This window comes from Podarcis cretensis (genome assembly GCF_951804945.1).
Source record: "Podarcis cretensis genome assembly, chromosome: 11".
Lineage (NCBI taxonomy): Eukaryota > Metazoa > Chordata > Lepidosauria > Squamata > Lacertidae > Podarcis > Podarcis cretensis.
In genome coordinates, this window is record NC_137180.1 from 35,547,418 (window position 1) to 35,691,596 (window position 144,179).

General features: G+C 42.4%; 3 protein-coding genes across 3 annotated transcripts; all 3 read left to right on the forward strand.

Moving 5' to 3' along the window:
- Positions 1–3,653: 3,653 nt before the first annotated feature.
- FCHO2 (FCH and mu domain containing endocytic adaptor 2) lies at positions 3,654–68,521 on the forward strand. Its single transcript, XM_079995442.1, has 26 exons — positions 3,654–3,939; positions 19,631–19,722; positions 24,035–24,109; positions 25,116–25,257; positions 25,346–25,498; positions 27,117–27,221; positions 29,011–29,109; positions 31,163–31,259; positions 40,914–40,958; positions 41,887–41,956; positions 42,838–42,862; positions 46,662–46,716; positions 47,352–47,530; positions 49,634–49,645; positions 50,520–50,544; positions 52,972–53,014; positions 54,592–54,686; positions 57,348–57,451; positions 57,553–57,682; positions 59,238–59,349; positions 60,340–60,495; positions 62,597–62,729; positions 63,234–63,433; positions 64,037–64,101; positions 65,339–65,503; positions 67,099–68,521. The coding sequence occupies exons 1-26, from the start codon at positions 3,907–3,909 to the stop codon at positions 67,119–67,121; spliced, it is 2,433 nt and encodes an 810-aa protein (XP_079851568.1). The 5' UTR covers positions 3,654–3,906; the 3' UTR covers positions 67,122–68,521.
- Positions 68,522–74,524: 6,003 nt separating this feature from the next.
- TMEM171 (transmembrane protein 171) lies at positions 74,525–85,004 on the forward strand. The gene is given in 6 exon segments (XM_079995218.1): positions 74,525–74,653; positions 81,038–81,752; positions 82,626–82,765; positions 84,243–84,275; positions 84,279–84,335; positions 84,337–85,004. Coding segments are annotated over 5 exon segments (981 nt in total). The 5' UTR covers positions 74,525–74,653; positions 81,038–81,127; the 3' UTR covers positions 84,463–85,004.
- Positions 85,005–88,366: 3,362 nt separating this feature from the next.
- On the forward strand, positions 88,367–91,263 carry TMEM174 (transmembrane protein 174). Its single transcript, XM_079995184.1, is given in 2 exon segments — positions 88,367–90,508; positions 90,510–91,263. Coding segments are annotated over 2 exon segments (537 nt in total). The 5' UTR covers positions 88,367–90,485; the 3' UTR covers positions 91,024–91,263.
- The last annotated feature ends 52,916 nt before the right edge of the window (positions 91,264–144,179 follow it).

Sequence of the window (144,179 nt, forward strand, 5' to 3'; positions counted from 1 at the left end):
CAGCCATGGAGGCGGTGCCTGGGGTTTCACAGGTGAGTCTGAAATCAGGGCAGCCAAACCCTTTCCCATCATGACACCCAAAGCCTCAAGGAACAATTGTGGTGTGCATACTTAGTGGGTTTTAATAATGTGGGCATTGATTATGAGCAGTGGTGGTGAATTTGCCATTGGAAAAGCATATTTTAAAGGACTCCAGAATTTGAAGACTGAGAAGAACTTGCACAAACTAAAAATGAGGACAGTGCCTGCTTAAACTAAATGAGGAAAAGGGAAGAGCTCTCTCTTAAGGGGGGAAAAATAGAATAAATCTCTAGAGAAAAATTCACAGAGTTTCTGAAAGGGCAAGCACTTTCTCACTAACATTATTTGAGTGTTACAATCCCTGGGCTCCTTAGGGAGGAAGGGTGGGGTATCAATTGAACTGAATGAAATACATAGTGAAATAGAAATGCCACAAAATTCCAAATTCTACAGAAAATTTCAGATTACATTCCCTGTTGCCATGAAAGAAGAAAAATGAGAGATGCACATAAGTTTTATCTTGTGAACTGTCCTGAGATTTATGGGCAGTATGCAAATTAATAAATAATAAAATAATAAATAATAAAATACTTCAAAAGTGTCAAGAGAAAAATGGAAAGAACAGTTCTGTGACCAGAGAGCTCTAGAAACCGCACCCAAAAGTGCTCTGCAAAGACACATATATGAAGAATTGTGTGGAACTGTATAAAAGACACAGAGGAAAAAATAGGGAAATGCAGGACCAGTCTTCCTGTACGTTTAATAGCTGTACATAAGAACTTCAAGGTTTAAAAAAGCATTACTGTTAAAGATGGGTAGAAGATCATTAAGCTGCAAGCCCTTGATCATCAAGCTGCAAGAAGCCTATCGCAGCAGCAAAAAATTGAAAATAAGGCACTTCCAGCTTTCATTATAGAAATTCACCTGCTTAGCATAAGTGGCTATTTTTCTCCTGTTCAGTTCATGTTCAGTCTGGGTAACATCTTCCAGACATCAAGAGCTTCCCAGACACATTTGGTGTCCTTATCCACAGAGCACCAACATAAAATCCAAGTATCACAACTCAGTTCTGTTAGAAAAAGATATACTGTGCTGAGACAATGCACATGCTGACTTCACTAGGTTGGTCCTAGATCAAGCCTACTCACTATCAGAGGGTTTGCCATGTTTTGTCTGTTCCTACAAAAACAGTGGTGTAGTGGAGCAGGAGCAGGTGCCAACAAGGCACTGGCACTTATTTCATGGCAGGGACAATGATGTCATCTCCAGGATTGCTATTTGCCAATCCAAACATATACAAAGAATAAAACTTAACAGCAAAAGATATTAAAACACGTCAACACCTATGCATCTGGATAGGCTTGCCTAAACTATTAGGCTTGCCTAATAGTTCAACATTTCATTCTAAGAGTGGCCAGCCTGATGCCTAGGGGAAGCCCGTAAGTAGCAAAAGAATGCAACAGTACTCTGCACACTTGTGATGATTCCCAGCAACTCAGAGGCATACTATCGCCATCAGCAGAGGTTAAACACTGCCACAATGGTTGGTAACAGTTGATAGCCCTGTCCCCAAATTTGGCTAAACCTCAAAGCCATCCAAGTTGCTGGCTGTCACTAAATCTTATGGGAGCAAATTTTATAGTTGAGTATAGTGGTACCTCAGGTTAAGTACTTAATTCGTCCCAGAGGTCCGTACTTAACCCGAAACTGTTCTTAACCTGAAGCACCACCTTAGCTAATGGGGCCTCCTGCTGCCGCCGCGCCGCCAGAGCACAATTTCTGTTCTCATGCTGAAGCAAAGTTCTTAACCTGAGGTAATATTTCTGGGTTAGCGGAGTCTGTAACCTGAAGCGTATGTAACCCGAGGTACCACTGTATGTACTGTGCAAATAAGTTGTTTCTTTTTTCTGTCCTGACCTGAATTTTCAAACATTCCACTTCATTGGATGGACCTTGATTCTAATTGTATGAGAGCAGTAGAAAAACTTTCCCTCTCTATTCCCCCCCCCACACACACACCATACATAATCTTATACACCTCTGTCATGTTTTCTCTTACTCTCAGCATTGTTGGTTGGATCATCCAGATCTATTTTATTTATTTATTCTATTAATATACTGCCCTTATTCCCCAAGGAGCTTGTTGGCACTCAAATAGTGTAATAGGATTTACCCTTTCGGAAGCCATGCTGATTCTCCTTCAGCAAGACTTGTTCTTCTATATGCATGGCAACTTTGTCTTTAACAATGCTTTCTACTAGTTTGTATGGAACAGACTTTAAGCTAACCAGACAGTAAGTGGTTGATTAGATTAACATACTTGGCTAAGGGTTCAACTGCCATCAAAAGCAACTATTTATTATGACCCACTAAAATGACAAAAAATAGCAAGGAACCATCTCAGTCCTCCAGTCCTCTTCAGTGCATGCAAAGTGGGAGCAGGGCTGAGAAAAAACCTGGCTTGGCACTGCCATCATTAGTCAAAAAATGCTTACTGTGATAGTGTTATTTGTTGTTATATGGATTTGGCTGGTGCACATTCCATTTAAAGCACACCCACCCACAACGCAGATCCTGGGAGCCCTTGTTTAAGGGTGCTGGGAATAGTAGCTCTGAAAGGGGTAAACTGCAGTTCCCACAACTCTTTGCAGCTGGCAGTGGATGTGCTTTAAATGTATGGTATGTCCCCAGCCAGGTATGTGGGTGGCGCTGTGGGTTAAACCACAGAGCCTAGGACTTGCTGATCAGAAGGGCAGTGGTTCGAATCCCTGTGACGGGGTGAGCTCCCGTCGCTCGGTCCCTGCTCCTGCCAAACTAGCAGTTCGAAAGCACCTCAAAGTGCAAGTAGATAAATAGGTACCACTCCGGCAGGAAGGTAAACGCTGTTTCCTTGCGCTGCTCTGGTTCGTCAGAAGCGGCTTAGTCATGCTGGCCACATGACCTGGAAGCTGCACGCCGGCTCCCTCGGCCAATAAAGCAAGATGAGCTCCGCAACCCCCGAGTCGGCCACGACTGGACCAAATGGTCAGGGGTCCCTTTTTACTATGTCCCCAGCCTTTGTGGGAATGGCAAGTGGGCAGGGAACATGTCATGCTCTGCTTGTGTCCTTCCCATGGGCCACTGGCCAATGTAAGAACATAATGCTGGAGCAACAACAGGTGGGCTTGGGGTCTTCTCTACCATCACACCACTGCCGAAGCCAACCAAAAAAGCCTCAGAGTGGACCAGAACTGCTTGAACTCTGACCAGTGGCTCAGCCTCCTCTGTTGTTTTATCTCCCCCGCCGCGGGTTCCCTCCACACCTGTTGGAAAAAGTCGCATTCTTAAAACCTGCTTTGTTGATGCCTTTCCATCCGGAAGGCTCCCCAGGGCGCCTTACATTAAGATATCCCCGGGTGCGGTGGGAGGGGGGGGATACCCCGCTTCTACACCCCCTTCCCTCAGACGCACAGCATTCCTCGACTCGCCCGCCCACCCTCCGAGCCTCGGCGCCGGCCGCTGCCCCATAAGCTGGGCCTCCCTCCCTCGCTCGCTCGCTCCTCCGCCCCGCCCCGCCCCTCTCGAATCCTGCACATCCGCCTCTCCGCGCCTGCTCACTCCCTTCGCCAGGGAAGTCGGCCGTTCCTGCGCCGCCCGTGTTGTGCCGAGCCGCGGTGCGCGCGCCTTGGCCGGCAACCTGGCGCATGCGCCCCTTTGAGCTGGCTGGCTGAGCTCGCCTCTGTGGAGAGAGGGCGAAGCAGAGGGGACAGAGTTAGAGCAGGACGACGACGAGGAGGAGGGAGTTGTTGTGCCGTGAAGGGAAGGGCGGCGCGCGGCGGTTCCCTCTTTCTCCCCACCCCCAATTCCCGGTGGCTGTGTCGGACGGGGCCGGGCCGAGTCAGCGAGATGGTCATGGCGTACTTTGTGGAGAGTTTCTGGGTGAGGAGCTGTGGGGGTTTTTTTTGGCTTCCCTTCCCTCCCCCCCCACCGCTCTCCTTTCCTCAGGGGCCGGACCGTGTCACGCACAATGGAAAAGAAGCGCGGGGAGGGAGAAGAGGCGACCCGGACGGCGACCCGGAGCCCGGCGGCGGCGGCGGCGCCTCTGCCTCTTCTCCTTCCCGGCTCTTGCGCCACCTTCGGGGCAGGGTTCGGGCCTGCCGTGGCGACGGGTTGGGATACGGGGGGCGCTGCGAAGTGCGGCGGCCTCGGCTTTTACCTCACGGGCCGCTCCGGGGCCAGTGCCAGCGGGGGGGGGGCGAGCGAGCGAGGCCGGCATGAGGGGACGACTGGCTTGTGTGGCGGGGGCTTATCCCAGGCCAGTGCCCTTGTGTGGCTCCTGTGCTGAGGGTGCCAGCCTTCCCCGGCTCTCTCTTTCCCTGGGTGGGAAGGAAGTCCAGGGCACCTGTTGCTTTGCCCCGAGAGGAGGGTGACTGGGGGGGGGGGGGTGGCGGCTTAAAATGTGCCCTCCTGTCCCCGAGGGGCGTCTCTCGAGGCGGCGGCGGGACGGGGCCAGGCTTCTGGGTGAGGTTGTTTACTTTTCCTCTTCTTCACTCTCGCTGACAAAACCCTAGAAACAGGCTTCTTCGCTCAGTGGAAGTTTACTCGGGATCCTCCTTCCCTTGACTCTTCTACTAAAAGCCGCTGGTGAATCTTCAGTGTCTTGTGGAATCCGAAACTACTCCATTGTAGTACTGCTTTTTTTAAAGGTCTTGTTTATGTTTGTTTTTTTTTAAAAAAAGCAAGACGAGGTCTTTCTTTATGACTTAACAAGGCGATCTTACCAATCCATTATATATAAAACTTCTTAGCAAAGGAACCAAAGAGATGAAGTAATGATAGGAACCTCAAGTCACTGTCTGGACATTGATTTTTTATAGGCTTATTACATGACTTTTGAGTTAAGCGGTTAGAGGTTTTTAACAGTATGTAGTAGAATCAACAATCACCTAACTACAGAGCAAACCTGCTTTGGGTTTTTAAAAAAATATCCTCTATACGTGCTTTCTTTCAGAGACACTGTGTTAGTGTACCTGTGCTTTCCAGGAATGAAACTGTATACAAGAACATACAGCTTGTGTTCTTTTTCTCTGCCTCTTCTGCACTTCATGATTCAGAAGAACAGCAAGCTAGTAGTTTCATGTAATGATTTAAATAGCATGGATAGGTTACTAATAAAATAATTAGATGTTGCCTTGGAATATCTGCTATCTTAAAAGTGTCACTAAATTTTTGTCCATTTAAAGTTTCTAAGAATGCTCATTCAGCTTTGATTTTCTTAAATTGCATTTGCTTTTCTCTGAAAGCTCAGAGTCCCAGTGAATTGCTGCTTAGGAATTTTGTGAATTAGTACCCAATTGTAGTTGCTGTCTGCCATTTACCTTTTGGGACTTACTTCTGAGTAGACGTGTATGGATTTGCAGCAGAAGTGACAGAATCATTACATGCTTACTCAAGAGAAAGTTCACCTGAACTCATTGTGGTGTACACCGTAGTAAGTGTGCACAGGATTTCAACCTTAGATATCTTGGGGCATTTTGAGACAAGTAATGTGACCAACTGTTTCAGAATCAACTGAAATGTTGATTATGGCTTTATAAATGTTTATATATGGCTGAATGTATTTCAAATGACATCTTTTGAAGGAAGTATCTGTTACAGATATTGGTAGTATATTTGGGGTGGCAGTTCTGCAGATATCTGTACGTTCATTATGTCCATGATCTAGTCCTTTTATGATATAAAAGTCAGAATATATAACCTATTGTTTCCTCATACTTATTGCCTGTATTTTCTGTCCCTGTATTTTACAGTTGGGTGGTGGTGGTGACTGGGGTTTTTTTAAGAGTGTGAAATATGTGGCAATTGTTGATCATTGCTGGAGAAGAATATACTGCCATTACTGAAAACCTACATACGTTCTTGGTGTCAGGAACAGTTACCTTCTTGGTGTCAGGAACAGATAATGCTAATAACTTAATTATTAAAAAGGTAAAGGTAAAGGTACCCCTGCCCGTACGGGCCAGTCTTGACAGACTCTGGGGTTGTGCGCCCATCTCACTCAAGAGGCCGGGGGCCAGCGCTGTCCGGAGACACTTTCGGGTCACGTGGCCAGCGTGACAAAGCTGCATCTGGCGAGCCAGCGCAGCACACGGAAACGCCGTTTACCTTCCCGACAGTAAGCGGTCCCTATTTATCTACTTGCACCCAGGGGTGCTTTCGAACTGCTAGGTTGGCAGGCGCTGGGACCGAGCAACGGGAGCGCACCCCGCCGCAGGGATTCGAACCGCCGACCTTTCGATCGGCAAGCCCTAGGCGCTGAGGCTTTTACCCACAGCGCCACCTGCGTCCCCAACTTAATTATTAGGTTTAACAAATAAAGGTTTAACTGAATCCAGGTTTAACTGGTGTCAATTTCAAGGGAAAAACACTGGCAAATGAATGTTTCTAATTTTGATGAGACTAAAGGCCTATTTAAAAGTAGATCATGAATACTACTTTGTAACGGAACGTGTGAACTGACTCCATAGAAAAGCATTCTGTATGAGGTATTGTGGCCATGATGTTGAGTGAAAATATTTGTTTCTTATAGATGAAATCTACCTTCACTATATTTTCCCTAGAAACATTTCTAAAAACAGAAACTCTGCTCTAAACTCTAGGGTACACCAAGTGGTTGAGTGCTTATTAGTTTCAAAACAAAATGGAGCCACCCCACAATAAGCTAGTTTTTTTCTGCTTCCCTGAGGAGTGCCCTAGATATACAGAATTTTATAAATTTATTAATGAAAAGAAAAGTAAAACTGCTAACAAGAACCTGGGAATTTACAGAACATTGGTAAGAGTTTAGCTTACAAAAGATGGGTGGGGGAGGATCTAAATAAATAAATTGGTAGACTGTGAATCTATCAGTCAAGTCTATGTCTGAGAACAGTTTAAGATATGGAATTTCCATTTTACTTAATCAATTATAATATTTAGAGCTCACCTTTCCTCCAAAGAGCTCAAGCTGCAATACATGGTTCTCTCCCAGTCCATTTATCCTCACAACAACACTGTAAAGTCAGTTAGGCTTAGAGAGAGTGGCTGGCCTAAGGTGAGCTTCATGGTTGAGTGTGGTTTTAAGCTCTGCTTTTCCAAGTCCTAGTCCAACACAGCCTTTCTCAACCTTGGGTCCGCAGTTGTTTTTGGACTACAACTCCCAGCATCCCTGACTACTGACCCTGCTAGCTAGAAATGATGGGAGTTGTAGTCCAACAACATGAGGGGACCTAAGGTTGAGAAAAACTCATCTAATCACTAGAATACAATATTTCCTGTCAGTTGTAAAAGAAAGCAAAAAGCAAATGAAGGGCAGAGGAGAGGGAATTGACCTATTCAGCACCCCACCTCCTCAGCTGAGTGCCCTCCTCCACTTCATAGCTAAGAGATTATTGAGTTTGACACTGGCAACTCTCTAGTGCTATGTAACACAGCTGTAGAAGGCCAGCAGGAACAGAAACTCCTGAAATTCACTTTGCCCCAAGGCCTGAAAAGCATTTAAAGGCTCCTATTCTGGGTTCTCGGAATATACTGCAACATTGTGCTGCAAGTCCCTCTTGTTTTTGAAACTCATTAGTGATGGAACAATGATAGAACATTCCTGCATTGCAGGGAGTTGGACTAGATGACTTTTGGGCCCCCTTCCAGCTCTACAATTCTATTCTATAAAATGGTTTCAAAGTTATAATTAACTGTTATCCCAGCGACTTTGCCTGAAATGTGTATAGGGACACGCATACAATGTATATGATTTTTCACTCACTCTGACACTTGATTTGTCAGTGAGGGTAGAAGGTAACAGGGCTAATATAAATAATCCCAAAATTTGCAGAACTGACTGCAACTATTCTGTTAATTACTTTTCATAATAAAATATGTCAGGTCTGATACTTTGGACAATTATATGTCTTTGAGATATATATGCATTACTCTGAAACTTCCTCCCTGGAGAAACTACACTGGCTTTCTCCTTGTCCTTCTGCTGGCAGGTAAAGACATTCTTGTTCCAACAAGTTTTTGGGAATTGACTGCTTTTGATGAAAGGGCTGGTGCTGTGCTGTTTTTATTGTAATTATTTGTATGTTTTAAACAGATTTTATATGTGTATATAGTTTTACTTCTATTGATGTTTAATTGTTTTTTAATTATAGCTTTTAGTTTTGTTTTTAGTGATTCTTGTTTTTACGTAGGTAACCCGCTATCAGCCCAACCAATACATCATTCCTAATACAATGAAGGAAATATGCCAGACTGTGGTGTGGATTCAATGGGCAGCAAATCCCAATGCACGTAGATTGTGTGACTTGGTTGATTTTTGCTGTTTGCTTACAGTGTATAGATGCCGTGTGTATATAAACTAGTTAAGGCAAAATCCAAATACCAAATTCTATAATACAGTTTATAAATTGGAAAGGGACCTTTAAAAAAACTGCAAAGAAAGCCCTGAGCACATCAGCACTGGCATAAAAAGAAAATAGGTTGATATGTTCATTGCTAAGTCTAGCCCACTGCTCAAAAGCATCCCTGAGAGAGAAAACCATCCAGCCATTGAGCAAAGAAGAGCCTGCCAAGACAGGCTAGTCTAATGTTGAACATCTCTTGCTGTTAGGAGGTTTCTCTGCATGTTTAATCAAAATCTGCTTCCTTGCAATTTCCACTCACTGTGTCTAGTCCTGCCTTCTGGAATAACAGTGAACAAGTCTGCTCCATCTTCCACATTGCAACCCTTTAGATAATTGAAGGCAGTTATAATGTTACTTTTTGATCTTCTCTTCTCGGTGCTGAGTACACCCCTCTCTTTCCACCATTGCTGATAGCTCTTGGTTTCCAGATTCTACACTATTTAGGTTGCATTCTTCTGGACATACTGGATAAGGGTTAAAGCTCTCTAGTCTTACTCTGCCAGCTCCAGCAGACTAGTAAATATTTTTGTAGGCTAGTAACTTTTGTGGGCTTATTTGCAGTGCAGATATAATGAACATATACAATGAACATGCAATTATTGTTCCATTGGAAGAGGTCTTTTAATTCGTAATTCTTCTAGTTTTATAGGCTGAAAGTAGTAAGGCACTGTTAAGCACTGAGACTTCTAAAAGTGGGTTCATGTTTGTATAGAGAGGTACTTTGCTTTTTAGTTTAAGTTCCCTGCCCCATTACAGGATAACTTATTTATAACTGATCATTTGTGGTACTGTAAACTTGCATCTGGTTTGGTGCTTTAAGACCGTTTGACAGTTGCTGCTGTTTCCCTGTAACAGCCTATTAGTACACTGCATTTTTAAGTACAGGAGAAGGGGAATAGCCATCTTCATATAGGATCAGGAGATCAGATAGTGGAACACTCAAAAAGCTTGTTGTGACCAAATGACTAGACATTTTTCAGATAAAATTGCTTGTATCCGCACTGGCTTCTGAGAGGAATGGGGCTTGGACATTGTTTAGTCAGGTTGTTATGGATCCTTTTAAGCTTGTATTGCATGAGTATGTGGACAAGTTGCTTGGAAGGCTGAGACATATGTGTTCTATAGGGTCTTTCCCATCCTGACAGTTCAGATCGGCTAGAACTGGGTTGGTCATGTGGACAACTCTGAAAGATGAGTTCCCACAGTTCTTAAGGAGGCAGTGGTATAATAATAATAATTTATTATTTCTACCCTGCCCATCTGGCTGGGTTTCCCCAGCCACTCTGGTAAAGAAGCTGTATTTGAACCCAACAAATAGCGTACTTACTTCCTAGTTTCCAGTTTCCAATTTTGGAGATTTTGGTGCTGGAGTGGGTGATTTCATCCAGGTGATTTTAGAGGACACTTACTGCAGATTTTATGAAAATAGAATGGAGGATGTGGCTTAGTATGACTGTCTATCATGTGAAACCTCATGGTTGTTCAGTGTTTGCAATATTTGATAACTTAAGTTGGTGTTTTCAAGGCCTATTCAGATTCTGGGAAGTTTATCTATATATGCATTTACTGAAGAGAAATTATTGACTAGTTTAGCCCTTGGATGCTAGTAGTCAGTATAATATGGCTCATGCCATGGAGTATGAAACCAGCCTTCAACTTCCAGACGTTTTGGACTAGAATGCTTACAGTGCTTGTTGGGGCTGATTGGCGTTGTAGTCCCAAACACCTGAAGGGCATTGGGTTAGAGAAGGCTAATCTAAGCAGTGAAATATTGCCTGTGAATTTGTGACTTACTTCTGAATAGAAATGTTTAGGATTGCACTGTTAAATGTTCTATTCCAACACATTCAAAGCTTTATATGTAAATTATTTTTAAGTACTTGCAAAAATGTAAATACTGTGGCACAAACTTCTTTTACATTATGCAGTCTGAGATGAAATAAGAATTTTAGCTTCATTTTTTTACTTGACCTGCACAGGCAATCAAGTAACATTCATGTGTATTTGCAGTTTTATTTTATCCCCAATGACAAATCAGGAAAATATATAGAAGTACATTCTTTAACATTTCCTGAGAAACATTAATTACAACTCTGAAACTGCCAAGCTTGCAGCTTGTAATCGTATTGGTATCCACTAATTATTACTACTTTTATGAAACAAAATTTTAATGGGACATTTTCTACAGAAAAATTAAGCATTGGAAAACTTCCTGCAGTTTTCCCACTTTGCAAAACTTTCCATGGTACATTACTGTTGTCAAACCTGTGACAATCACTCCACAATCCTAATACCCTCTTGCTACAGAATGCTCAATATAAACTGGTAGTCACTTGTATGAGCCAATTCTCCCTCTTCCTCTGCCTTCCATTTTCCTTTTCTCTTTTGCAACTGAAACTCTCAGCCATTAAACCAATAGATTCCCACAGCTAACAAAGTTCCCCAGGTGAGTTTCTACTAACAGAAAATGCAGAAATTGAGGAATTTAGCATAATTGTTCCTTCCAAGGAACAGTGTCAGAAAAGACAGTAGTTCCTGTAGTAGCTAGAGAAGATAGGTACAGTGCTATAGATACAGAAGACATGTTCTGGTGGTACAGAGAGCAGGGAATTGGTGCCTATCTTACAGGGCTCCTTGTTTGAGCCGCACACTGTCTGAGGACCTAGCATGAACTTGAAGGTTCCATCTTCAGGCAATAAAATGAGTTACTCTGGTATTTTCTCATTTCTGTGCCTTCTGCCCTATAAGTTGTGAAGAGGGTTTTCAGAAACCTTTCCACTACCCTAAATTGGTTGTATCTGATTTTGTGTGTTTATATTATTATTGTCAGAAAACAAAACTGAAAGTATGCCATCTTATTAGCTGTATGGATTTCCAGAAGTTTTCTTGTCGAGAAAGGTAGTTGAACATAACAGGCTCCAGCAAATCTACTCTCCAGCTTAATTATGGTGACTAGTCTTCCTTGCTCTGGAAAGTGATTGAGGTGATAATGACTAGGCTCAGGGAGGCTTTTAAGTTTTGCTTCTGTTTGTGATGATTAGATCAAATTCAAAAAGGTATGGAAATTCAGGAAACTGAGCCAATCTCTCTGTAGGAAGAAAGGTTTACTTATTTATGCTAATCCGTTGCAGTAAACAGGAATTACAGCTTAAAAACAAAGTAGAGGGAATGGAGGGTGAAGCTTGATTCTCTCATTAGGTTAGTAACCTTTTTGCAATCACTGGCTGTGTCACAGTCAAGCCCCCTCCCAGGCGAGGAAACAAGCAGGAAAACTCCTGTGGAATGCATTCAAACACTTCTGAGGGTTCATCATCTAGTCTACCTAGTAGCAGTGAAGGCAGCAAAGAAGGCATACTTAGCTGCCTCCATTGCATTCTCTTCTTGCCATCCAGCAGAGCTTTTCTGGACTGTGTGGGGCCTCTTACAGTCTGGCTTGAAGGAGGTGGTAGAACCAATGGTAGCTCGCTGTGACTTGCTTGCAAAACATTTTGAGAATAAAATCGCTTCAATCCACCTGGATCTTAACTCTGCTGTTACAGCAGATGAATCTCAAGGGATGTCCAGAGCACTGTTTTGGATGAGATTCAGTTAGTAAGGCTTGGATCAGTCACAGCGACTATTTGCACTCTGGACCCTTTCTCCTCTTAGCTGATAATAACTAGCAGGGAAGGGACAGCTGACTGCGCCAGGAAGGAGATTAATGTGAGAAGGCGTGGTCCCTGCCTGCTTGAAGGACACAGTGCCAAAACCACTCCTCAGGAAACCCTCCTTGGATTCAGAAAGTAACCATCAGCTGGTTGCTAATCTACCCTTATTGGGTAAGGTACTTGAACAGGTGGTTGTGGACCACATCCAGGTGCTCTTGAAGGAAACAGATTTTCTAGATCTATTTCAATCATTGTTTAGGCCCTGAAACTACTTTGGTCACCCTGTATGATGACCTTTGTCAGGAGAGAGATGGGAAAATCTGTCCTTGTTAATTCTCCTTGACCTCTCAGCGGCTTTTGATACCATCAACCATGGTATCCTCCTGGAGCGGCTGTCTTGAGTTAGGGGTGGGCGGCACCGCTTCATGGAGGATCCAGTCCAGCAGAGATTCAGGTTCATGTGCTGCCTCCCTTCTCCCACACTGCTGGGAGTACAGAAGATTTTTGGTAATTAGAGTTTGCTTTATCATTGTGGTTAGTTTAAAATGGGGAACATTTTTGAAATGGAGCAAACATCCTGTTGCAAAGTAGTAGGCTACATTCCAGTAAGGGACAGGGTCAGACTCAAAAATTCATGTGTCACATACAACCACACACCATTATCACACACAGAGAGAACACACTTTCTTCTCTGCTCTGATTTCCTTGCTCCAGATCTTTTTGCAGCGGAAGGTGCTGTAGTTGCACAGCAACATCAGACAATATCAAAAGCCTTTTCCCTCTGGGTGCTCCCTGTTGAACACTATGTTCTGCATCTAGCCCATGGGCCAGGGATCCTTGCACCCCTGGTTTAAAACAAGCCAACTTCAGATCATTATTTCTGAAATTGCTTTGTTCAGTTTCACCATAATTTAAGGTTAAATACAAATCTAGGTTTGGACCACATGGCAAGCTGTAGGTAATGAAAAGTGGAATATTCAGATGCTTCTTGGCTATGCCAGAGAAGTAGAGAGAGAGTACCTGAGCCCAAGTATTGCTGCAGCTTCTTTCTGCTTGTGCATGTCATGCTAAACAATGGTTTAGCATGACATGTAAACCAGGTTACTCAGTTTTCACATTCAAAGTACTGGTGGTCAACTTGCAATTCAAATTAGTACATACCAAAAATAAAGAAATGGAAATAGGGTAGGGGACAGCGAAGAAAATAATCAAGTAGAACCCGGATACTCTTTTTCTTTGATGTGCTTCCTGTTTTGGCCTAGCACTTTAAATAGTAAAATGTTTTCATAATATTTTCATTTCTGATTAAAATCGAAAGGTGGTATTTGGCTGACTCAAACTTTGTTAAACAAATGTTCAGTGTGTTTGAATCAATGCTGTTTTACTCAAAGGAAGTACCATGGGGTTCAGTGGCGCTTACTCCCAGATAGTTATGCATAACATTGCTGTCTTGGAATGCATTACATAAATCGTTGCATTTGCATATAACAGAAAGCCAATAATTTGAGTTTACTAAGCCATGAGTTGCCTACCATGCAGCCTCTTTGCAGCCATTTCTCCCCTTCCTTTATGCAAACACCTAGCATTTAAATCTTATCCATAAGATTCAATTGTGTGCAAATTCAGAAATTATGGTTAATAGCTTCAAAGCAAGCTAGGATATAAGGCATTCTCTGGGTTCATATCCTGGCTTGTTTTGAGTAGATTGCAAATGAGTTTAGCCTTTTAAGATTCCACATGAACACTTTCATGAAAAACTAGTAGTTCTTCATTTTTGTGAATAAATAGTCTTAGAAAATTCAAATAATTTTATTAGCCAAATTCTGCTCGTTCCCTGTATTTTGTGGTTCTACCAGGAAACAGCAATGTAACTATTTTGTAACTAAACTGATATAAAACATAGGGTAGTATTCAACTGAGTTTTACTTGGAAAAGATCCACACTGAAATTATTATACATAACTAAGTTAGGTCCATTAATTTCATTGGGTCTCTTCTGAGTAAAACCTAGTTGAATACCACATGTAAACCTGGGGCAGTTAAAAATATGAAAGGAGAAGAAAAAACCTGTAGAGCAAATTTCATGTTGAAAGTGGTTGTGGTGGAGGAATTAAGTATACATAAAACTCAAGTTACATCGTTATACAATATGTGTATCATGGCAGGACTGGACTTCACAGCTTGTTACTAGATAGTAATGCATGGCTTCTAAACCTGGCTATAATTTGTATACTTCTGTAATTTTAATATTTGATTAAGCAAGCAAATAATTAAAGTGCACTTAGTGTGGTTTAAATACTAAATATGTTCAATCTTGGGAATGCTTGTAAATATTTTATACCAATGGACAGAGTATAGCAAACAAGCAAGCCCAATTTGATCTCTTAATACAGCATGGCAAATATGATCTAATAGGCATTTCAGAAACCTGGTGGGATGAAACTCTTGACTGGAATGTCGAAATTGAGGGGTCCAACCTGCTCTAAAATAATATATCAAACCGGAAGGGAGGTTGGAGTACCATTATATGTAAATAATGTGTATACTTGTAAAAAGATCCGTGACTTGGAACATGGAAGGCAGATTGAGAGTCTATGGGTAAAAATATATGGACTTCCAAGCCAGACTGAAGACTTGGATGATTACTTACTAGAGCAGTTTACCAATCATTCAAGAAGGAGAGAGAGAATAGTTATGGGAGACTTCAACTTCCCTGATATATGTTGGAACTCAAAATATGCCAATAATATAAGGTAAAGGTAAAGGTAAAGGTACCCCTGCCCGTACGGGCCAGTCTTGACAGACTCTGGGGTTGTGCGCCCATCTCACTTAAGAAGCCAGGGGCCAGCGCTGTCCGGAGACACTTCCGGGTCACGTGGCCAGCGTGACATCGCTGCTCTGGCGAGCCAGAGCCGCACACGGAAACGCTGTTTACCTTCCCGCTGGTAAGCGGTCCCTATTTATCTACTTGCACCCGGAGGTGCTTTCGAACTGCTAGGTTGGCAGGCGCTGGGACCGAGCAGCGGGAGCGCACCCCGCCGCAGGGATTCGAACCGCCGACCTTTCGATCGGCAAGTCCTAGGCGCTGAGGCTTTAACCCACAGCGCCACCTGCGTCCCGCCAATAATATAAGGTCCAACAAATTCCTCACTTGCCTTGCTGACAATTCCATCCTGTTCATTCAATGGCCAGGTGTATGCCTATGAGAAGCCTGAAAGCAGGACTTTAGTGCAACAGCATTCTTCTCTCCTGTGATTCCCAGCAATTGGTATTCAGAGGCATGCTGCCTTTAACAACATAGGTACTTGCCATTGTGGCAAGTAGCTATTGTTAGCCACTAGGGAATATTCTGGGACAAGTTGTGGGTCCTAAGACTAATTTAATCTGGTGGACATGCTATGTCCCCATGATCAAAATGCTCAGAGTGGTCTTGAGATGAAGAATGAAATTCAAATCCAAATGAAGCATTGAAAAGAGTAAATGTTGTAATGGGTAACTTAAACTTCCCCCACTTCTGTCATGTATGTTCCATGACAGAAAGGTGAAATTTCTGGATACCCTAAATGGCTGTGTCCTAGAACAGTTGGTCATGGAACTGACTAGAGGGGCATCAACCCTGAACTTAATCTTAAGTGGTTTCCAGGACCCAGTATGATGTGTAAGTGTTGGCAAGTCAGTTGGGAGCACTGGTCATAGTTCTGTTAAATTAAACATACATGTAGATGGCCAATTTTAAAGAAAGCCCAGAACAGTCACATTAGATTTTAAAAGAGGATACTTCCCCAAAATGAGGACATTTGTAAAAAGGAAGCTGAAAGGCAAAGTCAAGTGGGCAAAATTACTCAAAAATGCTTGGGAGCTCTTTAAAAACGCAATGTTAGACGCTCAGCTGGAGTGTATACTGCAGATCAGGAAAGGAAGCATAAGGGCCAAGAAAATGCTGGCACTCTTAACAAGCAGAATCAAAGAAAAGAAAGTATTACTGGCAAGAAGGCACTAACTTAGGCCAAAAAAATGTGCAAGCATATAGTAAAGAATACTAAAAAAATTAAAAAGAATTGGAGGAACACATTGCTAAAAGCCTTAAGTCCAAGAAGTTATTTAAATCCATTAATAACTATTGGAAACTATTAGGGAAGCAGTTGCACCCTTGGATGTCAAGCAAGTCAAAGATGTGTTTAAGGAGGATAAGTTTGCAGAGAAGCTAAATTCTTTGCATCTGTAGGGCAGATCCCAGTGCCTGAACTTTTGCAGGAAGGAAGGAACAAGAGATGAAGTTCTTGGCCTAATAGACAAAATAAACACTGACAAATTGTCAGGTCTGAATAGCATCCACCCATGTGTTCTGAAAGAAATCAAATGTGAAATTGCTGGGCAGCTATCAAAAACTGGTAACTTTCCCCATGTTTCCACCCCTGAGAACTGAAAAGCAACCTATGAAACACCAATTTTTAAAAAGGCCTAAGAGGGGTTATCTAGAAGGGTGTTCTCTGTAGTAGGCTCCAGACCCTGGCATGATCACCCCTTAAAGGTGCTGCTGTCTCTTACATTGTTGTGTTTGAGACTCCAGTTGAAACATTTTTATTCACTCAAGCATTTGCAGATAGGATGTGTACTCTTCATTAACAACTTATGTACTTCTATTTTAATGGTTTGCTATCAATTTATTGCTGTATATATCTTTTTAGGTTTTCAAGGAAGTAGGATTTATAGATAGGGTGATTTACAGAGAAATAAGTAAGTAATCTGTACTGCCTTCTTGTAGTTTGTACTTCAAGTATAAAAATACTAGGGATGCGGGTCGTGCTGTGGGTTAAACCACAGAGCCTAGGACTTGCTGATCAGAAGGTCGGCAGTGGTTCGAATCTCCGCGACAGGGTGAGCTTTCGTTGCTCGGTCCCTGCTCCTGTCAACCTAGCAGTTCAAAAGCATGTCAAAGTGCAAGTAGATAAATAGGTACCGCTCCGGTGGGAAGGTAAACGGTGTTTCTGTGCGCTGCTCTGGTTCGTCAGAAGCGGCTTAGTCATGCTGGCCACATGACCCAGAATATGTACGTCGGCTCCCTCAACCAATAAAGCGAGATGAGTGCCGAAACCCCAGAGTCAGTCATGACTGGACCTAATGGTCAGGGGTCCCTTTACCTTTTACCTAAAAAAATACTGTGTTATCAGATTTGCTAATGTTAATGTAGAAACTTCAGCAGCTTAAGTTGCTGTATTTACCAATAGAATAATGGAAGGAAGCTATTCCTTGCTTAGTTACATATTGTAGAAACAAGAATGCTGTTGAAAAGTTGCTGCACTGCTAAACAGGAGTTTTAAAGTTCAAATATGCTGCTTGGATAGACAAGGGTGATGCCTTCTATCTTTTCTGCAGAATTTTCATATGGCACTAGGATAGTTAACAAAACAAGGAGTTCCTGTAATGTGTTTCCTGTTATGAACTGGTTTTTTTTGGAAATGCTCTGGTCATTTGATAGTGCTTGCACAGCTACTTTCATTTCCATGTTAGCATTAGAACTTGTTTTACTTAGTTGATGAAGAGAATAGTCAAATTTAGTACAAACATTTATTTGTTTTACTTTATAGCCTTGGACTTAAATAATTGCTATTGGATTCTTGTTCATTAACACTAACAGTTTGTACAGGGTTCTTTATGAACTTAAGGTCATGTACTACACATGCTTCCCAAAGGGCATATGAGGAACATTGGGTTGTACGCCTTCACAGAAGGCAAATAGCTCCATGTTTGCAGCATCCTGCCTTGCATTGCATTTTCTGAATTTGTTGTGTGATAAAGTGTTGAATCAGGAACACAAGTATTATTGGGTGACATCATTTAGCACCTTAACAGAGTAATTTGGCTTAGAATGGAAAGAGCAAACAAAAATATCAAGCTGAATTCTTTTTCTCGGTTTTCATTATGAGATTACTTTGTGGCAATCCTAACTGATTCATTGTAATCTAGATATATTACAAATGCTTTCTTAACAGATTTTCATTTTTAAATGTTAGTTAAAAGCCATAGTCAGAAACAAACTATGGTTTAATATGGATGAGCAGCATGCTTTTGTACACAGCTCAAAGTTCTCTCTGTGCTCTTCCTGCACGCCTGCTTATGCACCACCAGGAAGTAAACTGGAGTCATGATGTCTAAACCTGGGCTTTGGTTTGTTTCTCTCCAAACTACAAGTGATAACCAAAGTTTGTTTTGTTTACTGTTCATGGTTGATTTGGGGGGGGGGGGGAAACAAACCACAAGCCTTAGTTCGGATGTCACAACAAGCCACAAACAGGCTTGTTTCCTGGTGGTGTATCAACAGAAGGAGTGAGGAAGGAGCAGAGCAGCAATTTTTCAGCAGCACACATAGGCATGTTGCACGTTCACATTATATCATTGTTAGCTTTTGACAAAGGTTTGATGTGGTGGTTTAATGCCATCAGTCACTATTGTCAGAAGGAACATTTATCTAATTTGGAGCAGGGAAGAACAACACCATGGCCCTCTTGTTACTCTTGGTGTACCATGTTGAACAAGACAGTAATTCCTTGCTTCACAATATAGCTAAAAAGGAAACAGCCCTTCTTGGAGCATTTTAGAATGGGACAAACCTCTGTTGGAAGTAATAAGTATGCAAAATATTAAAACTGGAGCAATTAATTTTTTGCGCTTCATCTTTTAGTGTAAGAGAAGGCTAGTAGAAGGTGTGGACTACACAAGAGTGATGTAATCCCCATATGAGGGTGCTGTTTGTGTTCCCTACTATTGTTGCTCCACATTTCTAAATAAACCACATTATATTAATAGTCCTACTGTGATTTACTTCCAGATACTTTGTTTCACAGAGTTTGCTTCTAGTGCTTGTGCAACTGGTTGTGGAGTGGCGCTAATGAGTAATAATAATAATAATAATAATAATTTATTATTTATACCCCGCCCATCTGGCTGGACCTCCCCAGCCACTCTGGGCGGCTTCCATAAAAACCAAAAATACAGTAAAATATCACACGTTAAAAACTTCCCTGAACAGGGCTGCCTTAAGATGTCTTCTGAATGTCAGGTAGTTGTTTATCGCTTTGACATCTGCTGGAAGGGCGTTCCACAGGGCGGGGGCCACTACCGAGAAGGCCCTCTGCCTGGTTCCCTGTAGCTTTGCTTCTCACAATGAGGGAACCGCTAGAAGGCCCTCGGCGCTGGACCTCAGCGTCCGGGCAGAATGATGGAGGTGGAGACGCTCCTTCAGGTATACTGGACCGAGGCCGTTTAGGGCTTTAAAGGTCAGCACCAACACTTTGAATTGTGCTCGGAAACATACTGGGAGCCAATGTAGGTCTTTCAAGACCGGTGTTATATGGTCTCGGCGGCCGCTCCCAGTCACCAGTCTAGCTGCCGCATTCTGGATTAGTTGTAGTTTCCGAGTCACCTTCAAAGGTAGCCCCACGTAGAGTGCATTGCAGTAGTCCAAGCGGGAGTGAACTTCTTCTGTTGTTAATTCTATTATTCATAACTTCAGCTAAACCATTTAAATTTTTTTTAATCATAGGGGGAAAGGAACAATGGCTTTGATGTTCTCTATCATAATATGAAACATGGACATGTATCTACAAAAGAACTAGCAGATTTCATAAGAGAAAGGTATGTGTGTTTATTAGCTACTTATTCTGGCATACTTACATAAACCACTGAAGACATCTTTCTGAATACTAGTCAACCACTATATTACAGTTTAATGGTTTTACGTCATAGTTCTATGCATGTATACTTAGACATAAGCCCCACTGAATTTAGTGAGGCTTAATTTCCAGGTCTGTGTGCATTGGACTGTGGCCCTAATAAATCAAGATAGCTTGGGGAGCCTCCAGTCTGTGCGCCATTATTGCCTCCGCCACCCAGAGAGCTCCTGAACCTGAGAATTACTTGCATGCAAAGTCTTAATTCTGCCAGGATTCTTTCTCAGTGTACTGACACTCATTCAGCCTACATTGGTTCAGAACAGTCATGGTCTCTTTTGATTCAGATTTAGCAAAGAAATAGACCTGGCTGGTGGTAGCATACTGAGGACATCAGAACTCAATCTCTTAGTCACTTGTTTCCAAAACATGCGCTACTGGTTGCTAAACTGGTTTATGCTTGCTGTTGGAAATGCAAGGAGGCCCTTCAAAACAAGAAAGAATGGGAGATGGTTTGGTACTCTTTATTTAGTCTGATTGACAGCATTCTGTAAATCTTAAAATGCATTCAAATTTGTTAATGAAATACAGAGCTGTAGTTTTTATAAAGAATTTTGTCACTGGGTTATGACCATTTAGAATGGTGAAACTCCATAGAGTGGATAATAGTCTCCCTGTTGTAAGGATCTTATAGAAATGTTTTTAATATAAAGTAGATGCTTTAATTTGTTTATGTTTTAATACCTATGTTTTGTATCAGATTTAATTTATTAATATTAAAGAAAAAAGAACACTGAAAGTTTTGTCTTTCTAAGAACACTACATAATCAAAATTTTCTCTTCTAGAATTATGCATGTCTATTTTTTGATCCAAGAAATTAGGCATTTTCACTAGGAAATGCAAATTCTGCATTCTAGTCATGAAAATTAGTGCTCATATCAGTGAGTTAATACAAATGTTCCTTCCCTTCAACAGAGGGAGAACCTTGGATCCCACCTAAGTTGATTTTGCAGCAATACATTGTCCTTACATAGCTTATTTTTCACATGCTATTTGGGTTTACAGCAAGTGTAATTATAGACTAGTGCGCAAAGTGGGAAAATGAGCTATTTGGAGAACATCTGTTTGTAGTTTAAAATATGAATTTGATACAATCAATTCAAAAATTAAACAGAATTCGGTATAGAGCAGTATTATAAAAAAAGGGAAACAATGTATTTCTGTGGTCAAAGTTAAATATTGTAGAGAGATATCTATAGAAGTATGAACCAGTTTCTAGTAAGCAGACAGAGGAATTTAAAAAGCAGAAGCTTGAAGTGTACTAAGGGGCTTGAGTATTTTAATGGAACATGGGGGGAAATCCTTCTAATAAATAAAGCTGCAAAGTTTCAAATAGGATTAGCTGTGCATCGTTCATACCCTTGATCCTCTGTCCCATAATTTAGTTCATTGTCATCCGTTTCTTTAAAATATTCTAATTTGTAACTCTTAAGAGTACGAAATCTCTTTCCATGGTTACTTAAAGACTTGTACTGTTGCAAGCCCTTTGGTCTTGTGTTAGAATGTTTTTATTTATTTATTATTTAAAATCATTTATAAACTTCTTTAGATTAAAAAAGAAATCTTAGGCAGAGAATATTATCTGGTGTTGTGTGTTTGCCCTTTGGCTGCTAACACAAAACTTGATGTAAACTGTAATTTGAGTCCCAAGCTTTGCTCTCATTAGTACAGTTAAAGATATATTACAGCCATATCACTTTACCCCTCATGTGGAAGAGATGTGATGGCACTGTGGTCTAAAAACCACTGGGCCTCTTGGGCTTGCTGATCACAATGTTGGCAGTTTGAATCTGCGCAATGGGGTAAGCTCCCGTTGCTCTGTCCCGGCTCCTGCCAACCTAGCAGTTCAAAAGCATACCAGCACAAGTAGATAAATAGGTACCGCTGCAGCAGGAAGGTAAATGGCATTTCTGTGTGCTCTGGCTTCCATCACAGAGCCCTGTTGCATCTGAAGCGGTTAGTCATGCTGGTCACATGACCTGCTGTCTGCAGACATACGCCGGTTCCCTCAGCCTGAAAGCGGAGATGAGCTCCCCATAGTCGAATTCAGCTGGACTTAACTGTCCAGCGGTCCTTCACCTTTACCCCCTCATATAAGACACTTTCTGCTGTGTTCTGAAATTGTCCAAAAAAACCCTTTTTATTGCCACTGTAGGACACTTTTTAGACCTTCAAATACATTAAGTAGAATCTAGTGCAGGGGTCAGCAACCTTTTTCAGCCGTGGGCCTGTCCACCATCCCTCAGACCTTGTGGGGGGCCGGACTATATTGTGGGGGGGAATATGAACGAATTCCTATGCCCCACAAATGACCTAGAGATGCATTTTAAATAAAAGCACACATTCTACTCATGTAAAAACATCAGGCAGGCCCCACAAATAACCCAGAGATTCATTTTAAATAAAAGGACACATTCCACTCATGTAAAAACACACTGATTCCCAGACTGTCTGTGGGCCAGATTGAGAAGGCTATTGGGCGGTATCCGGCCCACGGTCCTTAGGTTGCCTACCCCTGTTATAGTGCTTTAAAAGTAATCTTTCAAACAAACTTCTCCAATATTTGGAATAAAGTTGCATTGAAACATCAGTGTAACTGCCTTGACCTAGGGATCTAACGTTAGAGGAATTAATCATGCAACAAATCCAAATTAGTTACCTTCTCAAGGAATGTATCTGCTAGGTATATCTGGGATTAGATTGTATAGAGAGGCAATTTTGTGCAGCAGTCAATATCAGTTTGCAAAGGAGTTTACAAAGGCTTAATAAGAAAGCACATAATATTGTTAGACACCACCCATATCTTCATGAGTAGTGTGAAATTTCAGGGGTTGCAGGCACACTTTACCCAAGGTCTGTGTTTCCTTTTGGACAATGCGGCACACTAGAGGCTATGGTGTCTTGATGATATACGGTTTATTTACACATACAGTGGTATCTCGGTTTAAGAACAGCCCTGTTTACGAACGATTAGGTTTACAAACTCTGCAAAACCGGAAGTAGTGTCCCGGTTTGCAAACTTTACCTGGGTCTAGGAACGGAAGCCGAATGGTGGAAGAGGACCGGTAGCGGGAGGCCTCATTAAGGAAAGCATGCCTCGATTTAAGGATGGTTTCGGTTTAAGAACGGACTTTCAGAACGGATTAAGTTCGTAAACCAAGGTACCACTGTATATACAACCTGAATTTAGATCAGGCCATCCAACTTTTCATACCAAGTGGGCCTCAAGAGAACTGTGACATAGAACCCATGGGCTGCACAACACCTTGTCACACACACATGGGGGGGGGGTTTGACGACCCCCCAGCCCTCATGCTGCCTTCCTAAAGCTGGCTAAGGAAGGCACCAGGCTTTGCGAAGGAGATTTAAGGTTATGGCAGGACTTAATGCCCTCCCACCTCCTTCCCAAAGCTGGGAAAGCCCTAACTAGGCTTTGGAAAGGGGATAGAAGGACTCTAGCACCCTGTCAGAGCCCTCACACTTTCTTCCCAAAGCCCAGCACTTCACTTACTTGGCTTTGGGAAGTGAGCTTGAGGATTGTGAAGGGTAGGGGCATCCAGTGCTGCTGATGGCCACGTGTTGGACCACCCTGGTCAATATAGAGGGGTTCAAACCATTATACTCAAAGAGGGTCTCTTGCTTCTCCCATCAGCATAGCAGCATTTGGGTCCAAAACACAGAAACCAGCCATATTCTTTCTCTTGTCTGTCTGTCTGTCTGTCTGTCTGTCTGTCTGTCTGTCTGTCTCTCTCTCTCTCTCTCTGTAATTTCAGCCTACATGCTGTCCCTGGATCCCCTTCTTCTTCCTTGTTGCCTCTTAACAGACTGAAAAGGATTTCCCTGAGCCTACATTATCCAAACTAAAAACCTAAACCCCTTTTATCTCTGCCCACTAACACACACTGGAGGAGGGGCTCCATTCCTCTTGATAGCAGGCATTGAAAATGTCCTGATGGCTCAGCTTTTGATGAGTCACAACCCGTCTTTGTCCCCCTAATGACCCACACTCAGCTATTCTTCTACCTACTGGTTTATGTGACTCTTAGAAAAAAAGCACACCTTAGCAGATTGAGTTAAAATACATGATTTTAGGCTAGCTTTAGACTAACTTAGGTAGTGGTTTGTTAACAAACAGTGCATTTGTTCATGTGCTCTAAGATTTGTACGTATTTCGCTTTTGGACTGCTGATTGCTGATTGTCTTCTTCCATTGATAGAGCTACAATAGAAGAGGCATATTCAAGATCAATGACAAAGCTAGCCAAATCAGCAAGCAATTATTCACAGCTTGGGTAAGTTATGATGATTAAAAACAAAATAATTTTGTGCAGGTTCTTGGAGGCTGTTGGAGGAGCTTTTCTGCCTTTCTCTGTATAATATAATATTAATACTTAATTATATTACAGAATTATCTGGAATGTGTGTGGATGTATACAACACTTAAAACTGAGTTCTGTATGTGTGTATATGGCTTTGAGAGCCAGTGTGGTGTAGTGGTTGAGAGCGGTAGTCTTGTAATCTGGGGAACTGGGTTCGCGTCTCCGCTCCTCCACATGCAGCTGCTGGGTGACCTTGGGCCAGTCACACTTCCTTGAAGTCTCTCAGCCCCACTCACCTCACAGAGTGTTTGTTGTGGGGGAGAAAGGGAAAGGCGAATGTTAGCCGCTTTGAGACTCCTTAAACGGAGTGAAAGGCGGGATATCAAATCCAAACTCTTCTTCTTCTTCTTTCTCTTGTGTGTGTTTTCTGAATAAAAACAAAAACCTTTGCATTTAAAGAATATGCAAAATGTTTGTGTATTTTGCATGAATTTGCTGAAGCATGATATACTCTATGTATGGTAGAACTTGGGTAGTTACGTGTTGAATATGGGAATGAAAAGAATCTGTCCTACCTTACAAGGCAATAGCAATTATTATAAGATAAAGTATGTAAAGATATAATATAAAGTATGTAACTATTAGCCAGGTAGCTGCCACATTCATTCAGTAGAAGGAAATATGTGGATGCAAACCTACTTCCTTTACTGAATTGAATTTGGGCAGCCCTTAGTAGCTTACAAGTTTAACCCATATGGGACTCTCTCTTTAGTGGAAATTTGACATTTAACTTCCTAGGGGAGTAATACTTTAATAAGTGCTCCATTTGAATGTTAAAAAACCTAAAACATTGATGAGTTCTTCATCTAAACATTTGTAAAAACAATTGAAAGTTATTCACTGTGGTTATTTTTTATTTATTTATTGCTTTCAAGCTATTTCAGCACTAAAACATCAATTTTCTCTCTCTTATTTGTAGGACATTTGCACCAGTCTGGGATGTTTTTAAATCTTCATCAGAAAAATTAGCAAGCTGTCACTTAGAACTTGTTCGGAAGTTGCAAGAACTAATAAAAGAAGTGCAGAAGTATGGAGATGAACAACTAAAAGCTCATAAAAAGGTTGTGTGTAGTCATTTTAATGCATTTTACTAACTTCAGATGAAAATATTAAATTGTTAGTGTTTAACACACATGTCATATTTAACAGACTAAAGAAGAAGTTTCAGGAACTTTGGAAGCAATGCAAAATATTCAGAATATTACTCAGGCCCTTCAAAAAGCAAAAGAAAACTACAATTCAAAGTGTGTGGAACAGGAACGTTTGAAAAAGGAAGGTGCAACACAGAGAGAAATAGACAAGGTAATGTTTTAAAGGTTTAGCTGCCTTTCTTTATAGTTTAATAGTCTAACTGCACAAATAGAAAACACCCATACGGCATTGCTGCTTTTAGTGTTTTTCAGCATAAAAAATAAGGATTATCAAAGGATGTCTTCTGCGTAAAACAAACAATAGTATGTTATATAATAGTATAAAGTAAGGTTCTGTTTGCTTATTGAATTAGCTTGTGTCTGCACAGGTGCAACATTTTGAGATTCACTGAGGCTGTAATCCTAACCACCTGATGTAGATGATGAGGGTGGGCCAGGATGCAGCATGGGCTCCTCTCTGCCAGCAGAGAGTAGTGTCACTGAGTTAACTTTGCTGTGACAAATGCCCGAACACTGCCTGAGTGGGCAAAGTGTCCCACCAGTGGTAGCCAAAAGCAAGCCCTCGGGAAACAGCGTGGGATCCATGCCACTGTAGATCCCTGAGGAGCTTGATCCTTTGGCTCCTTAACTTGCCAGCCCTACAACTGGCCCAGCAAAAATACAAAAAAGCTGCATCTTCCACCCTGACTGGCAGGAGCAGGCAACATTTTGGAGTAGTGGAACCACAACAGCATCCAGTCTTTGACCCGTGTTAGGATTGCCCTGCTCAGTTTCGTTCATGTGTTCAGTTATGTATAACCCCTGCTGAATTTACTGTGAGGAAAACACATTTTCCCCAAAGCACCTTCTATTAGGCTATGTAATATGTCTCAGACTACTAAAAAATAGTTACCATCCATCTAAATAGATCTCTTAACATGGTCAGCATGCAATAGACTCTGATGCCACAAGCAAGCATGATTACTTTCAGCTTGAAAAGTGTAGCGGCATTTGAATACATAATGTATTTGACTCCTCTGAACAATTCAGTTTTCCACCGTTGAAGTGCAAAGGAGAAAATGATTATGGTAAATTCAACTTTGGGTCTAGTTGGCATTTTTCTTTAAAACAAGCATAGTGCTACACTGATACTGTGCAGTGTAACTGAGCCAATAAACTTGATTTTAATGGAAAATCTAATATATGTAGTGAGATTCAGGAAAGATTAACACCATAGTTTGTTTATATATAATTAAAGAAATATTTGAAAGGATTAGTAGAGAAAAGATATTAAAATAGAATCATAGGATCATAGAATTGTAGAATTGGAAACGGATCCCAAGGGTCATCTAGTCCAACCCCCTGCAGTGCAAGAATGTCAACTAGATCATACATGACAGATGGCTATCCAACCTCTGCTTAAAAACATCCAAGGAAGGAGAGTCCACCACCTCTCATGGGAGTCTGTTCCATTGTTGAACAGCTCTTACTGTCAGAACGTTCTTCCTGCCATCTTGTTCTATGTTTTCCCCTTCGAGTTTCAACAAACTCAAAGTTATTTTAAAATGTGTTAGAAATTACTAACAACTGTGTTTTAACATTGCAAGGTGATATAGCAACTTAATTTCATGTGGTATGTTGTTTGCATGAGCCCTCATGTGGTAAGAACTGGAAATTACTGTGAGGGAGCAAAACATGAAATTGTAAGTCAGCTAAATTGATTGTTAAAAGTATGCCTTGTTATTTCTTCCTTCCCTACAATCATTATTATTATTATTATTTTATTTTAGGCAGCAGTAAAATCCAAGAAGGCTACCGATACATATAAACTCTATGTTGAAAAATATGCTGCAGCAAAATCTGATTTTGAACAAAAAATGACAGAAACTGCACAGGTAAACCTTCTTTGCAAGGCAAACACTATAATTTGCACAGTCTCTGCTCTTCTCACTTACAATTTTCCAAGGAGTCTGGAAAAAGAGAATACAGTCAGCAAAATAAATAAAAGTGTTTCTAATCTGCACAGTTGGCTTTAAGTTCTGGGTTCAGAATTTGAACTTTTGTGTCAGGAAATACTTTTGGATAAGTTTTAAGTGCATGGGATAGAGAAACAACATTATACTCCCCCTGGCTAATTTCTTCTTACATAATGATTTGCTTCTTTCACCTGGATCAAATTTATTGTGGAATTTGTTGTGCTATTTGAATATTGCCATTTTAGTTTTGATATTAAACACTTAACTTTTGGTCCTAAAACTGTTGTTAATAAACAGAGAAATAACATAAACATGAAAAATATGTGAAGTATGCCTGCCATTTAAGGCAAGCTGAGAGCTTCCTTGGCAAAGAATGTCGTATTTGCAAAGCAAACAAACTGTACTGTGTTTGAGTTTGTGTATTTTAAGTTAGTTCTTTGTGTTGCACTAGAACAGAAGCTTCACATTGCATACTTGTTGGAAGATTCTTAATGCACATCTCTTTATTTTGATTAGATTTGGCATATCAATTTTTAAAAGTACAATGGCATTTATAGGATTGAACTGAATATCAATATAACTTGGTCCATTGGAGTTGTTGGTGACTGCAACAGAAGGGCAGAGTAAAAAAGTAAAACGAATAAACAAAAAAGATTGATATAATTTCCTTGATCAAATTAAGTTCAAAATTTTGAATATAAAATATATATGCCAGGATTTAAGTTAATAAAGCAGAAGTTTCAGCTGTAGTCAATGAAGGCTAAACCTCACACGGGCCTTTTTTTAGTCTCATTTTTCAGTTTTTTAAGTGTGCTGTCTAAACTCTTAAAACCCACAAAAATGGGTCTGTTTCAAACATGATTGTATAGGGGGGGAAAGACTTTTTTCTACTCATCATATTAAGACTATAACTTTCTGCGCTAGTAATGTTCATTTGGGACGCGGGTAACGCTGTGGGTTAAACCACAGTGCCTAGAACTTGCCGATCAGAAGGTCGGCGGTTTGAATCCCCACGACGGGGTGAGCTCCCATTGCTCGGTCCCTGCTCCTGCCAACCTAGCAGTTCGAAAGCATGTCAAAGTGCAAGTAGATGAATAGGTACTGCTCTGGCAGGAAGGTAAACGGTGTTTCCGTGCGCTGCTCTGGTTCGCCAGAAGCGGCTTAGTTATGCTGGCCACATGCTGTACGCCAGCTCCATCGGTCAATAAAGCGAGATGAGCGCCGCAACCCCAGAGTCGGTCATGCCTGGACCTAATGGTCAGGGGTTCCTTTACCTTTACCTTTAATGTTCATTTACTGAAATGTTACATGTGGCTGAGATGTATAGACTTTAGGTAGGGTTGCCATACGTCTGGAATTTCCTGGACATGTCGGGGACTCAAACGGCGAAATAAGCGTCCAGTGGAATTTTGAAAAACAGAAGAAGCTGTACTATGTATAAGTGAATTTTCAGTTACTGTGGATAGGGCCTTACTTTGTCACATGATTGGTAGAGTCTTTGCAATATTAAGCAGCTGAAGGATGAGTTAGAACCAAGACTAGATAGCAGCTTAACTGATGAATGTCTTCCATAATCCCAAATGTGAAAGCAAGCTAATTATGGGAGCTCAGTGGACAGTTCAGTATATCAGTATTTGAAATCCAGTTTTGACTTAAGCTGTTTTAATTCTTAAATAAGCCCTAAACACAACACTTATTTGTTCTGCAGAAATTTCAAGACATTGAAGAAATGCATCTGTTCCATATGAAAGAGATTATAGGATGTTTTTCAAATACAGTCAAAGAAGTTCACTTACAAATTGGCGAGGTGAGTTTTTTATAGTAGGTCTTATTATTCAGGCTATAAATTAAGATGTATTTCATCTTCACTGAAGTTTGTAGGTATCCAAATTTAGCAGGAGTTGTATTTAATCTGCTGCTATAGGTGTGGAGGAAGATATGGGTGTGTGATAAACTTTCAATCAAATTTTATAGATTGTTCCTCCAGTACCTGTATCGAGATGTAAAAATAATTTTGGTGATTATGTATTTCTAGGATATGAAGAAATAAAAAGCATATTTGGGCCCATAGAGCTTAAGTCTGTGGGAACGTCCCACCATCAGACCCTCACTTTTCATACTTACGGTTGTAAAGAGAGAAAAGAGAGAAAAGACAGCTTTACAAAAGTCTAGTTGTGAGGAGCTTCACTTGAGATGATGGAGGTTAACCTCAATGCAGCAGTGGTCTTTGTCTTGAGACCTTTGGTACTGGGAAGCATTGGAAACTACAATCTGCTATAGTTCCCATGTTTCCCAGTATCTGAGCACTGAGTCAAAACAGTTTCTAAATGGGTCCAAATTTTAGTGTGGTTTGAGTATAACTTATAATTGGCCCAGACAGGGAACTCATATATTCACAACTCTGAACACCCCGATCCAGAAATCTGGTGGTAGCATGAGAAAACAAATGTATGTGACTAAGGTTGTTGATCTTTGTCACTTGGGACAGGGGCACTTCAGTCAATGAATGTAGTGCCCTTCAGATGTTGTTTGAGGACAGCTCCTGTCTTTCTTCAGCATTGGTGATGTTGATAGGCACTGATGGGAGTTACAGTTCAACAACATCTGAAGGGCACCACAATGACAAGCTCCATTCTGGTGTATCTGGCATGGGGCATAATTATTTTGCTGTTACCAAACAAATTTACTTGGAAGTTGGTCCCCTTGACTTTTATTTACTATAAAAAGGATGCCCCCTGAATCTAAATGAAGAAAACTCTTCGCTAGGCACAAAGTGGAAAATATATCTCTATTGGCATTTAGCATAAATGAATCTTGTCTCATAGCTCATTTCCAGGAGTAAAACTTTGACTGCTGAATTTCCATACTGAATGCTTTTATCGTCATCTTGACTGTTTGAATTCTAAAACTTTAATTTTTTTCTTCATGTAATTCAAGAGATCAGTTTGCCCATCTAGGATCTAAAAACAACCTACCATAACAGTTTATATCTATTGTACCTTGTGTTCTAGTATTTTTATAGTTGTGCAGTATTCATTATACTATTAGAATGTTGATATAGCATTTTTGCATATGGTTAAAAAGTAACGCTAAGCAAAACTTATTTTTTATTCCCCAAATCATTAGTTTGAGCTATAAATACAAATATTTGAGATCAAAGGGATGGTGTTTATGATTTTGAAATTGTTTCTTTACACTTTTTTTGTTTTGGCCAAATTCTTATTAGGATTTAACTCAGATGGAGACATGGGTATGGTTTAATTTATATCATTGCATGTTTATATCAATTATAAACAGATATATCATGCTTATACTAAAAATGAAAGTGCCCTTGAGGGAGACAGAATGTATTTCTATCATTCAGATATTCTGAGTAATCCTAATATGTTTGGAAATGAAAGAGAACCTCAGTATGCCATTTGCAGACAGATTTGGACCCAAACAACCTTTTTAAAGAAACTAAGTTGTTCATATAAGACACACATTTCAGGATCTCAGAGGGGCGTAGTAGTCCTAGCTTATTATATTAACAGTACAGTGTCTAAAATCCAAAGAGTGGCCAAGACATAGTCAAAAATATTGTGCTAGCTCTGTGATAATATTTACTTCAAATAACTGACACCCCCCCATCATATTACAAATTGCTTTTGAAACTAAAAGCAGTTTGCCAGTCACCATAGGGAATGTTTGAGGAAAACAACCCTAAGGCTTACAGAACTAGTATCATGGTTTTTTGAGTACCAGCCTGACACTTTTTACTTATAAGAGCAAGATGGGAAGTGTAATAATTGAGCAATCCGTTAGTGTGCAAATTGCTGAAGCCCACAAAGTTATATTTACTAGTGTTCTTTTTCTCAAAGGTACATGAAGAATTTATAAATAACATGGCAAACACAACAGTTGAAAGTTTGATACAAAAATTTGCTGAGTCGAAAGGCACAGGCAAAGAGCGACCTGGTAAGAGATACAAAATAATTGATTTTTTATTTTTTTAAATAAAAGATTGCTTGATATTATCTTCCAGTGTTCAATGCACGCGCACACACACAAACACACACACCTCCATCTATGCTCCTCTTGAATAATTGATACTATGCATATAGAACTGTAATTTACTGGCAGTAATGAATGCAGATATTTAGTTCACTATCATGATTCTTTTTTTCTTTGGATAATGCCAGTTCAAAGAAAAAAAATGCTGGGGGTGGGACAACTGTGAAAAGGTGAATTCCATGCTGGGTATCATTAGGAAAGGAATTGAAAATAAAACAGCCAACATGATAATGCCATAGAAATCTAGGGTGCAAAAATACTTTGATTCCAGTGTATAGTTCTGGTCACCGCACTTCAAAATGGATATTGTGGAACTGGAAAAGGTTAACCAAAATTATCAAGGGGATAGAGCAACTCCCCTATAAAGCAAGGTTATAGTTTTGGGTGCTTTTTGGTTTAGAGATACAGTAAGTGGAGACATCATAAAGGTATATATGGTGTAGGGAAAGTGTTCAGGGATCCCCCCCCCCAATAAACCTAGAACTTGTGGACATCCAGTAACTGAATCTTAGAACAGGACTGACAAAAGAAAGTACTTCTTCAGTTGGTGCATAGTTAAACTCTGGCACCTGCTCCCACAATAAGTAATAATGGTCATCAACTTGGATGGCCTTAAGGATGTCTAAGAGGATTAGAAAAATTCATCCAGGATGAGGTTATCAATTGCTGCAAGTCATGGTGGCTAATATAACACTGAATACCAGTCGCTGAAAATGGAAGAAGGGAAGAATTCTGTTTTGCTCAAGTCCTGCTTGCAGGCTTCCTATGGGCATCTGGTTGGCCATTGGCCTCATTCAGCAGGCTCTTCTTACATCCTTACAGTATAAAAATAGTTTTGAAATCTTTTATTTCCAGTCAAACAAAGGTTAAATTCCTTCCATGTGACATTCAAACAGATTAAATTATTGATTCTCCAATCATATTCTTTCCTGTCTTCAGCTGTATTTTTTATTGCCTAATTGTGTTATGCTTAAAATAGTCCATAAAAATGAATAGCTGTGTTCTGCAAACAGCTGCCAAGTTTACCATAATTGTTCTGAACTTGTTGCACAATATTTTTAAACCTTGTCACATTTGTTTCTAGGCTAGCATTCTGATGTTCTGCAGATCGGTTACATGTTTCCAAGGCATTAATTTCCATGACTAATGTGCATATATTACTTAGCATTATCTTATTTGATGTAGTATTGGAAAATCCCAGTAGAGACAAGACTTCAAGGGCTGCAGTTTTGTACCCATGTACCTTGGGAGTGAGGCTTACTTCTGAATAAACATGTATAGGATTGTAAATCAGCTTCCAGCTGTCCTCATTCTAAAAATAGAAACCTTTTTTATTTTTATTTTTTCCGGGATCATTAAATGCACATAAAATACAAAAGAGGAAATGTTGTAGAAATGGCTGATTTCAACTACCCTGATGTACTGACTACATATATGTTCCAAAGAGGTAAAATACTAGATACCCCAAATTACTGTATCTTAAAGTGGTTGGTCATGGAACTGACCAGAGGGGCAGTGACCTTGGACTTAATCTTTAGTAGTATCCATGACCAGGCATCAGATATGTGTTGTTAAGTCATTTGGGAGCAGTGACCACAGTGCTATTAAATATACATGTAAATGACTGATTGCTAAGAAAATTCAACACGGTCACGTTTGATTTCAAAACAAGAAACTTGTCCAAAATGAAGGGATTTGTAAAAAGGAATTTGAAAGGCAAAGTCAAAAAGGTAAAATCATTTCAGATGCTTGAGAGTTGTTTAAAAGCACCATGTTAGAAGTCCAACTGGAGTGTATGCTGCAGATCAGGAAAGTTAGGAGGGCCAAGAGAATGTTAGCTAACCCTCATTTTAATTGAACATCATTATATTCAAAGCAGAACACAGTACCTGTAAACACCATACATAAGTGCATGCACACAGCAAAGTTGATGTTGAATTACAATAAGATGCAAAAAAAAAGTTCAGCTTTGACAACTTAATTAGAGCTTAAATGAATGCAAAACAAATACATTACAATTGATTTTTACAACCCCTGTAGAAATTCCAACCAGGAATTTACAGACCACATTGGCAGCTGTACCAGACCCAATTAGTTCTCCCTTACTTTAAGGGTAATACTTGAATACACTTTGCCTTCTCAGCTTCCATATTTTGCTTGAACATAGATATGCCCACAGTCTATATTAAAGGACAGAAACGGTATAGCCTCTAGGTTTCTGTTTTTTATAGATGAATTGCTTGTGCAACTTTCTGCAGTGCTGCTTCAGTTTTTAAAAATAAGTATTGCTTTTTTATTTTGGCAGACTGAAGTTACAATAGGGCATTATTTGACTGAGCAGATGAGTAGTGTAAATAGGAAAAAGGAGAGAATCTCAGGTTGATAGAGTTGGAGGAAATCAGTTTTACTATTTCTTTTTTAATTCACTGGCAGTGTGCATGACGCAGTAGTTAAAAGTTGTCATCTAGTAGTATACATAAATGATTTACAAAACTCATGGCCTGCCCCAGCTAATATTCAAGGAGGTAAAACCTGTTATGGTTCCTCACCTGTACACAACTCTTAAAGGTACAAGAACCCTGAACTCGTCTGCATTTGCTCTTATGCATGTATGTAAAACACATTCTAAAGTGCTGGGAAGGTTAGACTGTTCTGGTAGTTCAACTGGTTAACACTTCTTCTGATAAAGTGTGGAAGAGATAAAAAATGGGTATACAAGACTACGGTCATACCTCGGGTTACAGACGCTTCAGGTTGCATGTGTTCAGGTTGCGCACCATGCTAAACCCAGAAGTACCGTCTGTTCCGGCATATAAGATGACTTTTTAACCCAGGAAAACCACCCCAAAAGTTGGGGGCCATCTTATACGCTGGGTATATGCGGAGCCACCTGTTGGGAAGGAGGAGAGGGAGCCGGTGAGTAGAGGTTCCCCTTCTGCCGTCGCTCCTCCTCCCTCCCCACGGAAGGGGACATAGCCTCCTGTGACACAGTGCGTGGCCCCGCCTCTTCCGTACCGGCACAGTGCGTGTTCGTTGGCCGCTGCTCTCTCCTCACCACGGAAAGTCCTTCCAAGTGTGGTGCTCACCCGCATGCCTGCTGCTGCCGTCATGGGAGCCGGATCCAGCCTCCGTTGTGGCCGCACGGGGCTTCGCTCAGCTCACGGATGCCATGAAGAGCCTGCCGCAGCAAGGTGGCGCGCGGCTTCGGCCAGGGCTCCAAAGAGCTGGGCATCCCCACAGGTGAGGGCTGCGGAGGCCAAACTCTATAATTTAACAGCAAAAGTTGGGGGTCATCTTATACGCCCAGTCGCCTAATACGCCAGAACATACGGTACCAGAACAGGTTACTTCTGGGTTTCGGCGTTTGTGCAGAAGCGCTAAATTGCGCTTTGCGCATGCGCAGAAGTGCGATCCGTGCATGCGCAGACGCAGCACTGCAGGTTGCGAACGCTGCGGGTTGCGAACCTGCCTCCCGCACGGATCACGTTTGCAGCCCAAACATCCACTGTACTAAGATACAGCTTGGACTTCAACAGGATGAACCCTTAGATTGTTTGCTTGGAGGAATAGAAAGTAGAAAACATACACAAGATTTGTATATTTTGAGTTTTAATCTTCTGGGTAACAATGGCATAATGTCGTATACTAAAACATCCAGTACATTTGTGGGTTTTAAAACACATGCAGTACAGTTAAGGCCCAAGTTATACAGAACCATTATTTTCATTCTGCATTGTGTGAGTGGACTTCTACTCATTCCACTGGCTTTTAACTTCCTCTTGCCCTCCCTTCATTTTAAAAAACCTGCTCCAGAGGGTCCTCCAATGTTAAAGCAGATTTTGAGGATGTGCAAGGGACTGCAAAGAGTAATGTGAATTCCCATTGTGTGAATGGAATTACGTCACATATGCATATGGACAACTTTGGATACCACCCATAATATTCAAAATTATCCTGAACCTCATTGTTTCATTTTATTGTTCATATATTGTTAGAATAACAAGATCTAATGCATCTTGTTTTCTTTGCTGATCACAGACAAGACAGAGCTCCAGCACTAGTTCTTTATTTCATGGGGAAATTGATCTGGATCCACTCTGGTTAAAGTTAGTTGTGTGATGAAAGTCAGTAATTGGATTTACATTAGTCATGATTGAACTGTTCTGTTGCAATGTGATTGGGTCATGACTAGCTGAGTTGTAATCTAGGTATGATCATAGTGGTGTATGGTCAAATAATCTGATACATGTTCTTCCCCTTTAACATAGCATCTTGGTGAATTTTTGTTAGGACATTAATTAATAAGCATAAAACTAACCTTTCACAGCAGGTTAAAATCCTACAAAGATATGTCTAGGTCTGACCTGTCATACTTTGTAGCTCACAAAAATGTTTTGAGATTTATCTTATTGTGTTTCCTTTTTTGTTTTTGGTTTCTTAATTTTCATTTTAGTACCATGAATTAATGTCATGGATATTGTTTGAGTGTGCTGATTGCATTGTGATCACTGACGCTCTGTAACCCAGGGAATATAACTTGGCATTGTGTTAAATTATTAAAATTCATTGTCACTGGACTTGTCTTGATAGAACCTTTCAGGTGTAAAGAATATGAAATGGAATTTTGTGAATTTGACATGTATTTACCTTCAGTGACACAGGTACTACTGGCCTATTGTTGTTCTAAAGGGGAAACCCCTAAGTAATTGAACTGCTTTGATTCTTTAGTATCTCTGCAGTTAAGGCCAGTTGCCAATCATAGTAAATATTTGTATTGCATTTCTTTTCACATGCTAGATTTTTTGATTAACATCTTTAGTGACTTTGTTTTGTTGTAATGATGTGGAAGAGATAAAAATGCATCTTGTCTTTCCAAGTCTAAATATAGCCACAGAGTTATCTAGAGAGTGGTTTGGTTTTATTTATCAGTCAGAAAAAGCTACTGTTGGAGAATATTATTGACTGACAGTTTATATATCTCTCATTTTTAATTTGAAAATTTGTTGGTGCTAAATATGAAATGGCATCAGATGTTAGCAAGGAAAAGATTGCTTGTGTGTTTGTACATACAAAATTGACCTTTGTGATCCAGCTTAACATCTAAGTACTAAGAGCAACCATTTGTTTTGACAGCAGAATTAATTGAGGCTAAAACAGTCGAAATTCCACTTGTATCAAGCTGTTCATTAGAAATTGCTCTCTGGCTTTAGTGCTGTCAGAAAAATAACCTGTTCTGCTATGATTAAATAGCAGAATGATGGTCGGTCCACTGCATTTGAGAAAGAGGTTGAATAAACTTTCTACTGCGGAAACAATTCAGAAGTGACACGCTGCAAGGGGGGTCAGAATGTGCATTGATATCCAGCTGAGCTGTCAACTGGCACTGAGCCAGACACGCAAAGCTTTGCCATTTTGAAGCAGCATGTGAGGCATATGCAGTTTTTTAAAAAATTGTCCTCCTTTCATGCATGATTTAATGCCAGAGGGGAAAAACCCTTTTGTTTTCATCTAAAACCAAGCATATTGTCTGCAGTTATATTTGCAACTACAAGTAGCTTTTTAAGATTATGTCACTTTTATATAGAGGCTACTTTTTATTATTCAATGTAACATTTTAGCAATATGTAAAAACCAGTTTGTTGAAGTATTAGTTGGATAGCATTCCTTTATGCTCCACAAAATATCTTCCTAAGATACTCTCTTTTTTGTTTTAATTTCCATTGTAAAGCTACTAAAATATTTTGAGAATGCATGTGTACTGTTTATCTCTTATAAAGCAAGAATTTTCAACACACATCCTTTTTTCCTCCTTTCCTATTTAAATAGCCAGCATACAGTATTTTCTACTTCATTCATTTTTTTTCTTTTTTTTTAAGTTCCTTCAGACCCATGAGTGTGTAGCTGCTGTCTTCATCAAGCTTGGCTTATCCATTTCTGCAGAATACACACTAGTTGACCGATCATGACACTTTTCTCTAACTGGTTGACAAAGCATTTAACTGTTTTCAAGGCCATTAGTGCCACTTCACAGATTAATTAGGTGGCAGGTGACACTGTGACATGACTGGGGGTTTTTTGTTTTTTGTTTTACTGTCTCATTAATCTCTCTTGAGAGATGAAGTGCATCACTGGTAACTATTTGTCTAGCATGCAAAAGATCAAAATAGAATTGGATGTAATACTGTATTTACTACTATTACTTCATCAGTGTAGTTTCCAGTTCAGCTGAATTTGTCAAAGTGGTGTCAGCTATGTTTGTTTATCCTTCTTAAATAATTGTGTTAACAGCACAATCATCAGACTCCTGATACTATATGCCTTATATGGTAATGGAAGATATGATTTGCATTTATATGTATATTTCTTATAACATAATACCATATGTTTAAGATCATGTAACTTCTTCTGGCTTCCTGCGGATCAGTATAACTAAATCAGTGGCAGGAAGCCTCTTTTAGGCTGCTGTTGTGGACTGGCTGGATTCAGAGGAGTGGGTGGGGGCACCAGTTGGAGAACCCCCAAGGAAGTAAGGCTTAGAGCAGCCTTTCTCAACCTGTGGGTCCCCAGATGTTGTTGGACCACAACTCCCATCACCCCTAGCTAGCAAGGCCAGAGCTCAGGGATGATGGGAGTTGTAGTCCAACAACATCTGGGGACCCACTGGTTGAGAACCGCTGGCTTAGAGCCAGGGGATTGGTGGTGGGATGACAGTGAGTGGTCAGAGGGAGAAGAGGGAGCAGACTGCGAGGAGGAGGTGTCAGATGCTGAAGAGGAAACAGGGTTTAGTGAGCAGGAAGACGCCCATCTCCAACTGTCCATTCCATCTGTAGCTATGGTAGACCAATGCTTGGAGGCAGTGATGAATTAAATGAGGGTTAATAAACTATTATTTAATCCCAGTAAGATGTAGGTACTATGGATAAGCAGTTATGAAGTCTAGGAATTGAGAAGGTGGAGTATTTAGGATAGGGTAGCACCCACCCACCCCCAGTGTAGCAGGTACATAGCTTGTATGTATTTGAGCCATAGCTATCATTAGAGGCACAGGTGACCTCTGTAGCAAAGGACTGCATACAGTATACAGTGAATGCTTGGGTTGTGAACGTGATCCATGCGGGAAGCACGTTCACAACCCGCAGCGCTGCATCTGCGCACATGCGGGTTGTGATTCGGCATTCCAGTATTTCCGGGTTCAGCGTGGTGCACAACCCGAAATCGCGCAACCCGAAGCGTCTGTAAGCCGAGGTATGACTGTATCCAGCTCTAGTTCATTCAACAGCTACAACCTTTCCTGGACCGAGATAGCTTGCTATCAGTAACCTATGTTGTAGTGACCTTGCAGTTGGATTATTGCTATGAGCTCTACATGAAACTGCCCTTGAAAATGGCCCAGAAATTGCAATTAATGCAGAATGCAGCTGCCAGGTTGTTAACTGCAATATCCAGATGGGATCACGTAACACCTATCCTAAAAGCTCTGCACTGGCTGCCTGAATGCTGCCAGGATCAATTCAGGGTGTTAGTGATGGTTTTAAAAGCCCTATGTGTCTTGGGGCCCAATTATCTGGAGGAGCGCTTCATCTAATACCAGCTAATTCATTTCTTGAGATTGGTGCGCTCTGTGTCTGTGTGTATACTCTTTTCCCAGTCTCTGCCAGGATTCAAGTGAGGCAATACACATAGAAGTGCTGCCTCTGTGGTTGGATTGTAATTCTGGAATGATGTCTCCTTAGTTGTAATATATTTGTACTTTAATTGATCTCCTACATTTTTTAGTGTATATATGTTATTAGTGCTGTTTTGTTTTATTCTGTTCATACGTTTGTACGTCACTGTGGGTTGTTTCCAAGGGTGGCGGTTTGTAAATAAATACATAATTTATTGATTAAGTTTACTTTCTGTGTGGATCTCAACTTAGAAATCATTTTGGTAGGGGTGTAAGTCTGTAGCTACTTGTGCTTTAAAAGCTGTCCCATTAAAGGCTGGATTAGTGGTCCACAAGAACTCTATCTAAAAACTACATGCAATCCTGTCAAACAAACAAACAAACAAACAAACAAACAAACAAACAAACAGGTTCATGTGTGGTATATCTATATAATTCTGCCAAATGCAATATGTGTATAGTAAGACATTTTTGTCTTATAATACTCATTGATAGGTTTTATGATCTTTCTGAATTCAAAATCTAGTGAAGTCCAGGAGCTGCTCATCGGTTAAAGCAGTTAAGACAAAAATCAAGAGAAAGGTGTATACAACTGGGTTTTATTCCAGAGTAAAAATACAGATGCTGCACATTGTATTCAGTAATATTTACATGCGTCTTAACATCTTTATGTTACAAAGAGGCATCATTTCAGTTCTTTCATAATCACTGTTCACACATTTATTTGAAAGAGAAGCAGCTAAAACTAACATGCATGCACAGTCCAGGCATTATGTGTAGCACAAGCATTTTATATCCTGAAGGCATTTCCCCCCTTAAATCTCATTGAGATACCTATTGCATAGAAGTACCGGTAGATTTGGTTGTCTTTTGAATGGCCTAAACTGTTTTATTTTATCCTTAAACTGTGAAGGGGTTACAAAATGTAACTTCCTGAGTTTAGATACAAAACATTCTTATTTACAGTTTGTAAAATTGCTCAACTGCACTTTAATTTTCAGAATAGTCTAAAAAGTTTCTGTTAGTATTACAAAAAACATTTATATAGTCTCTACTTGTGCAGTAACAAGTAGTCTCTTTTTGTAGTTAAAACACTGTCCTAGTTCTTGGTATGAAAAAAAGAATGCCACTTAAAATCAAATTATCAAAAAACAATTTTTGGAATGCATTTGGTCTGATGGCTGGGACCGAGGTGAGTTAAAGTCCAGCAGCTACAGATTCAAGAAGATGAAATCACATTAGGGGTTTGACTGGTCTCAGTAGGCAGCCAAAATTTGTGCTTCTCATTAATGCTATTCTTAGGAGAAAATAGATTCTCATTCATCATGGTGAAAAAGCCTCTGTCATGTGAAAAGTAGTGATCATTGTCACTGTTTTTTCACTGTTGCCAAAGCTTAGTGCAGTCTTAGGGATGAGACTCTGCCCTTCTCCAGCCTTGGGAGAAGGGTGGGGGTTCTTTCCAACCTTAGGCTAAAGGCTCCTCCAGACTGGTGGTGTTTTTGCAGATGTCTTCTGCAACATATAATTGACACAATAACAGTGCATCAGTGCTTTATGATTTTTTAAATTGCATTTTTATTAGGTATTTTCTTCTAATGTATGTATTTTATTATATTACATTCTGACCCCCCACCCCCCAAAAACCTTTAAAATTGCCAAGAAACAGCAATTGAAATGAACTGTGCTAGATGCTGCATATTTTTAAATTGCATTTCAATTGCCTCTTTTATTTCTCATACATTATTATTTTAGTCCATGGACTTGTTTGGAACCCACTGATCAAACAAATTGATTTAGTAAATACTGCTGCCCTAGTCTTGATGCATAATGTTTCTCCATAAATTAAAACAAGAAACAGCATTAGAATAACATTGATTTTCCATCATTTAAAGGACTTATTGAATTTGAAGAGTGTAATACAGCCAGTGCAGTTGAAGGTGAGTTTTTCTTGTATTGTTGTACGTCTTACATCATTTCTAGTGAACATTGGGGAAAGGGTTAAAAAAATATAAGGCTTAAAAGTAAGAAGTGAAGTCGTTTGCTCTAATTAAGATGAAATGAAGTTAATATATTTCTGATATAACAGGAAATGATCAGCAGCCTTATGTTTTGTCTCAATTAAGAGTCAGAACTTGCTCAGTTTAGTCCCATCACAGATGCTAGAGAGAAGTTGGCTAACTTTCAGTATCCTATTAGTGAGGGAGTGGCAAATTTCACTCACATGCATGCATCTGTATCTAATGTCCCATTTCCAAGTATCCCATAGATCTTCTGTTCAATACTTTGGTGTTGCTTATTGGTGCCCAAACCAATTATTAGCACCTTAGTGGAAACTAAGCCAGGGTGTCTTGGATGCTTTCTGTTGATCTAATGGCAGAGCTAAAGATTGGGGTTGATGTTTTGAAGTAGTTCCATTCTTTTTGTGAGAAAAGTCTGAAAAGATGGCTTCACACAATGGAATTTGTCCTCTAGGATGCACTGGGTTTCATTTTTGTCCTCCATACTTTGGAAACCTCTATAAAACAAAGGGGAGAAAACGTATGACATATTGGAATAATATACCAATAACATTTAAGCTGGTTCTGATGAAAAGGGATAGTACTAAGTTCTGGAAGCATTGAACAGATACTTTGAGTGATAAACTACTTGAGGATGACAAGACTAAAACTCAATCCAGGCAGGACAAGATGTGGGTATTGGTAGTTCTCTTATGTGCAACATAAAATGATACATAATATCTTCATGTTATTTACCGCAATAGTGTATCTCATTCTGGATATGCCTGAGTCAAGTATCATTTTCTGTATTCTGTTAACTAATATTTAATCTTAATTTCCATCTAACAACACATTGTCTGCTTTGCAGGGATAAAGCCTAGAAAAAGAAAGCATTTTGGGTTACCAATTAGTAGAAAGGGAAAAGATGCAGAATCTGTGTAAGTATGTTTCAAACTTGTTAGTAAATCGTTTAATGTTTTTTTTTTAAAAAAAAAAATAGAAGCATAAATATTTCTATATTTTAAAATTTTATTATTAATGCTGTAAGAGATAATGCTCCGATAAATTCCTATATAGCCCCCCCCCCAAAAAAACCTTCCCCAATTTTAAAGTGTGGGGGTCACAGTTTGGGAATCTTTATGGATTCTAGGTAGCAACTGTGGCTAGAAGTGCTTTTCCCTAAGTCAGGTTAGGGCACAAGCTGCATCAAACTTTTGGAGGATCATGGCTATTTCTTAGGGTTGGATTACTATCACCCATTACTGTAGCACCCTGAATTATCATCAGCAAGACTTCTGACTGGAGCCAGGATTTTGAGGATGTGACTCCTTTGTTATGGTAGTTTCACAGGCTGTGCATCCCACCATTTTCTGAGGTGTGATCAATGGCAGCTCCTGTCAAGACCTTTGCCCTTGTGTCTACTTCCCCCAGGAAATCCTCCTGGCCACTTCACTAATTTTCCATAGGCAGCTAAATACATTGTTATTCTAGCATCCCAGAATTTATGTGTAGTTATATATGTGTGCTTTTATTAATGTTAGCTGCTGCTGCTGCTGCTGCTGCTGCTGTTATTTTTGTTGCCTTGGGCATTTTTTTTTTACCTGAAAAGTGATATATGGAAATGGAAAATGGAAAGTGATATATGGAAATGGAAAAGTGATATATGAATCCTGAAAAATTAAATAACTGTCTATAGCCTGATTTTAAAGGTGTTCTAAAGCAGCTATGTATCTGGTGAGATGTTAACTAGAAAACCAAAAGAGTTTTTGGTAAATAAAAGCCATAGCTATTATAACAATTCATTATTTTTTTTAAACAGGGAATGTCCAGATGCTGATTCAGTTGTAAGTATTCTTATATTGATTAAAGTTATTCAAGAAATTTGTTGTTGTTAATTGAATTTATATACTGCCCTATACCCAAGGGTCTTGGCGGTTCACAGTCTCTTTAGTTTCAAACAAGTTATGTATAGTGTGTTCCTTTCATCATTTGTATTTCTAGTTCCTCTTGGCCATATTATCAGTGTTTAATTTGAGGTGACAGAAAGGTGGAACTCCCTGTGGCTGAAATGAAAGAATGGATTTCCAGAATAATCTGAATTTTTTCCTGTAGAAACGGCAGCTATCAACCCATGTATTAGGCCTCCAATATTCTAGAAAATTCATGGGTTTGGTTTCTTTTGTTTAAACAATTTTGTGAAATGAGAATGTCTCATAATAAAAAGCACAAAATAAACAGATATAAAATGTATATCTGTCAAATAAACTTTTTCTCTTGTAAACCCACTCTGAAGTTGCTTTTTTCTGAACTGTTGCAAGAAGCCCAAGCAGATCAAGTTTGTGTGTGATTTTATGTTGCTCAAACTGATACGTTTATTCCAGGAATTAGGCCATTCACAGAGTGAAACATAAGTGGGGTTGACTTACAATGTTTACTCTTTGACTTGTTTGTTTTGTTGCTCATTGTTTAATAATTAATGAAACAAATCCAAGTGTAAATGTGTCTGGCATATTCCTTTCAAGCTACACCAAGCATGATCGCTCACTCTCCCCTTCCCCAGAAGAATAACTCGGTTTCATAGTTTTCAAAACATAAATTTTATTTCCTTTCTGTAGCATTTTCAAAGTGTTACACATATACTCAGTCTCTTTAATGCCAGTTTTACTAAGAGGCAACATTCTTCAAACTTCACTTAATAACAAAAGTTATGCAAATATAACAAATATGTGAAAAGCACTAAGTAGAGTATTTCCCACCATCAATTTTCTTTCATCAAATAGATGTCCTCAAATTGAAAATGTTTTCAGTATTGTTTGAACTGGCTGGCATGACTCATTTTAAATATCTTCAAAATGTATCCATGTGTTTTTTAAAATGTAGCATTGAACTTGTAGTTGATAGTGACTTTCTTGTGTAGAAGCAGAGGGAAACAAAGAGCTGGTCTTAGAATATTGATCACTGTTCTAATGCACTTGAATCCAATGCCTTTAGCCAAGGCAATTTAAATGCCTTAGTAGAGGTGGTATAATAGTGATTGTGTTGCTACCAGTATAGCCTATTGTGGTGTTCACCTGGTCCTTTGAAACATAGGTCCCAATATATAATGAAATAGATCAGGGGTGGGGAACCTCCTTGACTCTGGGAACCAGATCCTTATCAGGATCAGTCTTAGAGGCCAAATTTGACAGGTGGGCAGGCTGTATTGCTCCTAGGAGGCTGGGGAATGTGTTATGAATCCCCTGGGCTACCACTGGATAGGCAAGTAAAGGTTTTAGGTCACATTGAAGGGGACGTACCAAGGCAGATATTTGTAAGCTGAAATATAATTTAAAATTATTATTTTGTAGTTACTATTCTTTAGCTAAATAGCAATATTTCATAAGTATGAATATAGCAACAGTAGAGCACTGTAAACCAGCTGCTCCATATCTATGCTTTTGGACCACCACCTTTTCCACATTTTACGCTCGCATAAAAAGCCAGCTTGCCTGCTGCTGCTTTGGTATTGCATCCTTGTTCTTCAGTTTATGTCACAAGCTATCCAGAGTCTTTGTTTAACGGTCTTTGTTGCATTTAGCTATGATAGGTAACGTAATAGCTTTCCAACTTTAACGATATAACTTCAGAAGTTCTTTGGTTGTATGAGAATGTACACATGGCCTCTAGCTATTTGTATTTGTTCGGTTTACTTTCTTGTCAAGTCTCGTTAGGACATTTAACATGGTTAGCTTGAGGTCAAGCATAACAAAAGCTTCGTGATTCTAAACAACTAGTGCTAAGGTATTGAACCGTGTGATGCCACTCTTTCTGTTTTTAAATCATGTTGCTTTATAAAAGCAAAATGTGCAAGTTCTTGAAAGAGAAACTGTCTAAAGAATCTGGATGAATATTTTCTGATGCATTTTTCTGGTTTCTATTATGAAATTGGTATTTGTTGAGAAATTTGTAATCCTAAGAGAGAGAACTTGTTTTGCAATGTATAAAAAGTGTAAAATTGCTAATCTTCAGGGAAAGGACATAAGCATAATTAATGGGTCTATAATAAAGCTGTCACGTGATTGCCTTACCCATTAAACATTCTGTGTAAACTAATGTCAGTTGGCATAGCTCTGTCTGTTCTTGACCAAAAATTACTATTACGATGCAGTAGAAGAAATTGCTTTTCACATTGAGGTTCTACAAGCAGTAGATGCAAGAGTGATTCTTGCTTCTGCTTTTCTGGGATAATGTGAAGTAGGTATAACTTGCATCCACATTTTGTTGCTTCTCTGAATCAGAATCAGAATCCGATTGCTTCTCTGAACCTGCCAATGCACCCAGAGTTTATTACACCTGTAAAATTTCAGGGCATTGTGATGGTGCATTGGCATTTTCATTATGAGAGCCTCACATCCAGGGGGTCGGCAACCTGCAGCCCATGTGCCACAAGTGGTCCATGGGGGTCATTTAAACGGCCCATGAGCTGCCCCCCAACCGAGCCGCCCACTCAGCGAGCCCCCCTGTGCTGCACTAAACCGGCACAGCACGGAGCAGGGACTCACTTCCATGGCACTGGAAATCACGTGTGCAGAAGCTGAAAATCGCATCTGCACAGACGCAGGCACCAGAAATCACGCGATCCAGCCCACAGAGCGATCTCCGCAGGCGTGAACAGGCCCAGGTCCATCTGTACATACTCAAACCTAAATTGAGAGGCTTTGGGGGTTACAGGTTATCTTACTCTGTATTACTCTATATTAGCTTAATTCTATATTAGCTTAATTTCACCCATTCTAAACCCTAAATGAAGTTTTTAAAATGTATTTAAAATTTCCTTCAGAAGGTTGAATAGCATGCATAAAAATAGTAAAGCAGTGTAAAATAGCAAATACTATATTACGTCTAAAAGGGGTCAGGGCTTCCTGAATGTCAAGATGAAAGAAAAGTAATTGAAAATGCCATTTGTGCTGCTATCATGTGCACTTAATTGGGAATGAATCCCATAGAGAAGCCATCTGTTCCTGGTGCACACCTTGATTTAGCATTGCTGTTAAGAGCAACATATGAAAATGCCATAACTGTGACTGGTAAGTTGTAACAAACCAGTGCTGATCTTGCAACAGAGTTGTAGGTTTCTGGCTGCTGGCAGTAGTCTATACCAGGTACAATACTGGAACAATAATCAAAGGCTGCAATGTAGTCTGTCAAGGTTATGAAAGCAGGAATAATAGGTCATAAATTCTTTCTGGAGTATGTAATTCCTATGCTTGATTGGTCAGCTATCTCTTGTTTTAAGTGTTATAAGGGGGAAATAGCTTCACTAATGTGGTATATTGTATCTAATTCGGTGGACAGTGTTTTGGACATAGATTTCAAGAGTATCTTTTTTCTCCAGACTCTCTAGCTAGGTTTATCTCCCAATTTTGATTCCCCAATTGTACAAAATGAACTGTGAATGTTATAAGACTTGTAAAGTACCAAATTAAGAGTGCTGTAACCTGATTCCTCTGAACTCGTGGCTTGAAGTTCTGATGACATAAGCACTGCTGCTTTCATAAACAGGTTTAAAGATAATCAACACTACATTATGCTTGCTTTGACATTTATTGGAAAAAATATTTTGATAGTGATGGTCACCTAATAAGTTACCTGTTTACTTTCCAGAACATTCCGGATGTTGATGATGAAGGTTATAGCATTAAACCAGAAGCTAGTCAGAATATCCTTTTATTGTAATGCTTAATTATTAACCTAGAGCATGAGCCCTGCTGGATCCATGTCAAAGGCCAGTCTAGTCCAGCATTTTGTTCATGTAGTAGCTAACCAGATGCCTAAGAGATGCTTCAGATCACAAGCAAGAGAATGCTTGATAGCATTCTCTTGCTTGTGATCTGAAGCAACTGCTACTCAAGGCACCCTGCTACTTGATACTGCAGCCATTGTGACTAGTGGCCACTGATAACCTTATCTTCCATAAATTTATCTAATCTCCTGTTAAATCCATCCCAGTTTCCTGTGTATCCCACCATTATGGTTCATTGAATAACCCTGCTTTTTCCACAATCTGCATGTTATCTTGTTTTCTAAACTAGAAAGCCACAAATGTTGTAACCTTTCCTCATAGGGAAGTTGCTCCAGCCTCTGCATAATTTTGGTTGCCTTGGCTGTGTACAATCTCTTCACAAAGCTTTATGAATATGTAAAGGACTAATATCAGTGATTTTTGTGGGTCTTAAAAACCCTGTTTAGCAACTTATTAACTTGCAGTTGTTCTGTGTTTGTGTGTATGCATAGAGCAGTGCTATTAGTCATTATGTGATTAACTTCATGACGTTCACCTTAACTGCAAATAACATACCAAAGAGAACCACTTCTATTCTTCAAGTGATTCTGACTCTGAAGATGATGAACCAAGGAAGTTCCATGTGGAAATTAAGCCTGTACAGGCAAATAGTAGTTCTCATTATACAATGCCTTCACTGGATGAATTAAAAGAATCAATAGGGAACATCACACTTTCACCAGCTATATCTGTAAGTAAACTGAGCACAATATTTAGTATATCAGGCACAGTCGGTAAATAGTACTTTAAAACTAACCATTTTAGCACAAATGTAGAATATCTCAATTGCCTATTTTTAATAAGTTATGGATTTCAAATGATAAAAGGATGAATTTTGGAATGTGGTATACCAGGTCTTTGGAGCAAGAGCAGAAACGCTGCCTGTGTATATATGGAGTTAAGGGAGTACATATGAGGTTAACATAGAGCCACTTTTTTATTAGCAAGAGCCTCATTATTCAGAAACAAACACCCCAGCCCAGCTTTTGAAGCTATATTCTGAACATATTATGTTATATTCTAATTGTAATCATATATGCTGAAGTCAGATTTTTAGTTTAGAGAGAGTTCTTTGTGCGTGTTAGAATTACAATATTTTTGGCATGGTCCTACCCCATGCCAGTCAAGGTAGGCGAATACATTTTATTGGATTCCTATATTCCATCTTAACTGTCTTTAGAAAAGTGAGAAACGATCAGGTTCCATCCTACAGTGCAACCTGTCACATAACATTATTCGTAACTACAGTTTGCATTTTACATGGATAAATATGTCCCTGGCTGACTCTACAAATTTATCTTCCCCAGACTATATCTGCCTCGGGTGTATGAATCCAGCAAACTATTTCATCTGTGCTTTGGCTTTTTCTGTACTGGAGTGTCTGCTGCTATTATGAGATGGAGTCTGTTTCTCAAAAGGCTAGGGAGAAGGGTTTAAAACAGTGTTTCTCTAACTTGGGTCCCCAGCTGTTGTTGGCCTACAATTCCCATCATCCCTAGGTAGCGGAACCAATGATCAGGGATGATGGAAGTTGTAGTCCCACAACTGTAGGGAACCAAATTTGAGAAACACTGGTTTAAAATAAAACATTTCTGTTCAGGGAAGTTTTTAATATGTGACATTTTAGTGTATTTTTCATCTTTGTTGGAAGCCGCCCAGAGTGGCTGGGGATACCCAGCCAGATGGGCGGGGTACAAATAATAAATTATTATTATTATTATTATTATTATTATTATTATTCAGTACACATCCATTTTAACTATTTGTGTGTCAAATCTGAGCTTTTTCTAGTTTTTTTGTGTTGTTTTCTTTGTGTAAAGGTCATTCTAGATCAGGGGTTGTCAACCTGTTCCCTACTGCCCACCAGTGGGCATTTCAGGATTCTAGGTGGGCAGTAGGGGGTTCTACGGCACAAGCTGAATCCTCCTTCCATTGAGCACTGGTAGGCAGTAAGGAAATTTTACCATCAAGAAAGATGCATTAGTGGGCAGTAGGTATAAAAAAGTTGACTACCCCTGTTCTAGATCAACGGTTGGGCTCTAATACCCATCAGCATGGCTACTGGTTGGGTGATGGGACTTGTAGTCCAACATCATCAGAGGGCCATAAGTTAGCACACACACCCAGCTCTAGATAAAGATGGATACAAATATACAACTAGTGATTCAGTATTTTGGTATTTGAGATCTCCAATAAACAGTTGGTACCATTCAGACCAGGGACAGGGGTGGCGCTGAGGGTAAAACCTCAGCGCCTAGGACTTGCCGATCGCATGGTCGGCGGTTTGAATCCCTGTGGCGGAGTGAGCTCCCATCGTTCGGTCCCAGCTCCTGCCCACCTAGCAGTTCAAAAGCACCCTTAAGTGCAAGTAGATAAATAGGTACCGCTTTATAGCGGGAAGGTAAACGGCGTTTCCGTGTGCTGCTCTGGTGCCGGTTCGCCGGAGCAGCGTCGTCACGCTGGCCACGTGACCCGGAAGTGTCTGCGGACAGCGCTGGCTCCCGGCCTCTAGAGTGAGATGAGCGCACAACCCTAGAGTCTGTCAAGACTGGCCCGTACGGGCAGGGGTACCTTTACCTTTTTTTACTATTCAGACCACACCATCAGGATTCTTGCCTTTTTCTTTAAAATGTTAAAATTATATTTTACAGTTAGGCTTTTTTATTACATTAACGTTATGGCTTGATGCTTCAGGATTTAAAGCTGTGGGGAGGGGAATACAGTAGTACATTTAACTTGCACCAAATCATATGTAATTATGTTTTCCCTATTTTATTTTGTATGCTGACATCAGAGACATAGTCCTGTAAGTATTAAATTATATTTACCATAGTTTACTTCTAATTAAAACTTAGCCATGTGGGCTGGTGATTGTTTTGAGTGTGTGCCTACATGTGTTTCATGGTGGTGAACTTCAAGCTTGCTTTTTTGCTGCACTTCCAAGACACTTAGAAGCGTTAGAGGCAATTGGCCCCTGACCTTATACTGTGTGAGGTCAGGGGCAAGGGGACAAGTGGCCGCCTCTTGTGGAGCAGTGTGGTCCCCATGACAATCATCTGAATTGGGGCACTATGTCAATTTCATATGAGCAGCTTTTTAAAAAAACAAAAACAAAAAACTGCATTTTGCTTCCCTTGCTGCTCTTGATCAGTAATTTACTTCCATATCAGCCCAACACAGATTTCTCAGGGTGGCTTCACAATTTGACGCCTAAGCAGAAGCCATTTGAAGCTGCTCCCACATGGCTACTAATGTGCACACAGGTTATTTCAAGAAAATTCAGAGTAGCAGCTGCTTGGCTTTAAAAACATCTGCCAACAGTATTCAGTCTTGGTCATAAAGAAAAAAAGGAAGAGGACCAACTTAAGTGGCATAAAGTATTGGCTTGCAATAGAGAGCAGTCATCACATTGCAGCAGTTTTAGGCAATCTGCATAGAATGGGATGGCCATATCATGAAAAGCCACCATCGGTTAATTTTACCACAGATTGCAAACTTAATCTCCAGAAGATCTACCCGATATTTCACTACCTGTCTCTACCATTTACTTTGCCTGTTAGAGGTACTAAGCCTAATAGCTAGTGGTGGCTTTGGAATTTATCTCCAACTGCCAACTCTTTAGTTTAGGAAGAAAATATTTGTTCACTAAGCATTGTTCATTTTTGTTATTTTTCATCTAGGCACAAATGAACCGGAATTCATCCAGTAAGTGTGTATGAACTGCTGACCATCATCTGGTTTTTCTTATGTTTATATTGGACTTCAACTTCCTGTTCATGAAATCATGCCTGTATAAATTGTTTCTTGTAAATGAAAAGTTGTATGTGGTGGGATATCAGGGAGTCCTAAATCAAGGCTTGTTTTTTTCCTGCTGCCATGTTAATGACTTTAATGACAATTCACTCCCCTGCCCTCACCCACAGAATGCAAAAGTCTGCCTACATTTGGTAATTGTCCAAAACAGATATATATGTCCATAATAAAATTGATTAATAAAATGACTGTGTGATATTAGATGGTTTTAATGGAACTCTTAAAGAATCCGACAGTAGAAACTGTACCACACATTAAAGCTTAGTGCTTGCATCCTGGCTTTAGGGTCAGGCTTTAGGTTGCAGTCCAACTCCCCTTGGTGCCAGGCTTGTGGAGAAAATGGATTTGGTGGAGATATTCCTTCAGGCACCCCTGCCAGCCTCCACCCACAGAGTAACTGCTGGCATGGAGCTCTTCATTCCATTTGCTGGATGGGCAGAAGTACTGTGGGATCCCCTGGGGCAGTACCTCACAGCTCCAAAACAAGGGTGTTCCAAGGTGGGGTTAGCCCATGCTGGGATCTACTTGATCCTTAGCCTCACTGATGTCACTTGATGGCATCTGACCCAATATAGGCCCAGTTGCTGCTCCTTTGCCTTCTCTCCCAGGCAGAACAAGTGATGAAGCTGTGGTGATGGCTCTGTTACTCACCATGCCCCGCTGCTGCTCAACCAGGATTTGGATTGTCCTGTAAGCTATTTCTAATAGCACTTCCAACTTTAAAAAAGGAATAATATATTTGTCCTGTTAATCTTTTCTAAAACCTTATAGGATATGGTGACAGTTTGTACATGCTGATAAAAGAACTAGCCTTCGTTGGAGCAATGTGTATAAAATATGTGACAAAGCTCTTCTCCTGTGTGCTGGTGGTGCTCAAAGAAGACTTATCTAGCTTTGCCCTAAAAGGAAAAACATTAGAGAGTTGTGATCTCACAGCTTTTTAATTTTGGAGCAGGGCATTCAGAATCAGGACTGAAGCCTGAGAAACTACAGATTAATCCCCCATGCTATTTTCAGCTGCTATTTCCCATTAGGGAGATCATACAAGTACACTAGTTCCTTAATGGGGTGAGTAGGAGGTAGGGAAGGACATGGGTGGCGCTGTGGTCTAAACTGCAGAGCCTAGGGCTTGCCAATCAGAAGGCAGGCAGTTTGAATCCCTGCGATGGGGTGAGCTCCCGTTGCTTGGTCCCTGCTCCTGCCAACCTAGCAGTTCGAAAGCACGTCAAAGTGCAAGTAGATAAATAGGTACCGCTCCAGCGGAAAGGCATTTCTGTGCGCTGCTCTGGTTCGCCGGAAGCGGCTTAGTCATGCTGGCCACATGACCCAGAAGCTGTACGCCAGCTCCCTCGGCCAATCAAGCGAGATGAGCGCCGCAACCCCAGAGTCGTCTGTGACTGGACCTAATGGTCGGGGTCCCTTTACCTTTACCTTTAGGAGCTAGGGAACCTTTGCAGTTGGCAGTTTGCCACATGACAGAGTGATCTACATGTTCCCATATAGAAGTGACTTCCATATAGGAATTTGTCAGGTATTAGTTACTTGAATACTAAAAGTTACTTTGTCAGCACTGTGTATATATGTGCTTAATTGTAAAAACATGTCTCTTTCTAGATTTGCTTAAGGTTTAATTACCTATTAAATACTTACTGATTTAATACAAGTTATTAACCTTTAACTGCAAAGACAGGTTTGTACCCCAAATTTCCTTCTGAACATGTTCACAAATCAGGGTTTTCCCACAAGCCTGTTACCAATGCACCTCTGAAAATCCGTTTTTGAGAGCTGGAAGTCTCTTGAGAATGGTGCAGGCGGCTATAGATGGAGAAAAGTTGCAAAAATCAACCATCTTCTTACATTAGAAGAGCAAATTAGAATCCAGGCCATAGTTTGAGAAGAATATTGTAATGCCTGTATCTTACAGTAAAACTATTTTGAGATCAGCATCTTGCAAAGCTCGCTTCCTATTTATTTTTCTATTCATATCCTGTTTTTTTTAAAAATTGGGGTCTTCAAAGAGGCTCTCAACATTTATAAAATGCATTGGAAACATTAAAAGCTATACAACTGATTCCGTTTAAGCAGGCATTTGATGTCCTTCCACACCCATGTCCTTCCTGGATTCCTTCTCACACAGCAATTTTTGTTATAAACACTTTTGGCAAAAGCAAAAGTTTCATACTGTGATGCATTTCCACTTCATGTCAGTGTTTGAGTTGTTTTGTATTGCATTTTTGCCATTTAAAACATTACTTTTATAAAGCTGGCTGATTTTGTTAATTAAATGTCATGGCTTTCAATTATCATAATATCTTTTAGGTGAAGAATTAACAAAATCAAAGCTTTCTGCTTCATCTAATGAGTAAGTTTCACATTAGACATTTATTTTTATTTGAAGAGTCACTGAATATTAGGTTTGAAGGGCTTTCTCCCTGCCCCCCGCCCCCCAGATTCCTGTGTCCAGTGTTCAGTTCTTATGTGACAGTTTAGGTGTGGGCTGCTTGGGACTCCAAAAGATGAATTTATTTATTTATTTATTTATCCTTCACTTTGGCTGCTTACCTGACTCTCCTTTTAATTTGTGCTCATATCATATGATACATAGTATTTCCAGAATAAAACAAGATGAAAATTTGATAATTACCTGTAGCATAAATATGATGTACATAGCTTTGCATCTGAAAATTTATGTATGATCTGCCAGAAGAATATAAATCACTTTCTTGCTGTCATAAGCCAAAATATTTTTGTTATCCATAAGTAAAAAAAAAAATTGCCTTAAAGTCAACCTAAATTCTACAAGGCCATATTGGAAAAAATAATAGCATGGTTGCAGACCAAGGCCAAAAAGAATCAATTAACTTGCTAGCCATACATGATTCCATCCCCACCCTGAAGTGCTGCTCTTATGCAGTCTTAAAGCTCAATCAGGAACCTTTAGAAGCTGCCATTATATAGGAAGTTCTTCAGTGGAGTGCTAAACAGATTGCTTTGTCAGTGCAAGCTTTTCTGCTTGTCTGAGGGAATGAACTGCCCTCTCCTCCCCCCATGCATTGTTTCGGGAGTTCTCCTGCCCCCCTGAGTAAATTTGGGGGTACAGGGGACACATAGTGGAAGCAGGGGAAAGCCCAATTGTACAAATGGAACTGGGGGAGGCAGTTAGTTGAATCTGGCCCATAGTTATTGTGTGTATTTTGTTGTATCTGAATCAGAAGGTTTTTTTAAGTCAAATAAAACAGATTTGTGACAGAATTTGATTCAGATGCTTACAGAAGAGGTTTCATTCCATCCGCCTTTTCCAAATAAAAAAATATAGTATAGCAAATTTCAATATGTCCTCATTATGCACCATGTTTTTCTTTACTTTAAAAAAATAATTTAATCATTGTTTGGTCAACAGTTGTTTAATCTTATATTACAAACACACAAGTTCCCAAAGTGGTTTATGGCACATAAAATAGAAACATCAATAGCAAAAGTAACATTGGCATGTCAAACAATTGACAGTTTCAGGGACAATGTCTATGATAATTCAATAGACCATTAAACAGTAACCCAGCAGCTCAAAGCAGCTGTAGGAGTGCACAGATGTAAAATTAGATTAAGGCTACAGTATTCACCCGACTAAGCTGGCAGTAAACCCCACTGAATTCAGTAGGGCTTATTTATGAGTAGAAATAGTTAGGATTGCATTATTAATTAGCCAAGTTCTCAAAAATGGCAACAATGGATTAAAAGCTATAAGAATGGTAATACTTTATATTGATTTAAAAAACCACTAGTATTCTCCCTTTCAACATTTGTAAGGGAATAGTTTCTGGTGTAAAATATTTAAGTATGCATTATTATTATTTTAATATGCATATGCAGCTTCAACTGTTAGTTCAGTTCTAAAAACATACCTGGTATGATTTATATTCATTTTATGATGACTTATAGGAAGGGGAACAATGACCTCCTGGCATGGGATCCACTCTTTAGGAATTCTGGTGATTCAGCTTCCCTGACTTCAACAATGTCTTCATCTTCATCAGGTAGGTTTATTATTAACAGAGAAAAGCCTGTGGAAGTGCCCCTTTTTCCATTGGAAAACTTTAATGACAAATGTGCAATGTAAATAGGATTTTCAAACCTAGTCACAGTAATGTCAACTTACATATGATTTCTAAAAAAGAAAATGCTGATCAAGAACACGCAGATCCCACTTACTGTATTTTTCGCTCTATAACACGCACCGGACCGTAACACGCACATAGTTTTTAGAGGAGGAGAACAAGAAAAAAATATTCTAAATGAAACAGTGGATGTATGATTTTTGTGGTTCATGCTGTGGCCATAGACATGTGATCTGACGGTGAGTTTGGGGTAGTCCAGTGCAAAAATCCTGAGGATCCATGTGGATCCGTGCTTTGTAACCATGTTTTAAGTGGGGAGGAAGGAAAAGCACTCAAGGGACAAGGAGCACGCGTGGGGTGTGTGGAGAAGGAGCTTTTCGGGGAGCTGAGCGGGGAGGAAAAGAGCACTGTTGCTTTAAAGGTATACTTAAGGTATTTGCCCTGTGCCTGGGGTTTTTTCCATTTAACAGTTTGCAGCCTGTTCCTTCCGCTCCTTGTTTTGAGGCAGAATAGATTTGAGCAAGTGAGGAGGACTTGGATTGCAGGGGATTTGCCATTAGCTGTGTAAAAGCGCTCCTCCTTGCAGCCTTCTACTTTGTTTGTACACATGGCTACTGGTATCAGTGATAAGCAGCCACCAACAGCAATAGAATGGAGCACAAAAAACCGATAGGGGTACTAGGACCCAGACAATGCTCAAATCTATCCTGCCTGAAAACAGCTGAGAAGCGGGGGATTTGCCTAGTTTTCCCCTCTCCCTCATCCCGTGCCCTCCCCAGCCTTTTTTTTTACTTCCTGGTTTTCACTGCGCTCGTGGCTGAGAGCTCCAGGTTGGGGTTTTTTTGCTGCTGGTTGCTTAAATTTTTTCCTTCCTGATCCAAGCCCTCCTGTGCCCTGCTGTCCCTCTGCAGCCTCACTGCTCCATTCAGAGAGTGCGTGGACCTTTGCTAGCTGAGGCTGCAGCAGCTGTTGCTGGCTACTTTAAAAGCGCCTGCTGGCTTTGAGCCGCCTGCCTCCTCCAAGCTCGCTATGGCTCCCGTCTGTCCCTCCTCCCGTGTAAGCGGCTATTGCCTGCTTTGCTGCCATGGCTCTCCTTCCCTCCCTCCTCCCCGGCTTCTCCAAGCCGTAGGTCGCTTTAAAGCAAGCAAAGCGAGAGCCTCGTAGCGTGTAAGCGGCTCTCGCTTTGCTTACTTTCATTTTTTTTAAATTTCTCTTTATTAATTTTCATACACACATATACACACATATGTACAGAAAATAAATTCTTCACGGAAAAAAAACAATAATAAGAACAACATAACTTAATAATAAGAAAACAACAACAACAATAAAACAAAGACAAACATGTAAGTTATTGACTTCCCTCCACCTCAGTTTTGGGTTATGTAATACATTTCCCCCACAGTTTTTCTTTAAAACTTTTGTATGTCGAAGGGTGCTTTGCTTACTTTCAGAGAGCCCCTCCTCCTGGCTGTAAAGCAAGCAAAGCTAGAGCTGTGCAAAGCCCTGCAAGCGGCTCCCACTTTGCTTGACTGACTCAGATCCAGTGCATTCGCTCTGTAACACGCACAGGCATTTTCCCTTACTTTCTAGGAGCAAAAAAGTGCATGTTTTGGAGCGAAAATTACAGTACTGAACACAATGTGTTCCCTGGAAAGTATTTGCATAACGAATCCATGATTTCTATTGATTCCTAGGGGAACATTTCTAATCTGGGATTTTTCTGATCTCTCTTACCACTTTTTCAATGTTTTTTTTTTTTAAAATGACTGTAGCCAAACAGAGTGCATGATGGGCATAAAGCCGAATAAACATTTTGATTTGTAGCCAAACAGAGACAAAGAGAAAAAATGATTTGTCCAATCTTTCCTCCCCTGATTTGTCCAATCTCCTTCTCTCCCTCCCTGCATGGTTTCTGCCTGAAAATGGTTCCAGCTCCCCACCCCTCAAGTACCAGTGATACACACCAGGTCACCCCATTCATTCATGATCAGATCATGCATCAGCCTGGTTTTATTACAGACAGTAATGAAGATGCTGCTTCTTGAGTCTTGCTCTCCCGGCTTCAGCAAAAGGAACTCAAAGCCTCCAGAGCGCAGCGGGACCTCCCGCTGTGCTCCAGAGGCTTCAGGCAGCTGAAGCCTCTGGGCACTGACCCCTCTGGGCACTGCCCCCTCTCGCTCTCCAGGCTTCAGTGAAAGCAACGCGAAGCCTTCAAAGCGCGGAGGGAGCGCTCCCTCTGCGCTTCAGATTCTTCGCGTTGCTATTGCTGAAGCCAAGGAGCCTGCATTCGCTCCATAGGATGCACATACATTCCCCCTTAATTTTTGGAGGAAGGAAAATGTGTCCTACAGAGCAAAAAATACGGTACTTTCTAGTGCTGCTTTTTAGAGTAGTATTCATACTATTGTTACTACTTGACCACCAATGTTGTGGTCAGTACTGTTGAACTGTTTAGTCCAGTAGTTTCTATGTTTAAATTAGTTTTCTATTCCAATAATTAGTGTACTAGAATATTTTATTGCTGTTTGTAAATGTAAATTCTATAGAAATATATTAATCTTTACTATTGCCTTCCAGCAAGACCAACTACCCCTCTTTCTGTAGGTACCTTAGTGCCTCCTCCAAGACCAGCTTCTAGACCAAAGTTGACTCCAGGGAAACTCAGTGGAATTAATGAAATTGTAAGAGCAGTGCAACTTGCCTTAAGTTATATTTATCTCTCAGTGTAGCTTTTCCCACTTAACTTTTGCATGTATTCATGCTTTTGCATTTTGTTTTCAAGCCAAGGCCATTCAGCCCTCCTTTGACCTCCAATTCCAGCCCACCTCCTTCAGCTCCTTTGGCACGTGCAGAGAGTTCCTCCTCAATATCATCTTCTGCTTCATTAAGTGCAGCAAATACACCTACAGTTGGTAAGGAAGTCTATCAGTGATTCCCTGCGTAGTATCTAATTCTAAAACTTTTTTAGCCTTTGAAAAATGGATATAAAAGCTATTTATAAATCCTTTATAAGAGATGTGAAAGAATTTGTTTAGGAATAAAGGGGCTACTCCAAAAAGGGTCTATTCACTAGGCATGCATGCATGCACACCACACACACATTGCAAACATGCAATGACAGATTCATTTTAACAGGATTTTAGACTTTAAACATAGGTGATCTATATTTTTCTACAAGTGGGATATCTGCATGATAAAGCCTATAAGGTACTGATAAGTTTCTTTTTGGGGAGAATACTTATTTTCATAGGTGAAGTTTTTCTCCCTCTGCGAAAAAGACTTTTTAAAATAGCTAATTATTAAATTGGTTGTCTGGTGCTGTTCATGATAACAAGCAATTATCCAAACAGATTTATCTGGATTGATTTTCAAAGGTATTTAAGATGCAGCATTTGACAAATCTGACCTTGCTCTCTTAAAAATCATTGTATCAGCTGAATGGAAAACATTTTTAATGTGTTCACCAGCAGTATGTATAATGTTCAGCTGTTGTCTGGGGGTCATGTTAGCTGTCTTATAACTTCTGCCTCTTGCTTCAGGCCAAGAGAAAGGAACTTATGCAGCTTCCTTCCTTCCTTTTTCTCCTTCTGTTGGTTGGTTACAAGTCGCTTTGGGTTGCCTTGGGCAAGATGTAATAAATAATAATAATAATAATATTTACCTAATTTATTTTTGTAAGTAACATATTTAAAGAAATTCCTTCTTCTTTTTCATCACCATCTTCCTAAGTAATCTTTTTAAAAGTTACAGAACATATAGAATTACCTGGCATTTATTCTGTTTTATACGTTATTGTAAGAAACGTTCAAAAACAAAGCCGTATTCACAGTGTGGGGATTACAATGCCCAGCTGGCTTTGCCCCCTGCTGTTCTGGTGCCAGGCCTGTCAGCATATGGGCCCTGTATACATGGTCTCTACCCCTCAAAGCTGTCTGTGTGAGGGAAGAGTGTTGAGCAGATTGGGCCTACAAAGCCTTATTTCCAAGGAGCAAAGAGGGCCAGTAGGTGTTGTTTCAGTCTTCCACCACACATAGATATTATGTCACCTGCATTACTCTGAAACATTTTGTTGCTGTAGAACTACATGGTTTCTTGTTTTTTCCAAAGTGGAAAAAATGATGTGAATATCTTACTTTAAAGTGGGCAAGGAAAAGTTACTTTTCTGCAGTCATTGTAGAGGAAATGGAAATAATTGACATTAATTGGTGGAGTCCTTTTGTTAAATATAGACTTGTCATCTATATTAAATTGTTGATATGATGTTATACATGCATGCATGCATGCACAGTTATTTACTTCCATAAAACCTAGTGCAATATCTTAAAATCTGCATCATCTAATATTTGTACTTTAGTATTAAGTCTTACATTAATAATTAATGCCTTTTGAAATTCATAGCTGAAATAATCCATCTTTGAAGTTGCTAACATGATAGGAAATGACATCAATAAACTCTCTGCATTCTAGGTATTTCACGTGGCCCTAGCCCTGTCAGCCTCGGAAACCAGGACACTTTGCCTGTTGCAGTGGCCCTTACTGAGTCTGTTAATGCCTACTTCAAAGGAGCAGATCCCACAAAGTTAGTGAGACATTTGTTTTGAATTTTATATCTTGCATTAAAAAAACAGATTAAGTTTTTTGTTTTGTTTTTTACTTTGGAAAAAATAACGGAACTTCAGAAATGAAATTCTAATGTGTATTGTCCAGTGTCTATTTGGATAAATATACTGCTGGTAAAAGTATGGATTATGTTGTTAGATAACTATTGAATGTCATTCAATACCTGCATCAGACTTGGTTTTCATTTTTATTTATGAATGATTCTTAGGGTAATATTAAGCTGTGACTTCCAACTTGTACATCAGACTTCTGCTTATGCAAACAGGTCTCCCTTTTGTCTCTTTCCCTCTGTAGCCCCAAAAATTTGCTCCATAAGGTTGGGGCACCTACTGAAGTAGCTGGGGAATAGATGAGGAGACAGGTAGCTCCCAAGAGGAGATGAAAAGTATCACATCTACTGGTGTGGCATTGGATCTCACTGTTAATGGGAACAAAGTCTACCCAGTACCATATTTATATACCACTTTTCTACATAAAAAGGCATAAAAGCTAACAATGTATAAGAGCACATAAGAAGCCATTTCAGAGCCTAGATATAGTATTTATTACCTGTTTCTGAAAGGCAACAAGTTAGGTAAGTTGTCCTCTTGAGGGAGGGAATTTTACACTTCTGGAGCTATCACAGAGAAAGTCTAGCTCCCAACTGGAGATGGTCTAGCATCCAAAAAAGACTTCAAGCAATATTTCACTGGTTGACCATAATTGGAGTCATGAAGCATTCCAAAGGTACTCAGAACTTGTGCTGTATGTTTAGAACTTTCTGCTGAAATCTCTCCTAGTTCTAAAATTGCATTATAAATGAGCAATCTTAGTAAATTTGTATGCTAACTAATACTGTACTTTTTTACAGTTAGATTGTTATAACAACAGACATGTTTTTACTAAATGTAGCATGCATCCTATAGTGTGTTGTAAAAGTAATGCTTGTAATTTTACATCTTTATTTTAGATGTATTGTGAAAATCACTGGTGATATGACAGTCTCATTCCCAAGTGGAATTATTAAAGTCTTCACCAGCAATCCATCTCCAGCTGTGCTCTGCTTCAGGGTAAAAAACACAAGCAAACTAGAGCAGGTTCTTCCAAATGCACAACTTGTATACAGGTTTTGTATTTTTTTATCTAATAGTAAACTATCTAATCTATAAATGTGCTTTGTTGCATTATTATCTTTTTATACATTCTGTCATGCTGAAACCCTGTTCACCCTGCAAATATGCTTTGGTAACTTGCATTGTATATTTTATGCTTGTTGTCTTTTTCAACATCTTCATTCCAATTCTAGTGTTACTTTTAGAGATTTAATAAACTTGCAAGTTTCCATTAGAGCTCACTTAGAACAAATTACTGAAATAACCTAATTTTAAACCATAAAACATTTTTTGTAGTACCATGATTCACAGCTCCTTAAAAAGGTCCCCCACCCTCCGCCAGGTTCACCACGCAGAGTCCACATTGCATGCACACACAAGACATAGAAACAATTCCCAGAGGGGTAATTCATAGAGCAGTAGTGAGTCCATGGTGTCTGAGAACTGGATGAATGCTAAATGAATGGTGGTGCTAAAGAAATGCATAGCAGCAGTGTTAATTAACCATAATGTCCACAGCAGTAGGGCACTATTTCATGGGTAACAGGAATGTCTTCCCACCTCCTAACTATGATGGTATTCCTTACCCCATGAAGCTAGTTGCATTTCCTCATATGGTTTGATATTACAAACAGATTACATAGCATACTTCGTTTCCTCAAAGCAAGCATCTAATGCTTTTTGTGATTTATTTTATTTTATTTACATTATTTTTCAAAACATATTAAGCTCCTTCATTTGAGGAAGGATTTAATCCAGTTTTGAAACATGTGTTAGAGAATAGTTCAGACATCACTCATCACATCAAACTGGAAAACTAAAACTGTATCACTTGTAAACGTTTAGGTACAATCTTAACTTGTTGTTGATTTGTGCCTGTGTGCCATCATAAGGATATGTGTCATGAGTCCCCATAGGTGTTTGGCTTGCAGGTTGAAAGTATGGCAATACATTCTCTTATCAGAATTCTTTGATTCCCAGGCATTATGGAAATCTGAGGGTTGCTCTGCAATTTACTAGCTTCGTGCAGGCTCAGGATATGCCATATATCTTCAGGATTCCTTTTTAAACAATTGGCCGTACACAACACACAGAGTACCTCATTCATTCCTGAGAAACTACAGCCTTCATTTTGGGTTTACATATGGATTACACTGGTCTCTTAATCACAGTCACCTAATTATGTTCTGAGCCACTGAATAAAAAGTTGATTTCTTTACTCAGTACAGAACATGTTCACTGTGGGCAGCTGCTCAAGCTGGACAGAAACTGCTGTGTAATAGACACATAAGAGAGTGATTAAGGCTACTGTCTTAGACCAGCTGTCTCTCTTACTGGACAACATGAATTTTCCCCAGGATATGCTGTTTGTGTGTTTAAAACTAGCGTGCTTTCTTTTACAGGGTTATACATAAATATAATTTGTGCAACATTTATTATGAAGTAAATTAAATTCATCCTGGGTTGCTCCTGTCTGTGTGTTACAGTGGAAGTAGACTTTTAGCTACTTCATATAGCACCCACTGTGTAAAAATGCAAAATTGAGTATAAAATTGTAGAGGTAGTGTATTGCAACATTTTTACCATCATACTTTATTCATTTACTTACATACTGCTTTTTATTTATACATCATAAAGCAGTTCACAATATGCATTAAGAAATAACAGTTGAACTTTCCAGATAGTCATATAATTTCAGCAGCTACAGAAGCCAAAGAATTTACATATAGGGTGCTGAGGCAGAGAATGTGTGAAATGCCAAGTTCTTCTAGTTATATATGGGCAGAGGGGAAGTGAAACCAGAAACTTCCGAATTGTAATTTAGCCTCTCTGCTGCAGGAAAACATGAGCAGAGACAAAGTCACTATTCTGCAAATATGCAAGAGTTCATTTAGTTTTAATTGGTGGGTTCCATAGCAGCTCCCATTTGTCTGTGATCTTCTGCAAAGGTATAAAACAGTTCTTCTGTGTGTGCTGCGGACCCTTTAGATCCAACCCCCATCCATAGAAGTAGTTTTAAAAGATGGTTAAAAACTTTGTATTCCTTGTTTTGCAAAACATTTCCAATATGTAAGAAATCTAAAACCTGTGTTTTCACCAACTTTTTGTGCACAGTGATCCATCACAAAGCGATTCCAATGTAAGAGATTTTTGGATGGACATGCAAGCTGTTACAGTCTACCTCAAGAAGCTATCGGAACAGAATCCTTCGGCTTCTTACTATAATGTAGATGTTCTAAAATATCAGGTAACTTTTTATTTTTTACTTTACTAACACCACACTATAGCTTGGCCTTGCATCTGACTGCAAAAAAAGCAATTGACTCTTCCCTTGATTAATTTGTTCAGACTGTTTTTCCTCACAGTATTTATCAAAACATTCTGGTATTTTCTTTTTAGGGCTCATATATGATAACCTAATACTTCTGATCTTGGCTGTTGTCCTAGCTGCAACGTGCTGTTTGTTGCCTTTTTTTGCCCAGATGGGTTCAAAGATCAGAACGAATATTTTGCAGTACTGAAAGACACATCTTGGAGCCAAGAGTTCATAACTTCAGTCTGTGCCTTTATCATCTAAAAGTATTTCCTGGCAACGTAGCCATTTTTAGGACTTTTTATAGTAATGTGGTTAATTTATACGTATTAAGTGTAAAGTTTCTGATTAAGTATATTTTGCAGAACACAGCACAAAATTGAAACTTTATAGTTTTCATTATTGGACCTAAAAGTCATTATTTGATTACTTTCAAAGGTATCTTCAAATGGCATCCAATCTACACCTCTGAATCTTGCTACGTACTGGAAGTGCAATAGTAACACTACTGATGTAAGAGTCGATTACAAATACAACCCGGCCTCTATGGCAGTGCCAACTATGCTTTCTAATATACAGGTCATGGTACCGGTTGATGGAGGTGTAATGAATATGCAGTCACTTCCTCCAGCAAAATGGTAATTTTTTAAAAAATATATTATTATTATTTTACTGCTGATACTACATGGAATTCATTCAACTATGCTGCTGCTGCAGTGTTACATCTGAAACACTGTGAAAAGCAATCCTTTTACTTTTAAATTTTTCACACCATGGTACTGATATTAGGGGTGCTGTACATCTCCTGAAAGATAATACACAGAAAACTAGGTTTTCTGCTTTAGTACAAACCTTCAACAAAACAATGACATTTTCAAGATATTTTAGACTACAAAGTTAATTTCTTGTTCTGCCCGGCATCTAGCATATTTTTGTTACATAAAAAGAAAAACGTAAAATTAATGAAAATATTTAAATATTTATTTATTTAAGCAATATATATCCTTCTATGATTGTCTCTTATCAGTTTACAGGCATACAATACCAAAAAAAGTACAAATCAATTTAAACTATAAAATCAAACTTCAATTAAAATGCCTGCTGGAATTAAAAAGAGAAGTCATCAGTAGGCACTGAACTTTCAAAAGGAAGCCAGCCTGTATGACCTTTACCTGGAAGGGAGTTCTATAAAAATTTGCCATTAGGCTGCAGTCCATTAACCAGACTTTACTTCTTAACAGGAATTCAGAGCAGATGAAAGCTTTATGGAAATTATCTAGTATTTCAGAAAAATCAGAAAATGGAGGTAAGAAAGTATTTTTAAAAAATTAAAGTTAACCAGTATATATTTCTTGTTTATCTTTTATTTCAAATTTAACAAGTAAGCAGTGGTAAAGTGATGCACACTTAATGGTGTGTCTGGTATATAGATAGTTTTATACATTTTCCACATTTTTATATGTATTATATATTTATATTAGTGTATTTACATGTCTTGGGGGGGGCCCTTCAGGTGGAAAAAGATGCCTACTAATGTATTTCTGTGACGCGGGTGACGTTGTGGTCTAAACCACTGAGCCTCTTGGGCTTTCCGATCAGAAGGTCGGCTGTTTGAATCCCCGTGACAGGGTGAGCTCCCGTTGCTCGGTCCCAGCTCCTGCCAACCTAGCAGTTCGAAAGCACGTCAAAGTACAAGTAGATAAATAGGTGCCGCTCCGGCGGGAAGGTAAACGGCGTTTCTGTGCACTGCTCTGGTTTGCCAGAAGCGGCTTAGTCATGCTGGCCACATGACCCGGAAAGCTGTCTGTGGACAAACACCGGCTCCCTCGGCCTATAGAGTGAGATGAGCGTCGCAACCCCAGAGCCATCCGCAACTGGACTTAATGGTCAGGGGTCCTTTTACCTTTTAATTTATTTCTTTTGTTCAAAATGTATCTCTTTTGTTCGAAAGGCACTTTTATGATTTACCTTCAAAAATAAATTCAACTATATATTTGCAGTTTTAAAGTTGGCCTTGGATATTATTGTTGCTTTAATCATCAAAATAGCAATGAGAAATAGTGGTTTTGCCTATTTATCCTAAACTCAATGAAAGGAAACCATGGATAAGTTTAAATGAGTGAGTGTGCAAGCGCAGGGTGTGAAAATGTGGTCACTTCCTCCTCTAGTCCTTCTACCACACTACCTGGACCTAGGTCAGGTGATCAGTGCAGTCAGTGAGCCCCAAGTGCCAATTGCTCCTTTGCAGCTGTGTCTTAACCATCCCACATTTGACATCACATTACATCAGATGTAGAGCAAGTGGATGTGGTTTGAGGGAAATGCCATTGCAAGCCACATTAGAAGTCCTACTGGGCCTAAATAGGTCCATGGACTGAAGGTTCCCCACTGTAGCTGTTGACTTTTTATGTGCTGAAATGTACATGCCTGTATTATTGACTTATCAAGGTATCCTCCAAATTATTTCCCATCCAGCTAAATGTTGCATTACAAACCAAGTCCTTAATTATTATTAACTTTGTGTGTGTTTTTCCCCTGAATAGGCTCTGGCTCCCTCAGAGCCAAATTTGACCTTTCAGAAGGACCCAGTAAGCCAGCAACACTTGCAGTGCAATTTATCAGTGAAGGAAGCACACTTTCAGGAGTAGACGTTGAACTAGTAGGCACTGGCTATCGGCTTTCCCTACTTAAGAAGAGATTTGCCACTGGTAAGAAGCATAATCATAATAGGGCATACATTTCTTACTTTTTTAAATCATCAGTGGGATGTGGTTAATGCAGTACCAGTTTGCCCTTGCATGGAAGTCAAACATACTTCCTGAAAGTACACTGTGACTCACTGTGGTTCTGCTACACTCAGAACCATGAGTGCAAAGGGGAAACGTTTTTCTGTAATGTAGTAGACTCAGGAGAGTTTCCCCTGTCAGTCACAGTGCTTTGACACGAATCTCCCCTTCACATTTTACAACATTTACAATGGCAAATACCAGTGTATGTTCTGCAAACATATCTGTTGAGAAAAGTGTGTGGAAAAAACCGAAGTTCTGTACTGACTTGACATCTTGGAATATAAGCAACTGAGTGCTCTAACATATACAATTCAAACATTGAAAACAGTGCCACCATTTTTGGCTGGCTGTGTTAGCCAACCAGAAATTATGATTGCCTGTCCCTGTCTCTCCCCCTTGTTGGCTTGCTCCCTCTTTGCCTTTCCTGTAAGTAAGGCTGGCAAAAGGCTTGCTGCTTTGGTTGAAGTTCCAGGTTTGGGGAGAAGAGTGGAGCTTGTGTCACCAGAGCACAGAAACCTATTTGCTATGGCCAGTGGAAATGTGAAAGCATACTGTATTTCACTGCATACTAGTCGCCACCATGTAATAGTCACACACCCCTTTTTTGGACCCCAAAATTGGTCCCAGAGCATTCCCTGCGCAATAGTTGCAGAGGTAATTCTGAGGCAAGCTGGGAGTAGGCAGTGAGGGCCGCAGTCCAGGCCCTCACTGGCTTGCCAGCTAGAGGAGACAAGGCAAGGCAAGGCAAAGCCAGGCCCGGGCTGCTACTGCTGCCACTGCCACTAGTGCCGCCACCTTGGACTTGCCAAGAAGGGGAAGCAGCGGGCGGGCAAACATCTCCACTGCCCATCCACCACCTTCCTCCGCCTCTGCATGAGTGAATAGCCTTGAGAGACCCAGGAAGAAAGAACTCTTAACAATGACTGAAGCCGCCACCTCTCCCAACAGAGCTTCGCGCTGGGAGAAGGCAAAATCCAGCGGAAAGGGTGAAGTCTGTGCCTTTTGGTTTGTATTGCAACAGTGCCCTGTTAAGAAAACCGGAGTCCATAGCATGTTGTTGCTTCTTACCATAATTCACCTCGTAATGGACGCATCCCCCTTTTTTGGAAGGGAAAATTTGGTACCAAAAATGTGACCATTACACGGCAAAATACGGTAATTTAAAAATATAGCCTTAGTTCAAGAATCAATAAATCATTTATTGTGTTTGACTAAAAGCCATTACAAATTCAATTATAGATCCACAAGTCAATTAAAACCTGTTAAAAGAAATACAGAGATATACATCAATTTACAATAAGTCACATTAATGAATCGCCTGCACAGTCTACAGCATTGTATTTTATATAGCTAGCATATTTTAGCAGCTTTAGCAAATAGGGCTGTTTTGTATGTGACAAGTGGATCTTAGTTGTTATCTTTAAATAGAAGAAAATTGTTTGTAAATAATTAGTATAACTGTTTTTCACTTTATTGAAAAGGTATAAACTACAAAAGCTTTTTCTGTCTTTCAGGTCGATATATGGCAGATTGCTGATGAGCCAGTGTGGGGGAAATGAGTTCTCTCAATGAATAGAAATTCACTATTTTACTACCTTTCCAACACTATTTTAACATGCATTTATTTTTTAAAAAATGTGTTGCTTAGTTTTTGAGTCTTATATCCAACAAAAATGCACTTTCCAAAATAAGTCATTTAAAACAAACTCTCTATTTTATTAGCACTGAAGTGAACAACACTATCTGTAGGTGGCCAGCTGAAATACTGGGAAACAAGATTACGCAAATGCTTAATACTTATGTAGCCTCAAAGCCAAAATAGTAGTCATTTCTGGTATTTAAAAGGTGTGGTGCTTTGTGATACCAAAAGCAACCACATTATTTTAGCTTTCTATAAATATTACTGAAGTATACTTTTTTCAGTTTCAATATTGCCATTTCATTTAAAAAAGTGGCAAAGTAATTTTTGTTTCATTCTTGTATATTCATGTGCCATATCTGGTTAGAGATACATATACAAAATAACTTGATTTTCATATACCATATATAATTAAGTGTATATTATTTTATAAAAGATGGTTTTAAAAATGTAAAGTGCAATTTTTTAAAAAAAATTGCAACAGACAACAGATATTTACTTCTGCCATTAGTTAACTTTATGGGAGTTGTAATTTTTAATTAATGCTGTAGATTAATTTATTTTTATATGGAATGTGTAACATTTGTGCCTTTTTAAAACTGTGCCTATCAAAATGTCTATATGCCTCATTTCTTTTTTTCAATGTCTAGATCTTCCATACAGAAAAGCTGATGTTTTTTCTGTGTAATATGTACAACTACATAATTCCCTAAAGCAGGGATTTGGAAGGGAAACTTCAAATAACTCTAAAACAGCCGCTAAAATATTACATTGCTTCCTTGTGGGTTGAATGCAATAAATGCAGCCACTGTAAAGGGAACTGCTTGACTTTTATATATTCACAGAAAAACAACTTGATATCAAAATTAAACTTCAGTATCACCAAAGATGTGTAAAATCCTGAAGGTGTGTTAAATAAGTTTAAAACAATTTATACAAGAATAATTATAGCATTCCCTTTTGCTAACTATAAAGTTTTGAAGTTTCAAGTACTTTCAAAGGTGACATGAATGTAAATGTAGTAGCTTTAGAGAAGTAATATTTTTCAATGTTTATTTTGAGCAGAACAAAAATTGTCATTCATGCTAATTTCAACAAAATTGATAAACTTAAAAATTGATAAACTTAGCATTTGAATGTTTGGATTCATCACTTTTTAAACACAGTGGCTCTAAACATCAACAGAAGTGATCTAGTGGGATCATTTTTAGCACAAATTCATACTTTTAAAGCTTGCTATGTATTGTGTTGTTAAGAACTTGTTAAATCCTGAAATAAAAAGTTAAGGGGGTATGGAATTCTGTGCACTTCTGAATTGCAGTGTCTAGGGGGGGAAATAATTAAATATAAAAATGCTTATAAAATCAGTATTGGATTGACCAGTCAGCTTTATATATAAACTGTAGATACATAATGCTCTTAGCCACAAATTTTGGAGAATGGGAACACACTATAAAGGCTGCAACTAGTGGCAAGTGCATATGTTAATGCACATGTTACATATATTTCAAAGGAATTTATATTCAAGCTGAGCCAAGTATCCTGTCCTCCCCTCTCCCCCACTTTAATCTCCTGCAAAAGGAGACAGAATATCAGAGATTTTGGGGAGACAGGAACAAAATTTAGGAACTTCTGGCTGGAGGATGGGCTTGCGTTACAAAGTGGCTGAAGGTTTTTTTCATTTTTAACAAACAGAAAAATAAACTGTTTACTGCCATTTCAAGTGGTGTTACCCTGAGCAGTGTTCCTTTTGAAATTAGAAACAGAATGTCCTGTAAGAATGACACACTGTCATGACATAGTGTTGTTCCCAGCAGCACTCTTGGAAGGAAAAGAGGTGTCTGTCACCATTGGTCAATGATACAGCAGAGTTTCCATGGGGTGTTCTGTCCCTAATTTCAAAGGGAAGGCTGCCAAGCTGCTGAAGGCAACCCAGTTGCCTCTTGAACTGGCAGCAAAGCTTCCCCCCTTTAAAATAAAAATAAAAATGCCACCTTCCCTTTAACGGTAATCCCACACCACATACCCAAGATTCTTTGATTTCACCCATTCTCTGAAGACCAGATTAACCTTGGGTGGGAGTCGTCCCCCACTGCCCTGCCTCCAAAATGCTGAAAAAACTCTGGGCTGAATATTTTGGCCTAGTCATATTTTATACATTCATAACTAAGTGTAGGGTTGCAGTCAAAAGATTTATAGAGAATTAGTTTGCTTTTTAAACATTTTGATTGTTTTATCAAATCTTAACTGGGATTTCATTGCAGCAATATATATTGGATTTTCATATTTAAAAATGTTAGTCTTTACTGAATTATTACTAGAATTTTTAAACTAAAATTGGCATAAATTGGCATTTCAAAAGGTACAGTCTTTTACCAGAATCTTAATTGTAATCTGCTAATGCAATCAAAACTGCTTGAACAGTTTAATCCTTACTATTGAAATTCAGTTTATTTTGTTTTTCATTATTAATCATGTATTATTTCTAAATTTGTGCAAAAGCTAAGTTTCAGCACTTTTAATCTAGCCTTAATACCAAGTGTTCTCAAACATACATTCGCAAAGAGTGCAGGTTACAATTTTGAAGCCATACAAGTTTATTAGCATATTTGTAAAGAACTCTAGAAATTGTATAAAACCACAAATATCTGAAAAACTGCATGTAGCAAGCTGGATCTTGCTTCTTTATAAAAGTGATCCGTTTTATAGCTGCCTCTTGAGAGAATTTGTAAACACAACTCTAAAGGGTTTTAGGTTTGTATGAACTGTAAATTAGAGCAATATAAATCTCCTAGAAAAATTGTAAATACATCTGATCTTTCACAAAATGTAAAAAATATTGCACCCCATAATAAACATATAATATATAACTTATAAATTGACTCTGCTGTTTATATGCTATCTCAGGTCAAGGACAGTCTTCTCACAGAAAATGTGTTGGTTTTTCAAACAAAGGAAATACTTTTAACATGTTTGTATTTTATTAAAGCATGTGGTACAATAGGTTTTTTTTCCCTTTTCTTTTAAATGATACCTAAATGCTACCTAGCAGCCTCCTATGGGCAGATGGTTCTATTTTTCTGTAGGGGGTCATTGGACAGAAAAACTTCATGGGATCTTTGTACCATTTTTGTTTTTAAAAACTCAAGGGATTTGGCAGAAGGAAGCAATGGTTTAGAGTAGGTCCTATGCCAAAAGCAGTCTGTCTTTCCACTTAACAGAAAATGGTTTGGTTTTCTACTTCCTTTCCTCCCATACAAGAAAGTTGTGGGAATGGAGGGTAAGGTATTTAACATAACATTGCACAGTGTATCCTGTCTCGGAAAATTCAGGCACCATAGGATGATATGGGTGTGCATTCTTAGACACAAACACACATATGCACCACACACGTACACTCTTGCACTTATGCCGCCATTTTCAGGAGACCAGGTGCTTTGCTAGAACCAAAAAAAGAGGGTGTGTTTGGAAACATAACAAGCAGAGCTACAGTAATTAATCAAAGATCCCATCATCAGTTTTAAATGTGCCCTGATTTTAAAGACAGCATTCCTCTTCCTTCTCCTAAATGGGTGCCTGCTATTTCCTTCCGCTTCCTATTAGTAAGGGGAGGAATTAGATGGAAACCTTGTGTGCTTTCACAGGCCAGCACCATTACTGGTGCTCACCACTTGGAGAAGTCAGGCAGGAAGAAGGATGATTTATCTGCTCCACTGCTATGACAAGCCACCATACTGAGTAATTCCCAAAGAGGCAGTAAGACTGCCATTCTGCAGATTTCTTTTGGAGGAAGTCCCATTGAACCAGCAAGACTTATGATTGATTGGATCTAGAAAGCAAGTTCTTTTTCTTCAGAATCCTTGGGCTATGTAGTTTATATACCACTTCACATTTTAAAGAAACTATCTAAACATTTTACAACCTAAGAATATCACCAATAAAAATCTAATGCAAAAATACAGTAAAAAAATATACCCACATTTTAGGGCAACACTGATAACTATTAGATAATATATCCTCTTAAACATCAATATCAGCAACAACTACCATAAGGGCACCGTAACAACTACCGTCACAAATGGACTTTGTTTTGCTTTTCTGCATTACTAGCTTTATTATAAATTATTTTGATTCAAAGTTTGTGACGCCAGAGTTGAAGTACTCTGTTAAGTGTCCTACCTTGTCTTTTAGCTGTGATAGTGTATACAGTATACATTATTTGAGAGCAAGAGCCAACAGGCTTCACTCAAGAATTTCAAAGTCTGTATTTTCTTATCTACATCTATTCCAGTGCCAAATACACTGTTTCTGCAGTTTGTATTCCTGCCATGTTAAAGTGTCAAGTCCTTTCTTTTGTGTCTCTGGTGATAAACCAGAAGTAACCTCACAGAGGCAACATACTTTCGGCAACAAGATCCATTCCGGAGGTCCGGTTGGATCCAGAGTTTTCCGCAACGTGAGGAGCACTTTTGCGCATGCGCGCGGGGTGAAAGCCGGTAAAATACTTCCGGGTTTGCCGCACTCGCATCCTGAAGTTTGCGTAACCAGAGGGTTACATAAACGGAGGTTCGACTGTATTTGCATAGGGTAGGCATATCTCCTTTCATGGTCAGGTCACCTGGCCAGTTAGCTAAACTGTCATCAAAAGAATATGTGGCAGGGCCTGTTTATACAATGTATAAAACTTTGTTTCCAAAGCGACTTAGAAGTGGAAGACCTGATCTGGTTAAACTGGGAGCTTATAAACTTTGTTGTCTACATCACCTGTATATTTGTTTTTTATGCAATGAGGAGCCAATTTTACATGGCAGCAGTTGCTAACCTGAGGTCCTCCAAACCCTGTTGGACTCTAGCTCCCATCAACTCCAGGCAGCATGGCAAAAGGCCAGAAATTATGGGAGCTGTAGTCCAGCAGCATTTAGAGTGCCACAGGTTAGCTATGCCAACTATTCTGGCGTGGCTACCTCCATGAACGTGAGAGTGCAAGTTTCTAATCTAAAATACTTTTTGCGTGAAACATTTTATTTATTTGCTAGAATGAGTTCAACCATACCAGCAAAGTGTTCCGAATTCAGATCTTCCTAGCTTGGTTAAAATCGCCTACAAAACAGGATAACCATTTCATTGAACCGATCATAAATTACTGTAGTAAAAATCCTACACTTGGCTGGATCCTACCACAGTAGACTGGGTCGATGTACCACTTCTTAAAATAGCTGCCCATTTGGTTAGGAGCCCTTTGTGATCTCAGTGGCAGCTATACTATCACTACAATGTAAGAATGAACCCTTAGTTGCAAGCTGGCAAATGTAGACCATCTAAATGTACAATTACTGGAGAGTGGACTGCCATCTTAAGAGGACACCCTTGGACCATGAACTGTTAAAGAATTACCACCCAATGACAAATATACCCATTAAGTGAAAGGTGTTGGAAAGGATGGTGGCAGTCCAGCTTCAGGGATACGTGGAGGAGTCGTAATGTCTGGATCCATCTCCGTCTAGCTTCAGGACAGGTTGTAGCACCCTATGTAGTACCCATAGCAGGTCTGTCACCCTGGTTAATTACATTTGTCAGGATAGAGATGGAAGGAGGGCATGTAGCCTTGCTCATTCTTCTTGATTTTGCAGAGGCTTTTGATACCATTAAATACTATTATATCCTTCTGGAGGGGCTCAACATGAGAACTAGGGGTACTGTACTTAAATTGTTCTACTCCTACCTCCACAATTATTTCCAGAAAGTGGGGGGGGGGGCACTGTTCAAGGCAATGGCAGTTTTCCTGTGGTCTCCTGCAGGGTTCCATCTTGTTCCCCATGCTATTTAACATCTATACGAAGCCCATGGGAACTGTCATTTGAAGTGAAGTGTCATCAATATGTGAAGGACAACTAACTGTTCCATCTGAATCAGGAAAGGCAGCTGAGGTGCTGGGCCTGTGTTTAGAAGCTGGATGTGGGTCAACAAACGGAAACAATCCTGAAAAGATTCAGAGGTGGTATTAGACTAAATTATTATTATTATTACTATTACTATTATTATTATTATTATTACTACTACTACTGTACTTAGGATGCTTCCACAGAAGAACTTCATATTGCAAATGTGTCATTCTGATTTGATTTTTCTCTGTATACATCTGATACATTAGCTTCCATGCATTTATTTTTCATTCAACATTCATTGCTGTTCTGCCATCCATACCATCAAGCAGAGCTTGATAGAATGTACCTGCCCTGTTTTTCTGTCCTTCCTCTCTCACACTCCTCCCTTGACTTTTGCTACCTTTTCCCATGCTGGGCATGCATGTAGTTCTGAACCAGAGTGTGCATACTTTTAAAAATTAATTACCAAGAAGTGTGCAAAAGGAAATATCTGCCTTAAACACCCAGCTAACATTTCATGGTGGTTATACTGGAGGTTTCCTTTTGTGTTGGGGTCTGTAGAACCAAATGGCTGAGTTGTACTCTGATGCAGAGCAAATGGAAAGGGGCGCAAAGATACCTATCACCCACCAAAATGTAATCACACATGACAAAAGACAGAAGGCACTAAGGAGTGGTTGTAGATCACAAACTTCCTGCTGTTAAAAAAGTAGGAGCTGGAATTTTGATCAGGATTTGCTTGACTTGAGGTGGGAGCAATACCGATTCCACAATAAACTCATATATGGTAATTAATTTTCTGGAGCTCCAGGGCCAATGTCTTTTCCACTACACATTTTCTGGTGAACCTGCAGCCGTTTAAAATGTGACAGTATGAAATGCCTGTTTGCCACAGAGAACCCAAGCCGGAAAAATGGCAAGTTGAAGCCTGGCTTCTTCCTGCATGGCCCTTTCTTATTGCATTGAATATATCCAAAATTATCTAAAAGACTTGGGGTGTATTTTTTATTTATTTAGGTGGCAGCTTTATTCTCCCTGGCAATGAAATAGTCGGCTTGCACCTGCGGACTAGAGGGGTTTCTGTTCCTTGAGCGTCCTGCTAATTTAAATCCTACTTTCTTTCTTTGCCCTAGCATGACGGACCCCTCCGGGCAACCACAGAGTCCCCCCATTCCTGCTCTCCCAGCCCTCAGGCACCTTCCCTGCCCAGTCGCCGCCCTCCGCTTGGCGGACGCAGGCGCGCCTCCCCGCCCGGTGCTGAGGGGGCTTCTTCTCCACCCCAGAGGGCGCGCTTGCCTCGCACAGGACGGCGCGCTGGCCGGGTAAAGAACCCTCTCTTTCCCTTCAGAAGCGGAGACCGAAGGGAAAGAGGGGGAAAATCACCGCGCGGCTCCCGCTCAAGGTCACTCCGGGCGGCCCCAACCCAGCGACGTCAACCCCCGACGCCGAAGGGAGGCAGCCCGGCGGCCGGCCAGCGGCGCAGCGCCTCACTCCGCGCGCCCCAGCGAAGAGAAAGCGGCGCTCCTCGAGCCGCTCCGCTTGGAGGTATTCGCCGCGCTTCTTGTGCCGCCAGCAACCTCTCTCGGGTCAAGAGGCAGAGGGGGGGAAGAGAGGCGAAGGTGGGGGAGCCTATCCTGGGTGCCGTGGCAGGAATGGCGGCTGGGGCCGAGGTGCAGGAGGCGAAAGAGAGGCTCCCTTTCCCCCAGAGCGCCAATGAGAGGCTGGAGCTTTCCCGCCTCTGGGGAGGAAAACAACAGCCCACCCGCCTTCCTCCGGGTGCATTAGGCGAGGGCCGACGCTTTCCCCATCCTCAGGGCATTGCAGCTTTTTCTCTCTCCCCCCTCACAGCTTCCTGTCATGCCACCGCACTCCTCTGGGTGGCGTTTAAGGTGGTGGGGGGGTTGGTACGTGCCGACCATCACGGGGGTGGACATGGCGTGCGTAAAAGCGCTTGTGTGTCTCGGGCCGGGCGCTTGCCCGCCAGGTGTGTCCTTGGAAAAAGGCCGCGCTTTGGACTCGTTTCATTTCTCAGGCCTGGGTTGCAGGGTGTCCTCGTTGGGTGCAAGGGGTCGCCGCTCTTCACGCGGAGGAATGGGCGCTCTTGCCCCATGCAGTGTGGCCGCAGCTTAGTGGCAGAACATCTGCTGGGCTGGGAAAGTCATGCCCTGTCTCAAACCGTAGAGAGCAGCTGCCGGTCAGTCAGTAGCATGGACCATTGCTCTGCCTCTGTATCAGACAACTTCCTATGTTCCTATGCTGTCTCCTTTTTTCAGGTCATGCTCTCTGCCCTTAACTTTACTGCTGAACCAATAACACCCAGGAGCAACCATGTCTGTGTGTACAGGTTGCTGGCGCCAGATCGGATTAGTATATTCCCTTCCTTACCTGCTAACTGTAGTTGGATGACACAACATTTATCGTCTTACTAGCAAACTGATTTCCCCCCTTTCACAAACACTGCACACAATGAGTTTTGGCATTCTTAATGTTTTGTTATGGGGAAAGGGGATGCATGCAAACTGTGTAAAAAATGTTAGCAATCTAAATGGGGAAATATGCATACTTGCGGAAAAGAATGTTTCGAAGTCATCGCTGAACTCATTCTTCAGTAGGGGCATGTCAACAGATCCTTTAGGGGTGTTTTGCTCCTGTTGACTCAGCATTAAAAAAAAGAATAATATTTCATTTATTTCCTGCCTTTCCTCCAAGGAGCATCCACTTCTGTATTTTATTGGCACAACAACCTTGCAAGTTGGTTAGGCTGAGACTCAGTGACTGGCCGAAGGTCACAGCTGAGCGGATATTTGAACCAGGTCTCACAAATGCAATTCAATACTTTAACAAATGTGCCTATTTTACAAAAAAATAGCTTCAGATTTAACTGCAGAAGTGCTTCCAGCCATATGTACCCTAATCTTTTCTTATAAGTTTCAAAGGTGCACTTGTGCATGGCTACTTGCTAAGGCATACTTTTATATGCATCTCTGGCAGGCAACCAGTGACTCTCCTGATGTTATTGGACAGCAACTCCCATCATCCTTTGCCCTTGGCTGTGCTCGCTGGGGCTGAAGGGAGTCAAAGTCCAACAACAACTGGAAGGCTGAAGACTCTTCACCCCTTGTCTATGAGCTACGTGTTCCTCATGTGTTTATCTTTTCTTCAGTCAGTCATTATCAATAAACATCTATATTGAATGAAAAAAGTCACTTGTGCATCTGTCTGGCAGCAATCTATTGACATCCAGAGCTACTCTTGATTTTGAATAATGTTAGCTTTTAATGCTATCAGTCTTTAGCATAGATAACTGCATATATTGGAAGGTACGCAGTACATGTCATATGCAATCTCCTGCTTGTGTTGTAGGTGGAAGCCCATTATTCATTTCTTTGTCCTTATTTTTTGATGGAATGAGGACCTCACATCTCACTGCATTGTTAGGAACATAGGAAGTTGCTGTGTGCTGTGTCAGACTACTTGTCCCTCTAGCTCAGTATTGTTTACTCTGACTGGTAGTGACTCTCAAGGGTTTTAGGCAGGAGTCTTTCCTCCACCGTATCTGGAGATGCCAGGGGGTGAACCTGAGACCACCTGCATGCACAGCACGTGCTCTTCCACTGAACTATGATTCTTTCTCAAAAGGGTGTTGTGTTTTGGTTTTGGTTTACAAAGGGGCAGCAACCCTAAAGCTTCAGCAAGTTTTAACAAACTAAAAACTCCTCTTTATAAGCATACACACACACATGCTTATTTGCAAGATTATTATTAGTTATCCAGTTAAAGCTCCTAATTCAATGAAGTTTGATTTCCTTAGTTTTCAGTGGGAGTCTGCGGGTGGCAGGTATCTTGTATTCTAACCCAGATCCAGCTACACTTGGGTTGCTGTCCTGTACCCAATTATTTGAGAGTAAGTCCCTTCTGAAATGTATGGGAGCAAAGCTCACTGTTAAGTGAGTTCTGGTCAGTCATTACAGCTGTTGAGTTGGCTTTAAACAGGATTTAATCACAACTCATTTTAGCTGATTCTGTGTTAGTGTCTGTTAAGTGTCAGGAAATTAATTCAGAGAGATTAATTAATTCAGAGGTTTCTACTGAATCCTGTTCATGTTTACTCCAAAGTCTCATGGAGTTACTCTTGAGTAAATACACATTGGGTTGGAGCCACAGTGTACATCATGATCTTTTCTACTGTTTTGACTTCATAATTGCCATGGCATATGACCTTAGGTTCACTAATATTTCGAATCCTAATTTCCTTTCTCCTTTGCTGCAGTTCACTATGGGTAAATTTGGGTAGCATATAAATGCCAGATCTTCAAATTGTACAGTTGGCACATTCTACATTGAGACAATGTGGGGGTTGTGGGGATGGCAAGCTTTGATGACTTCATCAACAACCAAATAGGCACTCTTAATGTGTTATGGTAGAACTTCCTTTGTTTTACAGATGAAAGTTCATTGAAAATGAAACTATATAAATTTTCTAGCATAGGCGCTAGATTTCCCAATGTGAAACCCACAACAGAGAGTTCTTTGTGTTCATTATTTTGTGGTATTGAAAGAATTAAAAAAATATGTCCGCCTTCCCTTTTATATATATTTGTGTCTGCTAAATTACATTGCTACAAGATTGGTGAGGAAAGGACACTTACTCTAAAACAGCAATAAAGACGTCCATATTTTTCTTTTATGTAGACTTTATATCATTTCAAATTATTTCCATTTGTCCTGGTCTTACGACTTTCTATAATGTTTTCGCAGGGAAGTATGAAGCTTTGTTTATGGAAGGCTTTACTCTGCTTCCAGTTTGATGCTATAAATTTACCAAACGTAGAAAGAAATCACTTCTGGAAAAACCTCCATGCACAAGCCTCCTATCTGTGAGTGGGGCGCTTTTCGTTGCAGTGTCTTTAGGGGCTTAAAGGCCATGCTGCCCTTTGGCACACCTGAGGATCTGCAATGCCAAACTAAACTGCACAGGATGTGTATGTTGCTTTTTCTCTCTCTGCCCACCCCGTTCTGCACACGGATAATCAGAGAGTTCAGGCACATTCCTGTATCCCATCCTGAGCACAATTATTCTACACGTGTAAAACCTCTGCAAACCGTTTAGAGGTTCTGTTTACAATTAAGTGGCATACGAATTCTCTTAAATACGTAAAAGCTCATACTCCTCTAAGTGTTCCATTCTTTTCAATATCTCCACAATAGGGACCAGGGATGCTGTTCCCTTGTGATGGAGTAAAAGAGCTGTCGTTGCGTTATGAAAATCTTACAGAGCCCCTTGCAAGGGGCAAGATGTAAATTCTTCACAGTGTATAGCTTTTAGGTGTTTTATGCATTATGGCCTTAAAACACAGCTAAGTTGTTCTTTTTCCCATTTGGGTCGAAGCTGGTTTGGAGAAAATACACATGATCAAAGCACAGCATTTCCTAAGAAATTACAGAATAGATACAGGAAAGATGTGAGTTAACATTGGGTGTACACTGCTTCCTAGGCTGCAGTGGGGATGCACTGGATACAGACTAAACAGGAATGTGTACACAGCATTAATTACCTTACCCTACAGCAATGTTCATTGCCTAATTTATCACTTCAAGAAGCTTATATTAGCCTACAAGGGGCTTATCGGACAGTTTCTCATATGAACACTGGACAGATCCAGACCTGTTGAGCTGTAGCAAAGGCTTCATACACACCATACATGTAAAAAACATTAGTTCCTGCAGGGAATCCTGGGAACTGTAGGTTACCCCTTACAGAGCTGCAATTCCCAGCATCCTTAAACAAAGCACCATGTGACTTGTTAAGCTCCGCCCCCCGTGTTGGTGTTCTTGGAAGGAGTCTTTTACTTGCATCCACACAGTGGACTGGTATATTTTGGCTAGTCTGTGCTGTTCCCCAATATGTCTCAGACAGGTGGAACCATTTGGTTTATAATTCAACATGTCTTGCATGATGCCAGAGTGTTGTCATTTTTCTCCTTTATTGAGGGCAGGTGCCTAGAGGTAAGAGCAGGGTTGAAGTGGTTGCCTTATGAGCTGAAGCTGATCACATGGAATAAGCCCTCTTATGCAATCCAGCTAGGATAAAGTGTTGGGGAAGATGGGGACCTGCTATTTCATCCCCTCTGGATCATGTATATCACATTGAGGAGTAAAATCCTGGCCTGTTTTGTGCACAATGTGGGTTTGGGGCTAGGAAGCAAACTGCATTTTTCTTCATGGTCTCTCTTCAGTCCTTTATTTCCTTACAAGGAATCATTGCAATCATAATTACATTTTTACAGGTGTGAAGGTTTGCAATTTAACTTGTGTTGTGACCAGCCACACAAATGAGTGTTTGCTTTCTGTTTTAATAGTTGCAAATGGACTTTGGACTTCTGTCCTTCTAAGTGCATGCAAATCCTTGCCTCTTCCTGCCTGCCTGCCATGGTCTTTATTTGTCTATCTCATTTATACCCCAAGATGCTCAATGCATCTTACATGGAGTTGGCCCATTTTATCCCCCACAGCACCCCTGTGAGGTACACTAGTCTAAGAAGGATTGCATAAAGCCTCCCAGAGCTTGTTAGCTATTGATATCTGAACTCAGGTTTCCCTCAGTCAGAGTCAGCACTCCAGCCCAACCTTCTCCCAAGCTGCTTCCTTCCAGATGTTTAGGACTCCAACTCCAGCATGGCCAAAGACCAGTTGATGGGAGTTGTAGTTTAAAACATCTGGAGGGCACCAGATTTGAGATAGGCTGCTGCTCTAGCCATGCACCACAGCCTGTCGATATCTCTACATTTCAGCCACCCTGAGAGTTTATTCAATTCTACTGAATTAAGTTTACAATATTTACTAGCTTCATTGAAACAAACCTCAAGTCCCTGGTGCAGCAAGAGAGAACCATGTGGATATCTGAGCAGGGGTACCTACAAAAGTGAACAGCCCTGCCTCAGTGCTAGTGATAAACACTGATACATGTCCATCATTGCTTGCAGCCAACACTTTTTTTCCAATCTGATCCCCTGAGAACCTACCTTTGGGGCTGGGAAAGGTTGTGAAGGCATGGCAGGAGCTTGCTTGTACTGTTGTAAACAAGCCCTTCACTGAGAGCCCTTCACTGCAAATTGCATACTGACTCAGGGACCTCCAAGTGAGAGATGCTGAGGAAGTACACATAGAGGATTAAGAGACACTGTGTTGCTCAAGACACACACTTTTTTTTTTTACTTCCTTTGGGGCCTTAGAAATGGAAGAGGTTCAAACTCTGGACATGAGCTCTCTTTCTCTAGTGAGTCACCGCCCTCTTGTTTATCTGTGTGAGGTGCCTTGTCTTTGCAGCCTATGCTTGAGGTTCCTGGTAGTTATTTGCATCTGTAAAAGATCTGAGAAGACTAGCCTTATTCGTCATTTGTTGTTTGTGCAAAGTGTGCTCCTTCACCACAGTTCCTAGTAGGGAACAATTCCCACTTGTTGTGTTCCAAACTCTCCAGCCATGGAGGCAGAAAGCTATGGCCCTATGCCACACATGTTGATGTATGTGAACTATATTCTAGTTTATGTACTCCTGGGGTTAATGCCACAACTGGTTGCAGAGTTGGTCAGACTCTCCTGCCATCCATTGTATGTGGTGGGGAGGTGGTAACAGAGAGGGGGAAGGTGGGGCTCGTATCTTGAGCTTTACCCTGACTTCAGTGAAAGTATTTTCAGATTGAGCTGCCTCTTATTCTGATGTAACATAGCGTTCTCATAGGCAAGACCACTCCCTGAGCAAGCAGAGGATTCAGTTAAATTCCTCCTCTCCCAGGTCATATCCCCAACTCTGCCTGGGAGCAATCCTTTTCCCACCCAGCAGGTGTAAATAAGGGACAGACTCAATATGTGAATTATCTGTTGTTGCCCTTGGCTTAATAATCATAGTCCTCTTTTCGTTTTCGTTCTCAGGCCTACTGAAGTGGTAATGTCATTCTGATCTCCATAGAAGAAAACTTGTTATTCCTTGGTTTGAAGAGGGATTTAAAAATAATAATAATAATGTATCCAGTTCCTGGTTCCATGCATGAAGGAGATAATGGACATCCTAGGAAACTTATCTCTTTCCTTTTCGTTTTTGGCATTACGTTGTTATGTGCTGGATTTCTGCTTTCGATGTTTGTGTTGCAGACGTGCCCAAGTGGTGCCTTTGGTGACTGTAAAGGAGCCCTCAAAATCATTGGGCCTCTGCTTGCTGTTACTGGACTAGTTTGTATAATTCTGGCTCAATCGAGAGCTAAAGGCTACCTCAGAGAGGTGCAATTGCAAGATGACCAGGTGTACGGGTTTGTTTTTTGTCGAGGAAACTGCCAGTTTGCTCAGTTCCTTGTCTTTGGTTTTTTATTTTTAACTAGTGGGATGCTAATCAGCGTCCTTGGCATTTGGATTCCGGGATGTAGCCCAGGTTGGCGCTACCAGCAGTTTAACCATAGCAATACTTCTAATGTTGAACTCCAGGATTGTGGATTTCATTCTGTTCAGACCATGGGACCTTTGATTGTGCTCATTGGATTGTGTTTCTTTGTGATAGCTCACATTAAAAAGAAACAAAACATAAATTTCGTCCAGGAGTCTTCTGTCAATGAAGAAGAACAGCTGGATCCTGAATCATTTCAAGTTACAGTGGGTAAGTGAATGACACAGCCAAGAAGACTTCCAAGTGGGCAGTCCCTAGATGTCAGCAACAGGAGACACTTGCAAGGACGCCCCATTCCTCCCCAGCACTTGAGGGGTGGATTAGGAGGGGAGGGAAGAATTTTGGAATTGGAATGTGGGAATGGTGGAAGAAGAAGTCAGGGTGGGTAAGAAAATAAACTCAAGAATCTGCCAATCAAAGTATAGTTGCAAGGACTGCTTTTGAAGTACAGTACACTCCTCAGAACAGTGGTGAAATTAATGAGAGAACTGGATTCTATTTTACAAAGTATAATAGCAATACTACTACACATTGTGTTGAGAGCCCTTGTCTCAATAGCCCCTACAACAGCATGTTGGACCTTCCAGTTTATGGTGTTACACCATTTGTGTGTCTAGACCAGTGTTTCCCAACCTTGGGCCTCCAGCTGTTTTTGAACTACAATTCCCATCATCCCTGACCACTGGTCTTGTTAGCTAGGGATGATGGGAGTTGTAGGCCAAAAACATCTGGAGGCCCAAGGTTGGGAAACACTGGTCTAGACGAATGCAGATATTAAAGCTTTAATCTCCAAGCATTTTCAAAATATTTTAAGTTGGCCTGTGATCCTTTGATGAAGGGCAGTGTGGAAATTTAATAAATAATAACAATATTCTGCATGCTAATAAAAGTGCAATTGTTTTCCAACAAAGTGTAGTAGGGAAAGACTGATAAGAGTTTAATCTAATGCCTTGAAGATGCCCTAATGCCTGGGAGTGATGATTCTTAATGAAATGCACATCACAAGTAGGGCTATCTTGCGTGTTGCTCCAAAGAGAACTGCAGATAAATTTGACCTTAAAGTGTTGGATTTTTCTTTTGTAGGTGATACTGTAATGGTATTCCCACCACCGCCACCACCTTATTTCGCTGACTGTCCACTGCAAACAATAACTCCTAGCGTGGTAACAAGTGATTTGCCTTTAAGTGAAAATCCTCCACCGTACCACAGCACTTTTATTAATTGGTAAGATCATTTTTTTAAAAAAAAAATGAGCATTTTGAGCATTTTGCACATGGGCTAATGCACAGGTTGCCAAAGTGGGCACCAGTGGGCATATCAGTACCTCAGGTGGCACCCACACAAGGTCCCAGCAAAAATCTCTTCAGAAGTCAACAATACATGAGACACTGTTTGCTGCTCCTGCTCAGTTCCTGTTTGCTGCACTGCCAACATTGGGTAGGCTCTCTTAACAAGGCCCATATTTCACTGGATGCCAGGATTGGACATCCACCCTTACTTTCATTCTGAATAGAAGGAAGGTACAAAGAGGTTCTCACAGTGAGCAAGCACTGCATTGGCTTATGTAGGTATTTCCCCCCCTCTTGGGGTTGGAGGAATTCCTACTCCATTTTGAGGTCTTGGCTCTTTCTCTGGTCTTTTAAACGTGGCGGCCATTTTAAGTTGTGCCACACACCCCACAGTGCCCACTAGTCAAAGAAGACTGGCACATCCATTACCAGAGAAGATGGGTAATGGATGTGCTTAAAACTGGACTTTACATGGAAGACCAACAATTGGCTCTCCAAATACCTTCTTCCCTTCTTTTCTGTTTAGATTAGAAAGCAGCCATGAGGGGTGGGGACGCAGGAGAGAAGATTGGGTGGGTACATGGTGATGTTGCTTGGGTTTGCCTTTTCATGCTGGCAGGCCTATTCGGTTGTGTAAACCTTTTCAAGAGGAGCCAATCATTTCTATGATTTTGTATTTTTAAATTATACTTTGTTTTATTCGCCTACATAGTTTGCTGTATACCACCTGATATTTTATATGAGGGGGCAGCCTATAAATATTTTAATTAATAAATAAGCAGATTCTTGGTTTTCTCAGCACCTGGGTGCCAGACCCTAGTGCTATGCTGCTGCGAGCTCCCTGGAAGAATATAAATGTCATAAACAAGTTAAACAAGTCACAGGCATTCCATCTGAACGTACACTTCACATTACATCATTTCATTTCAGAGCCTTTGTCCTATCTTTTCGGAATCAACCAGAAATGAATCCAAGAAGCCTTTGCATCCCATGGCATGATTGGGGCATCTTCTTACTTGACAAATAAGATCTTTCACAGGTGCTGCTGTTGCGTACTGATTTGCATGCACCATGGCATGGGAAGGGTGTGCCTGTGTCCTTTTTCATTGTAGTATAACACTGCATGATTGGCTTCCTGTCAGAAGTTCGCACTTCTACATTGTCCATAGGCAAGGATATATATGAAACAATTTACCATGTGCAAAGTACTCTTTGGCTCTACCAGTTAGAATTAAACTGGCTGTATCCATGCCAGATGTAATTTTACCACTTTGGTGAATAGAACATTCTCATCATTGCTTTTAGACACCTTGGGTACTATATGTAGAAAGACGGGGTATAAATCGAAATAAGAAATATAGAGAGATTAAACATGCCAACATGTGTACCCTTTCATTATTTCTTTGCAGAGCACAGAATGCTGATGCATCAAACCTGGTTGCTTGAAGAGAGAATGAGCTACTGTATACAATGTCAGGACGTGATTCACCTTCTGAGAACTTAATCCACACTCTCTCATCCCTCTGAGCCATCTCAAAATTATAAGGGCAAACGAGCAGCTGTAAATAATGAATGTGTCTTTTCTTCCTCTCCTTACATCACCAAGATGATCCATTGGCATCCGCTTTGAACCAGCTGTAAGAAATACTCAAGAGGGAAGGTGTATAAAAGGGGAGAGAAAGAGGACTCTTAAATTACAGGGTGAAAATAGCCTGGAAGAGAAATGGAGGAGCTTTGAGCCAGCAAGGAGAGCAGCAAGCTCCACGGGCAAGAAAGTAGAAGGCCAGCCAAGCCAAGACTTCTGTTACTGGAAAACGAAGCCAAGGCAATCTACAGAGAAATACTTGGGGCACAAAGGACCCAGCACCTTAACACCTCTTCATTTGGCACCTTGTATGTAACTGGAATACCCAAAGCAATGTACGTCTCAAGTCAAGTCAGCTACCATCTGAACATAGTGCTGTGGCACACATCAAGCAGAAGGAGGGGGAAATCTGGTGGCTTTGTCTTTCTGTTTCCTTTTTCCTTTTCCTTTTTTTGGCTGTTGACAAACTCAAAAGTAAAGACACTGGAGACCTCAGAGCACAGTTGCGTGTGTGTTTGGGCTGACCCTCATGTTAACAAATTGTACATGTGAGATTTTAAGTTGATTAAACATTATGGCACAATGTACGTGGTGACTGTAGCACTTGAGTGGTGTGACCAATGGCAAGTTTTAGCCTATAGAAATAAGAGCCAAAACTGCAAGTTACGCGGGCTCCATGGCTGCTACTCTAGTAGTAGTAGTAGTAGTAGTAGTAGTAGTAGTAATAATAATAATAATAATAATTTATTATTTGTACCCCACCCATCTGGCTGGGCCTCCCATTCTGGGCAGCCTCCAACAAAGATTAAAAATACATCAAAATGTCACACATTAAAAACTTCCCTGAACAGGGCTGCCTTCAGATGTTTTCTAAATGTCAGGTAGTAGTATATCTCTTTAACATCTGCTGGCAGGGCGTTCCACAGGGCAGGCACCACTACCGAGAAGGCCTCTGCCTGGTTCCCTGTAGCTCTGCTTCTCGTAGTGAGGGAACCGCCAGAAGGCCCTCAGTACTGGACCTCAGCATCCAGGCGGAATGATGGGGGTGGAGACACTCCTTCAGGTATACTGGACCGAGGCCGTTTAGGGCTTTAAAGGTCAACACCAACACTTTGAATTGTGCTCGGAAACGTACTGGGAGCTAATGTAGGTCTTTCAAGACCGGTGTTATGTGGTCTCGGTGGCTGCCCCAGTCAGCAGTCTAGCTGCCGCATTTTGGATTAGCCCCACATAGAGCATTGCAGTAGTCCAAGCGGGAGATAACTAGAGCATGCACCACTCTGGCAAGACAGTCCGCGGGCAGGTAGGGTCTCAGCCTGCATACCAGATGGAGCTGGTAGACAGCTGCCCTGGACACAGAATTAACCCGCACCTCCATGGACAGCTGTGAGTAGTACAATGTGTAGTTATAAAACCTTCGGTGTTTCCCCACTTGAAGCTCATTGGCTGCTGCATACAGCAGGCAGGGAATCTCTGGACATGATGGTATCACATGGTTCTTATTTAATTTTACTGGGGGAGTGTGTCATGGGAGGGGCTCAGTTCGGCTTTAGCTGCACTTCCCCTGTAATGCTTGTGGTACCTGCCCAACTGAGTTATTAAATAATAAATGATGGCGAGAGAATGAGAGAGAAATTCTTCGCCACCTCAAAATATTAGAACTCTGGGGGAACATAGAGTGGACATAGCTGAAGACAGAAAGTGCTTTTCCACACTGTGCATAATTAAGTTGTGGGCTTCGCTGTCACAAGATGTGGTCATGGCCACCTGTTTAGATGGATTTTTTTAAAGGGTTGGGCAAATGACAGAGGATAGGTCCTCTGCCTCCATGATCAGATACTCAATGACAACAGCAGAATGGGGGGGGGGGGTCTCTATTGTATCCATACCCTGCCTGTGGGCATCCCAGAAATATTTGGCACACCAGTTTTGGAAACCGTATGCCTTGGTCTGCTCAAAGAGCTGCCCATTGGAGCAGCAGGATTGATATTATTTTACTGAATTTCTTCCCCACCCTTCACCATAAGGTCCCAGGGCAGGTTATGACAACGACAAAATACTAAAATCTGCTAAAACAACTGAAGAATAGGTGGGCCACACACAAATACATAACACTTGTTATAGCCTAGCTCTGGGACCTATCTGCCACTTAGTCCAGCAGCAGAAATTGGAACTGACTCGTGCTGTTCTTCCTCTTACGTACTTTAATCTGCATTGTCTAAGTGTCGAAGCTGCAACCGAAGAGTCAATTAAAAGGAGTTCTACAAATATTTTGCCTCTTAAAATGTTGAAACTGCACAGCTACCACTTGCTGAATTATTTGGGCCCACAGTCTGAAATGTATTGAGACTGAAAGCAAAGGTCTTTTGCATTCCTACTAACAAATGCTTTGGTGTCTAATTCAGAGCATTCACAGTCATTACATAAGTCATAATCCCCATGAACATCAGTTTTAGCTGGTGGTTAAGAGCACGACATCGGAGATGAAGAGAGTTAATGCTCTAACCCTTCAGCTGTGGCAATGACTGATTTCATGTGAATTGCTCTTAGTGTAAATCACAGTGCAGGGCTTATACCAACTGGACCCATTTATTTTTCACTAGGCCTCTTCTGTGCGTTTGACCTCTCTCACTGAAACCTGCTATTTGCTTATCTATAAACCAGGAATTACTAGAGAAGATTTAGCGTAAAGGACACTGCAGGTACCTTGAACTGGCAGGTTTGCAACAGGAAGGTTGAGCTCTAATGAATCCCAGGCAAACTTACTGGAGAGTAAAACACATTGAACATAATGGGGCTTACTTCTGAGTAAACACATGCTGCATTTATTGTCATATACTGAGTGTCTTGGGTTTGTTGGTTTGTTTTTGCATGATGTCATTGCAGGCTTTTAAAAAGATTTTTATCTTTCTTTAATGCTGGGGCACATTTTTGACATGTTTGCTATCATCGAAGAACTTCCACAGTACACAGATTTTTCATTTAATACACATATTTCTTATAAAACATAAAAAACCTTATTACAGTGAAAATGTAATCTACAAAGCAAGTAATCAAAGCAGTCCAGAATCCAGCCTCTGCAGAAAATGCTAAACACTTTCTCAAAGTAGGAAGGCTTAACTGAAGTAGTAGTGGCCTGATTGTGAAATATTCATAATGCTACTTGCCAGGTTCCTAGTTTGCTATGAATTGTATGTTTTTACAAGCCTCCAATACGAAATAAACTTACTCATGACTGAGTGAGCACCAATAAAATCAATTTCAGTTAGAAGCATGGTAGAGTGCTTTTGCAGAGCTTTCATTAGATGACAATTCAAGTAGTTATGCAGAAAGACATTCTCCCAATTCTGTCATGAGTTAGGAGTTTAAATAAAGTTAAATAATTACAGTAACTACTCCAAAACAGAGAGGGAAATAAGATGAGCAGGCAAAAAAAAAGGTCTTCCTTTGTCTCTAGCCAATGACTGTGAGAATGTTCCCCACAGGGCATTTGAGAGGCAGGCAAGGGAGTATTTTGAAAGATACTACAAGGGTTAGGAAGCTGGTGTTACTCTCTGAAGCCTGTACTAATGTAGTTAGGCATGTTGAACATAGAAACGCTGATGGCAGCATTCTGCCTAGAGATTTTACAAGGAGAGACACTATAAAGAGCAGCTTCTTAGAAGGTGTGCTAATCTTAACTTTGCAGTGCCAGCCAGGGAACAGCAACTATAAAATGAAATCATAGAATTGAACTTCCTATTACAGTTCTGACCCAAAAGAGGAAATAATCCTTATGAGAAACAAATGCACCTCTTAGCAGTAATTGTAAAATGCAGCAATGAATAAACACCTTTTGGCACACTTCATAAAGGGCTCAGCCATGCGGTCTGAGAAGACTCTTGCAAGGTCACCTTTGCAAGCTGCAAGAGAAGAAATAGCCATTCAGAAAGATGTGGAAATCTGATAGGAATCCGGTTAGGGCAGATATAGCTTTTCACCTGCTACTGCCAGGGAAGTCTGCAGACGGCCCCTTCAAGCCTGAAGCCAACCCTGAATAAAAGGCAGTGTCTGTCGTAGGGCAGTAGATGCTCTGAGTGGGTACTGTAGTGTTGCCAGTTGTGTTGTCTTCGTCTCTCCACCCTAGTTTGCGAAGACCAGTGTCTAGCCCTTGGATTCCATGCTAGACCTAGGTCTTGCAAAGATTCAGTGGCCTTTGCTGATGCAAGGAAAAGGGCAGGGAAATTATCTATGCTGCACTTTGCAGCCTCTAAATGTTTTCAACATTAGGGCACTTAAAACCACTTAAATCCTGTAGCCAGGGTGGTACTATTAGTTGAGTAGGTTTAAAATGTGAAACTTGGCATAGGTTCAGATAATCTATTTCTTTATTATTATTTTTTTTAAAGCCCAAATCTGGATTGCCTTGTCAAGCCTTTTGTTTTAAAATGCAAAGTGCAGGTGTTGGCAGAGCAGGAAGTGAGGCGCACGTCTGCATTCCTGGCTTTGTTTGTTTTCCTTGTGGTTTCTGATCTTCCATATCTTTTTCTCTGTGAAGCTTCGGATTTCTTAGTTGTAATCTATGCTTACCTTGGGTTAAACTCTGTTGAGCACAGCTTGACTTTCTTCTGAACAGGTTACACTTGTGCTTATCTGGGAAGCTGGTGGGTATCTGGGGAGCAATACATACCAGTTATCACAGTGGTGGTTCTTGCCCATTGTCACTGGTAGGGCAGAATGCAGAGAGCCCAACAGTAGGTGGCGCCAGAGCCAATGGCAGGCAGAGCCAACTACGGTAATTCTACTTCTGTCCTCTTCTTCCCTGCTGAGTTATACAAGGGTAGCTGAAGAGAAGGGGGCAGCTAATAGGCAGGACCATCTCCTGGACTGATTGTAAGTATAAAGGCAGGCAGGTGCAGGCTGACTCAGAGTAGACTGCGGTTGGTGGGGCAGTGCCCCTTTTTCCCTAATGGAAACGTCAGCTGGTGCAGAATGTGGTAACCGGATTGCTGATAGGGGGGCATCTGGCTGACAATATGTGAAACCCTCTCCACTGGCTGCCCATCTACTACCCAGCCAGGTTCAAGGTCCTTGTCATCATTTACAAAGCCCTGAACAACTTAAGGCCCAGGATACTCCAGGGACTGCCCGAACCCTTATATCCCAGCTCGATCACTGAGATAATCTGCAGGAACATTGTTGTTCATTCCCCAAATTGGCAAAACTCCTTTGACTGGAAACTGAGCCTTTAGTGTCATTGGCCCAGTATTGTGGAATACTCTGCCAACACAGATTCAGCATGTGCTGTTTCTGAAAACCTTTCAACTCTGTCAGGCTTATGCAGGGGAAATAAGAGCACATCTTTCCACAAGAGCTAGCGGTTTCTGATTTTGACTTTTTAAATGTGTTTTTTGTTGTAAGGTTTTGTTGCGCAATTGTGAACTGCTCTGCTATAATTTATAAATGCGGTCTAAACCACAGAGCCTAAGGCTTGCAGATCAGAAGGTTGGCGGTTCGAATCCCCGCGACGGGGTGAGCTCCCGTTGCTCGGTCCCAGCTCCTGCCCACCTAGCAGTTCGAAAGCACATCAAAGTGCAAGTAGATAAATAGGTACCACTCTGGCGGGAAGGTAAACGGCGTTTCCGTGCGCTGCTCTGGTTCACCAGAAGCGGCTTAGTCATGCTGGCCACATGACCCGGAAGCTGCCTGTGGACAAACGCCGGCTCCCTCAGCCAGTAAATCAAGATGAGCACCGCAACCCCAGAGTCGTCCGCGACTGGACTTAATGGTCAGGGGTACCTTTACCTTTTTATGTATGTATACATATATTTATAAATAAGTAAACAGCTTCCCTTACTATCCCCCGTGAGATGATTAAGTCCAGAGTCTAATGTTACCCAGCTGCGCTATTGTGAACAGAGTTCTTGTATAACTAGTGCAAACTTTCCACTTGGTACGTCCTATCAAGGACATCCTCCTTCCTAGGCATTCCAGGACAGGTTTGTACAGTAATGGAATGGAGAACTGTTAAAGATGCCTTCCCCTGCGTGTTTTCCTTCACTCCTTGTTAGCCAAGCAGTTCTGAACTCATGGTGTCTGATGACCACAAAGATGACCACACTACTTTTCTCTGGTGCATTTTTGGGGCTAGTAGGAATTATATTCACTGTGATGGGATGGGCAAAATATGAAAGGATCACTCACTTCGAATGGACTCAGTTGCTCGGGCCTATTGTGCTTTCAGTAGACGTGACTTTTTTGCTGATTGCTGTATGCATGTTTAAAATGACTGCTTGCAAATCATGCAGCCCAAATGAAGGAAGAGCATCTGACACAGGCCAGACTCCTATCGGACAATCTGTTGTTTTCACTAGGATTAGCCAGGCTATAAACTTCCACGGTGCTACAGTGGTGCAGTACATCCCTCCTTATTCAGCCCAGGAAGGTATTGGCATGAATTTTCATCAAGTATTGAGTCATCCTGGAATTCCTCCATTCTCCAGGCCACTAATTCCCGCTTTGAGCCCTCCTTGTTACTATAATGTCAACCCCCTGGATAACTCTGCTTTTTCTGCAGATGAAAATTACTCTGCTTATCTTCCTGCAGACACCAGAATCAGAAGGTAAGTTACTATGTGTACGCTGCATTTCAGTTGCAAGGTCTTTTACATGCACTGGTTAGTGGCGTTAATGAAGCATTGGCGTAGTCTTTGCTCAGACAGAATTTCAATTACTGACTTGAAATAAGAGCATTGCCTGAAGCAGCAGCCATAACTGGTTCACAGATATTGCCTTTCCAATTAATGATGCGGCATTCATGGAGCATTTTAATCTCCTATGTGTTGTTATTTTACTCTGCTAAGTACAACCCCTTTTTTAAAAAAAATGTATCTGTTACCTCCGACACAGAATTATTTGCATTTTGTCAAAGTAGCATTAGGAGTGGATTAATAGAGATAGAACTCCAGATTTCTATCGCAGAATCTATTTTTCATGCCAGAAACCTGTAATAGTATGGGGAAAAGGTGTTTCTGAGCATATTCAGAATATGCTTTCCTCAACACTGAGCAAGCATATCCCCTCCCCTCCCCTCCCCTCCCTATGGTCTTGAAAATTAGTTTAGAAGAGCAGATCTGCATTGCATGCCCTTATAAGCTCCACAGCTGTTCTCACACTGGGACTTTACCTGTCCCCAAAGAATGCATTGGTGTTTTGTGATATCATTCTCTGCAGAGGCAGGCTGCGCAACCTGCATTAAAGGGAAGTGGAATTTGGGTTTTTTAAAAAATAAAATAAAACAGCAGCTTTTGTTAGGCACCTGAATTTTTGCTTTTCAGTTTATAAAATTCTTCCTTTCCCTTCATCACATTTCCAGGTCAAGTGACAGTCTCCAAGAACAGAAAGAGATGCTGAATGAAGACCTTTACAGTGACATACCTACCCCACCATATGAGAAACTATTTCCACAGTGGTCATAAATATAATAAAAGGGCACCCCTGACACTTCTATGTAAGGAACAGAGATTGCTTCTTGAAAACATCCACATCCACTTGAACAAGTAGGAACCAAAGAGACTGAGGATTGTCTATTGAGGTTTTGGTTTGGTGATAAGGTCTTGCTGAGAACAGGTGTTGCGCATTTACTGAGCACCTGAGACAAAGGCAAGTGAGCCTTCCTTCCAAAAGTGAAACATTTTGCATTTGGCTCCATATTTTAAAACCACCTGGCTGGTTGGCCTGCTCACCTAGTTTTTCCTGGGCTGTTGATTTTCTCTATTCTCAGGAGTCAAAGAGTACGTGAGTGGTTACTCTTGGGTACTGAAATTTATTCTGTCACATCTAGAGCCTAACTTACATTAAGCACAGGTACTCTTTTTTTTTTTTTTTAGTTGCCTAGAATTCCTAAAAACTGTGGTTCAAAAGTATTGCTGTCACTTTGCAGCTGAGAGTACGCAAGGCCACTGATGGGCTTGTACAGAGGAACAAATAATATGAATTAGTTCTTCAGTCTGCCCGCAGTGACATACAGATGCCAGGCTTTGGCCAGCTGTCATAACCAGACAAATAGTTCCTATAATTGGCTCTTCCCTGTCTTCCTGGCCAGGTCAGAAGTCCACCAGCAGTTTTGCTTGGTGTTGACAGCTGCCACCACTTGGTGAAGAAAGCTCTCTACACCAGGTCAGTTTTATCAAAGTGTGCCTCGTTGCACTCCTGTTTTGCTGCTCCTGTGATTTTATTTAGTGCTAGTTTTCGTTTAATCCTTGTAACGATCGATCTACTGTTTTAAATTGTAATATTTTATGAAACCTGGCCTGAGACCTTTTGGGAAAGGTCAGGCTATAAGTGTTAATTTCTATAGGAGAAATGGGGTGTGTGTGTGGAGGAGGTACCTACCGAACATTGTTATAAAAATAGCATGAGAGAGGCATGAGGACAGAAAAGCCAAGGCTTTCAATGTCTGTGTGCTAATCCACAGAGCATGGGAAGTAAGCAAGGCAAATTTGAATTCCTAGGGTTGTGTCTGATGAAGTAATTGCATGAGCAGGATGACTTCTTGCACAATAGAACTTTTCCTCTCCTCCATCACCTCCCCTCCAGCCTCCCCCCAAATCTGCTCTCAGGACTCCCTCAACCCTCCAAAGCAAATTTGGGGGAAACACATGAAGGAGAGGGAGGGTAACTGCAGTGACTTGAGGTGCATTCAGACATGGGAAATATTGTGTTAGTTTTCCTGATTATAATATTCTGATATTCCTGTCATACTGCAGTACCTGTTGTGTTATGAAACTGCGGCTTTTTGACTGACATGCCTGCCTGTTATGCTTAATTTCATTCACACCAATGAATATATTTGGACTATGTCACCATGCCACCATGCTTTCCTTACCTGTGTTTCTGTTCCCCCATGATCTCTACATGAAACCAGCAGAATAGAACAGTATGCAGCCCCACAGCAACCTTAGGATGATTCCCAAAGCACTAAACTATGGCTTAGAGTCACATCCAAGCCCTGAGATGTTGGCACAATTGCAGGATCTTTCAGAGGTTAGAATAGGACACACATGATTCTGTTAAGGAAAGCCACAGTAAGTGGCTCTCTACTTGCAGTTTTCCCTAAGGGACTGCAGTTTGATTTCACATACACAAGTCTGTTAGATTAAAAAATAATAACATTGGGAACCTAGGAGAGTTGATCTGTTAAAAATGCTTAGCTGCCCATCTCTTTCCCTTTCTTCTCTGCCCTGAGAAATCTTAAGAAGTATCAGAGTTGGGCCACATTTCCCAAGGATTGTAAGAGAGCTATCTAAGAACGACTGAGCGGGTTGCAATATGCATTTAGGTGTGTTTTGGAATATGAGCTCAAGCAGGCTATTCATACTGTTCCTTATCTCATAAGAACAATGCAATATTTGTGATGGCACTTTGCTTCTGCCTTTTTTTAATTGCCAGGCTAGAAGTTTCCCACATTCATTTGCAGATTCAAAGTTCCTTTGTCTCATCCTTCTTAATTTCCATTCTATTTCTTGATTTAAAATCTGTGAATATTGAATATGAAGAGCTTTAATTTCCTTTTGTGTCTGTGAATTCTTTGGGTTTTGTCTGGTGAAACTATTGAGGAACTGCTCTAGGTCTCAGACTTCTTTGGCATTACTGCCAATGAACACCAGGGAGCAGGAGAGAGATGCAACTGCAGGAACCAAACCTGGCTGCTGGTGGGAGTTTGTAGGCAATAACTGAGATACTGTAAGTTGCTTATCTTCTTCACTTAACTGCTGAGCCAATAGGGAGGTGACCTCTGTTTCTGCTTGCCCTAAACAGCTTTCTCTTCAAATTTTAGAATGGGACAGTCCATAAAGTTGACTCTCTTGTCACAATTTGCCACTGCGGTCTCCATACACACAATTCAGCTGCTCTCCAAGCCCAAATCCTGTATAGCATGACCCTCCACCACATATCTGTAGTTGCTGTAAAATACAAATCCACATGGGAGTCAGGACTCAATCTGTACCAGGGTCCCTGCATCTCGTTTCACTACTAGGACTCAGATTTGGAACATATCAAGCCAGAACAAAGTGCCCCTGAACAGCTGAAGAGTGAGTACATTTACCTCATCACTCCATAATACGAGTGACAGGGCTTTCTTTTCTTTTAATGCACAACCAGGTTCAGGACTTGGGAGTTAGGAATGGTATCCCTCGTTCTCTTGGACCAGATGTTATTTTCTGGAACTACTCTATTCTGAGTCTGGTTGAACATTTGAAAAAAAAAAAACCCTTGGCACACATCAGGAATTGCAGTGGTGGAGAGGCTTGAAAATCAGAAGGTGGCATTCAAATCCAGGCCAACTTGAGAAACAAAGCCCTGTATGGAGCAGTGGTTTTCAACCAGTGTGCCGTGACACCCTCGGGTGCCTCGAATGATGGTTAGGGGTGCCGCAGACAACACAGGCCTCTGTCCCTCTTTCTTTCCCTCCCTCCTCTGATGCCCTCTTGTGTCTCTGCCTCCCAAGGGCTTGTGCGGCTGTCTGTTGCAGCAGCCCTGGCGATGAGGGTGCCCGGAGAACCCCCAAGGAGAGGGGAGAGGAGAGGAGTCTGAGGGAACACTCCACAAGGGAGGGTGTTCAAAAAGGATTGAGAAGCTGCCTGCTCTGCAGGCAAGGGGTGACACAACTGGGTTTCTGAGGCTTGGAGCGCTTTTCCCCACAGGGGAACCGCAGAAAGAATGTTGTTGGTAAAGGGAGCCATAGACTCAAAAGGATTGAAAACCTCTGCTATGGAGGAACTGTGAGGTGGAGCCTCTCTTGCTGCCTCCGCACCCCAATTTTGCCACAGCTCCTTAAGGACAAAAGAAACCCACAGCCTCCCATTCCCGCCAACATTGTCACCAGAGATTTTTTTTTGTCCTAATGACTTTTGTTTCCATTTGCCCTGAAGCGTGGCGTACAGTTGACTCAATCAAATTTACTTTTAGTCAAATTAAAAAATAAAACCAGCTTGGTATTATTTTTAACAGTAGTTTCCCATGTTTGCAAGGAAACACACTGGAGTCTGATTAGGGAAATCGCCTCTCCAGGGGCTTCTGTATTCAGCGGTATTTCAAGGTCATGCTACATTCTCAACAATTGCTGCCACTCAGAATTTTTCAGGGCAGAGCATATAAAGAATAGTCCAAGACACTCTCTGCAAAGCAGCCTCATGAAAACACACGTGATTCCTGGCAGTCCTTAAAATAGTTAATTTCATCTTCCTCTACTTTAAGCCCAATAATCTGCAAACTGCGACTGATGCATTAGAGATTTACAGCTACCATAATTTATGTCATAGTAGATCACAAATCCTTTTTTTCCTTTTCTCCTTCCCTCCCCCTGGCCCCCGCTCATCGCGTTCCATCCTTTTAAACAATATTTGGCAGCAGCCCACTGCTATGGAAACTGGACTGTTTTACATTAGTCAGTAGTACATTTAATCATTCCCCCGAAATGATTTACTATGGATTACAAATTCTTATATGGCATTTTAAGTTAATGATTAGACAAGTAATAGATCATCAGCATGATTGGTCACATATGGGTTGTACTTGTGTAGTGGGGAGATTACAACAAAACTTTTTTGGTTCTGCAGAGTTTTTCTGTTTGTAGTCATGCTGGATCCACAGAATGAAAAACAAAGCCCTCCCCCTGCTCCCACCACCCACCTCTGTGCAGGAACTGTTTCTCCAGTGAAGGATTCCCCAAAAGGTGTAATGCACATGTGAATACTTCAGACACATAGGGACCCTGGAGTAGGAGAATTCAGAGGGTAGCTGTGATTCTTCTAGATTAAATTATCCTTTGGATCCCTTCCAACTCTACTGCTCCATTATTCTATTGCTCCATTATTTGCAAGGTGTGTACAGTTCTCCACCAGGAAGCACCACCTCAGCTTCTATAACTTTTGTAGCTTTAAATAAAGATCTATGAAATCATGCCAGTGCAAACAATACCCCAATACAGAGAGCACAGATACTTGCATGGCTGCATTTGTGTGAACAGAAGCAAATTGCATTAAATCAGAGGTGTGGAACTCCTCATTCCCCCACCTACCACTGGACAACTTTGACAGTTGTGAGGAACCACTCGACTGTCAATCACCTGACATCATAATGACATCAAGTGAGTGACACCTGCCCAAGTCCAAAGGAGGTAGTTGTAACAGTGTGTGTGTTCAAAGCAGAAAGGAAATTGTGATGCACTGAGCTTACAATACTAATGAAAATTGTTTTATCGTACCTGTTTTGTGATATACATTTATAATAAAACACCTGTGGTAGGTTGATATGCATGGACAGAGTTGCCTCTAGTGTGCAGAGTAGAATCCATGTCAGACATTTCCTCTTTTTTTTCCCTGGCTCCTCCTTCTCCATCCTTTTAAAGGCATGTGCAGCACAATCCTACCAACATGTTTACTCAGAAATAAGCCCCACTAAATTCAATGGGACCTATTTCCAGGTAAGTACTATGCAAAGGACTGTGACCTTAGGAAACAAGCCAGAGAACCTATCCTTGCTGTGGGTGACATTAAGGTGTCATATTCCTATCTGCTGTGTAATTTCATCTCAGCTTTTAGTCTTCCCTAAGACCACATCCTGGGCCAAACAGCTCCTTTCCCTTAACTGCATCATAAACTGTACTGACAAGGGAATCGGTTTTGCATTAACGATCACGGTATTAAAGACCGTGTTTGCAAAAGAGATCATGGGCATGCCATCCTTTGGGAAACAATCACTTTCCTTGTACTTTGTTCTCCATCTCCAGCATGTTTTAAAAGAAAGGCATTGATTTACGTAACTGTTATGGAACAACAACCAGCCCTGAGCAAACCCACAACCACCACCTTCAGTCTGGAGAGATCCTATGTCCAGCTCCTTATCTTTTTATCCACGGACAAATACAATTTGCGGATGGAATGCTCTGGTAAACACATTTAGATTATCCTATTTGCCGGGCCGTAATAATATAGGATACGGGGGGGGGGGGAGAGAGAGAGAGAGGGCTGTGATACTGTGCATGAATTAATCTGGGTCCCAGCTGCCTTCATCTCTCTCCCCACCCCCGGATGTGGCTTCTCTAATGAAGCTCGCATGCCACTGTATACATTACAGCTCCAGAGTGTAATTTTAGTCAGTTGTTTTGATGAATTTCACGGTCCCCATCTGATCTGCATTTGTCTACACGGAAATCGTAGCCCTGGATTAATTTTGGTCGAAAAGCTCTTTCTAGTCGATCTTCTCAGCCGCGAGGATGGGCGGCCGTCGGAGGAAAAGGGACAGCTTTTCGAACGGACCTCCCCGCCCCCCCCCCCGGGATCAAGGATGAGGAGCAGGCAGGGCTCCCGCCTCCCTCCCGAGGCCCTCTCCCCTCTCCCAGTAAGGTCCTCCCTCGCGTCCGCGAGCCCTTCCCCGCTTGCGTGCCTCCGGCTGCTCGCTTTCCCACGGGCTGCCCCCGATCCTGGCGTCAGAGGCCGCCGCGCTGATGGGAGCTGACGCGTCCCCTTTGCGCGCGCGCGCACGCATCTTGGCGGCGGCTGGCCGGGGCGCGCTGCTGGGTGGGAGCGGGGCTGGAGGAGAATGGCCTGGTCGCCCTCCTTGGCCTGGGCGGCGAGCTGACCCCTACGGCCCCACCTGGCTTGGCTTGCAAACGTCCGGCCTAGGGAGGAAAGAGGGGCGAGGCCTTGGCGGGCTGGAGTCGCCCGCCTCCCCGCCTCCGCTTCGCCCCACGAGTTCATTTCTTAGGCCCAGGGCGCCGCCCTCGCCACCTGCTGCAGCTCGCCCTCGTGGCCGGTGTGCAAAAGCCACCTGGAGTGGACGAGAGAGGCGGCCCTTGGGGTTATTATTATTATTATTATTATTATTATTATTATTATTAATATTATTAATATCTTGCCCTAAGGTCACAGGGAGGGATACAACAATTAAAACACAATCAGAAAAATAAGGTGGGTGGTACATAACTCGAGTGTCAACAGCCCCGATTCTCCTAAAGAATCCTATAAACTTAAGGAAGCTGAAAGCGAGCAGATCCCTATTGCCCTCAAGGAGCTACAATTCCCACAGTGGTTTAACCTTCAGTTGTTCTTAGAGAGGCTGGTTTTGAGCTGTGAGATTCAGAATATTGACACTGTGACCTGTTCTGTTGACTAGGAATGATTTTCTCAACCAAAGGCTTCATACTGCCTGCATTTATAGAAACTCGATGTTTAACAATCCCTCTTGATACCGATAGGTAGCCGTGTTGGTCTGCCATAGTCAAAACAAAATAAAAAAATTCCTTCCAGTAGCACCTTAAAGACCAACTAAGTTAGTTCTTGGTATGAGCTTTCGTGTGCATGCACACTTCTTCAGATACACTGAAACAGAAGTCACCAGACCCTTCTATATAGTGAGAAGGTGGGGAGGGGTATTACTCAGAAGGGTGGTGGGATTGGGTGATTGGCAGATAGCTGTGATGAGCCTGTTGACGACTCTTAACGACTGCAATAGGTCTTACAGGAAAAAGCAAGGGGTGAGAAGGTGAAAAATGGCTTTGTCATGTATAATGAGATAAGAATCCAGTGTCTTTGTTCAGACCAGGTCTCTCCATGGTTTTAAGTTTGGTAATAAGTTGCAATTCAGCAGCTTCTCTTTCCAGTCTATTTCTGAAATTCCTTTGTAATAGAACAGCTACTTTGAGATCTTGTATAGAATGTCCTGGGAGATTGAAGTGTTCTCCTACTGGTTTCTCTGTCTTGTGGTTCCTGATACCGGATTTATGTCCGTTTATTCTTTGGCGTAAGGTTTGGCCTGTTTGTCCAATATAGAGAGCTGAAGGACACTGTTGGCATTTGATGGCATACACAATGTTAGACGATGAGCAATTAAATAGTCCCGAGATGGTATGTGTGATGTTGTTGGGGCCAGTAATGGTGTTGTCCGGGTGTATGTGGCAGCAAAGTTGGCATCTGGGTTTATTGCAGGCTCTGGTGCCAGTGTCCGTGTTAAGTCTGGTTGTAGTATTATTGCGGGTTAGGAGTTGTTTAAGATTGGGTGGCTGTCTGTAGGCAATGAAAGGTCTTCCTCCCAGAGCTTGAGAAAGTGAGTCATTCTTAACTCTTGAGTCATTCTTCCGCCTTTCTTCCTCTCTGCTGACTTAAATAAATCCACATTTGTCCCTTGATTTCTACTCACAAGCCCACAAGGCTCTCTCTTTTTGACTCACTTTCCCTTGGAAAACATGCTGTTTGCTGCTGAATTGGAACAAAGCATCAATCTGCAGAAAACCCAAATGCAAGTAAAAGAAATTGCAGGCCAAGCAGAAATGTGAGTGAGTCGTCCCTGAAAGCTGTCTGATGAAGATGCCAGGTGCCCATCTGTGGAAGAACGGTGGACCCAATCCTCCCTTGAAGGCGCCTCCCAGGAGTTGGTGGTTGCGGGGAGTGGGGCTCCTAATGGCAGGGACAGGTCCCCCTGCTCTTTTCAGCCTCTGTTGTAGGGCGGGGGGATGGAGGAAATTTTGCTATTTACTGCTTACTGTCTGTTTCACTGACTGGCTGTTTTTTCTTCAGAGTAAAATTCACTTTGCTAAGCACACTTTAAGGACAAATGAACAGTGTGCTTTCGAGGTTGTAGTTTGCCCTTCAGTAAGTCAGCTCCATAGCTTAACTTGTCAGTTGGCTGTGAAGCTGTATAGGTCTTTGTATGCTACTAGTACCAGCACCAGCCAGGTAGTTAATTGGCAGCGAATGCAATTCTTTCAGCAGAGAATATTCTACCCCATTGAGAAGTCAAGCCACCACATTTTGCATTAGCTGCAGTTTCCGCGTCAGCTTCAAGTCCCACATAGAGTGCATTGCAGTAATACAATCTGGAGGTTACCAGCGCATGGAAGACAGTGACCACGTGATCCTGATCTAGAAATGATTGAAGCTGTCTTACCAACTGAAGCAGTCAGAAGCACTTCTAGTCACTGAGGTGCTAGACAACAGAGATGGATCCTGGAGCACCTCCTGACCATGAACCTGCTCTTCCAGGGGGAGTACAACTCCATTTAAAGCAAGCAATTGGCTAGTTATCTGGTACAGTCACCAGACCAGGGCTTACAAGGACTCTCTTTTTTAGATGTTTTAGAGAAATAGAGCTGAGAGCTTATCCAAACTACCTCCTAACCTGTCACTTTCCACTGCCTCACCAGGGGAGGCCACTCTTTAGTGCTCAATCGGACCAAGCAGTAATTCAGCTTTCCCCCCAGATTGCCATTTGTTCTGATCTGTCACTAAAGAGCAGGTTTTCCCTTAGAAGGGAATGTTAGAATCATAGAATTGTAGTGTTGGAAGGGACCACGTGGGTCATCTGGGGGAAACCGCTTGGAGTCATTCACGGCACAGGCGGAAGTGTGGACCAGCCCTAAGTGTCATCAGTGATGTTTACAGTGGTACCTCAGGTTACATACACTTCAGGTTACATACGCTTCAGGTTACAGACTCCGCTAAGCCATAAATAGTGCTTCAGGTTAAGAACTTTGCTTCAAGATGAGAACAGAAATTGTGCTCCGGCGGCACAGTGGCAGCAGGAGGCCCCATTAGCTAAAGTGCTTCAGGTTAAGAACAGTTTCAGGTTAAGAATGGACCTCCGGAACGAATTAAGTACTTAACCTGAGGTACCACTGTACTCCCAATGACTTAATGTGGATATTAACCAGCATTCAGGACCAAGATGGTACCCTGAGGCACTCCCCAGCCTTTTCTGTGCTGCCCCCAGGTTGTAACATGCCTTCCCCTGCATCATACCCACTATTGAACTCAATGGGTTTATGACTATATGCGATTTGGGCTTTAGGCACCATCCCCACACTGTAACCCCATGTAACTTGCAGGTTTATTGTACATCTTTTTATGTTAATCGTTTAATTGTACTGTACTTTTGTATGTGTGCCATAAGGACTACTGTCAACAGCTCTGAGATTTCCAGATAGTAAGTGATCTATAAATGGAAATAATAAAATCGATTGGCCAAAAACTTCACACACAAGAAATTGGCAAAATCCTAGCACTCTTTTTTAACAAAACTAAATAGTTCCCCCGTGTGTCCTGCCCCAGCCATCAGGGGGTGGGCTTGCCTCAGTGAAATGGCTGCTTTTACAAAACAAAGCTTCCTTCTGGGTGGCTGGGAATGTCCATGGCAGGATGCTGTTGGATGGGGCGGTGTGTGTGGGAGGGTGAGATCCTCCCTCAGTATCAAGCCTGAAGAGGGCGGGCCCTGTTGATGCCTGGCTACCTCCCTTGTTTCTCTCCTCCTAATGTCTGAAGACGTCTCACTTCATCTGTCACCCATTCTGTTCGCCTGCCCAGCTGTCAAAACAGGGGGTGTCTCTTTCATTCCAGCTCACAAAGTCCCAAAGGGGAAAGGGACTTTAATGCCTGTGTTTGGACACAAGCAATTATCCCTAATTATTGTTTTTCTTTTGAGCTTGCCCGTCCTGCTGGAGAGCCAGCAGATGAACATGCCCTAATCCTCCCCAGTCGGTTGATCTCAGTGGGTTTTGCAGGACAAGTCGGCCGGAGGGCGGGGGGAGCAGGGAACTTGGGGGCTTTCATCTCAATGTGAGTTTAGGGCTGATTCAAACGCTTTGCGATGGGGGAATTAACCTCAGAGCCAGGACTTTCAATGGCCTCTGATAAGAGATTATATGGGTTGATGGCAAACCTTTCTTGGCAAAATGTTTTCAAAGGCCTCAGAGCTGTTAAATCAAAGCGCTATTGAATTGGGGCAGGTCCCTTTGCTCTGACCTTCTCTTTTTCTCTAGTTCAGTGGTGGGTATAATTACTGGTGGGGTGGCAGAGAGGCAGCTCCTCCTTCACAGCCCCTTTCCGTTCCCAGATACCATCCCTACTTAGTACTATGAACAAACTTGGGAAATAATAGCCAGAAATAGCAATGCCCATTGTTTCAATCAAACATGTACTTGCATCCACAAGCAAGCCTTAAAACCAGCTTGGTGTCCTCTTGACAGCATCCATCTTCAGCCTTCCATCTTTTTATTTAATATCCTTATTTGTACGCTGAAATGTTAAAAAGTGGGACAAGGTAATTTTGTCTCTTTCAGTATCTTGCTGTTTCAGAAAAGGTTGCATTCTATATACAAAGATTTGTACATAGATTCACATTTGAACATTTAGGACGCACTTGTACTGGTTGGCATATAAGAAGATAGGAACTTGCTTTAGCTCAGTATTACCTATGCTGATTGGCAACAAATCTTCAGGCCTCACCTGCAATAAACATAGCATCATCCCACTTTAAACAGGCATGGCTTCTCCTAAAGAATCCTAGGAACTTAAGGAAGCTAAAAGTGAGTAGACGCTTATTCCCCACAAGGAGCTACAATTCCCACAGTGGCTTAACTGTCAATTCTTAGAGAGGCAGGCTTTGAGCTGTGAAATTCAGAATATTGACTCTGTGATCTCTTCTGTTGACTAGGAATGATTTTCTCAACCAAAGGCTTCATACTGCTGCGTTTATAGAAACCCCATGCTTAACAATCCCTCCTGAGTCATTCTTCGGCCTTTCTTCCTCTCTGCTGACTTAAATAAAGGAGATATCATTCATTAATTTGTTTAAAGAGCCAGCGTGATAAAGTGGTGAGAGTGCTGGGCAAGGATTTGAGAGACCAACATTCAAATCCCCACTCTGCTAGGAAGCTCAGTGAGTGATTGTGGGCTCTCACCAGACCTCAGCCTGACCTATCTCACAGGGATCTCGTGACGAGAATACGGATGGGAGAAAACCATGTATTCCATCTTGAGCTCCCTGGAGGAAACATGGGGTATAAATGCAGTAATAAATAAATCATAATCAAGTGAATTTTCAAAAGCTCACTCTTTGTAACTTGGGTGGTAGAAACTGATGGAATGGCTAGAGCAGAGTGAGGAACCTGTAGCCCTCTAGATGATGTTGGACACCCAATTCCCATCAGTCCCAACCAGAGCAGAGCCAGTGAGTTCAGCAATATTTGGAAGGCCACAGAATCCCTAAAGAAATGCCTTCCTCCACGCTGACCTGCATATGTCTTATGATCCGCATCAGAGTTCCTCCTCTATTTCTAGCATCTCATGTGAGTGGTGACTGAGGAAAGGACCTTCCTAGTAGTGCTTTCCCCAGTGATGGAATTCTATCTCCAGGGAAGCTCATCTGACACCCCTTCTGTTGTCGTTTAGGCAGAAGGCAAATACATATTTATTTTTTTCCAGGCTTTACATTTCTGTAACAGCCATAGTCAAAAGCACCTGGAGGGCACCAGGTTGGACAAAGCGTATTTTCTACCTGTGAATTTAAAGCCAAAGGTAAGAGCTAAGTTGAGTCCCTGGAACCTCTAATTTTGTGCATATACTCAGAACTTCTCTGGTTTCTCTCACTGGTGCTATGTCTGCTGGTATGTGGTCTGCAGTTGATGAGTTACTGATGTTCCAATTATCTCTCTTAAATTACTTCCTCTGCTTCTCAGTTGTCTCTGCCAATGAGTTCATGATCCACACCGAAGAAAAAGAATTCCAGTTCAAATATGCTTCTCTGTGCACAGAATATTAGCTCTGGGTATAGAAATTATTTCCCAGTTTTTTGTGTTTTTTTAAAAATGGATCAGACTACACATCAGTAATCTCATAGTTTTTAATCTTTATACTAAATTACACAAAATGTTGTATTTTCTTCCTTCTGTAGGCTTTATTCTATATTATTCCTGAACTGCTACTTAACTTAGTCTTTATGTCAGTTTCTTAGATCATATATATTCCATATACCCCACCATTCCTCTCTTAAAGAGTTTAAAGTTTTGTTGTTTTTTTAAATACAAAACTCAGGTAAAACACATTGAAGCAGTATTTGACTCCTAAAATAATAGATTAAATATTTAGTTCAAATAGTGTGTGTGTGTGTGTAAATTGTTCATAGGATTTGGTTTGGGTTCTTTAATGAGGATGTCTACATATGCCATGGGTTGGAATGTAGATGTGCTAAGTCAGGAGCAGAAGACAGGAATGGGGACATGTGCCCCTCCAGACACTTTTGGATTACACTTTGCATCATTCTTGAACATTGATCATGCTGTCTGGGACTGGTAGCAGTTGGAGTTCAACAATCTTTGGAAGGTCACAGGTTCCCCATCCCCATGCGAAGAGTTTCTGCCTCCCCAAACAATATTGTGTGGATGCACTTGGAAACGAATGCCATTGCCAGTCATAAGAACATCGGAACAGCTCTGCTAGATCAGACTACAGCCACATTTAAAGCACTGTGATACCACTTTCAACAGTCATGGCTTCCTGCAAAGAATTATGGGGACTGTAGTTTGTTAAGGGTGCTAAGAGTTCTTAGGAGAACCCGATTTTCCTTATAGAGCTACAGAGTTCCTAGAGTTCCCTGAGAAGAGGGACTGAATGGTAAACCACACTGGTTACTGTAACTCAGGGAAGAGACTAGGGCTCTCCTAACAATGAGAAGGTTATGGTGGCATTACAGAACCGAAACACTCTTTTCTGAAAGATGGCAAAGAGAGCAGATGCCACATGCAAGAGCTGCAGCTCAGTTGTTTTTTTCCAAGTCCAGAGACTTTGGAGTAAGCCACTTTGGAGAACTCAGCTGCCTGGGACTGTACTGCTTTGGCACCACGCAACCGACTCAGCCAGATGAGATTGCCTGAAGATGTCAGAGGCATGACATGAATCTCGATATTTGGTGACAGCGTTTGTGCAAATGTGTTTCACATTTGAGGTTGCCATCAAGTCAGAGGGGTAGGTGGGCTTCCTGCTTCAGTGACTGCCAGATTGCATTTGGGTGGCCTCAAGTAAAGAATGTGTTTATGCATTTGTAGAGGTTGTGGTCAGGCCCATGAAGCAGGGTGAGGCAGTTGCCTCAGGCGGCAGATCGAGAAGAGGGGCAGCAGATCTGCCTGCTGCTGCTTCTACTTTTGCCTCCCCCTCCTCCACTACCGCTGCCTCCTCCCATGCAGAGGTTGATCTTCACCCCCACTGAGGCTGATCTTCATTCATTCCGGTGCAGATTTACACTCCCCCCTCACAACTCAACCGGCAGAGTAGGGGGGGCACCATTTGTGGTTCACCTCAGGTGCCAAAATGTCTTGGGCCGGCCCTGGTTGTGGTGGTGTGCAGAAGAGATCTCTGTTACACAATCTCTCTTCGTTTGCTGCTGGTTCTCTCTTCTTTAACAGGAACACCATGAAGAATATCTGCAAAGGGGCAGTACTTGCAATCGGAAAGATATGCATTTACTGCGAAGGTGTGTAGGTCAAGTGGAAAGCAGAATTAATGGTTGACTTGCTTGCAACCATCTGGGTTGGTTTTCTCTGGGGAAATGAATGCAAATACCTGCTTCGTGCTATGTGCTTTCACATGGATTCCAGCGAATTTGGCAGCCTGCAGAAAGGCTAAAGTACGAGGTGGCAAGGGCTGCAATGCCTTGAACACAGAAGGGGCCAGGTTTGAATCGTGGCATCTCCAAGCATGGCCAGTCAGGAGGAGGGGGCAGGAAGGCCATTAGCTTCAGGGTCTCAAGTTCAAAAGCATTTGTTAAATAAAAAAGAATGTATAAATTCCCCTTTATTAACTTTTATTTTTTTTTGAGGAGGGTACCTTATTTTGTTTTCGTGTGTCAGCATTTTTTCCTGGCTGCATTTATTATAGCTAAGGGCCTCAAAAGCCAGAAGCATACCAGGCCTCCATGGTAGTGGCCCGTCTCCAAGTAAGAATTCTTCCCCCCCCCTGCCTGACACCCTGCAGGGTTGCTGCCAATCAGTGTAAACAATACTGGGCTAGATGGGCCAATGGAATTAGACAAGGGCCTAAGTAAAGGTAAAGGTACCCCTGCCCGTACGGGCCAGTCTTGACAGACTCTGGGGTTGTGCGCCCATCTCACTTAAGAGGCCAGGGGCCAGCGCTGTCCGGAGACACTTCCGGGTCACGTGGCCAGCGTGACATCGCTGCTCTGGCGAGCCAGAGCCGCACACGGAAACGCCGTTTACCTTCCCGCTGGTAAGCGGTCCCTATTTATCTACTTGCACCCGGAGGTGCTTTCGAACTGCTAGGTTGGCAGGCGCTGGGACCGAGCAGCGGGAGCGCACCCCGCCGCAGGGATTCGAACCGCCGACCTTTCGATCGGCAAGTCCTAAGCGCTGAGGCTTTAACCCACAGCGCCACCTGCGTCCCTAGACAAGGGCCTAGTATCTTGCTATTTGGGTAGCTACTGAATACATTTTTGTTTAAGATAGCTTTTCCTGAACTGTGACCCAGTCATTTTATGTAATATTAATCGTACAGTTGTAGAAATACTTTATTGCTTTCAGTTTATTGTGGGCATGTTCACATTTCAGCATTATTTAGCTGTTAATCCATTTCCCTCCCATTCAAATTGCAGTAATCCACACCCGTACATATTTGAATTTGTACATGAGGAGCAACTTTGTTTCCCACCCCAGGTTTATTGGATTATCCTCCTATTGGGTAAACCTGAATTTACAGGGGGGAAACATCAGGACTGGTGTTAGAGGGTAGCTGCATGTGGACCTTGCAAATTAAATGGGGTCACACAAACAGCTGTAAACACACAGTAAGCACTGATGTGGACTAGCCCTGAGTCTGCGATCTTTAGTATTTTAAATTAGTGTACACACTGCTTTCAGTTGTGAAGTGAAGGACATGAGGCAGGAGTTGATAATGCAGGTGAGCTGCGCACAGGGGAGCTGCAAGCAAGCTGCCGGCCAGCTCTGTGGAGGCTCCTTTTATTGACACAATATGCAAACCCAGGCAGATACATTTTGGGCTGTGACCTTTACACATCTTCCAGTCCCGAGATCGTGGGGTGGTACAAAGCTATTTTGGCACCTGTTTCCACCGCGTCATTTTCCCCTTGCACAGTGTATGACGAAGGAGACAAAAGTCTCAGAGACAAAGGTCACAGACAGGACACAGCAAAAGGGATGGCAAAAGGTTAGACAGAGGGCAAGATGTTCAGACAGCTGTGACCTTATCTGTGAGGGGGAGTGTGCCCCGCACCCTAAGGTCACGCGTGCAGACAGCTGAGGCTGCCTGTGGGCGGGGAGTGTGCTCCGCACCCAGCGATCATTCCTACAGGTTGTGAGGTGGTCTATACATCTGCAAATAAATAAATGAAAGTGCACTTCATTTGCTGAGAAAGTATATAGAAAGTACCCTCCATTACGACACTGAGCCAAATCGTGAAACTGAAGGCTGTTGACACTTCAGTCACAATTGGCAGCTGCACCTGGCAGACTGCATCACTGAGTCATAGGGCTCATCCATACTTTTGCTTGCCTTGAATTCTGATCGGATTGTATACTGATTAATGGTTCCAAGAGCTTTTCTTGTTGTTTGGTGGCTGTGCCTTGGGGGAAAGCCAATCTTACCCCACTGAATCAGACACTCAGTAAGCAAAATCTCTATTTGGATTTCCCATGTCTCTGATGAGATCTAGTTCAGCGGGTGAGATCTGATTTTCACAAGGCACAGCCATGGAACCCAGAGGAATTAATCAGTACACAATACAATCAAAATAGGGGTCAAGCGAAAGTGTGGAGGAACCCATAATTGGCTATATCTGTGCCCTATGCAGATGTAACAAATCTATGTCATCATCGTTTTCTGCACCTTCGAAGGCAATTCTACATAACATTTTATTTATTACACTCTCACCTCACATTGTCCCAAATGGCTCTGCATCATTTGTTGACTTTATACCAAAAAATCCTTATTATTTCAAACAACATGGAAGGGGGAAGGCAAGTCTTTCCTGGTCCCTGCTGAGCTGAGCATGGCCAATTCCCCCTAAAAGGTCATTCAAAAGCAGAAACAATCTTTCTTCCTTAGCCCCTCCTATGCCTTTACCCCCCCCACACACGTCTCAAGCCAGCCAGTCACTCCATCCTAGCAAAGGCTCTGCACCTCATAAAGATTCAGGACTCATCCATACTGTTGTTTAATGTAGATAGCACCTCCATTAAATCTCTGTTGCCCATAAGATGTTCTCCTTCAAATCACTGCCTCCCTACCCTTTCCCCTTCCCTCCCTCTGGATTTTCTCATACCACAGATACTCTGAGGAGAAGATAGCATGAGAAAATCTGGATTGAGGGAGGGGAAAGTGTGGGACTGTAGCTGTCATTTTGTAATTGTGGATTCAATTAGAAAGTAGCTTCAAAAGAAACCCTCATGGACCATCTATTCCATCTGGAGGATACTGTTATGAGTTTGTGGGTTCCAGATCCCTTTAATCCTTGGATCCAGCAAGTGTTAAAATATAAACCAGGCTAGCTTCCTCATGAGATGATAGCCTGGGTGATGGGTCATTAAGAGAACAAAAGACAGCGGACTCTTTGTTAGATGGAAAATGAGTGGGGCGCCTCCGACAACTCTTAGGTAGTTAGAAAGACAAAACGTGAGCTTTAGAGCTGGGATGTGACCTGGAAGCAAAAGAGCAAGCAGAGGGTCAGAGAGCAATGTTTGATTTTTGTTGAATCCTAGGCTGCGGCTATCAGCAAAGCAAAACACTTTCGGGGTGTTGATTGTATATATGTATAAATAAACCATATCTCATAAATATACCACAGTCTCCACAATGCCTTATTTCTGAAAGGAAACAAAAATCCTGGTTAAGCGCCTGCAACCCATGGAATCTCACACCACTTGGAGATTGGGGTGGTGTGCGACACTGGTGTCAGAAGTTGGGATCCATGTTTCCTGGAGGAGGGCCTGTGAGAGAGGTATGTTGTTATTGTTGTTTAGTCATTTAGTCGTGTCCGACTCTTCGTGACCCCGTGGACCAGAGCACGCCAGGCACTCTTGTCTTCCACTGCCTCCCGCAGTTTAGTCAAACTCATGCTGGTAGCTTCAAGAACACTATCCAACCATCTCATCCTCTGTCGTCCCCTTCTTCTTATGCCCTTCATTTTTCCCAACATCAGGGTCTTTTCCAGGGAGTCTTCTCTTCTCATGAGGTGGCCAAAGTATTGGAGCCTCAGCTTCAGGATCTGTCCTTCCAGTGAGCACTCAGGGCTGATTTCCTTAAGAATAGAGAGGTTTGATCTTCTTGCAGTCCATTGGACTCTCAAGAGTCTCCTCCAGCACCATGAGAGAGGAATACCTGAGTCAAAACAGAGAATAGCAACACTCCTTGAGTGGCTTAAGAGAGAGAATCAACCACAAAGCTTGCAGTTGGATAAAATGGAGCAGCTGCTGGCGGAGTGGCTGAGAAGCCTCCATGGGGAGGAAAGTGTGATTCCATGCCAAGTGGGAATCCTGCTTGAGAAGCTACTACAGGGGGTTGAGAGTGACCCAGGAGCCCAGCTGCAAGGCACCCAAGAGGAAGGGGTGGCCAGTCTGTGAATGGGCAGCTGAGGGGCTTGGACTGCAAAGAGATCCAGTCAACAGCTGAAGGCCAAGGGGAAGACAACACTTCAGAGAAAGGCAAGCTGGCTGGAGCTGAGCAGATGGTGATGATTGATTTCTCTACTCCCTGGGAGCCTGATTTGGAAAAGGGGGGTGCAGGAGGAAAGTGCCTCAGCAGAGGGCAAACTGCAGAATGGAGGCAAAGAGCTGCTGCTTATAGATCTCTTCACTCCATGTGTGCCAGCAGCGCAGGGGGAGATTGTGAGATGTGTGTTCGTGAGCAAGAGGAAATGGTGCCTGCAGAGGTGTCAAGAGAAGTGTGTGAGCTCACCAGAAGAGTAGCCAGCAGCTCAGGAAATGGCCGTGTTTTCCTCAGTGCAAGAGGATGTGCAGGAAACGTTTGAGGCATGTATGCTGGCCCCCGAGAAGCTGTGGGCTACTGCTGAACTGGGTGAGATAAACTACCACCACCACCATGATTTTGCCCCTTGGGTGCCAAAACTCACAGTCTTGGGGCTGTCAAATGTGTGGGACTGGGTAAGCTGCTTTGGGATACATAACTGTCTCTAGAGAGTGTGCACCGAGGAGAAAGAAGAAGACCTGAAAAGATCCTGATGGGCTGGAACAGGCTTGTTAGGAATAAGCTGTTAACTGTACTGGGTTGGGTTAAAAGTGTAAATGTGTTCTATTATCAGCTTTTGATTATGTTTCTGATGGCAGTTGCTTTTCACAATTATGGATGATTTTAAACACGAAGCTGTCCTGTGTTAGGGAACTATCAAACTGAATAAACACCACAGTACAATAAAGCCAGTGGATGCTATTCAGCTAAGATTTATTCAGAGTAAAGGTAATAGGATCCCTGACCATTAGGTCCAGTCGTGGCCGACTCTGGGGTTGCGGCGTTCATCTCGCTCTATAGACCGAGGGAGCCGGCGTACAATTTCCGGGTCATGTGGCCAGCATGACTAAGCCACTTCTGGCAAACCAGAGCAGCACACGGAAACGCCGTTTACCTTCCCGCCAGAGCACTTTGCACTTTGTGCTTTCAAACTGCTAGGTTGGCAGGAGCAGAGACTGAGCAATGGGAGCTCACCCCATTGTGGGGATTCGAACTGCCAACCTTCCGATCGGCAAGCCCTAGGCTCTGTGGTTTAACCCACAGCGCCACCCGTGTCCCTTTTATTCAGAGTAGACTTGTTTAAATTAATGCGTGTAGCTTAGCCATGTTAATTATTTTAAATTGGTCTACTCCAGTGGTGTCCAAACTTTTTCCAAAGAGGGCCCAATTTGATGAAGTGAAGGGCCATCAGGGCCAACCAAAGTTGTTAACCTTTTTTTAGGGTTGAAGTTGTTGGGGGGGGGGTTGGATTTTACCAGACCAGCAGGCCGGATTAGGACCCCGAAATGGACTTTGGACATGCCTGGTCTACTCTGAGTAGTGGCATACAGCCCAGTGGAAGCCCCAACCTGCATCCTTTCCAAATGAGTGGGACTTGTGCAAGATCTGGATTCGGCCTCGTGGCTCCTGCCTGCCCATATCTCACCCTGCCACATAGTTACTGGTATCCAGATCTTCGTGGTGTTACCTGAGGTTACCAGCTCACCAAGTCCAGGGTAGTGCCAGCTCATCACAGCCAATTGCTTCATTTAAAACAAGAAGACACGACCACGAAAGCATCTTATTTTTAGTTGACGAAGCAGTAGCTCACATCTGTGCTAGTTCAGTTTTGCTTGTGAGTTCCTGTGTTCTGTTTTGCTTTTCGTTTGCAAGCTTTAGCTGTAATTTGCAAAAATCCTTCCTAATCTTCCATGTACCAGATGTTGATACTGTCTAAAAACATTTTGTTGCTTTGTTTTATTGCTGGAAAAAATCCTTGCTTTACATTCATTTTTTCTGTTGTTATTGGTGTTGTTTTGACGTGCAAAGAGGGTCTGTTTCATTCTGCCTCATTGGAGGAGCTCATCTTTTTTCTCCCACTCAAAATAGCTGGTTTGCCCTTAAGCCTTTTTTGTGGTGTGATGAGGGCATCTTGCATGTCAGCCTATTTACTGTCACATGATGAGATGTTTGATGTCCTCAGATAGCCTGAAAACACCAGGAGGCTTTTATAAATGCAACCACACATAATTTTATCATCTCAAATGCATTGTAATTCCCTAACTGGGGGAAAACATACATACATACAAAAATGAAACAGATTTTTTACAGTTCCTGCGCAAATTTTAAATAGGCAGATGTGGTTATTAGTTTTTTGCCTAGATTTTTTTATTATTTTGCCCTTGTTCTTGTTCTTGGGACTCCATTTACAATGATTTTTTTATTCTTAAATATGACAACAGTCTAGGCTGCAAAATATGTGCAGACATTTCAAGTACTTCTCATTTACCAGTATATGCAATGATAAACAATGAAGTTATAGTCATCTTTCCAATGTTTCATAGTCTTTCTCTATGTATGATATGATAAAACATTATTTAAAAAAAATGAAATCCAGCTCATCACTTATGCTGAGAACAACTCTACAATACAAACATTTGTATGTGTGTGTAGATTTGACCGTGACCCTTTCCTTTCACTAGTTAACAAGCTATAGCTGCATATATTCTGTACACTGAGGAACGGCTTTGTGTTTCCAGAGCTGCCCTGAAAATAAAGACTGAAATGCTCAGTGTTCCATGAGCCTCTTTCCATGCTCTCCAAATGACCCCTGATGTCGCCTGGGTCATTACACGCAATATACTAATGCACCCAACAAATAATTCCATAGACCCACTGCTCCAGAGCTGCCTCTGAGTTCTAGCACACTCGATTACTTCAGCTGCTGGTTGCTGGGGTATAAACCGCATTGCTCCAGATCCTGAAAATCTTAGAGAATATTGAAAAATCACACTTGCTCTGTTAGGTGGAAAAAAGTAGGGCAAAATAGCATCCTTTACATCAGAGCCTTTCCTCAGAGGAATGTAGAAGCTACATTTGATTTGCCCTGCTCCTCCTGCCTGTCTGAATGACAAGCAATAATATATCAGCTGGCCAAAGGGGAAGAGATATGTATATGCTGGAATTCAATAGAATGCATATATTTATTTAGTTTGCATTTTCCTGCTTCACTGTTGTCTTTTTTTCTATTCAAAAGAAATGATTAAAAATAATATTCGTTGACTGGACGTCACTTCCAGAAGAGGTGGATGGCTATCAACTTGAATGGCTTTAAAGGAGGATTAGAGAAATTCATGTAGGATAAAAGCTGTCGATGGGTCTCTGGCTATGCTCTGCCTCCCCTGTTGGAGGAAGTCTGTCCTTCCGCATTTCACAGTTGATGGGAATAATCACAAGTGGGGAGAGTGTTGTGAGGATTAGGTTCTGTTTGCAGGATTCCCAGGGACATCTGATTGACCACTACGAGAACAGAATACTGGACAAGATGGGCCTTTGGCCTGATCCAGCAGAGCTCTTCTGACATATCTTCCAATGAAAATAGGCTCATCCTAAGGAAAAGCTGGGCATTCTGGGATCAAATCCAGGACTGTCATTATAAAATAGGGACACTTGAAGCTCAACAACTTTGGCTGGCCCTTTGGGCCCTTCACTTCATCAAATCTGGCCCTCTTTGAAAAAAGTTTGGACACCACTGCCTTCCACAGTCTCATGTTGCACACCTCATATGTGGGAAGCAGTAGCTCTTTGTAGCGAAGTCAGCATTTCCAAGGCCCTCTGACAGACTTCATTACAGCACCCTGGCAGAAACCCTTTCTGCACCTTCCATTCTGAAGAGCGGCCATATGGAAAGGGCCAACTCCTCATCCATTGTCTGCTCAGTAGGCCCAAAGGGGGAAATCCCACTAACTATAACAACAGCAAGGAGGGGGGAAGCTGCTGCTCTCCAGAGGAGCAACTCCCAGGCAGTTTGTCATGGAATATATTGTACACTTAATCAAAGACACATTTTGTATAACCTCAAGTTATAACCAACACATGGCAAAAGATCATTATTTTAAGACTTTCAAGCTGAACCAGTTTTGACAGTGGGAGGTGGATCTCTCCGAATCTGGCAGCATTTTTCATTCCCGTGTCAACTTTTAACAAGTGTAGAAAAGAAATCAACTCAAGACGGCACAAACCAGAGCCATGTTGATGCTAGAAGGGCTTCCAGGTGCCCTTTATCAAAATCTCTGCCCCCTTCTGCTGCAAGGAAAGTTGATTTATGGGCTGAGGGTGGTGTTTATCTTGCACCTCCCTAAACCCCACTTAATTATCACTGTCCCAGATGAGCCGTGGAGCTCATATAAATACTTTGGGAGATCAGAGGAACATACCTCCCCCTGACTTCTCCCTTATGTCATGCCACACTAAGGACAACTTTTCTTTTCATTAAACATTTAATAAACACGCAGTCTCCTAAACCTGGGATGGGAAAGACGCGGAACTCCAGGTGTTGTTGAACTATTACACAGCTCCCATCAGAGCAACATAACCAATGGTTGGTGGGAACTGGAGTCCAGCAATATTGGGGTGGGGTGGGGGGACAGTTTCTGCATCCTTTTAGTAAATGAAACGTTTCTCTTTTTTGCAAGTTTGCAGACAGAGCATGAGATATTGCCACAACATTCTTCCCAAAGTGTCACACTGACATACATCTGTATTTTATTCTCTGTGTGTTTAGAAAGTTTTAGAAAGGTTTGTAGTGGACACTTTTTCAATTCATTTGTCTTTATATACTGAATAAAGCTTGCCATCTTGTTAAAAAAAAAGGATTTGTTTTGATTTCTTAAATACTGCAACTGTGAAGTGCATTATTCAGCCACAACTATCTACCACAATTCTTTGTGTCACAGTTCGAGTGTTACCCATATTTTTCGCTCTATAAGATGCACCAGACCACAAGACGCACCTAGTTTTTGGAGGAGGAAAACAAGAAAAAAAAAATTCTGAATCTCAGAAGCCAGAACAGCAAGAAGGATCGCTGCGCAGTGAAAGCAGCAATCCCTCTTTGCTGTTCTGGCTTCTGGGATAGCTGCGCAGCCTGCATTCGCTCCATAAGACGCACACACATTTCCCCTTAATTTTAGGAGGGAAATAGTGAGTCTTATAGAGCAAAAAATACAATATTTCTTTACTTGTTCTCCAGTGTCTGCTAAGCACACAGCTGCTAATATAAGAACTACAAGTCCTTTTGCAATACTGCAGTATTTTCCCCATCAGATCTATTTTACGGTGTTAATTCTAGGAATTATACTACTTTTTGGCCCACAATTATACATATTTCTCAAAGTACTCTGTCTCAAAAAGTTTGTGCCAGGGCTGGATTAACCATTAAGCAAAATAAGCACATGCTTAGGGCATCGAGGGAAGGGGAGCACCACAGAAATTTTCCATTGCCGGATTTTTACCATTAATGGTCACAAATTGCTCAGCGGAGCCTTCATTTTCTCAGCTGAAGTATATTAAAAATCCCAACAGAACAACTATGCAACAAGGCATGCTGGATGCTTTATCTCTACTAAGTGCAGAAGCAGACGTGTTACATTGGTTTGAGGATCTGATAAAAGAAAAAGTAGGAGGAAAAAAATCAAATATAAATAAAATGGAAGTATACAAAAATAAGGATTGTTTTCCATCTTACTTTAGGTTTTGTTTAATTTTGAAAATTTTATTTTACGGTTATTTTATGGTTTATTATTGTTTATATTTTGAATTGACTATATATGGGGGCACCAAAATGTTTTCAGTGAGGGCCTCTAAAGGTCTTCATTCGGCAGTGTTTTGTGCTATTGGACAACATTAATTTAATTTGATTTTGGTCTTTATTCTCAGGTGCTCAAAAACTTGGCTGAAAGAAAAGGTGTGCCCTTGTTTAGCTTGCTCAGGATTGAAGCCTAGATCCAAAGAGCTGCTTAATTCATTCAGGGAGCTCATGCTAGCCAAGTGGAATTATTGACCTATTTTTTAAAAGCACCCCCCCCCCAACCCAGCCTTATCCAAAGCTCACTTGTATTTGAAATGCAGCCTGCCTTGTAGCACACATTTTGAAGGGGGGAAAGAGCTACTGAAGTTTCTGTTGGGCCACTAAGGCTGGGTGCACCCTCTGCCCAGGCCCCTGTGGGGCAGTGTGAGGAGGCACCTCTCTTTGGGGCAGTGGGGGGCGGGCTCAGCTCAGAGACCAGGGACGGCAGCAGCAGCTTCCTGGAGGACTCCCAAGGAGAGGGGAGAGGAGAGGAGGCTGAGGGAACACTGCCCAAGGGAGAGGGTTTGAAAAAGTGTGAGAGCTGCCTGCTCTGCAGGCAAGGGGTGACAAAACTGGGCTCCTGAGCCCCACAGGGATGCCACAGAAAGAATGCAGTTGGTCAAGGGAGCTGCGGACTCAAAAAGATTGATATCCTCTGTCTTATGGTCACAAGTGCTGCAGTTTATCCCACACATTGAATTACTAGATGGCATGCTAATTTCACAAAGCACACAGCATCATTCTTTCTTTCTTACATTCCTTGCATTTGTATTCCTTCTCTTCACCAAGGTATCATAGTATTGTAGTACAGTGGTACCTCAGGTTACATACACTTCAGGTTACAAACTCCGCTAACCCAGAAATAGTGCTTCAGGTTAAGAACTTTGCTTCAGGATAAGAACAGAAATCGTGCTCAGGCGGTGCAGCTGCAGCAGGAGGCCCCATTAGCTAAAGTGGTGCTTCAGGCTAAGAACAGTTTCAGGTTAAGAATGGACCTCCGGAATGAATTAAGGACTTAACCTGAGGTACCATTGTATCGTAGAATAACAGAGCTGAAAGGGACCCTGAGGATCATCTAGTCCAGGGGTCGGCAACGTGCGGCCCATGAGCCGGATGCAGCCCATGAAGACCATTTTACTGGCCCACGAGCCGTCCCCAAACCAAGCCACCCGCTCAGCGAGTCCCCCGCACACTGCGCTAAACCAGCACGGTGTGGGGACTCACCAAACGGCGCCAGAAATCGCATCCGCACATACCCAGACGCCGAAAATCGCTTCTGCGCAGGCGCGATTTTCGGCGTATGGGCATGCGCAGAAGCGATTTTTGGCGCCGCAGACATGCGCAGACACAATTTCCTGCATCGCACTGCACCAGTCCAGCCCACAGACGATCTCTGTGGGAGTGATCCGGCCCATGGCCGGTAAACCTTGCCGACCCCTGATCTAGTCCAACCCTCTGCATTGCAGGAATATGCAGCTGCCCCGTATGAGGATTGAACCTGCAAGCTTGGCACACTCTAACCAACTGAGCCGCATTATAGCCTCACAACAACCCCTCTGAGGTAGGTTAGGCTGAAAGTGAGTGACCGGCCCAAGGTGGCCCAGTGAGCTTCATGGATGAGTGGGGATTTGAATCCTGGTCTCCCAGGGCCTAGTGTGACACTCTAACCATCACACCACACTTATATATGGAAAGGAAAAGATACCCAGAATGTTGTTGAAATTATTAGTTGTAGTCTAATAATAACATCTGGATCTCTACAGTTTCCCCAGGCCAAGGGCAACCTTCTGGAATACTTTGCCCAGGCTCTCAAGGGCATTTGGCTCCCAGTTCTCACTGTACAGATAGAATAATAGAATTGCAAAATTGGAAGGGAGCACAAGGGTCATCTAGCCCAACCCCCTGCAGTGCAGGAATCTGTTGCCCAACATGGGACTCGAACCCACAGTCCTGAGATGAAGGGTCTCATGCTCTGCCGACTGAGCTACCAAGTGTACAAACTTAATAAAAGGATTTTATTTTATTTTATTTTATTTTATTTTATTTTATTTTATTTTATTTTATTTTATATTTTATTTTATTTTATTTTATTTTATTTTATTTTATTTTATTTTATTTTATTGCCTAGATCATTTGTGCTTTAGAGAACACCCAGACACTGTAAATCAACCGCTTCATGAATGTAAGACATGACTTACAGGCAGTCAGGCTAATAATGCTTGACTTACTCCCCATTTTGCCAGGATATATAGGTGTAAGGGGTGGGGGGAGATATGGACCATCTTGCATTTGTGTGGGGGAGACTGTTGGAAAGTTACCAGGCAAAAGAGGTGATATTTTAAAAGCTGGGAGCCGCGAATGGGAAATCTATCTGCAGCTGTCTTGAATGACGCATTCTTGATACTTTATTAAATTGCACCACATAAAAGAGGAACTTTTAAAGAACTGGTATAGTGGCTCAGACAGAGGCCAAGCTGGGATCCAAGAGGCCCCAGCTTCAAATCTATTTGGCCACTCCACCCCCCCCTCCCCGCCCCCATGTGGCACACAGCGCTGACTAGATGATGGTACTGAGTTTAAGATAATGGGCTTGGAAAGGGTTAAGTGGTCCTTCCATCTACAACTCCTCCTGTCACACTTCCTAACATTAATTGTCCACCCAAAACTACAATCTCCTGTGCCTGTTTTTTCATCTATAAAAGAAAGGAGATGGGAACTGATTTATATTTGCATTGTACAATGGTATCTCGGGTTAAGTACTTAATTCGTTCTGGAGGTCCGTTCTTAACCTGAAACTGTTCTTAACCTGAAGCACCACTTTAGATAATGGGGCCTCCTGCTGCCGCCGCTCCGCCGAAGCACAATTTCTGTTCTCATCCTGAAGCAAAGTTCTTAACCTGAAGCACTATTTCTGGGTTAGCGGAGTCTGTAACCTGAAGCGTATGTAACCTGAAGCATATGTAGCCCAAGGTACCACTGTAATGTGTTTGGTCCTTATTTGTGAAGGTGACCAGGAGGCCTTGTGATACCTCAGGACCAAGGTTGGTGTACGTTAAAGGCATCTTTTCATATAATGTGCAAGGACCAAATAGCACCAGCAGGGTGGACAATTAATCATTAATAGTAATTAAAAAGCATGGTGGGAGAATATTACCCTTTCGTCTCCTGCTGTGGTCCTGTGGAAAATCACTTTCTTGAAGTGGGAATTTGCTTCAGGGGAGCATTTCCCCACTGCAAATACCAGCGTCAGAAGAGAGCTTTTCTTCAGAATAGCAGCAGAGAAGGAGGTTGTAGCTGGAGCCCATCTAAATTCCTCACCTGGTTTGACTTATTATCTCAGTGAGGACTCATTCCTTCGATGAAAACTAACCTTTATTACAGTAGGTTCCACACAGGGGGAATTAAAGTGCACATCAAAGTGCAAGTAGATAAATAGGTACCACTCCAGAGGGAAGGTAAACAGCATTTCCGTGTGCTGCTCTGGTTCGCCAGAAGCAGCTTTGTCATGCTGGCCACATGACCCCGAAGCTGTCTGTGGACAAACGCCAGCTCCCTTGGCCAGTAAAGCGAGATGAGCACCACAACCCCAGAGTCGTCCGTGACTGGACCTACCGGTCAGGGGTCCCTTTACCTTTACTTTAGCCAGTGCTAGTCCTACTTGGAGCAGGCCCACTGAAATCAATGTACATGGTTAACTTAAGCCCATTCATTTCAATAGCTATACTCATGACTAGGACTAGCATTAGCTACAACCCAACATGGACAATGGATTGTAGCCCAGTATGCAGACTGGAGCTCCTTAAAGGAAGAGTGGAAAGCATTAATCAAAAGCGCCTTGCGAAGTTGGCAGCAAGTCTTCTGAGTACCTTGGGAGAGGGACCACCAGGCATCGTTCACACTGGTGCCAGAATATTATTTATTAAAGGTGCATTTTTCTACATGTGGTTGATGGAGGCAAGAACAGGAACAATAGCGGCAAATTTGGCGCTGACTTAATTAAAACAGCAGCCATGGATATTTGGACGGTGTGAACGATGCCCTTAAGCAAGCAAATAGTTTGGAGAGTCCAAAATCTTGGGCGAAGTTCAGCTAAAAGTGTCTTGATGGTGACTGAGGCACAAAGAAGTGACACTCAAGGAAAACAATTTTCTTAAGAAGAGTCAGCGGGATGCAAAAAGAATAACACAACAGCAACAACAGCCAAAAAAAGAGGGGGGAAAGGAGGGGTAGAATCCAAGCAGTCTCTCCAGAAAGCCACAAGTCTCTGAGCTTAATGCACCAAATTAAGCAATGAGAGAGAGAATCACAGCAAAAGGAAAGGGAAAGCTGAAGACATGCCAGAAAAGAGTGTCAGTGATGTGACAGCATTTTGTTCCAACCAAGAAAAGAGCTGGCATTGATAAGCCCTTTGCCAAAATGTTCACTCGCAGAATCAAAATAGTGTGTAAATTAAACCATGAAGGAGTCCTCAAATGGGTAAGGAAGAGCTTTAAAAACAGGAACATAGTGTTATGAATTTGGGAGTGTGTGTGTGAAGACTCCCCATAATCTCTACATTCAGTGAAGGGTCAAAGTCAGAGAAGGGTCATGAGCAAACACCAGCTAACTTCCTCATGGTGGTGATGGTGGGTCATTGAAGAAACTGTGGTCTGATGGCCAGCCATTAGCCATGCAATGGAAGACATCAACCAGGCAGAAGGCTCAGCCAGGGAGTGTGAAGTCACTGCAGGAAAAGAGAGTGTCCTTTTACAGCAGAGGTTTTGGGAGCAGGGGTTTCTGGGAAAACTGAGCAGGAAGTGGGCAGAATTCCCTATGGGTACTGAAGAGTAGCAGAGAGACATGGGGATGGCACTTAGAAGGCCTCTGGATAGAAGAAGACGCCTTCACCCCAGTATGGTTACCCTTTATCACATACACAGCCCAACAAGACAACAACAAGAACCCGCCAACAGCATTCGAATCAATCAGTCACATCCCACCCCTGCTGCTGTTTCTTTCCCAGCCCTACCAGGGGATGCCAGAAATTGAATATGGGACCTTCTGCTTTATAAACAAGCTATGGGCCTTTTCTGAAAGAAACAGGAGGGCAGCAGCACCACTGTCTTAGAACAATACCTATTAAAACAACATCCAAAATGTGCGCACACATAGCTATAAATTAGTAATAATTGAATAAAAGACTAAATCTTAAATGGAAGCAACACTTAAATTCTGGCCACCAAAATAAACACTTTAATGAAAGTGGATTTAAGATTAACCAACCACTGGAGCTTGGCAAGATGAAATAATCAAAACTGAGAGAGGGATTTGTCTCTTGGTATGTCAAGAGAAGAGATCACAGCAAATCTGTAGCAGACATGAAGCAGGGTGTATTATCTGATGACATGGGCATAGTTCATATGAGTCATTCCCAGTCGCTTGTGTTGCAAGATGTTTCTGCAGCATATAGGAATTGGTGAAAGGACCACACATTGCAAGCCACAACTCATTACCTGATGGGACCTCATTGAACTGGGACCTCATTGTTCAGACTAAAGGAGCTTTCTTCAGCCTCTGCCCATGCAAGGCTTCAGGTCAGGACTTACCTTGCATTTCATCCTAGGAGTTATCGTTAAGTGAAGCAAGGGAAATGGGAGTTTCCTGAGAGTTTACCTACATAGGATTATGCCACAGTGTCACAAATCACCAGTTCTTCTGATGCAGTTTCAGCCGGCCCTTAGGATCAAGCGGGTGGAGTGTGGAGAATCAAAGAAGTCAAGGACTTAAACTGATTCTGTAAAAGGAAGATGGAAGGAAAATAGGATGCTGGTTTTTTTATGGGCACAATGAAGAGGAACACTTAACCCTTTGATCAGAAGCTCATTTACTATTAAGTTCCACTCACTCAAGTGGCACTGACTTCCAAGAATTCCATTCTGAAAGAATAAGCATTTTAATCATTTGCTCAAATGAAGCTACAGTATCTGTGTGCAAAAGCCAAGTTACCCAGCAGATTAATTTTGATCTTTCCCCTGGACACAGATAAACAAATGCATCTCTTATCCCCACCACACACATACCCCAGAATTGAAAGTATTATTTCCCCCAATTTTTACTGCTTCTTGTGTAAGTACAACACATAACTGCAATAACTTGTCCAGTGGTACATTCTTATTAAGTTCCGTGATATGCAGTACACAGTACACAAGCAATATGTTTATTTACAGCTGTTTTCTCTGTAGAACCAGGTTATAAACTGGTGTATCACTCCATCCCCAATGGCAGAGCAGAAAGTGGAAGGTGCAGTTCATTCCTCATGCCCAGTCCATCCTCATCCTCTGCTAAGCCTGCCAACCAAGGTGCCAATTAGTGCCAATTGCATTAGAGGCCTTGACAACGTGGACACCTACCCAGTTAGCAACGGAACTGAAAGCCTCCAACTGGTTTCGCAGAGGTCACTGAAAAGCAATTGGATGGTAATAATTTTTTAGTCACTACCTACTTGGGCTGCAATCAAACCAGTGACCTGGAGGTGAAAGGCTATATATCCTATTACCAATCAGCTAAACTGTTCAGCCGCCCTTATTACTGCAATTTTAATTAACTGAGCCAATGACACGAAAGTAGAAGGGAGGGAGGATCCATGGGCTCATAGGCAATATCCACCTCTTTGGGTTCCCTTCTGCAGAGAAGCCCCATCGCACATAGAAGCATCCTGGGCAAGGGACTGGCTGATACTCTCTATCTCACCACTGGTAAAGGGGAATACACAAGCAGGCAGGTTCAATATGTCTTGGAGCACCATCAGGGATGAACCCCAGATGTCTCACAAGCTGGATAAAACTCTTTGAAGGGGGAGCAAGAGGGATTTCTCCATTGCGTCCAACAAGGAGAGACCAGCCACCACCAGGAGATGAGCAAGTCAATTCACAGCCACATGACCCATGGAAGTGCCATCTAGCTATGACCGTGATTAATAGCACCAAACTACATGCACCATGGGGATGTGGGTGGCACTGTGGGTTAAACCACAGAGACTAAGACTTGCTGATCTGAAGGTCGGCGGTTCAAATCCCTGCGACGGGGTGAGCTCCCGTCGCTCGGTCCCTGCTCCTGCCAACCTAGCAGTTCAAAAGCATGTCAAAGTGCAAATAGATAAATAGGTATCAGGCCGGAAGGTAAACGGCATTTCCGTGCACTGCTCTGGTTTGCCAGAAGCGGCTTAGTCATGCTGGCCACATGACCTGGAAGCTGTATGCCGGCTCCCTCGGCCAATAAAGCGAGATGAGCGCTGCAACCCCAGAGTCGGTCACGAGGGTCCCTTTACCTTTTTGCATGCAGCCAGTGGCGCCATCCAAATAGGACTTGGAGGCAGACATAGAGGGTCCCACTCAGCAGGATAAACATGAGGTCTTCCAAACAGAAGAGCACCAGCTTGCCACAGTAACTTAAGTAAGGCATATTCTCATCTATCAGCTGGAGGCTACTAAGTCCAAAATCTAAAATGACCTAATGATTCCACTGCACATGCTTTGCTATTCCTGAGCTGGCTGTTGATGAGAAAGGATATCCCTGGGGTAAAGTCATGTCCATTCCTTTGCAGGGCATCTCTGTTGATCAAGGAGAGAAGCAGTGGGATGCCCTCAGCCAGCAAGATCACAGGAACACAAGGAAGCATTTCATACCCATTTCTGCCCCGATTCTTCCATATTCAGACTGGCTGAGCTCAGAAGCAGGGTGCAGACAAATGCTTGTTCCTAGCAATGTTGTGTTCCATAACTCATAACAGGAAGCCTGAGTTTTGTTACTTTGGATATGTAATTTTCACACAACAAAGAAGGTTCTGGGAGCCAATTTCCTTGAAAATGAAGACTGACCGCAAACAAGAGTTTAATAATGGCACATTCTTTTATTTTATAGCCAAACATGTTCCCCTTCGAGTCTAATTCAGCACGCTGCCTTATGTAACTGCTTAAACTTTAATGTCACCATCCTTCTTTGATCACTAGCATATGTCTGGCTTGGGAAATGGACAGTAACTAAAATTTAAAAGTAAAAAAATGTGCTTCAAAACGCCAAGTGGTAGCTGTGGACTTTGCACTCGGGGATCTTCTAAGCGAAAGGAAAGGTCATGGGAGCCGCCCTGGGCTCCTTAGGCTGCAATCCTATACAGTTCCCTGAGAGTAAGTCCAGGGAATGGGGCTTATTTCTGAATAGGCTTGTATAGGAATTCACAATTGGTTAAGTACAATGCTCTGGCTAATGGGCAGCTGAAGAAGGGGAAGAATTAAGCTGAACAGGATCTCTGGAGGATGAAAAAAATAGTGTTATAAAATGTGCTTGCGTTTTCTATTATTAGCCTCTTTTGGTCTACTCAGAAGTAAGCTCGAGGTAGGTGGGCCTAGGATTACAGTAACTGGTAACTGGCACTGGTGTTTATACAGTGTTGTATGTTGCTTTGAGTCACTTTTGTGAGTAAACTGGCTGGCTGGCTGACTTATTTATTTATTTAATAATAACCAGCTCAACCAGAACAATACTTGGGGCAGGGCATTTGGCATCCACAAAGCTCTCAACCCTATAAATAACCAAGGCCTTCTTAACCCTTACTTGCCCCTAAGCTGGTAAATTAGTACCCTCTATACTTAAGATTTTTAAGGGAATGGTGATCTCAGAAGCGGTGTATGGTGCAGAGGTGTGGGCTTGTGGAAATGCTGTCACACTGGAAACAAACCAAAATTTATGTGAGGTCAGCCTTAAACGTCTCATGTAGCGCTCCCATTGTCACGATGAAATGTGGGGTTGGGTTACCTCCCCCAGACTGTCCAGCATTCACACTGCCTTGCTTCTGTACTGGTTGAAATTACAACACATGTCAGATACAAGATTGCCTAAGAAAAGTTATTTGGAGCAATTACTAATAGATGTGCACAAAGCTGGGCCAAAAATGTGAAACCCTTATAATTAAATAGGGACTGATGGTTGGTGCTCTCAAGGTTGCTACTCCTCTAGTTGCAAAGCAGTATATTAAAAAAATATATAGTAAATGGTATTAAACTCTGAGAAAATAATTTTATCCAAGAAACAAATTACTTCTAGCATTTCCAGACAAATCAAATTTAAAGCTGCCTTGCACAAAAGCCCCTGGACTTATTTATCTGCAATATGCCAGGTTTCTTGCCCAGAAGCACCTCTCTAATGTCCACCATTATCATGCCAATTGCCTGCAGAGCACTGGGGGAGATTAGTTGATTCCTTTTTTTAAATCCCCTCCCCCAAACTATAACAGCTGCCATTGCAGGAAAACACTGAAGTGATGCTTCTGAAATTTCCCAAGATTCATGCACACAGAAGGGATTATTTTGCCTGCAAATTTCATCCACTTCTACCCCAATCTATATGTTATAGTGGTTTCTATTAAAAAATAACAAACTTAGTATCCAGCACAAAAGTCCTAGAACCTACCTGCCTGTAAGTAATTTGGGAGGCTTTGTACACTAAGGAGTTACTAAACCTGCATATTTGCAATTTCATTAATTCACTAATTTAAAAAAGGAAATTTATAAACTTGGCATTTATTTACTACGTATTCAAACGATAAGGTCCAAGATAATGTAATTTTGACTCTTCTTTCTGCATCACTTGTGAGGAACCTGTTCCCCCCTCCAATTTCTCTGTATATTATTTATAATATAGTTATAACAGCATATGTGACGAACATCAGACAATGCCATATTACAAGCTGCTTCTTGCAAATATTCTCTGCTTCAGAAATAGTTTTAGAAACACATGGGGGGGGGATCCTGCTGGTCATGCAGAACAAGTTGTGCAGTTTTTCAGCTCTTCCCAACTTGTGTATTTCACAATTTCACAGAACAGTCTATAAGTGTGTGTATGAAAAATAAATAATGTGTGGTTCTAGGATAAAACCTATTCCAAGCTTATAAATATAATTTCCTACTTTAACTTGACTATTCATCAACTTCACACTGCTTAGGCATGACGGCTGACATCTTATGCATTTTGCCCAACATCACACAACCAAGTTTAGCTTGTGCATTCCTGTTGGATGAAATTACATATGTTTTTGCTGCTAAACTGTTGATGGACTGATTAATGACTGAAGTGGGAGTACAGTGCTTTATCCTTGTATGCTTAAGGAAGTATCAAGAAGTGCACAGCTGAAAGGTGAGCCTTTTCTTTTCATGGAATGCAAGTACAAATCCATCATGGGCTCTTCTGTTATTCCTTGTCTGTCCTTCCATGTATGTTTAGCTGAAAAGTGTGGTCTCTCTCTCTGTTCCACACCTTGACTGGAAAGCTCAGCACATCCAATTTTACCTGCATCTTTAAAATATCTTCGTTTATAACTAACTGTGACTTTTATCATCTGGAATTTTCCACCATGGTTTTTTAGCAGAGCTTCCAGTTTCTCCAGACACTGTAGACTTCCATAACAGCTAAGTTGTTCTTTTTCTCAATTCAGATTAAAGCTGGTTTAGTGGGAAGTGCATTAAAACACAGTATTTTATAAGAAATGACAATAGAGAGAGAGAGAGAGAGAGAATAGATATGTACTATGGCTAACATCATGTGCACACTGCTTTCCACACCAGCAGTGGGAGTACATGGGATGCAGAGCAAGCAGAAGTGTGTACACAACCATGGTACGCTTGCAATCATATACATTACTTTCCCTGGTGCTAAGCCTCGCTGCACTAGAAAGGAATGCTGAAAGTTCCTTTCTCTGCAAACCAGCACCATTCCTCCTAAACCAGTCTGCTTTAAAAAAACCTTTAAAAAACCTAGGCTGCTAAGAAACTAGTAGCTAGCATCTTTTTACAATACATTAGAATAAAAGGAATGCTTTCAAAATTTAATCTAAAAAGGAACAGAAGGGAAAAGAAGGGACAAGGAAAAAAGAGAAATAGAGAGGGGGAAGGAAGGAAGGAAGGAAGGAAGGAGAGAGAGAGAGAGAGAGAGAGAAGAGAAAGAAAAGGAAATGTAAAAAGACCTCTGTCCCACAGCTAAATATAGTATTCACTCAATAACATCCAACTATTCTATTTTCTATAAGCCAATATTTTTCAGTCTTCAAATCCAGATATTATAAGCTCATTTGCTCCCTCACTCAAAAAGTCCATAAGACATTTCCAATCCTTAATAAAAGTCAATGCTTTTTCTCTTCTTAAACATGTTAACTTTGCAATCTCAGCTAAGTCCAATAATTTTTATCAGTCATCCATGGTAAGTAGGGCTGTATCTTTCCATCTTTGTGCATATAACAATCTCATGGCTGTGATTATATATGGAAATGTTCTTCCCTAGTCCTTTTCCAGTTGTGTATCCATTAGCCCTACCTGGAAAAAGGTCTGGTATTTGTAACCAATTTTTTTTAGCATTTTTACACCCAGAGAGGTTTGCCTGGCACCTTCATTATACACTTTCAGGTGCCAGGCAAAAACATTCCTCTTTAACCAGGCCTTTGGCTGATTGACATTCAATGCCCTTTTAAAATTGGAAAGGGGGGTTATTGGGTTGTTCTTGTTTATCTTGATTTATGTATTTTGTGATTTTATATTGTGATTTTATCTGTGAACTGCCTTGAGACATTGGGTATAGGGTGGTATACTACTACTACTACTACTAATAATAATAATAATATCCACCAGGCATAGTAAAATGTCCCTTCGTGTTCTTGACACCTATGGAAAAATAATTTAGTCAATGGACCATGAGATTCTTAATCTCAGGCTCCTGAGTTGGACTAGCCGGCCCTCGTTATCCCTTCCAACGCTTCCATTCTATGATTCTATGAAACTAAATGTTGTCTATCTGCCCTTGTTCATTCTCTACTCCCCCATCCTGACCTTTACTCCTCTGATGGCCAGCTCCAGAGAATAGTCAACTTCTAAGGTGGGGAGGGACAAGAGGGCCCACTGAGGAAGTTGGGGGAAAGCTGGATGAAGCCAGCTTCATTGCTCTGTACACCACGGAGCAGGAGTGACTGGTGCTCATTGGGACTCGTAGGGCAGAAGGCCGAGAGCCCAACGGTAGGTGGCGCCAGAGCCAATGACAGCAGGCAGGGCTCCCTCATTCTACTTCCCTGCCGAGTTCTATAAGGAATTATAGAATTGTAGAGTTGGAAGGCATCCCAAGTTTTGTCTAGTCCATGGGTAGGCTCAGGGGCCGGATGCGGCCCAATCGCCTTCTCAATCCGGCCCGCGGACGGTCCGGGAATCAACATGTTTTTACATGAGTAGAATGTGTATTTTTATTTAAAATACATCTCTGGGTTATTTGTGGGGCACAGGAATTCGTTCATATTTTTTTTTTCCAAAATATAATCTGGCCCCCCACAAGGTCTGAGGAACAGTGGACCGGCCCCCTGCTGTAAACGTTTGCTGACCCCTAGCCTAGTCCAACCCCCTGCAAGGCAGGCAGGTGGGGCTGGCTGACGCAGCCTGCAATTCGCCCCCATAGACCAGCCAGCGATCCTTTTCAAAAAGGAATGGAGGGATGTAAGCTTGCCTGGCTTGCTGGGAGACTCTGGGTTAGCCTCTCCATTTCCATGACCCCGTCTCCTCCCGCCCCCCCCCCCATGACCAAGGACTCTCAGTGATGGGATGGCCAAGCCTCCTCCCAAAATCTCAGGTTCCTCTTTTAACCACCAAGCCTGTCCTGGTTGACACCCCCGTCCCCCTTTCTGCTGCCTGGAGCTTTTGTGCTTCCCCAGAGCAGGGCTGTCAGCCTGAAAGGCGCAGGGGGCGGGCTCTTACTCCCTTCGGAAGGGAGGCAGCCCTGGAGGAGGCGACCACCCAAGTTTCGGAGGGCGAGGGAGGATGGGGCAGAGGGACAGAGTCTGAAAAGTGGGTGTGGGGAGGAATCTGAGACGTACCTTCCAGGTGGGAGGGGGGGGGGTCCCTTCCAAAGATGCATCTAGCAAGGTGGAGCCTGGGGGTACTTAACTGCCCATTGAATTAACCAGCAGTTCAGAGCGCCCGTGTTGTATCTCCCGGGGGTTGGAGATCAATTTGATTTCATAGGAGCCAATAAGATAGAGAAATCGAGCGAGACTGAACTGGTTTGTACCAGTCAAAGGGTGTGTGTGGGGGGGGGACCTGTGGCTCTCCAGATGTTTGTTTGTTTATAAAAGTATTTAGATGCTGTCATCTCGTGAAATATCAGGGTGGTGTACAGCAATGTGTGCATACAAATCACCACTGAAAACAGTGGATCATTGAAGTGAAGCGCTTTGCAATGTTGCTGGGCTCTCTGCTCCCATCAGCCCCAACCAGCATGACCAATGGCCAAGGATGATGGGAGTTGAAGTTCAGTGACGTCATCTGGTAAGCCTCCCACCTCTGCGCAAGACCGTCGCCAGGCGCCCCTTGCGCAAAACACCCAGAGCCGACAGACAGAGAAGGAGGACTTGGATTAAGCCCCTTTAGATGCAGGACCTCACAGTGAAATCCTAGACACAGGAATCAAGATCCATTTATTTCAATGGGACTTACGGACAGATTGATGCACGATTGCAGCCTTAACTGGGTTATGCAGTATCGCCTGTTTCGGACCCGTAGCAATCACCAGTTTTAAATTGCACCGGATTCAAACCATCTCGCGAAAAATCCAAATAGATTTTCTGTCCCATTACCGTTTCAGCTAGTTTGCGAGCTGCAAAGCCATTTAGACTTTTATTTAAACAACTGGCAAGAATCAAATTTATTTACAAGTTATTTCAGAATTGCTGACTCGGGTGTGTGTTTGCTGTTTGATTTCCGGGCACGTTCACGCGCCTTTTCGGGCCGACCATGTACCCGCGCTATCCTAAAACTAGTTTATTACCCGATTTACAAAACTCAAAATGACGCAAGAGCCTGATCAACACAGCATAAGCCATCAATGACACCGCAACAAGGATACGAAGTAAGATATCACGAATGAAGACAATAAACCAAGTTAAAATTAATGCACCATTTAGACAAACGACTTTGAATTACACCGGAATAAGTTTAATTAAAGTCCCCGTGATTTCAATCGTACTTAATACTAACACGTTATCTAGATTCTGGAAATAATGTTAAGTGTGCTAACTTGATTTGTGCTAACTGTAGCCCTATGAACATTTACCTGCGAGGAAACCCCACTTGATTTCTGCAAAGCTGTTTAATGGACCTAGCTGATCTCGCTTTCATAGTGCAGACAAATACAATCTTCTCTCGCGTTTGGTCCGCGGCAACGTCTTTGAATTAGAGCAGGCTAACCGATTTAATCCCTTCTCTGTGTTCCCAAGAGCCTCCCTTCGCTCTGATCACCCTATAAACCCGTGAGTAGTAAGCTCCATTGGACAAGGACAGGTTTATGCTGCAAGGTAAGTGGGTGCAGAATCTAATCTAGTTTCCTTACATCAGAAACTGGGGCGTTTTCCTGTTCCAATTCCTGAGCAGGATCCAATCAAAGAGAAGCCATTTTTATTCCAGCTGGGAATGGTTTACAGCGCAGTGCTCCACATGCCCACTCAGACGTAATGGGACTTACTCCAAGGTACTTGCGCATAGGATCGCGCGCCTTGAAAGCCTCTAAGTTGATGCCCTGGCCGAATCGGACACCGGAGTCGATGCGCGCTTGGAGGAACTGCATCTGAGGGCCAAAGAAGATACCTTTTGGGGAAGGTGGCGGGATTAGAAGCAGCTCTCGGTGGGGGACACCCCGCAAGGTCCCCCTTTATTTTTATTTTCCTTTATAAGTCTGCCTAATCGACTAATAAAGTCAACAGAGGGCTCTCTGTTTGGCTTCGCAAAACTGGGTAATTTTGTTAGAAAACGTTGAAATCCAACCCGAAAGTATTCCTCCCAAATATTTAGTTAAAGTAACCCTGTGGGTTAATAAACTAAACAAAGCGGCAACCCATGCACGACTGCCGCAATGAAAACCAGGCTAAATAAACGACGGGAAGTTTATAGGAAGCCGCCGGGAGGAGGCCGGAGCGCGCAGGCGAGGTTAATGGGAAGCAGGTGAGAGGAGGGGGGAGAAGCGCGGCCCCGCTCCGCTCCTCGGGCACCACCCCGCCGCTTTAATCCGGAGCGGCTAATCCGGAGTAGCCAACACACTCTGGGGGCGGTCCTCTTCGTGGCTCACTAATACGGGTTGGAACCAGCTGATAAGGATCCCACAAAATAACCCGTTTTTCAAAGGTCTCCCTCTTCGTGAACCCGCGTTTTCGCCGCCACCAGCCGATCCAAAAGGACCGGGCGAGGCTGATCAGCGGTTGTGCTAAAATTTCCACCTCTGCTTCCCCCACCGTCTGTTCCGAATTAAGCCCCTTTTTCTGCATGCAAAATAGATATCTCGCTGTAAACGGCCTTTAAATAGAATTCGCATCCCTTCCGAAAGATTCGCATCCAGAGCGTTATGTTGAAATTCGTGGCGTTCCCCCCCCCCCTCAGGATTTTATTTTTTAGGTTTAGTGGTTTGGAATGGCTTGGATGAATGGGAGTCGGTCGGCAGAAACAAGATAAACAGTGAGCAAGAGGCTATTGATTCTCCCTCTTCCTTCCTCCGCCTTGTATTGATCATTCAGGCTGCCTAACTCGAAAGGTAACCAACACATCTGAAAGCATTGCTTCGTTTCTTTCCCTTTCGAATCCTCCCCGGGCGTCGGACTTCCAAAGGAATGCGTTCAGTTGTGGGAATGGGGCAAAGTATCTTCAATGCGTTTCCCACATTGTTGTCAATCCGGATTAAGAGCGCAATCATATATTATGGGCCCGTGCATACCTCTGGTTAATGTGGATTATGAATTCCTCGTGCCTCCTTTAATCCCCCTAGTCCGCTGTTGCTGTCCACACTTTCTCCTTCCTAAATCCGGAGAATCCCTTTGCAAGCGATGTAGCTCTCCTGTTCTGGCGTTCAAAGCGCAGGGAAGAGATTCTAATCGACAATGGTACGTTCCATTGATTTCAGCGGGTTCCCTCCCAGCTAAGTGAGCAATTTGTTTATTTGTTTAATACTACGCCTTTCTCCCAGCGCAGGACCCAAGGCGCTTCGCAGCAAGAATCGAAACAGCCACAAAAGGATATAAATTGCTTTTTTTAAAAAAAAAAAAAAACAACAACACCAACTACAACAATTGAATAAGCATAGGATTAGCAACTCTAAACACATTTTACTCGTGGGAAATCCAGTGGATATCACTTTCGAGGTAATAGGCTCAACATTGTGCTTCAGGGGTACGATCCTAAACCTGCTTCCTAGGCAGGAAGACCCACTAAGCACACGGAAACTTGCTTCTATGCAAAGCACACATAAGGATGTACAGTGACTGACCAAAAGGCGTCCTAGGATGCTGCCCCTGTTCCAAGCCGGGGAGGGCCGCAGCTCAGCGGCAGAGCGCCTGCTCAGACAGATAGTCTCAGGTTCGATCTCCGCCATCTCCAGGTAAATCAGGCTGGGAAAGACGCCATTACAGGTGCCAACTTCCTAGAGCCCTGGGTGCCCGAGCACCCACAAAATTCCCCATGAAGGGGCCGGGCATTCACAAATTTCGGTGCCAGGGTAATGCACACTGCATGGCACCCACGGCCCCGGGCACCCACGGTCGCTGGCACTCCTGGACGCCATACTTAACACCTTGAAGGGCCGTTGCAAGTCAGTGTGTAGACTAGACTGGTCTGATTCGGGTTATGTTCGGTTCACCCCTATGGATTTGCGCCTTCCAGATCTCATTAAACAGCCGCAGGCCCTCGGTTTTCCCAACTCATTTTTATCTCCTTGCCAGATTGCCCCGATCTTAAACTCTTCACGAGACTGAATACACGTGCTGAAGACGATGAGGTTGCGACGAAATGGTTCCACCGTGAGGTTGCACACCCTTGCTCATGCTTACTAGGGAACGATAAGACCTGAACTTTGGGGGCTTTTTGAATTCGGAGTAAACCTATGAACAGAGGCTTGCGCTACAAATCCCGGAAAAGCGCTGGGAATCCCAGGCGCTGGGTCTTTTTAGAACTTCATTCAATCCTCAGACTCCTTTAAAATCTCCCCGGACTTTTCTTTTTTACCTTGCACGGATCTAACACTTTTCGGGTGCAACCCCCCACCCCCACCCCCGAGCCAAATCTTTGGCCTTTCTTATGCCCAGTTCATAGACTGGTGTCATCGACGTTTCGGAGACGCATGAGCGCATCTCAACACAGGAGAAAAGCGCAGAGCTATTTCTTGCACGCTCAGGATTTGGTTCCGTTGCTAGGCAGATGCTTAACTTATTGGTTGGACAGCCATAAGGAAAGCAGGAGGGTTATTACAAAAAACAACAACCGCACACACATATTTTGATGAGCTGGCAGGGCTGGCTCCTTTTCAGGGGGAACCTTTTCAAACACGGCCAATTAAATGCCTTTTCAACTCTGCGGTTAATGACTTTAACTGCACGATCCGATCTTTGTTTGGCTTTGTTCTCCACTTTCTTTCCCGATCCCTATTTAATTTCTCCTTTTTTGGGGGGGGGGAGTTGGGAGGGACAGGGCAACTTACAGCTGCCGGAGAGTGCTGCGGTCCAGAGGCTCTCGCGTCAAGGGGGTCTTTAGTCATGGATTCGAGTGACCGATAGTCGGCCCGCACCGCGAATTCGTTGCGAATGCAAACTGGGAAGCGGCGAAATAATTGACCCGCCGAACCGAAGTGATATTTACAGGGCCAGGAAAGACCACCAGACTATGCCCTGATTTGGGGTTATGGACAGTTGTTCTCACCCCGAGGAAGTTAAACTGAGGTCACTTCGAAGTAGATCCATTCGAGGAGGAAGGAGAGTAATGGATTGTGACCCTCAATTCCCCTAAACCCAGTGGGACTTACTCACCAAGTAATGCTGTCTTGGATGGGTACAAAGTGGTGTGTTCCCCTGCCCCGCATCCCCGTCTCAGTTTAGCAGAGCCACGAAACACGCGTGTAATCATGAATTCTTACTATCTGATGGCAACGAACAATAGATGGCAAATGGTTTTTAAAATAATAATAGAAGTGGTTATGACATCAGTCTAGCTAAAATTTAAGAAGGATCGGCCTCGTCATCAGGATTCGCCACCCGCTATTTAAAAATCCGGAGCAGTCTTTCCCGCAGTGTCGTGTTTTGTGGTCGTCTGAAGAGGGTTTCTTGGCTCCCTTGAGAGCTCGGAGCGGCTTTTCCTCCGCTCAGCAATGTGGTAGCAAAGCTGCAGCCGGGAGAGCCTGGGGCACGAGCCTAAGACAAACACGCGGATCCCAGTCCTGTCCCCATAACAAACAAGACAGATGGTTTCAGCGTCTCTCGGCTGCTTGTCGTTCTCTCGGAAAGCTGAATAAACAGCTCCTGCCCTCACCTGACACGGCAGAAAATAGGACTGCGGAGCAAAAGAAGACGAGGCTGACCCGGAGGATCAAGTGGGGATGGGGAGTTTATTCTGCCAGCTATGTTTTCGGTTCCCACCAGCGCTCCAGGGTTCGCTTTCAAGGGAAAGAAAGCGAGGGAGCCGTGTGAACGCAGCCCGATAGCCGGCAATACCCGTGTAAAGAGGAAATTCACAGATCCAAACGTTGAAGGCCTTTTGCTTTGGGGATTTGTACCGGATCCACTAACCCCCCCCCCCCCCCCCCGCCGTTGTGCTGTAGGGGAAAGTGCGCCTGTGTGGCTGGGTGTGAGACTATTGGGGAAAGGTTTCTTTTTTTAAGGGAGAACACCACACACACATCGAAAGGAGGCGGAGGAGGAGGAGGGTAAAGAAAGCAAAATCGAGAAACGGGGCCAAATGCGAGGCATTTATCTCTCAATTGCTCGACAAGACAAAGAAGGCTTAAGAGGCGTTTGCAAAGAATGGTCTGTGAATGGTTACTATTCAATTTGTGTTTTATTCCCCGCTGGTCCTGGAATTGAGATCAGAAGAAAAAGTGAAACCACATGGCCGGGGTCAGCGGGATCAGAGAACCACCACAGACAGCAAAGGCACGGGGAACTTGTGTGAAGAAATGGATTATATAAACAGAGCTTGCCATCGCCTGCACCCCATTAGCCTATAATCTACACGGTATGGGAGAAGCTCGCAGGAAGGCCCGCCAGGACCTGCCGCCCGGCCCGCCTGCCAATCAAGCCGCGATCCGGCCCGGCCCGGCCCGGCTCCAGTCCAGGGCTTGTCCCGGGTGGGTGCGTGGGTCTCTCTCTCTCACATCAGGAGCAGCCTGCAATGCTCGCTCGCTGGCCTTCCTCTCGACCCAGGCCAGCGGGGTTGAGATCTGCGGGACTTGCTCCTGCGTCAAGGGAGTCGCGATCCAGCTGGCCAGCAGCAACAGATCCCTGTCCTGTCCCCGCGCAGCACAGAGTGAGCCAAGCATTCCGTCAGCGGAACCTTCGAATATGCTCGCAACTCACTCCTTTCATGCAATCATATTTTATCGCTTGTTAAAATATCCCATATATATGCGCGAATCACTCTCTCATCCCGCGGGTTCCTTTCTTCCATTAGGCTATTATTAAATTCACATCCCGCCTTTCTCCAAAGAATTCAAGGCGGCGCACACTCTGATCCCTCCCTGCGGGTAAACTTAGGCTGAGAGATAGTGACTGGGCCAAGGCCACACAGTGGCTAAGTGGAGACTTGAACTCAGCTCCTCTCCCAGGTCCCAGTCTGACACTCTTAACTACTTCACCAAGGGGGGCTTGTGAGGATAAAAGACCAACTTTATTGGGATGGAAGGTGCTACTTAAAAGCAACTGTCCAGGTAACAGCTTTCCATTTAGACTCCGATTGTTTCAGTCGCCCAAAAATAACTTTACAAGAACACTAACAAAATCTTATTTTCCACCTTTCTTAATTAAAATAAATGACACCCCCTTATCAATATTTTTAAATTCAGGGTTTTCAAAATATGCAGAGAAAAACCACAATAAACAGATTCCTTTCCGTTATTCAGTGCAAAATGTGTGATAAGACACAGTACGCCCGCTTCTCTTGCTTATTCAACACCCGTTCATTGTCTAGTGCTTTTCCCTGAGCACTATGTTGTTGTTGTTGTTGTTGTTGTTGTTGTTGCATTTCATACCCCAAAGAGCCAGACATGGTCCTCCCCACTCAGCCTGGTGTAGTGCTTAAGAGCGGTGGACTCGTAATCTGGTGAACCGGGTTTGATTCCCCGCTCCTCCACATGCAGCTGCTGGGTGACCTTGGGCTAGTCACACTTCTCTCTGAAGTCTCTCAGCCCCACTCACCTCACAGAGTGTTTGTTATGGGGAAGAAAGGGAAAGGAGATTGTCAATCGACTCCTTAGGGTAGTGATAAAGCGGGATATCAAATCCAAACTCTTCTTCTTCTTCCCCATCCTCATTGAATAGATTAGGCTGAGAGGCAGTAACTAGTCCAAAGTCACTCATGGCCGAGTGGGGATTTGAACCCTAGTCTTCCAGGACCTAGTCCGACACTCTAACCACTACACTACTCTGGCTCTTATTACCAACTGACTCTTGCCTGATTCAGGACCAGGATCCGAAAGAACCGAGAACTCCACGGTTCAAGAGAGGGAGCGCGCGAATGGTGGCCTGGTCCACAGCGACCCCAGCAAAGCCAGGCAGCAAGCCATTTTCGAAAAGGAAGGGAGCTTTCCAAGCAGCGCGTCTGGCAGGGGTGCCACCTGACCTCTGTCTACGCAGGAGATGAGTGCACAGCACAGGCTATCATCCTTAAAAGACAGAAGGCTCTCTGGCCGTGCCCACCCTTTGGGGGCCACCCAAAGGATCTCTTCGACTTCTCGTCCAAACCTTGGGTCGGGCGCTATGAGAAGCACCCGTCGCTGAGTGGCTGAGCATCGGCTTGGCGTGCAGATCCAGGTGTCTGCAGGTTGGGCTAGCAGAGACCCCGGCCTGAAACCTTGGAGAGCTACTGCCAGTCTGTTCAGGCAGCCCTGAGTTAAATCATGGACCAGTGGCCTGACTCGGGATAAGGCAGCATGTTGGATTCCACCCGGGAGGGGAGCCTGCGGCCCTGGAGACCCCAACACCCAGCAGCCCAGCTCGCCTCAGGGTCCCCATCCCTCGCCCTGGTCTGGGCCAGGAGGGCACATCCAACAGGTGCCATTTTTACCAGGATGGGGCTACGGTGAGGGGCGCAACTGTGGAACCAGGGCGCCCAGTCAATCCCTTCGTTGCAGGGCCAGGAAGAGAGACGAAGCGCGTGTCTGCACCACTTCGGTTGCTGCCTCTCCAAAATGATACAGGAGCTGATCAAGTGTTGCGCACCAGATTCGGCGTTCCGTTTGAGAGAGGGAGACTGCGGGCAACTTCAAACTCGTTTTAAGAGGCGGGGCTAAACCGGGAACCATCTCTTTTCCGAGCGGCGGGGATGGTTTGCCAAGAAAGAGCCCCATCCGAAAGAAAGATATCTGTCACCAGCAGCTCTGAGTCTGTGACGGCGCTACTTGAGCGTAAATGGCATCTCCATCGCTGCGCCTTCCACAATGCGCGCTTCAGATTAGGGCGGTAAAAAGTGTCTCCTCTGCGTTTTAATGCTCAGGAGAGCAACCTAAAGTCGAGGTGGCTTCAAGCTCCCCTTTGCAAGAGGGGGTCATAATTCCAGCCTACCTTGCAGGCTTGTTGGCAGCATTAGAAGAAGATCAGGGATTCTGTCAGGGATTCTTTAGCTATGATTCCTATATTTGCAGGGGGTTGGACTAAATCATTCTTTGGGCCACAACTCTACAATGCTCTGATTCTATGTAAGCTAAGCTAAGATCATCATCATCATCATCAACTTCGAGTGTTCCAAAGACCTATTGTTACTACTACTACAGTAGCGGTTTCTTGGAGCACTGAAGCTGGTCCCTGGATGGGAAGAAAGAGTCACTTCTCGCTCCAAGCGCCTGAGTTCTTCTGAGCTGCTCTGAGGTTCTCCCGGATCTCTTGTATTAAAAATTGTTTTTTCCTTCCAGGCGTGGAGGCGCTGAGACTCCTCGTCTCCTCGCTTGTCAACGGGTTTCTTGCATCAAGAAGAATGACGCCAAGTGGACCCTAATTCATGCATGAGGCGGAGAAGAGAGCGAGAAGCCAGCACTGACACCCCGCAGGCGCTGCAGGAGGAGTAAAAACCCCTGGAGCTCCCGCTGCTGCTGCTGCTGCTGCTCCCGGCTGGTGGTCTCTTTCTCTAAATTCTGCAAAACCCGGATCGGGAGACTAGGGAACTCGGAGGATTCCTCCTTAGTCTGTGCTGCCCATAACCAGAATTTCCTCAGGGTAACCTCAAATAGCTGACCATCCCGTTGATCCTATTCACAGATTGCTTCTTACATTTATATCACCTCCTTTCGGCCAAGGAGCTCATTGTGGCCACATAGTTTTCCTGCTCCCCATTTTAGCCTCACAACAACCCTGTGGGGTAGGTCAGGGTGCGAGTGAGTGACCGGCCCAAGGCCACCCAGCGAGCTTCAGGGCTGAGGGAGGATTTGAACCCTCGTCTCCCAGGTGCGAGTCTGACACACTCAAGCACTACACCACACTGTTGGCCGAGATTTAAGACTGCAGTCCCAACCCCATTTACTTGGGAGTAAAGCCCCACTGGACCCAACAGGGCTTACTTCTGACTAGACATGGTTAGGACTGCGGTCTAAGTCCCTCCGATTCCTGCCCGGTGAGGTGTGCAGAGTATTAAGTATCAAGTGGTTCCTGAGCAAGGTTTAAAGCGGCAAATCCAAGCAGGCGGCATAGGGGGAAAATCGCGAGAGCCGCAGCGCAGGGAACGCGCAAAGGGAGCGCGCTGGAAGGAAGTTGCGGAGGGATGACTTTTTCCCACTAGAGTTGGGAGTAGCGGGAGAAGTTTGTTTCCAGGTTGCATGAGGATCAACAAGGCTTAGAATCTGCTGATCGCAGGCAATGCTCAGCCGTACAAAAATTATTATTATTATTATTATTATTATTATTATTATTATTATTATTATTATCATCATCATTATCAAACAACTAATAGAAAAATATAAATGATTTTTATATAACAAAAAAGCGGGACCACCTCTAAGTATTTCCTTGCCATGAACGATTTAGTGTAAACGGTTTCCGGGCGAAATCTTGAATCCAAGATTTTAGAAACTAAGAGAGGAATTCCATACATAGTTCCTGATAAATAAACGCATGGAGTCCAGAGAGTTCGTGAACCTCCCCTTGGCCACAGGTTTGCTTCTAAGCAAAGACGGATAGGATGGCTCTGTAAGAGTGAAGTCCTCTGCGTATTTCCCGGCCATAAGTCCCGCTGAGCGCAGTGAAACTGAGTATGCCTAGGATTCGACCGAACAACGTCTCTAGAGCTTCTAACACCTCCTAAATACATTACCAGCCTCTGGATTTGGATAAAGCATCCAGAAGTTCTGAGTAAGCTCATGTCATCAGCACCATCACGTTTCATACAATCACTTGTGGGCTAAACCAAGAAAATGATTTTTTAATTAACCCCCCCCCCCCCACACACACTATATGTATAAATTAGGGGGAAATGCGCTATCCATTCCTGTTTCTTGCGAATGGTTCCTTGCCCCACTACAGATTTGAATGCTATCTTTTCAGCAATTACAGCAATTCTGCTACAGTAAAAAGCTGTGCCTGTTTAACATACGTTCATCCTTTAGTTGTCACTGACTGTAATTTTTGCTTTCCATTGCCATTCAGCTCTCACCGTGCCATTTTCTCCTTTCCAACTAAGACTCAGGCATCTGGCGAAGCGCACACGCCTTCCTAAATGAGTTCGTCTTGAAGGCGCTATCAGACTCTTGGTTTCTAACAGAATCCACCACCACCATTAAATGACAAATGACTTTCTGCGTGATTCCCAGGAAACAAAGGCATCTCAGTGGTCTGGCTGGGTTGGGAAGAGTTGTCCGCCGCACCGTTTTCTGGGGAAGCGCATTTCGCGTGTCCCAATGACAACCCTTCGGTGATATCTGAGCCCGGCTCCGAATTCCGCTCCGCTTCTCTTTCATGCTCGCTCAGCGCCTGCCGGAAGACGGGCGAATCCACTTCGTCTCCACCAGACCATCAAGCAGGAGAAAGAGGGGCGACGAGGGCTGCCGTTTCCTCTGGCTCCTGCTCAGCTGCTGCGCGAATATCAGTGTCCAAGCATCAAACCGAATGGGCGCCTTGAAAGAGCTAAATTAGAAGCGGGTTTAATTATTTTTAGAGACAATAGCCTCGTCGCTCCATAGGGAGAGGGAAAAATGGGAATGGGAAAGGAATAACAGGGAATCCCTCCCAAAGACGCGACGAAAAAGTCTTGCGGGGAAAAGTCCGCACAGGGCGCAGGATGCTGCGAAATCCCGAAGGCTCGGGAAAGCAGGTTTCTTTGCGGATTTTCTGCTCTGCTGCTGTGATACAGGAAGGAAGTCTAGTCGTAAATTTATATTTAATAAACTGAGAGAACAATCCATATAACAACAACATCAACGTGACTGTGCTTTCATTTACAGAATGCAATCCACTGAGGCAAAGGAGCCAACTCCTGGGGGCCGAGGTCACTTCCTCCCCCCAATAAAATATTTGAGCCCCCCCCCCGTTGATGGACATTGCCATTCAAGTGGGGGGGTGTCATGCCATGTGAAGGATACTGCAGGGTAGGGCTTACCACCCCCCCCATATTTTATCCAAGTTGGCAGCCCTGCTCTGAGGACTACCGTAACCCTGGTTAAAATAAGATGATCCAGTTGGTTCACGCCAAGGAGGCATGCTCAAACTGTGATGAATCATGTCCACTGGAATTCATCTGAATACTATCTCTCGGTCTCTCCCTCTCCCTCTAGGTGCAGATATATAGGGTATCCTTGCTGTATAGTTGTGCCTAGGTCCAGATGAAGACCTTTAGAGGCCCTAAACGCTGAAAGATTTTGGTGCCCTTATCTCTGTAATTCCAAACAAAAACAGCGCTAAACTGTAAAATAAAATCTATTTTTCAAAACATATAGGTATGCTGTTATGTACATGAATGTACGTCAGGATGTGATTTCCTCGCATTATTTTGATCTACATTAGAAGGATGCCCTCTTGTTTAGGTGGAGATAAGTCATATTCAGAGAGCAGAAGAAACGGGGAAAATGTGTGTTGTGGAGGCTAACAAAGGAAGTCTAACAAAGTTCCAATTTTTCCTACAAGGTCTGCTTCAATGCTTTTAAAAATATATTAAATGTCTATTTCTTTCCAAAACGATTCTCACTTTTTGGGTGCCCCTGCTTTGCTGGTGTGCTAAGTATGTGTTTAGTGTGCCTCGTGGATAATCCTGACACATCACTGATCAAATTGTGTTTCACAGAATAGTTCCTTCCTCCCTAAGTAAGTACTGTAACTTTGAGTATGAAGTCTAAAAAAGCCCAACCAGAAACAGAAGGCTTTCCCTGAAGGCAGCCTGTGCCCAAGTGCTCTGTGTTAAACCTAAACGCAACAGCCAAAGGAGTTGCCATTTATATTCCAAAGTGGTAGCTCAGTTCCAGTTTTCATCCTCCTTACAATTGCATAGTGCTTCCAGTTGTCTGGCCTTGTTTGTTGTAATTATGCTCTGAATATATTCCATCCGTTCCTGGAGATGGAGACTTTGACTGTGGCTTTCACTTTGGTGCTGCTCCTTTCACCAGCTGGGCTTTGCTAAGTGCCCAGTCTTGGCAGCTCCTAGCAATAGCCATTCATCTGCAGGAATGCTTGAGAAAATGAGCACTGTCCTCTGAGAATGACTTCTGTGCAAGCCTCGAGCAAGCCGATGGGAGTTGTGCAAGAGCACAAATGTGCAGAGTTCATCCTTTCTGATGGGGCTTGTTCAGGAGACCTGGAATATGTCCAAAGAAAACAAGCTTAGATTCTGTGATTGGTCCAACTTCTGCTGGAGAGAGTCCACAAACCTTTGAGTACACTGTGACTTGAAATTTAGCTTATATTGCCTTTTTCATTAGTAGTAATTGGTGCTGTAAAAGATACCTTCTTAACTGACCTTTTAATTTCCCACTGCAGTGCAATCCTATACATGTTTACTCAGGAGTAAGAACTGCTGTCCTTATAGTGGGGCTTAGGGGGGATTCTGGATGGAGGCTTAATATTGCAAAAAGGTCATTAAGATATTGCCAAAGGGTTATTGGCAACAGTGCAAGTGGGCATTTTGATGCCAACAATGTCATGTAGATGCTGCAAAAATAAAATAAAATTTCATGCACAAGGAGCACTGATCCCAAACTAAACCCCCATCTAGAAGCTCCATTGCTCCCAAGTAAATATGCACATCATTGCAGCCTTAATTGCTGGTGTTAATGGCACAGCTAAGTAACTCTGATGTGCAGAAATATGCACAACTGTGGAAAAAGTGCATTTTAAGTGTCACCCAAGATCTAGCAAAGCTGTAGTTAAGCAGACAAGTCTTTACTTCAGGCCACAAAATCTTTGCAGAACCTTCCAAAGTTAAAGAGGCCCCACATAGTTCCCTAACAGGAGGCCCGCTGAGAAAAATAACGACACTCATAAAATAACTACCTAAACTGCAAGGGCTTATTTCTATTACAAACATTAAGAGCCCCGAGAGATTGTCAAGCCACAGAAATCCTGCAAAAAGAAACAAAAGCCCCCATCTCTCCTCCCTGAAGCAGCCAAAAATGTGAGCCAATTCAAACGATCGGAAAGGTCATGCTCGGTATTAGTTTTTCGTGTGCAGCGAGTTTTTGATGCAAGGTTTATTTCAGACCAGGCGTGCTTTGCATGCAATCTCAGGACTGGTGCAGGGCTATGCCTGTATCATGCGTTGTCTGCTGAAAATGTCCTGTGATAAGAAGAGCCAGACCAGGGACACATTTTGGCAATATGGTGCCCCGTGTGAGGAAAAAAATTGGCGCCCCCCCCCCCCAAATATTTCTTATTTTCACAATAATTCATTTTGGTACAGTTGCATTTTATGGATCTTCTCAATATTATTATCTTGCGCCCCCTTGGCTCGGCACCCTGTGCAGAGGAACCACTCACACCGCCCTAACTCCAAAGATGGCCAGATGTTACACTGAGAGCGCCTGACCCCATTTCAACACATTTTCAGGGGACCAAAGACATCTTGGCCCCCCAGAGTTGGCACCCCTGGCCTCTGGTCCTATCTGGTCATCAGCATTTCACTCACTGGGGCAAACCAAGGACCTCACTTTCAGTTGATATAGTGCATATTATGCACATTATAAAAAAAAACCCCAAGAGAAGTGTGCTCCCCCCCCCCGTTGTTTAGTCATACTGTTGTTTTAGCCATACAAATATTTGTGCAGATTCAGCCCATGAATTAAAACTCATGCAATAAATTTACTATGATCTTATAAACTGGGTGACACAGCCCTTGTTTTCAGGACTAGCCTTGTTTGTAGGAGGCTTTCTCTGAGATCCCAATGAACAGACTCTAATTGATTTAAATGGAGCACAGTGTTATTGTATTTTAATGGGGGGTGTTTTACAAACCCTGTGAGAGCCAGATTCAACTCCGGAACAAGCAGCTCATTGGAGGCAGCAGGGGTTGAATTTGTTTATTTCAGGTCCAACTAACTCTGTGTTGACTGGACACGAGGAAGACAAATAGAGGCAGTGTACAGTTCTTGCAGGATCTTCCCAGGGGGGCAGGGTGATGGGGGGGAGGTAAAAAAACTTTGTTGTTGTTGAATGCTCTAGATTCTTGTTCCCCATCCTGCTGTCTGCTTTCACATATGTACTTATTATTTTTTCTTAATATAAAAAGTATAGTTCCAAAGATACTGTTTTGAATTTTTTTTTGTCAATGAGAGGTACATAGGAAGCTAACTTAGACCACGCCAGACTTCCTTTCATGAGGATACAAACTGAGCAGATCAAAACAAAACAAAACCATTTTATTCATATTGAATAAATGATGAAAATAGTGTTCATAATGTTACTACTTTGGCACACATCTGGGAAGCTGTATGTTCCTTTGGTTTTAAAAAACTGATCTCCCACGATGTCACATAGTGACAGCGTTTTGTAATGAAACTCTGCGGTCTTACAGTAAGAACTAGAAAGTGCTTTATGTTGAAACGTGTTCATTTTGTGCTTGGAGCACAATGAAGATAGTCTCATTTTTTAAAAATAGCTGTTTTGTGAAAGTGGCAATTGGATAAGCAGGAATTGGTTTGCACAGTGGATAAATTTAGGCCTGGGTCCATGCTTTTTTCATTGGGGAAAATGTAAGCCTTTAATTAGATTGTCACATTATGTTCTTTAGCTAAGTGCTCATTGCATTAAAAAAAAAATATATTCTGGAAACTATTTCCAGCCTTTAACAGCTTTCATATTACTCCAGCCTTTACTTCACTGCAGTTCTCTGTGACTAATTAAAAGAGTCAATTATTGTAAATAGAGTTATTGGATTATGCTGCAAGTATTTATTGTTCTGTGGTTTCCTTGACATAGCTGTGCAGTTCTGCAGAGGGGTCTATGCAACTGAAAGCCAGAGATTATGCAAAAGTAAAAAAAGATACCAATCACTATTGCAACTCAGTTGATTAAAGGTATCGTATGGAGAACTTGTTTAGCTTCATACTAGCATAATAAAAGCATTGTGACAAATGGCCAAATGGTTTTCTCAAGAAAAATTCTCATTAGCAACAGGAATTGTTGCATGAGAGTAATTATTCCCAGA

Excerpts from the sequence above, each read along its gene's own strand:
- FCHO2 (XM_079995442.1), top strand. The coding sequence starts at position 3,907 with ATGGTCATGGCGTACTTTGTGGAGAGTTTCTGG. Across the intron at positions 59,350-60,339 it reads AAAGGAGCAGATCCCACAAA|ATGTATTGTGAAAATCACTG; the intron begins GTTAGTGAGACA and ends TCTTTATTTTAG. Across the intron at positions 65,504-67,098 it reads TAAGAAGAGATTTGCCACTG|GTCGATATATGGCAGATTGC; the intron begins GTAAGAAGCATA and ends TCTGTCTTTCAG.